Source organism: Sorex fumeus, unplaced genomic scaffold, assembly GCF_029834395.1.
Source record: "Sorex fumeus unplaced genomic scaffold, SorFum_2.1 ptg000058l, whole genome shotgun sequence".
NCBI lineage: Eukaryota > Metazoa > Chordata > Mammalia > Eulipotyphla > Soricidae > Sorex > Sorex fumeus.
In genome coordinates, this window is record NW_026606115.1 from 21957090 (window position 1) to 22101268 (window position 144179).

Genomic DNA, 144179 nt, shown 5'->3' on the forward strand with positions numbered 1-144179 from the left:
AGGACAGTATATTTCAAACTTTTGCTTAGCTACTAGAATAGAAAATGGATAAATAATCTAAATAATTAAGACACTGTATATGCAGAAAATGACCAGGTAAATTACATTAGAACACTAAGATAAATTATCAATCAACCATTATAAATTAGAATCGTAAATATCATAGACAAATGTAAAAATATTAATCAGAAAGGCAAAACATAAAACTGTGTGTCTACAGTGGCTGTAATGATCTAAAAATTTGCAGACTCACACAAAATTAAAAATAATTATTTTGCATGGGTAAATTGTATCATGAGACCCAATGACCCAACTACCAGATGGTCAGACTTCTTCATCAAGATCATGAATGATCGGTTTGAGGCTCTTCGTGTTCCTAGAACGAACAGACGCCATTGGGCTACACTAGCACATGACAGGGACAAATGGAGACATTACTGGTGCCCACTCAAGCAAATCGACGATTAACAGGAAGTTAAGTAATCAAATTGTATCATATAAAATTTACTAATTATATTAACTATATAAATATTAACTACCAAAACCACACAGAGCACCCAAAATAGTTCTACTTAGCTTTATAATGCATAGCATAATTTTTCTTAAGAAATACATTTATTTTTCTGTTTTCTTTGGTTGATTCTAATAAGTGTCTGCAATCTTTGAGCTCTTGTTAAGAGATAATAAGAGTGCAAAGCAGTTCAAGAATGTTCTATCTTACAATGCCAAGATATTTCAAAATAAATATTTAATGTATATTTATTGTAAAGGAGTCACAGGAACTTTGGCTGAGCATGTGGGCACCCGAGAGGCTGGGAAGGAGTGGCCAGATTAGTCCAAGTTCAGGCCCAATGGAAGCGCTTCCTAATAACACCAAATATTAGCCAAGCAGCACAAATGCTGACCGACCTCAACCATGAGTGTGGAAAGGTCGGACTGCAACTGAATCTCAACAAGACAATGTTCGTGAGAAACGGACTCATTCCTGACATTCCATTCACTTTCAACGGTATGAACATCTCCAAATGCAGGAGTTATGTGTTCCTAGGTTGAGAACTCAACATGACGAAGGACCTGGAACCTGAGTTGCACAGGAGGAAGAGAGAGGCTTGGAACGCCTTCAAGAGCATTGAAGAAATAGCTAAGAGGATGAAGAACCTACAGCTCTGGGCACATCTCTTTGACTCCACCATTCTTCCTTTATTAATATACACCTCAGAGATCTGGGCCCTACGAAAATAGGATGAGAATGCTATTTGGCTCTCCCAAAGAGGAATCGAAAGAGCTATGCTTGGAGTATCATGCTTCACTCAAATGAGAGAAAGAATCCAGAGTTCCTAACTCCGTTGATAGTCGAGAATCAGACTCGTTTGCCAAGGCGTCAAAAATCAGACGGGCTGGACACGTAACGAGATTTGGAGATGACCGCTGGACTAGAGCCATTACCAACTGGATTCCACAGGACGTCAAAAGATCGTGTGGCTCCCCACCTACAAGGTGGTCAGACTTCTTCATCAAGACCCTGAATGATCAGTTTGAGGCTCTTTGTGTTCCTGGAGCGAGCAGACACCATTGGGCTACACCAGCACGCAACAGGGACAAATGGAGATGTTACTAGCGCCTGCTCGAGCAAATCAATGAGTAACAGGATGTCATGTGATCGAGTGATATTGGGAGGAAATTTTGAGGATACATGTTTTTTAATGGTTATAGCAATAGTTTTTAAAATGATTTATGGATGGATGAAAATGAAAATGTGGAAGAAAAATATAAATGGTTGAATAGCTGTGATTTGAATACTCATAACATGAATCTGAATTTAGTTATTCCTAGAAATAAAAATATGAAACAGAATTGTTCCATTATTTGGAACAGTATTTGATATCTCTGAATCAAATCTAAAGTGATACACTTACTATTACCATGACCAAACCATGTCAAAAATAAATGAGAAACTAAGCTTGCATTTTTATATTAGGAAATTTATACACAACTTTGTCTTGATCTAAAAATATTTATTACATCTATAAAGTCACAAAATAATGTCACGGATTTTTTCTGCACTCTTTCTCTTACATAAAAACAAAACAAAACCAAAAAACCAAAGCCCAACTAAATTCTAAAGTATATGAGGAAGCAGACAATTAAGAGGGCATGCAACATTTATCTGAATAATGGATATAATTTAATGATAGCAACCACAGTACTCTTAATGACAACTTGCATTTGCTCAGTAACCTTATTCAGCAATATTTTCAGATAGTCTAAGTAGCAATAAGAACCCAAATCCTTGAAGATAATTATTTTATCAAGTGACTAAATTTCACTCTTACTACCAAATTCTTTCTTATTTCAGGGGTCATTTGCTGGTCGTTCTGGAGGAACTTGACAGAATAATGTAATCAGAATAAAGCAACAATGCATTTTCCTGTATTAAGTACACAAATCCCCCTGGGAGATGCTGCTTTCCTAATGAATGTCCATAGTTTTTGTGGACAGACTGATATATCATTGCCATGCATAGTTGTTCAGTTGAAACATACAGGTGCCTAAGTGAATCCTCTGAGCATTTTTGATAAAAGCTGCTGCTGGCCCTTTTCCTTCCTGTCTGATATAGTCACGCTGGCTTTTAATTTCTCACACTGCTCTCAGTCCAGTAGTTTACTAAAGTGTGACTTCATTAAGATAGCACAGTCCTCAACTCCCTTTGTTGTCACTTCTTATACAAATTGACATACGTTACCCGGTTTCAGAGGTATGATCTTTGTTAAGGCATCGTGGATTAATAGATTGTTCAGATACACCAGTGTTTTGCAACTTTTAAACTGTGAAGATACTTTTTTAGTATATCTACTAATATCTGATGTAAAGCAAATATTTAATGGGTATCTGATGCGAATGCAATACCATATAATTAGGGAAAATAAAAATTCAGTAATATCTGAAAATAATTTTAAGTTCTCTAATAAAATCACCATCTACATAGGTTGGAAAATAATCATACACAGATATATTTCTTACTTATGCTATCTGTAGGCACCAATGCACAAAAAGTATCATGGATACTTGCAACAACTTTTTGGAATGGCACAAGTCTTAAAATTAAAGGTTGTCCCAAACTTATAAAGGTACCTGTTATAAGTTGTCCCAAACTTATAAAGGTAACTGCATCTCTCAGTGATTCAATTAAAAATAAATAAAAAAATTTAAAAAGAAAAAGAGGTTCCCATTAAGACGCAGGGTAAGGGTAGTGGAAAGAGGGAAGAAACCTCAGAACATTGGTGGAGGAAAGTTGAAACTGGTGATGAAACTGCCAGAACACTGTATGCCTAAAATTCAACTATGAATAACTTTGTAAATCATGGTGCTTTAATAAAATAAAAAATTTAAAAATCTTAAAAACTGTTAACCCTAACACAAACTAGGAACAACTCATAGTAGATTTTATACATGACAAGTTATCGTATGATATATGTACATATTTACAGCATAATGGTGATCCTTTATTCATCATTACATAGGCAATAAATAGAGTTCAGAGTAGTTCTTTTTAAATTTTTTTTTGCTTTTGCTTTTGGGGTCACACCCGACATTGCACAGGGGTTATTCCTGGCTGGCTCATGCACTCAGGAATTACTCCTGGTGGTGCTTGGGAGACCATATGGGATGCCCAGGTCGGCCACGTGCAAGGCAAACACCCTACCCGCTGTACTATTGCTCCAGCCTCAGAGTAGTTCTATCTTATGAATACAACTATACATTTACTTAAGCTGCAAACAGGAGATTCAAATCCAGCATTCTAATTGCAAAGTCCATCCACTTAGGTCCTAAACTGTATTAACTCCCATTTAGTATTCCTGTAGCAACTAAGCTTTTGCTGATCATTTTCTTAATCAAGTTAAATGTTACATGAGGTATTTAAAAGATGATGCTAATAACAAATCTGGGCGGCAATTCTTAAATTTACACCTGCGTGCCAAAAACCTTCTGCTTAAAAATATGATCAAGAGACTGAAGCAAAACTATACTTAAAATAAGTAACTTAGTGCCTTGCCTTGGGGAGAACCCTACTACCTGCATATCTACTACCTCCATGTCATCAACTTAGGGGGCCCTTCTTGGCTTGCAGTTGGCCTGCCATCTGGTCACAGAGACTCACACAGTCTGAGGCCAATTTTATATACTCCCAATGTTCTGGTCATGAAGACCTGGGTTTGAGACCAACTTAATACAATCTTGAGCAAGTAATGTAACCTCCCTGAATCTCAGTTTTCTCATCTTTGAGGAGAGTAATAGTATATCTTTTATAAGGTTCTCAAATTATGAATATCACATGAATTAATCTATGCAAAACACTGCTTACACAACACTACAAATCACACACTACATGTGTAATAAAGGTAAGCTATAGCTAGGTGGATGTCATTTTTCTGAAGTCAATTAAACTTTGTCTAGAGGCATGTGGAGGTGTTTCCAATATATCAATAAAAGTATGCTTTAATCTGCTTCTCTTAGCTATGACAATATATTGGAATATATTCAAGAGCGCCCATTTGAGGGCATTATTTTTATAACCACCAAGGCAAGTGACTTTAAGTGAGAGCTTCCGACAATGGCAGGAGGAAAAGAAACAGTCTTGTAATGAAGCAAGTTGTCAATGAAACAAGAGGACAAAATAAATGTAAAAATAATTTTACAATCCAAAGATACTATTAAATCTGCTAAAAATTATACCTTTAGATTTTCTTGCATATCTCATGGCATTTTAAAATTAACAGCTTTTCTCTAGGTCAGTGACAATTAAGGTACACTGACTCTAGCAATGCCAATGGAGACCACCTTAGCAAGAAGACAAACTCTTTGGTCCACAAATTGTTTAGTAACTGGAAGTTTCTGAAATTCCAGTTACTATTTACATTTCAAGTTTGACTTTAAATATTTTAAATATAAATCATATAATCTGAACATAAATGAATTTAAATCATGTACCAAACATCTGTGACCTTGAGTAGTTTATTTAACCTATAACTCACAGTTCCCCAAAATGTAAAGTAGAAAACCATACAATATATCTTGAAAAGTTATTTTTAGGCTTAAAATAAATTCCTTATTAGAAGTAATTGAAAAAAGTCTAGCAGAGGGGCTGGCTCATAGGAAGCATGCAGTAAACATTGACTTCTTTCTTGATTTACTTATTCATAAGGGAGAAGTTGTCAAATTGTCCTAGTATTTTGATAGTTTATTTGGACATAAAACATCACTGGCCTGATGTGTCTTAAAGTTTTAGTGAAATTGGTTTACTTTCTTTTGAAGATGAACCAACAATAGCAAGTTCTGTAACCTGAAGCGTTGCCTACTAGCTCATCAATCTGAATAAATGGTTGTATGAGAGAATGACCCACCTTCTTAAAATCCTTCCATTGAAAAATATACCAGTTGCTATTATATAAAAAGGGAGTCCAAAAATTATTTTATGAAAAGCTGGATGAAATGAAATTCAAAAGTTTACCATAAAGTTTAAATACACATATTTACCTTTACATTTATAAAATATTTCACAACTATAACATGCATGACAAATTTCCTGGAGGGTATCTTTTCTAGAGCATTTCTAAATTTATTTTTCTGTAAAACCCATTTCTGAGAAAAGTACGTACAGAAATTAGTATTGCATTGAACATGTTTCAGATAATAATACCTTTATTATCTCAACCTGTCTTTTAGTGGAATAGAATAAAAGGAGGCAAAGAGTCTCACAAATCAGCTATTTCCTTTTATCACATAGACTATATTCCTTATATCAAGTCATACATAATTGCAGACTCCTATATACACAGTATAATTTTGTTGTGGTGAATATCAATTTGGGTGTTGAAAAATAATTATATCTTACCTAGGAGAATTTGTTTATTAAGAATGATTACATTCATCTGTGGGACATAAAAAACATAGTATGAGACTAATACCGAAGAACAGTAGAAACAGGGACCAGGAGGACTAGTTCAGGGTGGACTTTTGCCACAAGTGTGTGGGAGAGCAGTTAGGATAAAGAAGGGTCCACTATGACACATTAAAATTTTTTAAAATTGAAGTAACACTGTTTATTTCATTTCAACTGCAAGTTGATGGATACGTGTGGTTTTGCAGAAATTTCCTGTTATCCATGATGAAATTTATTAATGATTAACAAATGGTAAATCTGACAGAAAATTTCATTTTTATAATGCTATATTTAAAAGGAATACATCAAGTACTATCATAAATAATGTAAACATTTCTGCCTTAAGGGTCTGCAGAATATTTAATCTAAATTTTACTGATTCACAGGTGTAGAAGTGTAAACCTTATATAGGTTTATATAGTTTTACATTCTTATATAGGTTTTGAATTTACTGTTTTTTAAGTGATCACTTGTATATACTACCATATGTTTGCCATCAGAATTCAAGTTTCCTTCATCACCATTGATGCTTTTCATCAGCATACTCCCCACACCACAACTTTTCAATCCCCTCTGATAACCACTATTTGGTTCTTATATAGTCTAAAAGTTTGCTTTCTTTCAATCTATCTTAACCATCTGTTTATTTCTTATATGCCGCAACTGAATTAAATTGGACAGACTTACGTTTGTATTTCATTAGGAAATATCTTCCTGAATTTTGAAACAACTGTAGGAATTTCATATTGCTATCTTATTCAAAGCTATATGCCCACATAATTCATGAGAACATCATGTTCTATGAGGAAGTACATGACTATAGCACATTCCATGCAGGCAAGAACAATTTGTTCATACACATGATTAAGTCCCAGTGACACAACCCTAAGTTTTCCTGGTCCCTAAAGTAACAAGGGTAACTTTGCAACAGAAAAAAATTTATATATACCCCGTTTCATAACAGTTATCAAGGAGGGAATTTGTAGTCTGAGAGAGACCCAAAATTATCAACAAATTCCTCAAGGTGGGACTCAAAAGAGCCATAGTTGCTTCGCTTTTTTAATAACCCAATCCATCGCTTTTTACTGGTAAGATTTGTGCATTGTATAATATGAAGACATGTGCAATAATAGCTTCATATTTTGAGGAATTAAGATTTATTGGAGAGGAAAATGTAGCCTTGAACTTTAAAAAGAGCCAGGTAGTAGGGAAGTGGCAGTCTTTATTCAACGATTTTTTCCTTCTGTGAAAACAAATGGTTTACTCTCAGAGCTACTCAGCAATGAAGCTCTTAAAACTGACTTTTTTAAAGAGCTCATTTTCTTTCAAATCTAGTATTTTGCTTCCTTTCAAATCTAAAAATCAAACCTATTTTTCCAATGATATCATCTCAAAATATATTCTATGCAGTTTTGATGTAAACCAGCCTCAAAAATGCACAAAGGAACATATTTTTCTTTCTATCTACCATGTTCCAATTTCTGAAAACTGAAAGACTCCAGAGTCATTACGAAATTCCTTCCACAAACTGCTTTACAATTCACGAAAAGGTAGGTTCTTCTGGAAAGAAGGACTAGTGAGAAAATAAAAGCTGTGTTCCATCAAGTTCCTGGACTATACCACAAAGGCAGTATCTAGAGGTTCACTGAAAAATGGCCCTACAGCACAGTCAGCTAGTCCTTGTATTGGAGATGTTCATTAGCTAGAATGAAAAGAAAAAGAAAGGGACACTGGCAGAGAACTCTTTAACTCAAGTACTAACTTTATTTCAAATATCGCTTGGCTATTTTGAGCAATAAAGAGAATATGCATCAATTACTTACACAGGTAATATTTACCATCATCAATATTTTCTCTAACCTATACCCTCACAGGAGCATTTCTTACAAACAGGCACACATTTAAGAAAACAAGATTTTTTTTTATATTGAGTGGGCTAGAGGGATATTACTAAAGGAAATACACTTGTATTTGACCAAGTCCTGTTCGATGGTCAGCACCAAATATGTTCCTCTGAGCATCACTAGGATTCTCTCTGAGCACAAAACCAGGAATAGCCCATAAACAGTGCTTCAAACTCCTCCAAATAATGTTTCATATCAATGGCAGCATGAGTCCCTCCATACACACCAAAATATAATATCTCTTTAAAAATACTTTCGGGGCTAGAGAGATAGCAAAGCTGGTAGGGCGTTTGCCTTGCACGTGGCCGACCTGGGTTCAATTCCCAGCATCCCATATGGTGCCTGTGCACCGCCAGGAGTAACTCCTGAGTGCAGAGCCAGGAGTAACCCCTGTGCATCGCTGGGTGTGACCCAAAAAGCAAAAAAAAAATACTTTCAAAATTAACTTCCCTATTTTCATAATACTGGGTAAAAAGTCTCTATTCAGAAGATGTAGGTATACAGGAATTTTTTTATATTATATACTCTATCACCTAATTATTTCCTGAGGGTAGGTAATCAACAAATTCTTTTAATGGTAGAGGCAGAAGCACTGCTTATCCAATTAATCGCCAAACTTGGTGCAAAGTGGCATAAATGGGAAACGGGGTAGTTGGAACAAAAAGAGAAAATGCTATGGTATGTCACCAAAAGTGACTATTTGCTCATCACATATTTACTTAATCTTCTTCTCTATCCTCTGAACTCCAACACTAATTGTCATACCATATTCCCAATGTTTTTGTATTAGAATGCATTATTTCCTGAAGATGTCAGATACTTTAATATTTGACCCAGCATAAAACTGCAAACTACTGAAAAAGATGAACTATTTCTTTATATTTTCTAATATTCTTCATGCTACATGTTACATTAGAAGTGAACAGCAAACACCTGGCAGTAGATTCTTCTGCTAATAATAATCTTATTAAAAACATATTCAATATATTCATATTGGGTAGAACTTCCTAGAACATTGGTGGCCCTTTGATACATATAAATTTCTATGTCTATATTTCTTCTCATTGTTGGGATAAGATTATGAGTCCAGAATTGGATAGGAATTTCTATTTATTTACTAATAAAATGCAAGAACTTCTTTCCCTATAGTGCCTAAATTCGAAAACTCACATCTATTTGGGACTCCTTTCATTCTTTGTATACCATCAGGTTTCTTACTTTCCCTCTTATTGCTTGTTTATTTCTAGGCTCCACTATATAAAAAAAAACACTGGGGACAGAGATAATATAGATAGAGTCGGGGAGGGGGGCGGAGAATGGAGTGGACTGAGCAAAGATTGGAGTAAGAGAGAGAGAAAGAGAATCTATTCCTTTATATAATTAGACATGATTAAACATTATCTTCCTAAAGCTTCATTTTACACAATTCTGTAGAAGCTAATAACATACATCGAATGGGGTTATTGTGAGAATTATGAGATACGTTAACTCATATCAAAGGCATAGAGCAGAGCCTGGCACACAATCATTATTCAACAAATGGAGACCAGCAACTTTCTCAAACAGGCACTTCAATGCAGTTACTTTTGTCTTATTAAAGGTCACTTTTCTATAGAAATAATAAGTTCTTAAAATGCGAGTTTCTTTTCTCAAAAATTATCACAATGAAAGGAAAAATTATTTTTCAGAGAATACAGAAAAATACAGAATCAGATAAATAAAAAATATTATCATGTGTGACCTCTGATGTTTGGAGAAATGGATTATAATAGGTGGACTTTACAATTACAGCTTGCTTCAGATCTTCAAAACTATTTGAAATAGGTCTTCAAAACTATCTGAACTATTTTGAGTGAAATACTTAATTTTTTATTTTTAATTTTTTTAAATGTAGAAGTATCACTGTGTCACTGTAATCCCATTGTTCATCGATTTACTCAAGCAGGCGCCAGTAATATCTCTATTCATCCCAGCCCTGAGATTTTGCAGCCTCTACTTACTCGTCTTTTACCCAAATATAGGAGTACTGTCGTTTATTCAGTCACTTATTTTATAATGACAAAAAGTAATGCAATTTTACTTGCGAAAAAAATCTAAATTCTTCCATCCCCTAGAGAATTTCTGTCCAAGAGATTTCCTTTCAACCACTCACTATTCTGGGAGAAAATGGCAGTTCCCATTATACAAGGCCTCTTCCACATATTATTTATGGAAATAATATTCACGTATTTATTCTACTTATCCTTTATGCAGTCTTGTTTCTCTTTTAAAATAAGAGTGAAGAAATGTAGACTAGAGAGACATAAAACTAAAAAGAAACACTGCATTGAGTTACATGGCAGAGAATAAACCAAACAAATAATTCACAGATTCACATTCCATCTTGAATAGTGACAAGCTCCCAGCATCCAGACTTTTATTCCCCTCACCCAAACTGCTCCTGGCCTAGTGAATATCCCAGTGTCAGCATTAACCTGGGAGCACTGACCAGGTTGTGTCACAACCTGAGAATTATTTAAACATAGGGGTTTTGTATTTATTATTGAATTACAGTCTGATAAGCGAGAACACTGCATACAGTTAGCATCATAAAAATTCTGCAGATCACCAGCTTCCCCAACCCACTGTGTCCTTCAGACAGCAAAGACAAATGTAGCAGTCCGTAGAGAGCTCCTCCTGGTGACATGAGTTACCTTACCAACTAGAGCTCATTATAAAATGTGGACTATTATATCAGGCTAGAATAGAAGGCAATTTTCAATTTATTTATAACTCATGCTATTCATATGTTTAACCTTAGCTCTTAAGGGGATGGTTTTGGAAAATATAAGCATCCTTGGGCATATAAATCAGTATCTGTTAAGAAAGAAACTTAGTTCAGGCATTTTAGATATTTCCTTTTGTTTATTTGCATGTAATTGCAATTAGAAAGGTAATTTTTTAAACTTGAATTTTATATGAAGGTCTTAAAAACTTATTATCAAGTTCATATGCCAAAATCACATTCTAAATTGCAAGGCCTGTTTCTCTTTTATGAGCATAATTTATGCTCATCATTTAGCAAATAACAATAATGCAGTTTAATTAGTTATATTTTCTCACATTACATTCCAGAAATCAACAATCTAGCTATCATTTTCTCCTTTTCATATACTTCTACTGTTGATGAAAGATACATATACAAAACTAGAGACAAAAATTGTCCCATTGACAGATAATAACAACCAGAAAACATTAATTTGTGTCAGAATCAATGGATCAATAAAATTTACTTGTGGGATCCAGAAAGATAAGTACTTAGATGGAGGCATAAAGCTGACCATGGCTCAATCTCTGGTACAACCTGGTTCCCAAAGCATTGCCAGTTATGGTCTTAAGAGACCCCCTAATGGCACTGAGGTAGCCCAGAATATCCTCAGTACTCTCTCCTGTTGATCAAGATTCACTGAAAGGTATATCCAGATCCTCTGGGCACTGCATGGGAGACACTTCAAAAATAAATTTCACTTTCTTATAATGAGATTGAAGGGGCGTTTAAAGAAAAGCAGCTCTATAGTCTACTTTCAAACATGATTGCCACTCAATGCCTCTTTTGCAAATGACAACACCCAAAAGGAGAGAGAGAACAGAAGGGAATGCCCTGTCACAGAGGCAGGGTTGGGATGGGGGGGGGGGGAATGGGGAGGAGGGAGGGATACTGGGATCCATGGTGGTGGGAAATGGGCACTGGTGGAGGGATGGGTATTTGATCATTATATAATTGAAACCCAAGCACAAAATTTGTAAATCTACAACTGTACCACATGGTGTCTCACTAATAAAAATTTTAAAAAAATAAAGAAAGAAAAGCAGGGCAGGGAATCAACCAGCATTGAGCAAAATACTGTGCATCATATGCATGTTAGTACATGGACTCATTATTTCCCACTAGAGTATAAAGAGACTATTAGTATCTTACTTTAGCCATGAAGGGTAATTAAAATATGGTTGAATCACCTATCTTACTGAAAAGAACTCAACAGTAAGTATTAACGGTCAAGTATCAAATGCAGCTAAGTCTAAAATTTAAACTTCAAGCCCTTATAAATATAGATGACAATGATTTTATCTTTTAAAAAATAACAAAGCCTTACACACATATCTATTCCAAATGTGTAATATTTCCTTTCTAAATTTTTATTGAAAATTTATTTTTATGGATTTTGATAGGGCTGGAGCGATAGCACAGCGGGTAGGGCGTTCGCCTTACAAGCGGCCAACATGGCCGACCCGAGTTCGATTCCTGTGCCCCTCTCAGAGAGCCCGGCAAGCTACCGAGAGTATTCGATATGCCAGACACAGTAACAACAAAGTCTCCAATGGAGACGTTACTGGGCCAGCTCGAGCAAATCGACGATCAACGGGAGGGGGATTTTGATAGCTTTGTACTTCCTAATATTTCCTTCTTAATCCTGATCATCTTTATCTCAAAACCACAATGAGTCATATGCCACAAAATCTTAAGTATTTAGAAAACACTGTAAAATAACTTATTAATCTCCACTTGCAGTTGGAAGGAGAAATTGCTGTTTCTTTTTCAGAAGAAAGGACTGGAACACTTTACATACAATTACGTAAAATCAACGAGTCTTATTTGTTGTTATTTGCACAAGTAGGTCAAAAAAGTTCTCAGAGAAATGTTTTAAGGCTTGAAGCTTTCGTTTTTCACAAGGACAAACCCACACTACAGAGATTTGCTGAATGTATTTGCTCAAGTCCTCTTTGAAATCCTTAAACAAGGATATTTATTCTCTGAGCCCAAAGCTCATTGCACATTTAGACAGAACACATAACAATCAATTGTAGTTTTAGTTCTACCAAAAATATTTTGATAATTCTGCTTTACTTTTCTGCATAGTACTCTAAAAATATGTTATAAAGAGGTTGAGTAAATCAGTACTCCTATCAGCAGCGGATAAAGTTTCTTTTCCTCCAACATCCATGCCATCACTGATTGCTTTTGTTGTTTTCAATGTGTCAACATCAGTGGTGTGAAGTGGTATCTCACTGGTGTGTTTTGATTTGCCCTAATGAAAAGAAAGTGGTGAAGAACAATTTTACATATACATATTGGTCATCTGTATGTTTTTCTTAAAGAAGTATATATTTATCATTTCATCTCATTTTAATGGGTTGTTTACTTGTTGCTAAGTTTTATAAGTGTTTTACAATCTTGCATATTAACCCTTTGTCAAATGAGTGGTAAACCTCAGTCTGTGGAATATCTTTTTATTCTGGTCATTGTTTCTTTTGTAGTGCAGAAATGTGGTGTGATATAGCAGTCCCATTAGCTTATTTTTGCTTTGACAATGGCACTGAGTCATTGAAGATGCCAACAGATACTGAGGTATTTAATTTATTTTGAATTGATCTTTGAGAAAGTTATGTGATCGAGATTTAACTATATTTACTTGTGACAGACCAGTTTTCCCAGCACAGGGGCTGGAGTGATAGCACAGCGGTAGGGTGTTTGCCTTGCATGCAGCCAACATGGCGACCCGAGTTTGATTCCTCCACCCCTCTCAGAGAGCCCTGCAAGCTACCGAGAGTATCTCGCCTGCAAGGCAGAGCCTGGCAAGCTCCCCGTGATGCATTCGATATGCCAAACACAGTAACAAGTGTCACAATGGAGATGTTACTGGACCCGCTCGAGCAAATCAATGAATCTGGAGGACTGTGGACCGTGGCTCAAATCAAAAATATTTTTTAAAAATTCTAGTCATACAGTTTGAGTGACTCAGCTTAGCATTCTTTCCTTCTACTTCACATACTCATTTACATGAAAAAGTCTTCATGTAATCATTAGAATTGATAAATCTCTTCGATATAAATGCAAATCTTATTCTGTAACTAGTCTTCCAGCACCCAAGCTCCTACACTAATTTAACTCACCCATCACCTGACCTTTATTTTATTTTTTAAAATTTTTATTGAATCACCATGAGATAGTTACAAGCTTTCATGTTGAGATCCATTACTTCAATACTACTTTGATCACTACCCTCAACTCTCTGTGTTGGATGCACTGGGATAATAAGTAAAACAAACATTAATCCCGTTACTTCAAGAAAACTAAGAGACAAGTAGGAGTCATGAAGTAATGTAATAATGATAATGTTAAATAAGAAATGTGACCTTGTGACATAACTCTTAAATTACAGGATATTTTATCATGCTAAATATGTTTTCTTTTCCATCCTGCCAATTTTTACGTACAGACATATAATTCAACATCCATTTGTATCTACACACTATAAAGTAAAACTGAAGGACATTGTTTCCTTCATTACTCTACTCCCAGTACTTGTCAGAGAGAGTATAGGGTGGGGAATGGGCACTGTGGAGGGATGGGTACTCAATCATTGTATAACTGAAATCCAAACAAAAAAAATTGTAAGTCTGCAACTGTACCTCATGGTGTTTCACTAAAAAATATTTTAAAAATTTTAAAAAAATAGAAGTGAAATAAATCATAAAAAATCACTGTTAATTAAATGAATAAAATAAAATTCTATGGTAAACTTAAACAAAATATGTACATAAAAATATAAAAGACCTATGTAGTTTAGATATAAGAAAGATGTGTGTGAGAGAGAAAGACTAACAGAGGAGAGACAGATGAGAGAATCTAGTTTCTCACTGAGACAACAGGTTAAATCAAAGTTTTTTTCAATGGAGTGCCATTTAGTACCCTAGGGCCCCCCAGTATAGGCCAGAGTGTACAGGTGAAAATAATATAAATGGGGGTACACAGGATAAGGCTAGGCTGCTAACCAATAGGATGGGGGCTACAGGAAAGAAATAAGTCTGGAAGGGGGCCATGTCCAGAAAAAGTTTGAAACACACTCAGATAAAGTACCTACTTTCACTTTACCTTTAACTGTCTACCTTTATGTTTCTGAAATGTCACCTTCATGTCAATAAATTTACATTTATTTTCATGGAATTTCACATATCTATCTTTATCCTCTAGAATATTTGATGGATGTAAGAATGAATAATGACTGAATTTTGTTTTGTTTGGGTTTGTTGAGGAACACATTCATCTGTACTCAGAGCTTATTCCTAGCTCTGTGCCCTGGGATCATTCTTTGGTTGCTGAGTCGACCATATATGGTGCCAGGGAGCAAACCAGAGCTGGCCAGGTGGAAGGCAATTGACTTACCCCTGCTATCTCTATGACCACAGCATTGTGAATTTACTCTATCTCAAATGCCTAACACCGTGTTAAACATTAAATAATGATCAATGGATATTTGTTGCTTAAAAACAAAAAAAAATCAGTTTGTGGTGATTTAAAACAAAAAGGTAGTTACAAGGTTGTTCATGAATGGGTTTCCTGTCATATAATGTTACAACACCAGACCCTTCATCAGTGTACATCTCCCACCACCAATGTCCTCTTTTTTAATTCTGGCCCCACCCAACATGCAGACACTTTCCTTCTCTCTCTCTCCCCCTCTCTCTCTCCCTCTCCTTCTCTCCCTCCCTCTCTCCCTCTCACTCCATCCCTTCCTCTCCTTCTCCCTCTCTCTCTCGCTCCCTCCATCTGGGCATTATGGTTTGCAATACGGATACTGATCATGTTTATCCCTTTACCTAATTTCAACACTCAGTTTTTGTCCAGAGTGATCATTTTCAATTATTATTGTCATACTAGACCATTCTCTATCCTAATTATTCTTCACTCCACACACATTTGTGCAAGCTTACAACTATTGACCGTCCTCCTGGACCCTGTGTGTCTCAATGAGATTAAATTTTTTAAAAAGTCCAAAATTGAGAAAAATTTGTAAATTAAAAATAATATATTATTATATTACATTAAAAATTTAGATCAAAGTTTAAAAGTAGCTGACAGCAAGATGCCTGCTAGAGAAAACTTGTAAAAAATTTTACACAGAAATGCGTCTGGACCCCGCAGTAGGTTACTGGTGCCTGACCATCCCCGGTGGGACTAGGTTTCGTGCCTTGGACGGTTCCCCCTGGCGACTCGGTAGCCACTGTCGTCCAGAGGCCATTGGACAGTCAGGTTTGGGCCCTCGGTGAGGAGACACGCAAGGCCTCACGGGATGGGGGTGGAGCCGGTCTTTTCTCCCCACCCCAATGAGACCCCGAGTCGTCACCAATGAACGGCCTCTCTGGCTCCTGATCAAGCCGCTTAATGGCCATGATCCCAGAGATTCAGAAACAAATCTCAGAACCCAAAGGCTCTTAGCAGAAATGCGTCTGGTCCCTGCAGCAGGTTACTGGCACTGGGCCACCCCAGGGGGAAAGGGTGCTGTCCCTCCACCTGCTCCCCCTTGGTGGCTTGGTGGCCATCATCCTCCAGAGGCCATTGAACAGTGAGGTTTGGACCTGCAGTGAGGAGACACGCAGGGCCTCATGGGATGGGGGTGGAGCCGTCCCTTTCCTCCCTGACCCAACGAGACCCTGAGTTGCCTCCCACGAACGGCCTCTCTGGCTCCTGATCAAGCTGCTTAATGGCCATGATCCAAGAGACTCAGGAACAAATCTCAGAACCCAGCAGGTTTGGGCAGAAATCCCTCCAGATTTAATTGTTAAAATTTCAGAATTTCAAAATAGTGCAGCCACTACTGCAGCTGTGTGACATCATATGTTATTCATAACCAGAAATAGAAAACAAATTTTCCATTGTTGCCTTTTTGTCAGATCTGAGTGTTGGGCTAAAATCCCAAATAATAATGGTGGGTCTGGTGTCAAAATATTGAATGTAATCAAAGCAGAGAGAGAGAGAGAGTAATGTGGAAATCAATTTGCACCACAAGTAGGTGGATAGTGTGGGATGGGGGAATACTGGGGTTTTTGGTGGTGGAGAATGGGCATTGGTGAAAGCACGGGTGTTTCATTGTATGACCGAGACTTACATCCGAAAACTTTGTAACTGCTCTCACTGTGACTCAATAAATAAAATTATAAAAAATGAAAAAAAAGTAAGGTGGAGTTCATGCCCAATTCAATCAGCCTAATCAATGGCTGAATAAATAGCAATACTCCTACAGAAAAAAAAAGAGTCGTTCTCATGGGCCAATAGTATAAAAGTAAAGTGCTAGCCTTGCATACAGCTTAATTGGATCTATCATCAGCACCCCATTTAGTCCCACAAGACCCTCCCGAATGATACCAGAGCACAGAGTCAGGAGTAAGCCCTAAGCACCACAAAGTGTGTCCTCAAATCCCATAAAAAGTCATTCTCATGAATGTAATTAAATCACATACAAAATCTATTTTGTGATCAGAGGGATAGGACAGTAGGTAGGGCATTTACGTCATACATGGCTGACATGTCATGCCATGCCAGTTTGCTCCCTGGCACCCTATATGGTCCCCAGAGCAATGCTAGGAGTGATCCTTGAGTAAAGAGCCAGAAGTAAGCCCTAAGCACAATTGAGTATGTCTCCAAAACAAAAACCAAAACACAGATGTTGACAGGTGAAATAACAAAGGATATGTAACCAGGGAGAACTTAGTGGAAACTCCCATGAGTGGACAAAGCAAACGGGGCTGGGTCCATCCAGACACTGCTACCAGACAAGAGAGGTTCTGGGGATTAGAAATAACTAATAGTGTACATTGATTGTCAAATGGGGAAATGAGAATTAACAGTTTAGAGCTGTCACTGACCTTGAACTAAGACATCTTATTGTGAATAAAAGAATGAAGTTGAGAATTTTAAGACCTTCATATGTCAAGTTTAGTACTGATGGACTGTTTTCAAGAGGCAGTTGTTAATGTAAATGCCCTCTGGTCCAGGTAGTCTGGAAGTGGTCAAATTGTAGTGCATTCTGATGAGGATTTGAACGAGAAGGGTCTTGTATTAAATGCTTTAGAATCCCAGGTGACAAATCATACTAAGCAACATGGAGGCATGCATAACACTTGTCTCTGCAAACTAAGCAAAGCTCCCTCAGAGATAACATCAGGCCAATTTCCGATTAGGTTGCTTTGCCAGAGGTACTGCTTACGTTCATCTTTTCATTTGAAAAAGATAAGAGGTAAGTGCTACAGTAGTTTGCAACATGGTAGAATTGCTGAGCTATAGGAACAGACATTCAAAAGTTAAGAGTGGTTATTTGATAGGATAAGAAAAAGGAGTAAGGAATACGGAATGTGAAACTAGAGGAAAATACAAGGTCAGGCATAAAGGGCAGAGGGAAGAATAATTTGAATAAGGAGAGCAAAAGACCATGGTTCCATTCAAAGCACAACTATTTCACAGTAATTGAAATAATCCAGCTACCTTTCCACGCCAGATAAAACACCAATTATAGGCTAAATTAATGCTGGAATGTCAAATCTTGCAGTTATAAATATAACTGAACTGGCCACTCTAAGGATTTATTTTTATATTACCCTGTAGGCATTATTTGACTGTTTTTTTTCAAGTTTAAAATTCCTAACACTTCAAGAAAAAGACATAATCCTTGAAGTTAAGAGCATCTTTCCACTTATACCATAGTGTGAAACACAAAAGAAATTCTCAAAAAAAGGTTGTCCTGTCAACGTACTGTTCACTTTCCATTTTGGGCATTTTATCTCAGAACTAATCATCTACCTTTGTCCTGCTTGCTGATAAGCATTCTGGTGGTCATCAAGGCTAATAGATTTCTGAGCACAATGCTAAATATTTAGAAGTGTGCAACAGATAAAGATGTCAAAGAAATAAAATTGTACTAGAAAATTTCAGAGTAAAGATGAGAACAGTTAATGCTCTGGTATGTATACTTAAAAAGGACAATATAGCATTCACAATACAGTAGAATGATAGCAGAGTGGAGGGAGAATCAAAATACACATTAGGGTGATATGTATATTATTTATATAGTCCAATTTCTCTTCAGTAGCTTCCACTAATATTAGCCATGCATTGAACATGTTCTTAGTTTTTATATTTATTTCATTAACAAAACTTTCACAAGGTAGGCATTATTATTAACTTTTTTATACAAAACAAGACATTAGCTAAGTTTTGTGTTCTTCATTATTTCACCTTAATACTGTTTGAGAAGAGAAGCACTGAGAACAGTTAACTAGTCTAAGTATCACAGATTATCGACCTAAGAATTCAAGCTATAGGAAAAAAAACTGCTCACTTCCCTCTAAATTCAAATGTGTTTCCATAGAGATGAACTCATTCATTTAATTCTGAGCAATTCTTTTATAATACTGTTCAGTACTTCATGAACCTAAGAGTTTTACAATGGCAAACTTATCCTTTGAAATAAAATCAATATAAAATTTCACAATAAAGTTATCTCAGAAAGTGCATTTGTATTGTATCACCCAATTTCTGTATGAAATTCCACTATAAATAAAATTTTTCTTCCAATAACTAAATTGGGCATTATATTAAGCAAGATTCTCAGAGTTTTTTGCACTTAGGGGAGAGGGAAAGCTAGTAAACAAGACCAGAACTTGGGTCTTCTGAAAATCCTAAACTGTCAGCTGAAGTTTAGCTTTTACAAGTTCAACCTTTCAAAATAATTACCAAACAGGCCAGATATAGTTGGAATGTTTCTCAAAACAATTGTCTACCTTTGCTAAGAAAGGGTTCCATTAAATTCCAAAGGATGAAACTTGCTGGTAGTAGCATGATTTCTTCTGAGCCGACAAAGAGCTGTTCAATAGCAGTATAATAGAATGTGTAAATCTAATATGACTTGGGAGCAGTGTACCTGACACTGAAGATACAGAGCTGTCATAGTGGAGATGACTTGCACATTGAGCAGTGAAAATTCCAGTATAGATAATATGTCTTCAGACAATAAAATGGAATTTAGCCAAAATAAAGAAGAAAAACACCTCATAAAACTAGTCACCCACCACCACTGTTCATCATAGGTTAAAATTTCTATAAAGAGGACATTGACAATTAAACAGGTAGCCTTGACATTTCAGCTATATTGTAATAAATAAAAATGAACTGTGGTATTCTTTCCATGACGGGGACGCAGGTAAGCAGAAGATCTGGTCCCAGTGAGGTAAGAGTCAGTTCAATTTTGTTAATGGAGATAAACCTGGACAACTGGGTTGGCTTTCTCATCTAAAGAGAGGTCACTTTCAGCAATTTGTTTCCAGAAAGAAAATAAAAACTAGAAAAACTTCTCACTACTTTCGAAGATGGTTAAAAGTCACCATTCCTAAATAGCTGGAAAATGACAGGGATACAAGTCAAATCTATTCACTTCACATTTTCCTCAGATAAAATTAAATTAACACTTCTACCTGTCTACCCACTTACATCAGCATTCGAATGAGACTTAACGCTAAAAAACAATTTTACTACTTCAATGCTAATTGTCCTAGTTTTCTTACACAGCCATATTTCTTGGATCATTGATAAAAAATTCTTGAAGTAATATTTGCACTGTCCAAAGCTGCATAGCTATCTTTCATTCTCTGATTTGGAAAGAAAAACTCCCTGAAGGAGGTCCAGAAAAACTACTACTCCTAGCACACTCTTCAACATTAATATACCCTTCCATGAGATAAAGATCTGTTATCTGTGAATTCACAGGCATTTTGGCATTTATGGAAAGTGTGTACCATTCACAACTGTGATTTAACCAGAGCTATTCAAAACCATAGAAACTATTTCTGAACTTTATCTTAGAACTGTGTGCCTTGCTTCTCTGCTTAAAGACATTGAAATATGGAAATGAGGAAGTCTGATAATTATTATATCAAAAGAATTACTAAAGCTTCAGGGGCCAAGTTATCCTTTCTAATGGAATAAGGATATCATCAAAAGAAAATATGTAGCTTATTTTACTTAGAATAATGTCCTCAAATTTCATTTATTCCTTTTAAACAAAGAATGATATCTCATTAAATATATATACCACATTTCATCTATTTGTGTGTTCCGGATAAAATCTATTAATTTATACTTACTCTATTTTTGCTATGTTGCTCTAGTTTATCAGATTGGGTTAGTATTTTTAGTAATATCTCTATAGATTACATATGCCAAAACCAGTAACTACAACTGGTCTCATTCATAGATTACATCATGATTATCAGAAAAATCTTTTTTTTATTTTTGGGTCACACCCAGTGATGCTCAGGGGTTACTCCTGGTTCTGCATTCAGGAATCACTCCTATTGGTGCTCGGGGGACCATATGGGATGCTGGGAATCGAACCTGTGTTGGCTGTGTGCAAGGAAAACGCCCTACTCGCTGTGCTATCACTCTAGCCCTCATCAGCAAAATCTTGTTTCCATTCACAAACATAAATTAGCTCCCTTAACTCATTTCAATAACTCCTCAACCTTGTTCCACTCAATCATTCATTAATCTGTTCTTGTACATAAGTGTTTAATTTTATATTGCTTTATTCATTCATTTCAGTGTTTCTGTATGTTATACAAATAAGCACGATCATGCAGTATTAGCTTTTATTTTTTTACTTATTCTACTTAGTATAATATCCTCAAGGTCATTTATACAAGATTTCAATTCTGTGGGATGACTCTGAAATAGTGATCAAGGAATATGCCTAACAATATTTAGCCAACTGGACGGGACAGGTCAAGGTGATATTGTTCACATCCAGCAGTACTAATGGTCACCAGGGTAAACTCATTGGTATTTTAGGGCAACCAAGGACAAACTCAGCATTCCTTAGGGATTTCCAAAGTTACACACAGTGGGCCTTGGGTGATCAGGTACAGAGGAATTTAGAACTTGGGGCTTCACACAAGCAAGGTATATGACCTAATCTATAAGCTATTTGTACTGTTCAAGATTTTCCCATTTTATAGCTCAGTAGTATTCCATAATATATATATGTGTGTGTGTATGCCCCATATTATTTATACATTCAACCATAGCTTTACATATTGTTTACATATATCAGCTAGCTAAAATAGCACAGGCACAAAAGGATATATATTACAGAATTCAGTTCGTATGAATTGAATAATGCAGAGTAATGGAATCAATAAAATTGTGATTATTAGAAGCTTGGAGGAGATTATGACTGGTTATTATTTTTGGGTACAGATTTCCAATTTAGGAAGATTAAAAAGTTATGGAGACTGTGTTACTAGCTGTGTAACCTTGTGAATATATTTAATGCAACTGAATTATTCACTTAAAATCGTTAAAATATACATTTATGTCATTTATATTTTATTACACATAAATTAAAATACATACTAAATTCATATATAAAAGGATAAGTATTCTCAGAGTATTATAAGGTAATTGAGAGTACATATACATAATACCTGTCATACAGACAGAAATTTGTGACAAAAAGAGACAATATCTTAAAATGAAGAAAAGGACTTGTTAAGAAATAGTGCTAGGAAAACTAGTCACATGAAATTGAACTAGAATGGATTGAAATTGTATCACTATATCACACCACACACAAAAGTAACTAAAATGGATTAAACACATAGATTATAGGCACAAATACATAAAATGCATCAAAGAAAACATAGCAGAGCAATCCATGATATTGACTTTAGTGCAGTTTAAGTGTTTCAACTCTATTGGCATGGAAAACAAAATTTTAAAGGAAAGAAAAAAAAGTTCATATCTAACTAAAATACTTCTATACTGAAAAAGAAACTATTACTTAAAAAGATCTCCTTCTGAACATAAGAAAATATTTTCTACCATACATTGGAAAAAGTGCTAATATCCAAGATACAAAAAACTCTTGTAACACAACAGCAAACAACCCCATCAAAAAGTGTAGCAAGAGGGAGAAATCCAAGATGTTCCACATCATTATCATGGAGATGCAGATCAAAACCACAATGAGATATCATTTCACACCACAGAGACTGGCCGACATTCACAAGAAGAAAAGCAACCGGTGCTGGTGTGGATCTGGTTAGAAAGGGACCCTCCTTCACTGCTGGTGGAAATGCCAACTGGTTTAGCCCTTTTAGAAAACAGTATGGACGATTCTCAAAAAATTAGAAATTGAGCTCCCACTTGACCTAGCAATACCACTCCTGGGAATATATTCCAGAGAAGCAAAAAAGTATAGTTGAAGTGACATCTGCACTTGTTTGTTCATTGCAGCACTCTTTTCAATAGCCAGAATCTGGAAAAAAAAAACCTTAGTGCCCGAGAACAGATGACTGGTTAAAGAAACTTTGGTACATTTACACAATGCAGTACTATGTAGCAGTTAGAAAAGATGAAGTCATGAAATTTAAATACAAGTGGTACTACATGGAAAGTATCATGTTAAGCGAAATGAGTCAGAAAGAGAGAGATAGACATAGAAAGATTGCATTCATCTGGGGAACATAAAGTAACAAAATAGGAGACTAACACCCAAGAATGGCGGACATTAGTACCAGGAATTTTGCTCCATGGCTTGGAGGCCAGCCACACATGCTAGGGGAAAAGGCAGCTCAGATAGAGAAGGGAGCACCAAATAAAAGGTGTTGGGAGGATCCTCCCAGGTTGGGAGAAGCATGCTGAAAGTAGACTACAGATCAAACATGATTGCCACTCAATGCCTCTTTTGCAAACCACAACACCCAAATTGAGAGAGAGAACAGAGGGGAATGCCCTGTCACAGAGGCAGGGTGGGATGGGGGAGTGGAGGGTGGGAGGGATACTGGGATCCGTGGTGGTGGGAAATGGGCACTGGTGGAGGGATGGGTATTTGATCATTGTATAATTGAAACCCAAGCACAAAATTTGTAAATCTACAACTGTACTGCATGGTGTCTCACTAATAAAAATTTAAAAAAAGTGTAGAGAAGAGTTGAATAATTGCTCTGAAGAAGACAGATTATCAACTGATATATGAAAAAATTATCATCATTGGACACGGTCACGGACATGGTCCTCCCATTGTTCATGGATTTGCTCGAGCGGGCCCAGTAACGTCTCCACCATGAGACTTGTTGTTACTGTGTTTGGCATATCGAATACATCACGGGTAGCTTGCCAGGCTCTGCTGTATCATCATCACTATCTGGGAAATAAATACAAATCAATATGACAATGAGATAACACCTAGTACCAGTATTACTTAGGTCACGGTCACGGTCCTCCCATTGTTCATCAATTTGCTCGAGCAGGCCCAGTAACATCTCCATTGTGAGAATTGTTGTTACTGTGTTTGGCATACCGAATACATCACGGGGAGCTTGCCAGGCTTTGCCATGTGGGCGAGATACTCTCGGTAGCTTGCTGGGCTCTCCGAGAGGGGATTAGTACCAGTATTACTTATGTCCAAAATTACTGGTGCACTAGTACCAGTATTACTTATGTCCATAATTACTGGTGGACTTACAGAGAAAAAGAATTATTCATTCACTATTAGTGGTAATAAAAAGTGTTGCTCAGTCCCTTTGAAAAAAAGGTTTTTGAGATGGATTCTCAAAAAACTGAAATAACTACCATATAATTAAACAATTCTGCTTAGTATTTATCAAAATAAAGATTCTAATTAAAAAGACATACGCTCACAAATGTTCCTTGTAGTGCTATTTACTATAGCTATTATTAGGAAACAATACAGTAGAAAATGGATAAAGTATTTGTGGTATTAATATACAATGTAATATTATTCAACTATGAGATAAAATGAAACTTTGCCTTTTGTTACAACACAAATGGAACTGGAGGGGTTCCTGCTAACCAAAGTCAGAAAGAGAATAACAAATAATTGAATGATCTCAAATACACAAATTTTTTCATGTTCTCTGGGCCACCAAGGAAACATATACCAATGTTCAGGAGACCATGTGGTACAAAGAATCAGATCAAACTTGGTGCCTCATTCATATCAGGAATGTGCTTCAATCCTCTGAACCCTTTCCTCAGCCCTTCAGTTTTATACTTTGTCAATGGAGTTGAATAAATGAAGACACCTTTAATGTCAATATCACAGAGTATTCTATTTACATTTTCCTCAATGTTTTTATGGATTCATGGCAAACATCAAGGTCTTTAATAGATAAGGGTTGGCTTCTAATCACTTCATCTTAAAGTCCATTTTTGTTCTAAAGCAGTAATATTTTGATTACTATATATTTACAGTATAGCTTAAAGTTATGGAATGCAATGCTTCCCATATTTTTCTCAGAATTCTGGAAATTTTTGGCTATTCATGAAATTTTATGTTCCACAGAAATTTAGCTACATTTGTTATGTGTTCTTAATGAAATTTTTGGGGATTTTTATAGGTATTATAGTGTTTTGGATAGGAAGATTATTTTATCAGTGGAGGACTGTATCACCTAATTGATATAATCTAAAATGGAAGTTGACAGAAGAGAGCTTGGATTTACATAGCTCAAAATTTGCCATTAAGTCTCCTTCCAAAATGGTATATAAAAGTGCTTTTTTGACCTTTTTGACAGCATATGCATACCGCAAAGAGAAATAAGATAGAACTTTCACCCCACCTCTGAAGGACTATTTGTGAGGTACTATTTGTAGGTCTTGCACGGCAGAGCCTGGCAAGGTCCTCGTGGTATATTCTACATGCCAAAAACAGTAACAGCAGGTTTCATTCCCCTGACCCTGAAAGAGCCTCCAATATGGCACCGTTGGGAAGGACGAGTAAAGAGAGGTCGCTAAAATCTCAGGGCTAGGATGAATGGAGACATTACTGGCGCCTGCTTGAGCAAATCGATGAGCAACGGGATGACAGTGATACAGTGATTTGTTGGTCTTAAACATGAACTTGGACACACAGTTCAAGCAATATCTCCACAGTAAGCAAATACATTATTTTCAGGGTACAATTAATCTCTTCACCACTGAGGGGCACTATCAGATACAATTGTCCTAGCAGGATAAGACATAGGAAAGAAATGATAGGAAAGACATATACAGACTGAAAAGAGTTTCATCAGTTATAGGACTAGGGAATCATATATAATTCAGAGCACCGTGCTTGCTTACAATATTTAGGAAAAATCAAAATGCTTAGAATAAAAAAATCAGATAAGATGCCCTGTACAGTACATCTTTGAACAAACTGGTGAAATTGTCAGCCTCATTTTGCAAATGAAGAAACTAGGCAAAGAGAGGGTAAACGGTCATGATTGCATAGGATAATTTAGTGATCATACAAGCTTTTGCTGGATTGGGTTGCTATGCTATGCTATAATGTTCTATGCTATCAACCCAAATTACGCTTTTTTGCTTACTAGAATATGGAGAGAAAAATTATACAACTTGATAGTGGAGGCCAAAAGTGTTGTCTCTGACATTGGAGAGATAAAGTGGTAACGTGATACTAGAAGGTAATAAAAAGGCTGATAGAGAAGAACAGATTGATGCTATTAAATGGAACATTGCAAGAAAATATTGGTTTCTCATGCTTTAGTGTTCCCTATGTATTTCTTTAACAGAAAAGGCTAAATTAACATTACTAAACTCTTTCAAAATAAGAATATAGATATTATGTCTTTAATAAATGTAATTTGAATAGATCAAAGAATAGTCCACGAATCAGAAATAAGGTTAGACAGGATCTACAGGTAAATGTAAAAAGTGTGAACATCAAACAATTATCAAAGAAAACATTATTTGTTGATGTTTACCTAAGGTATTTCACTTAGTGCCTTACATTATGATTTTTCTGGGATTACTTGTATCATTTATCTATTTCTACAACTTTTTGCACAATTGTCAGTGATAGACTCTGTAATTCGGAAAATATGCTGTCATTTTGAGACAAAGATAAAGCTGATAATCACAAAGCTCAGTTCAAGTTATAAATTGTCACTTTGATATCTCTCTGTGACAGAAACATGGGTAATAATGCAAAAACAAAGGTAGGCTCTTGCCAGAAAAAAACAGAAATAGGATGCTTGTTTCAATTATGATAGTGTTATGATATTGTTTAGTTTTTATGGGTTGTGATATTTTTACAAGTCTCTCTGGTAAGTGTTTATACGTACTGAGTGCAAGTTTTCTCTTATATTTTTTTCTCTAAGACTAATTATTCTTTTACCCTCTCTGCATATATGGAGTGCTCTCTGGCTTGGACATCAGCAAAATAAAAAATTAATAGAGTACCCTAATCCTAGTTGAACAACATGATTTTATGGTTGTTATTTCTTTTTATCTACAGTGATGTTTAGATTCTGAGAAGAACTTGACCTTTGTAAAAGCAGAAATCTTTTGGGTTGCTTCTATGCTATGCTTGTTTATGTCCCAGGTCTTGGGAACTATTACCTGTGCTAATGACTTGTCATCTAAACAAGTCAGTTACTTGATAATTTATTCTCATCTGCAAATTATATGGAACCCTATTAGCACAATCAGAATCACGTACACATTTGAGATTCTTTTCCTAATAGATGTCCTCAAAAGAACAGGACTTTCCATAATTTGTAATATGTTATAATTAAATTTAGTCTCTCAAAATTTCCCATTAGTAACATAAAATTAAAGCAAAATTTCTTTACACTTGTCTGGTTTTTGTTAGCTACTAGAGAGGGACTTATTAAATAGCTTAACTGAAATGTTTTCCATTTTTCCATGTCAATGCGCCATTCTTTATATAGCTATAGATAACATTTGCAAAATAAAAACAAATATTGTGTTAAGCACTTTGCATGTATTATCTTTAGGATATCCTTGGTATATGTATATCATTTTTAATATGAGCAAATTGAGTCTCTGAGTGTTTAAAAGACTCTCCTTAAGGCCTGAATATGGTAATATAAAAGCCAATATCAAGACCAGTGTATGTGATTCCAGAGCAGATGTTTCTGAATGATTGATCCATTCATATTAGAATATACACTAAGGTATTTTAGCAAGGAACATCCAAAACACAATGCTTTGGAGTTTCTCTTTAACTTCTCTGAATAATGTAACTGTTTTGTGGGGTACTGGTTAAATATTATTTTTGTCATATGACTCCATCTTCATGTAGGAATTCCCCATATGTATATAATCAAACTGGATTACTGTTTGATCTGCATTTTAGATAATTTGTAGAAAGAAATAGATGATATATATACGTAATGTATTTTCATTTCCAAGGATGTTAAACAGAAGAGATAAACATTACTCATATCCTTTAGGCTAGTGATTAAAACACACAACTTATGGAGATAGGCTGAAAATATAGTCTTTAACCCAGCAAACATATATCTTCCTAGAAATAAGGAAGATATACATAATAAAAAGAAGAAATTTCAATGGACAGCCAAGGAATCTACCATATCTCAATGTTGTTTTTCATAATTTTCTTCCTGTATCTACTAAAGCAGGTTTACTGCATCAACAGGAGATTAGCATCTATGGAGGAAAATAAGAATGAAATGTAACCCTTGGTATTACAGATTTTAAGATACAGGAATGGGAGCAATTGTGTTGACCAAAATATCCTAATATTCATTGATTTTAACCCATCTGGTAATAAATGTTATAAAATGAACCCTAGGGTTGATTGAGCATTTAGTATTTTATTATTATATATAGATATAGATTTGCTCGAGCGGACCGAATACGTCACGGGGAGCTTGCCAGGCTCTGCCCTGCGGGCGAGATACTCTTGGTAGCTTGCCGGGCTCTCCAAGAGGGGCAGAGGAATCAAACTCGAATCGGCCATGCTGGCTGCGTGATGTATATATTTAATTTGGGATAAAACTGGGCTCAATCTCTGACACCAGTAATTTCCTCTGAACACTACTAGGATTGATTCCTGATCACAGAGCAAGAAGGAAACCCTGAGCACAGCCAAGTGTGCAAAAAAGCAGACAGTGCCCAATGAAAACAAACCCTGAGAGGGGGACCAATACAGCTGAATTAAAGGGAGCTCCACAGACACTGATTCCCACTATAATCTTTATTTGTGTATAGGTTAGAGCAACCCCTGACATGAGTTATTATCACAGGAAAATCTACTGTTTCTAGACAGTATCGAGAGTAGAGATGAGATGAAAGAGTGAAAACAATAGAGAGTCAAGAAGGAGAACCCAAGCAGCTGTGAAAAGCATGTGGCAGTGAAGCATCAGAGAGATGGGAGGACCACCCCAGCAGGAAAACTCATAGATGTCTTGGAGAAAAATTATTAAGTGAGAGATTGAAAGGGACAAACTGCAAGGGTAATTCCAAGCAGTTCCCTAGAAATGGAGAGCAAATGTAGTAGCAAATGCAGAGACAGCATGGGCAGATTGTTTTTGTCTCCAGTAATGTGGCTGGGTGGCTTTCAGTAAGGAGTCAATCTAGCTTCTGACTTTCTGCAGTAAAGCACCTCCCATCAAACAGGAGTAAAATAAACAAGATCCTGGACGACTGAAGTGCATGCACTAAGCCAAAACTCTTGTATTTTCCTGCCTGGTTTCAAGGGTTCATGGCCACTTAGCAAAATTTACTAATTCAGACATACCAAACAAACCAGGTTCTCTGACAGCTGAGCCAAATCAGAATGCTGAATGTGTGGGCATACTGTCAAATTTGCTAAATCAACCCTGGCAATCCACTGGGTTCTTCATAAGCTAAATTAAAAAGCACTCTAGCTCATCAGGTCTGTGGGTATCCAAATTGGCTAACCTGTCCACCATCCAGTTCACCAAGTCCCCTTAAAACAAAATAACTTGTGCCCAGATGTGTGGAACATGGAAAAGCAGACATTAGTCTAAGAAGATATTATGGCAGAAACTCCTGTCTAGCCATCAGATCCATGAAATATAGCTGCTCTAGCATTTTGGGTCATTTTTATCTGAAACCCAGTTCCCAGTGGTTAAGAAAACTGGCTCACAGCTTTACTTAATTATGAACAAAACTAAATTCTCTACCTATCCCCACCAGTTCCTTGAAACTAGTGAAAGGGCATAGTCACTGCCAGAATATCATTACACAAGGCAAAAACAGCTTTTCACACTCAACACAGAGCTAACAAAATGTTGTAAAAACTGTGTCCCACCCACCAAGTCATCTTGTCCAGCTAAAATGAAACACTCAGGCATATCGGTGACAAGAATGAGTTTCTCTTAGAGTAAGAAGACCCCACTCCAAACTGATGACACAGGTCCATCTAAACAATAATAGCATCAAACAACAGTTTGCTACCCAGTATACCTTATCCTTCACTATAATTAAGCCAGGAAGTGACGATGCAAATGCCTCAAAATCAACTACAAAAACTATATACAGGGGCTGGAGCAATAGCACAGAGGGTAGGGCATTTGCCTTGCATGCGGCCAACCCAGGTTAGATTCCCAGCACCCCCATACGGTCCCCTGAGCACCGCTAGGCCAAAGGGTAATTCCTGAGTGCAGTGCCAGGAGTAACCCCTGTGAATTGCCAGTTTTGAACCCAAAAAAGCCTATATATATATATATATATATATATATATATATATATACACACACAAAAATAAAGCAAAAGGTACAAAAATAAACTTGATGAAACCTGGTAACTGGACTTGTGACACAGACTCCAGTTGCTGCTCAGGCCCAATGGACTGTGATACCATATCAGTTTCCAGACTCCAGCAACAGAGAGCTCCAGTAAAGATCATGCAATTAGACTTCAGAGCTTTAACACAAACCCTCAATGCCCATCCAGGCCCATAAAAATCAAAACCCACAAGCACAGGCCGACTGATCCTGCTGATGTGAAACCCAGAACATGACTTAGGTCAGTTTGTACTCTAAGATTCCATTTATCCACCAGCAAGAACCGTATATTTTTAAAAAATGAAGGAATTCTGCTATATCAGTAGATGGTAACAAGAACCCGGGAAAGCCCTCATCAAAGCAAAAATTTGCACAACACCTGAGGAGAACTTCAAAGCAACAATACTTTAAATGTTCAATGAAATGAAATCAGTTGAGGGGACCATCAATAAACTCAAAGATGATTAATGAACAAAAGGAAAATAAAAACTAAAATTGAAAAACAAATCAAGGACCTAAAGATAACCATAAACGTAATGTAAAACACACTTGTATGACTGAGCAGAATAAAGGAAGAAGTCAAAACTCAATTCTGTGACCTCTATAACAGTATATGTGACATCTCCAATAAAAGGAGGAAAAGAAAAGTATGTTTTAAAACTGCAAGAAACTATAAGGCATAGATAGGATAGAATTAAGACAATAATCTCTTTATCATAGGAATGCAAGAAGAATAGAAAAGAAAGGGGAAATATTCCTGAAAGAAGAAATAACAGCCAAGAATGCCTCCTAATCTGAGGGAGACATTGCACTAATCAGAAAGCCAATAGTGCTCTAAATGAAGTAAACCCAAACAGAATAACACCAAGACACATTGTAATAAAGTGACAATAGAAAGATATACTACCAAAAGCAGTAATAGAGAAACAAAGACTCCTGTATAAGGGAATCCCCAAACACTCTCATTAAATTTCTCAATGAAATCTGTAAAACAATAAAGGAATTGCATGATATATTCAAAATGTTAATGAAAAGAGTCTCCAACAAAGAATCTTTGATCCTGCCAGGTTTGAGGGAGAAATAAAAATTATCAGACAAAGAACTAGTGATATTTATTGCCTTTAATCCAGCTCTGAAAAAATCAAGTATATTCCAATAGGAAGCAAAAAGATACATGAGTCATAAAATGGGAGGAGGGAGAGAACTAGACTCACAGACTCAACTCTAGACCTCTAAACTCTAGATATCCTTAATGTTGGAAGAAATAAGCTTAGAACTTCAAATATTTAAACTATACAATAACCTCAAAGCAAAAATTGTCTTAGGAAAATAGCAGTAAAGGGCTTGAGAGAGAGTGCAGCAGGTAAAGAGCTTGCCTTGCATGGTACTGACCCAGTTTTGACCTCCACACACCATATATGTTCCCCTGAGCCCTGTAAGAAGTGATCCATGAACACAGAGCTAGAAGCCAGAAGTCAGCAGTGAGCATGCTTGGCATGGTCCCCCCAAACAATATAAGGGATACTGGGATCAGTGGTGGTGGAGAATGGGCACTGCTGGAGGGATGGGTACTCAATCATTGTATAACTGAAACCCAAGCACAAAAATTTGCAAGTCTACAACAGTACCTCATGGTGTTTCACTAATAAAAATTTTTAAAAAAGAAACAAAATGAAAAGAAATAAGATACAAAGCATTTGGAAGCTGATGATTACTTCAGAAGCTGTTAGCAAAGTACAAGTGGAGGAAATAATAAAACCCTGAATGGAAAATGTCCATCTATAAAAACATACAAAATCTTCGTGGAACAAGAGTGATTAATTCCTGTAAGTCAACAATTTCTCTACATGCCAGTGTATTGAACTTCCATATCAAAAGGCACAGAAAGACATGATGGGTGAGGAAACAAAGTCTAAATTTCTGCTCTTTCTAAGAAACTTATTTGAACTCTCATGATTCCCAGGCTCAGTTTACAGTAGTAATGAAATGGTTATTTTACAGTTGTAGAGTACTACGCTAGTCTTGAAACCAGTATTCACGATTCCCTCCACAATTTCCCGGTGGTTTTTTTCTCCTCGCAGCACCATCTGTTGAAGTGGTCTCCTTAATCCATTTTAAACATTTTGCCTCTCTGTCATATATTAAATGTCCATACATGTGAGAATTTATATCTGGACTCTCTTTCCTTACCCACTGATCTGTCATTGTCCCAGTACCAAGCAGTTTAGATTACTTTAGCTTTTTAGTAAAGATTAAAGCCTCAAAATCTAATACAACCCATCTTCTAAGAATTGCTGTATTCTAGGAGTTTCATGATTCCATGAGTTATAGAATATTTTTCTATTTTCTTAAAAATGCAATGGAAATGGGGATGGCACTGCAACTTCACTGGCATTACCTTCGGTAATATGATTATATTAATAATATTGATTCTTCCAATCATTGAGAAATAAATGCTTCAATTTTCATATCTTCATATGTTATCTCATAAATGAATCATAACTTTTATGGAATAGGTCTCTCACCTCCTTAAATTGATCCCTAGATAGTTGAGTTTTTAGACAGAGCTATAATTGGGGTAATTAAAAAGTTCTTTCTTGGGCAGCTCAGATAGAGAAGGGAACACCAAATAAAGGGTGTTTGGAGGACCCTCCCAGGAGGGAGGGGAGATGCATGTCGAAAGTGGACTATGAACTGAACATGTTTGCCACTCAATGCCTCTTTTGCAGACCACAACACCCAAAAGGAGAGAGAGAACACAGGGGATTGCCCTGCCACAGAGGCAGGGGGGGATGGGGGGGATGGGGGTGGGGGGGGATATTATCAAAAAAAAAAAGTTCTTTCTTTTTAATGCAGTCATGGTAAGCAAAATAAGTCAGATTCAGATGGAGATCTACAGTATTATCTCATACACTTGCCAAATACAAAAAAGTCAACAGAAATGGGCAGTATCTAATGATGGCAAACCCTTGGACTCTAACAACAAAACTAAGCTATGAGGGAAGGGAGTTTGGAAGGGGTGCAGCATAGAGGTGAAATCATAGTGACAGTGGTGGAGAATATTCTGTTCTTTGCTGGTTGTGGGGGACCAGTAACTGTTAGAGACAAAGTAAAAATGTTAACATTATCTTTATCATGTTAAAAGGTAAAAGGTAAAGGCCCTCCCGTTGATCGTCGATTTGCTCGAGCGGGCCCAGTAACGTCTCCATTGGAGACTTTGTTGTTACTGTGTTTGGCATATCGAATACTCTCGGTAGCTTGCCGGGCTCTCTGAGAGGGGTGGAGGAATCGAACTCGGGTCGGCCATGTTGGCCGCTTGTAAGGCGAATGCCCTACCCGCTGTGCTATCGCTCCATGTTAATCCATGTCGCTCCATGTTAATTATCATGTTAATCACTGTAATTAAAATTGTTACCAATTTAAATAAAATATAAACCAAACCCTAAAATTTGCTGACAATAATGTGTTAAAATATGGTTAAAAACTAAAATGTATTATTCATTGGATAGTTAAGCCAAAAACAACTTGCATTATTAAAACTAGGATTCCCCAAAAATGGGATAAAATATTTGAAACAATATATATGATTGTTAATGCCTGCATTATATAAAAAAGAACAGAAGTCAAAAATAAGCAAAAACCTTATTATAAAATGTTCTAAGGACTGAAGTTTACGTTTTTACAAATGGCCAACAACATATTTAATGTCTATATTTGTTGTGTAAAATCAAAATACCATCCCATATGTATTAAGTTCACTCCTATGGAAAAAAAATAAATAGCACTGTAGCACTGTAGCACTGTCCTCCTGTTGTTCATCAATTTGCTCGAGTGGGCACCAGTAATGTTTCAAAACAAATTGTGAAAAAATATAAATATTTTTCAACAATGCAGAGAATTGAAACTCGTAAATTTCTGGCTGGAATGTAAATTACTGTAACTCCTCTATTAATATATGGGAAACAGCATGGAGAGGTATCTAAAAAGCTCAAAAATAGAATTGCCATATGATCCAACAATACCATTCTTGGTCTATATCTACAATAATGCAGAGCAGAGACTTGATGAAATATTCGTATATCTATGTTCATAGAAACATTATTTCCCATTGCTGAGGCACAGAAGCAAACAATGCGCCCACTGACACACAAATAAATATAAATATGTGGTATTACACCTAAATAACATATATTTTTACCTTTACCTTTTTTAACATATATTTTTATTTTTAAATGGAAAGAAATTCTGACACATTCTACAATGTGGATGACACTTGAGTACATGAAGTTGACCGAAATATGTCATTCACAAAAGCACAAATCATCTATAAATAGAGATACATGCTATACCTATAATATTCATTAAGACATAAACTAAAATATGTTTGCCTGGAGCTGGGTGAGGGCATGTGATACTACTGTTCAATGAGGATAGATTTAAATTTTACTACGTGAAAACTGTTCTACATGTGGATATTAATGATGGTGGCTCAATGGGAATGTATTTAATGCCACCATGCTGCACTCTACAAAATGGTCAAGATGGTGCCATGAGTGTAGCTTAGTGATATATACTCACATTTGTGAGACCCTGGGTTTGACTGCTTATAATACTCACAAAGCTACACAAGCACACACATTTTAAGAAATTAAGCTTAATATTGTGCATGTGTTGTCATAATATTTCTATATCGAGACAAAAATATGGGTTGTAGTCTGGGCCTGGGAGAGAGTAAGGTACTTGCCTTGCATGAGGCCAACCCTGATTTGATGCATGATCCCTGCACAACATATGATCCTCAAAAGAATGCCGGCTTCTATTCCTCCACCCCTCTCGGAGAGCCTGGGAAGCTAGCAAGAGTATCTCACCCCATTGGCAAAGCCTGACAAGCTCCCTGTGATGTATTCGATATGCCAAACACAGTAACAACAAGTCTCACAATGGAGACGTTACTTGGCCCTCTTGAGCAACTCGATGAACAATGGGAGGACAAGACTACTTTCATGTGCTCTTTTATTTAAACATTTTAAATTCCTGAACACATTTCCTGATCGTGTGTTTGTTTTGGGGGCAATATGTGGTAGTATTGGGCTGGAGCGATAGCACAGCGGTAGGGCATTTGCCTTGCACGCAGCCAACATGGCCGACCCGAGTTCGATTCCTCCGCCCCTCTCGGAGAGCCCAGCAAGCTACCGAGAGTATCTCGCCCGCACGGCAGAGCCTGGCAAGCTCCCCGTGACGTATTCGATATGCCAAACACAGTAACAACAAAGTCTCCAATGGAGACATTACTGGGCCCGCTCGAGCAAATCGATGAACAACGGGAGGGCCTTTACCTTTTACCTTTATGTGGTAGTACATGGGGCTTACTCTTGACTGTGTTCTTGAGACAATATGTGATGATGCAAGGAATAGTATCCGGGTCAAACATGTGCAAGGCAAATTCTTTCCCACTCTCCAATTCCTCTTTGTGTTTTAACTGCCTGACATAATTTAATAATCTATAATTTAAGTTGTTTTACTACTTTATTGTAAAGCACAAATGACCCTGGCTGGAGATAGTTTGTACAAACGTAAATTAGAATCTGGGTAATACTAATAGTTTGGGGAAAGTAGCTTTAGGAGGCTGAATATCTTGAAAACATAATTTTAAAATCTTCACAACTGAACATTAACCTTTATGTTTAATTTAGAATGAATGTTCAGGCAGAACTCTTCTTCCTCTAGGGCACCTAGAAGACTGCTGACACTCAGTGTACATTAAAATCTATTAAGCAATGTAGTAAGGGAGTAGGAAGACAGACAATTTTGGGTAAGGAATACAAAAGATTCTAGCATGGCTAATTTAAAAACACTGATATTTATCCGTGAAAAAAAGTCTGGCATTATATACTCCATCAAAGATGAAACGAGGTCTCATAAGGAAGAGTATTAATACTTAAGTTATCAGAAGAAACAACTGACTAGCACATCACACATGTGGAAAAATTGCAGAGATTGAGCCAAAACCTGTTCAAATTATGTATATTTACTTTCATTCTGCATAATACACTTACCAGTGTCTTGTAAATAAGGTAAATATTCAACTACATGAGTATGAAATAAGAAAATATTTCTTAATTAAATTTGTAAATTTTGCTACATGAATCTGACTCCTGTGTCTATCTAAAAAAACCACTCCATATTAAATATAATTCTACCATATGACTTAATAATTCAATCCCTCTGTTCTTATCTAAGGTACACAAAAATATTAATTTAATAAGATGAATGTATACCTATGTCCATTTCAGTGTGACTTATTATAGCCAACATATGAAAATAATGTATAAACTCAATAACAGAGGAGTAGGATTATTTTCAGACTTTTCCAGAAAGTCAAAAAACAGAAATCCTCTAAAACTCTCTATGTAGTAAATATTGCCCTGATATCAAAGGCAGAAAATCACGAATATAAAATAAAACTATGCACATGTAATTATGGTTATTATAAACACAAAGATTCTATAAAATTATCAAACCAAATTAAAAAATACATAAAAATATTGTAAACCATGACCAAGTAGAATTTGTCCCACATATGCAATGATGGCCAAATATATGCAAGTCAATCAATATAATACATCATGTCAATGTAAAATAAATAAAAACAATATTATACAAAGAAAGCATTTGATAAGACTCAACATTCATTACTGATCTTCAAAATCTCTAGAAAGTAGGGGCTGGAGCAATACCACAGCAGGGAAAGAGCTTGCCTTGCACACAGCCAACTAGGGTTCAAATTCTGTCAACTTCCCATCCCTCTTGCACTTCCAGGAATAATTCCTGAATTCAGAGCAAGAACTACTCTCTGAGTATCATTTGGTATTGCCCCAAACTAAAACAAAACAAAATTTCAATAAAACAGAGAAAGAAGAAATTTTCTTCAATAAGCAAAGTATTATATTCATAACTCAAAGCTAACATCACACTCAGTGGTGAAAAATTAAAATTCTTCCCTCTAACTCATTTCCCTTAACATGATACTTTCCATGTAGTACCACTTGTATGTAAATTTCATGACTTCATCTTTTCTAAAAGCTACATAGTACTCAATTGTGTAGATGTACCAAAGTTTCTTTAACCAGTCATCTGTTCTCAGGCACTCAGTTTGTTTTCCCAATTCTGGCTACTGTAAAAAGTGCTGCAATGAACAAACAAGTGCAGATGTCACTTCGACTATACTTTTTTGCTCCTCTGGGATATATTCCCAGGAGTGGTATTGCTGGGTCAAATGGGAGGTCAATTTCTAATTTTTTGAGAATCGTCCATACTGTTTTTCAAAAGGCTGAAACAGTTTGCATTCCCACCAGCAGTAAAGGAGGATCCCTTTTTCACCACATCCACGCCAGCACAGGTTGCTTTTGTTCTTTTGGATGTGTGACAGTCTCTGTGGTGTGAAATGAGGGATAGACATAGAAAGATTGCATTCATCTGGGGAAAATAAAGTAACAAAATAGGAGACTGACACCCAAGAGTGGCCAAGATTAGTACCAGGAGGTTTGCTCCATGGCTTGGAGGCCAGCCACACATGCTAGGGGAAAACACAGCTCAGATAAGAAGGGAGCACCAAATAAAGGGTGTTGGGAGGATCCTCCCAGGATGGGAGAAGCATGCTGAAAGTAGACAATAGACCAAACATGATTGCCATTCAATGCCTCTTTTGCTAACCACAACAGCCAAATGGAGAGAGAGAACAAAAGGGAATGCCCTGCCACAGAGACAGGGTGGAATGAGGGGGATGGGGAGTGGGAGGGATACTGGGACCCGTGGTGGTGGAAAATGGGCACTGGTGGAGGGATGGGTATTTGATCATTGTAAAATTGAAATCCAAGCACAAAAATTTGTAAGTCTACAACTGTACCTCATGATGTTTCACTAATCAAAATTAAAAAAAAAATTCTTCCCTCTAAGATCAGTCAGAAAACAAGGTTGCCAACTTTCTTACCACTCATACTCAATACTGGAAGTCCTTGCCATAGTAATTAGACAAGAAAGAATTATTAAGGGCATCAGACTGGAAAAGCAAAAATCAGACTTTTACTATTTTCAGGTGACATGATACTATACTTTAAAAACCCTAAATATTCTTTAAAAATTCTTAGAAATAAAAAAGTGTACAGAAATATAGCAGGCTGAAAAAAATCAACACATTGAATTCTGGCAATCTTATATAAAAACAATGAGATTGAAGAGAGGGAAAAGAGAAATACAATTCCCAACTGCTCCTCAGAGAGGAAAGAGAAATACAATTCTCAACTATGCCTCAAAAATATCAAGTACCTGAGAATCACCTTAACAAAAGAGGAGAAAGACATATATGTGTAAAAAACTATAAATCACTGTTAAAAGATATAAAAGATGACACTAGGAGATGGAAACCTGTCCCCTGCACATATATTGGAAGAATTACTATTGTCAAGATGACAATCATACCTAAAGTACAACACAGACTCAATTCAGTTTCTATAAAAGTATCTGTCACTTTAAAAAGATATAGCCCAACTAAATGCTGCTGAAATTTATATAAAGTAATAAAATACCCAGAATAGCCAGCCCGATTCTAGGAAAAGAGAACATATGAAGCTTTTCATTTCTCAACTTCAAATTATACTAGAAGGGGTTGGTGATATTACAAGACATAGGATACTTGCCTTGAATGTGGCTGAGAAGGGTTTCAACCCCCAATCCCCATATGGTCCTGAAGCCCAGGCAATAGTTATCAGTGAACATAGAGCCAAAATTAAGCATAGAATACCCCCTGGTATGGACCAAATAGAAATAAATACACTCTAAAGCTATAGAAAGTCATACAGTATGGTACTGTATTGGGAACATGCTCTCAGACCAGTTGAATATATCTGACAGCCCAGAGACCAATCCTATTGGTTAGGAATAGCTAACGTTCAGCAAAGGAGCTGGTTATATAAAATTAAAAATGAACTAAGGTTCCTTTCTCATTCTATGTCAAATCAATTCAATATGGATTAATACCCTCAATATAAGACAATATAAGACCTAAATCTATACATTATATCAAGAAAAACATAGGCAAGAAAACTTCGGGACATTAATTCTAGAGGCAGTTACAGTTATTGAATGCTAATGGTCATGTAAATTGAAGATAAGATAAATAAATGGAACAACATAAAAAAAGAAGATTATGCACTACAAAATAAATGATTACTAGAATAACAAGATACCTCTCTCACACTGGGAGAAAATATTTGTCCATCACTCATCTGACAAAGGTTTAATATCCAAGTCACATAAAGCTTTTGTGAAGCTTAGCAACAAATGTACAAATGACCCTATCAAAAATTGAAGAGGGGGAAGAGAGATAGTAAAACAGGTAGGGTGCTAGTCTTGCATGCGGCTGACCAGGGTTTCATTACTGGCACTTCATATGGTCTTCCAAGACCCAACAGGCATGATTCTTGAACACAGAGCCAGGAATAATCTCTGAACACTGCTAGGTATGGCCTAGATTCTTTTTTAAATGAAGGAAAAGCAGAACAAAAAAATTCCTCAAAGAAGACATGCAGATGACTAATAGACATATAAAAATTCTCTGCATTAATAATAATCAGTTAGATGAAAATCAAAATAATGAATTATTATTTTATTTGATGAGAGCCAGTGAGACTGATTCTCATCAAAAAGAACAAAAATAACTGTTGATCATAGATATAGAGAAGAGGAGACCTCATCCACTTCTGCTGGTGGAAATGATGACTAGTTCAATGTTTTTAGAAAACAATATGGGTACTTCTTAAAACAAAAATAATTGAACTCCCATATGACACAGAAATTCCACTCTGTGGAATTAAGCATCTTTCCCATGGGCACAAAAATTCTATTCAGAGAAGAAATTTGAACTCATATTAATTTCTGCACAATTCACAAGAGTCAAAATCTGAAAAAAGTCCAAGTGTTCAAGAACAGATTACTGAATTTAAAAAGTGGCACATAAACATATATGGAGTTATTTGCCTCTACATTAATGTAATTAGAGGGAATACAATGTCCCTATACCTACTGTATGGATGTTGAATGATATCAGTCAGAATGATAAAGACAGAATGATCTAATGTATAGAATAGAATACAGAATAGCAAGGGAATAACAAATGGGCAATGCCAACAGATCTTGAGATTTATTTTTTAATTTTCTTGTTAAATCACCATGAGATAAATGGCTACAAAAATGTCCGTGGATGGAATTCAATCATAATATGCTCCAACACCTGACCTTTCACCAGTTTTTACTTTCTCCGCTGCCAATGCTTCCAATTTCCCTCCTTCTACTCCACCCCATCCCGTCCCATCCTGCCCTCCCCTCCTCTCTCCTCCAGCAATTTTTTGGTCATTAAGGTTTATGATACAGGTACTGTAAGGTTATCATGTAGATTTCTTTACCTACTTTCAGCACCATTTATTTTCACAATATTTTATTACATTAATATTCAAAAACCAATCCCACCACCATTATACATTCCCACGACCATATATTTGAGTGTTTCCATCCCAAACCCCAATCCCTGCCCCAAAGAAGAACCAAAATAATATAATATTTCACTCCAAGATTGATTTCCTCCTACTTTGAATCCCATAAAATGTGGTGTGGTACTCCTGGAGTATGGATAGGGTTTGTCCTGTGAAGTGTTGTGTGGCCACAAATGCAGCTGCACAGTCCAGGAAAAGGTTCACTTATGGGTGAGCTTCAATCCGATCATGTGGAAAGCAGTCATGAGCAGGGTGGCAATTGGGTTCTGGAGGTTTTCAGCTGCCAGAGCTGAGACCTTGGGGGTTGGGATGGGGGTCTCATCCATCCCCCTATGGGGCTCCTTGAGTCAGCACCAATTATTGTCCAGAGAAATCATTTCCAACTGTCATTGGGATAGTGGTCCTTCTCTATCTTAATTGCACACTCTCCCTTCCCCTCACATGTGACAAACTTTCAACTGTGAGCCAGTCCTCCTGTCAAGGCACATGAAAAGATTCTCTAAATCACTAGTCATCAGGAAGATGCAAATCTAAACAACAATGTAACATCATCTCATACCACAGAGACTGGCACACATTCAAAAGAACAAGAACACTAGTGCTGGTACAGATTCAGGGAGAAAGGGACTCTCATTCATTATTGGTGGGAATGCAAACTGGTCCAGCTCTTTTGGAAAACAATATGGGTATTCTTCAAACAATTAGACACTGGGATTCCATATGACTCAGCAAAACCATTTCTGGGAATATACCCTGGGGGCAAAAATACATAGCAGAAACACCATCTGCACTTCTGTGTTCATTGTAGCACTATTCCCAATAGCCATAATCTGGAAACAACCCAAAAGCTTGAGAACAGATCACTGGATAAAGAATCTGTGGTATAACTACAAAATAGAGTACTATGCAACTACCAGGAAAAACGAAGACATGCAATTTGCTTAAAAATAAATAGGCATGGAGAATATCATGGTGAGTGTAATGAGTCAGGAGAGAGACAGAAATAGAATTATTTCACTCCTTTGTGTGGTATAAAAAAACTAGTAGTAGACTATTATCCGTGAACCTGAAATTTAGTCACAGAACTGAGCTTCATATTGTAGGAAAACATGAAGGTGGTGGTGAGGGGTACCATGATACAGTTGTGGAGGGAAGAGAACACTATATAGAGGGTGTGGTGTTAGAATAATGAATGCATGAAACTATAATTAAGCGTGGTCTAGATCAGTGACTAAAACAAAATGTATTCAATCATTGTATAACTGAAACCCAAGCACAAAAATTTGTAAGTCTACAACTGCACCTCATGGTGTTTCACTAATAAAATAAATAAATAGCAATTTTTTAAAAATACATGCCGTAATGCAGCAGAATGCTATTAGTTACAACAAAATTTGAAATATTTCATATGATTGTTGATGGATATTGGCCATTGATGGGATTCAACAGCCAAGATCCAGAGACTATAAAACAAAGCTCCCAGAAGAGAGTGACACAGAGTCTCCTGCCCATGTACCAGGCTATCTTCACCAGAGCTCCTCGGAAGGGGGAGGGTTGAGTTTTGCTCCCCAGCCCAAGCAGAGACCCAGCAGCTGCAGACCTCTGGTACCCAGCCACAGCCATGCTCAAGGCCACTCTCAACACTCTTGGATGAGCCTCACTCATGAAGGAACCGGCAGAGGAACCCAGGTGCGTGGGTCTTGGGGCTGAGATCTCCAAGCATGCTTGGATGGAGACTGGGCCTCCTCCACCCAGATCCCCCATTTTCCAGTAGCAGCATTTATAACCACAAAATGCCCCCGGAACCATAAAATCCCATCAACGGCCAAGATCCAGACACAAAGAAAACAAAGCTTCTGGAATGTGCGGCCACATATACGACTGCCCAACATCTTATAGTCTAGTTCTTCTTCTCAGAGAATCCGGCAAGCTACTGAGAGTATCCTGCCCACATAGCAGAGCCTGGCAAGCTCCTGTGGCATATTTGATATGCCAAAAACAGTAACAATGATGTGTCTCATTCACCTGACCCTGAGAAAGCCTCCAATACAGCACCATTGGGAAGAACGAGTAAAGAGGCTGCTAAAATCTCAGGGTTAGGATGAATGCAGACCTTATTGGTGCCCACTCAAGCAAATTGATGAATAACAGGATGACAGTGATAGGCACACAATGATTGCTGATGGATTTATTGGAGTCATACTAAGGAAAATCAGCCAAAAAAGAGAGATATACTGAACAATCATACTCAGATTCTCATATGAAGTATATAAAAAAAGGAAACAAGGGAATAGAAAAAGACATATGAAAAATGTACATTTAGTGTATGATCAGAGGAAAAATAGCTTTGTTTTTTGCTTTTTGGGTTACACCCAGCAATGCATAGGGGTTACTCCTGGCTCTGCATTCAGGAATTACTCCTAGTGGTGCTTGAGGGACCATATGGGATGCTAAGAATGGAACCCGGGTCAGCTGCATGCAAGGCAAATACCCTACCTCCTGTGCTCCAGCCCTGAAAAATAGCCTTTTCTAAAAAGGAACTCATACCCATTTGATCCAGCAATACCACTCCTGGGAATATATCCCAGAGAGGCGAAAAAGTATAGTCGAAGTGACATCTGTAATTGTTTGTTCATTGCAGCACTCTTTACAATAGTCAGAAACTGGAAAAAACCTGAGTGCCTGAGAACAGATGACTGGTTAAAGAAACTTTGGTACATTTACACAATGGAGTACTATGTAGCCGTTAGAAAAGACAAAGTCACAAAATTTACATACAAGTGGTACTACATGGAAAGTATCATGTTAAGTGAAATGACTCAGAAAGAAAGGGATAGACACAGAATGATTGAATTCATCTGGGGAACATGAAGTAACAAAATAGGAGACTAACACCCAAGAATGGCCGAGATTAGTACCAGGAATTTTACTCCATGGCTTGGAGGCCAACCACACATGCTAGGGGAAAAGGGAGTTCAGAAAGACAAGGGAACACCAAATAAAGGTGTTGGGAGGATCCTTCCAGGATGGGAGATGCATGCTGAAAGTAGACTATAGACCAAACATGATTGTCACCCATTGCCTCTTTTGCAAACCAAAACACCCAATAAGAGAGAGAGAGAACAAAAGGGAATGCCCTGCCACAGAGGCAGGGTGGGATGGGGGGGTGGGGGGAGGGATACTGGGATTCGTGGTGGTGGGAAATGGGCACTGGTGGAGGTATGAGTATTTGATCATTGTATAATTGAAACCCAAGCACAAAAATTTGTAAGTCTACCACTGTACCTCATGATGTCTCACTAATAAAAATATATATAAAAAATAAAAATAAAAATGGAGCTCATATAGGATTTAATGAGTTGAGGGGATCCAATGAATGATCCAGCAATGACAGAGGTACATTGTTACTTTGGAAGCAGATTTGATATGTGTGAATTATAGCACACATTTTAAAGAGGTGTGAATTTGTACCCTTACAGAATAATATTGATAATATAAGTCTTGCTCTTGTGAACATTACCCCAATAAAAAGTTAAGTGGTCATTTCAGATTTATCCCTTAGAGATGAGATACCATCTTTGTAACTATACTGGCATGCAGCTGGAGGTACAAATACACATCAGGTAATGTGGTTTGGATACTAGAGAGAATGCAAATTTCCAATTACCATTCTGATGCAGACCTGAATTTGATGTCATTTCTAAATTGGAATATAGGTCTTTTAATTATGTCTCAGGAATCTGAAACCACAAAACTTTTATCAAATATATATCCCCATCAGTATTGCCATAACTACATAAAGCATTCAAGTCTCAGAAAACTGCCAAGGAATTTGACAGCCAAAAGTCCTTTTTCTGTGGTGTCCTTCTTCACTGAAATACTTGATATTCAAAGGTAGAAGGGTTCAAGTTTCATTTCTTACTCAGTTATCTCCGAATTAAGATCCTATCAATTTTGTAAGTATTCCTTGTGTTGGGATGAATTACTAGCTTGTATATGAATTTCTGTCACTACTTCTAAACTACAAAGTTGAATTATCTGAAAATTCTCAGTCCTCAATATCTTGTGCTTATCACCATGTTCTGCACATGTAAGGAAAAACAAAGACTCATTTCAACTTATTCTGCTAAAAAAAAGATTACTATAAATTGTCTTTCCCATAGCTACCATGTTGACTCACCCATCAGTACAGCTCTACTGATAGAGATACATGCCAAGCAGTTAAAATTCCTGGAAACACAGGTCCCCATAGCTGAAAATTCCCAGGGTGCCCTCAGGAAGTAGGTGGGTTGAATACTGGCTCTGCTGAAGCCAGCAGCCGCATCCATATATACCCCTATTGCTGCAGCCATACCAAGGGTTCAACTCTATGACTTCATGAATATTCTCTGCAGAGATGTCAAACTGAAAATAATTTCAGGCACTCTGGTGCTCAGCTTAGAACTCTGGGGTCTTTTTAGAGTCAGAGTGGACAGTGTCCCCCAACCTGGTTCTTCCAGCAGCAATGTCCACCTCCCATAGCTGCTGCCATGTAATTGGCCCAGACCATAGATCCTGACGTCTCTGGTCACCTCCAAATTCCTTAATACTGATATTCCGGTAGGAGCATACCAAGTTAGATCGGAAACTAACACAAAACTAAACAAACAAAAACAATAACACAAAAGATTCAACTAGCAACAAACAATACATTTGATAAGCACTTGACAACCCTGTGATCAGATATAATAATATTCACATAGCACTGTCTGTAGCACTGTCCTCCCATTGTTCATCGAGTTGCTAGAGTGGGCCCAGTAATGTCTCCAATGTGAGACTTGTTGTTACTGTGTTTGGCATATCAAATACGTCACGGGGAGCTTGCCAGGCTTTGCCGTGCGGGCGAGATACTCTCGGTAGCTTGCTGGGCTCTCCGAGAGGGGCGGAGGAATAGAAGCCAGCTTGGCCAGGCCAGCTGCATCCAAGGCAAAAGCCCAACCGCTGTGCTACAACTCCAGCCCAATATTTACATAAAATTAACTTTTATATTAAAAAGTTAATTTTATGTAAATATGGGGCTGGAGCGATAGCACAGCGGGTAGGGCGTTCGCCTTACACACGGCCAACATGGCCGACCCGAGTTCGATTCCTCCGCCCCTCTCGGAGAGCCCGGCAAGCTACCGAGAGTATTCGATATGCCAGACACAGTAACAACAAAAGTCTCCAATGGAGACGTTACTGGGCCTGCTCGAGCAAACTTTTATATGTGTTTATTAAAATATTAGGGCTTTGATATTCAATTTCAACTCAAGAATTGTATCAACAGTAGTGCCTTTTGTATACATTAAATAAATTTAAACATTTTTTTATTATCTTCCTTCCTCTTCCCTCTCCCTCTTTCATTTATTGGTCTAATTTTATCAATCTCTCACACACAAAAATAATTTGCACTGTATGTAGTTAAATAAATTTTGGAATATGGGAGTGACTAACTAGACTCTTCAGGTTGAAAGTGACGAAAATTATACTTAAGAGACCTAAGCAATAAAGGAAAACTTATTTGATCATACAGTAAAAAAAATTTCCAAGCAAACACCTCTGAATTGCTCAATTACTTAAGATTTTATGCCTCAGTCCTGATTTTAACTTCTGACTCTCATACATTCAGTCATGGTCAGTTATTGGCTGTAGCAACTCCAGAATTTTCATTCACACAACTCTAAGTTCATTGACAAGAACATGAAATTTATACTGGTGTGCCCAGTAAAGTCTGACTACACCTTTTGCTTTAATTGAGTCATATGCCTACCCTTTAACTAAGTAGAAATACTTAAAGTAATTCAGAACTAAGGTGTAGATCGTTTTCTTACCAGAAGCACTAGAACAAAGGAGAGGTCATATGTGAATAGTAAATGAATATTTGATTTTAAACAGAAAGCTGAATGAATTCCAGGTGACAAAATAATCAATTCAAAATTAATAATTACAAGTAAAGATTACCTAAGAATTTTCAGTCAGGGTAACATAATTACAAATAATAATATCTAGATAGAAATACATGATTATAATATACGTACATTGGAAGTGAAGTGCACATATTAAGCTATTTTGTTGATTCCATAAACATGCATCCACTTCTTCATGGAACACTTGAAGCATGTAACTTTCATGGTGCATTCAGTGTTTTCACAAGTCTCATCAACTCAAATTACCACTTAAAAATTCTATTATTTATACAATAATATAAATGGAATTAACTTAATTTGAACATAAAAACACAAATTGGACTGCCAATTTGTCTTCAATCCAGAGGGTCTGGTTTTAATTTGACTTTATAAAAGAAAAAAATCTGTGTGATTATAGCAGCTTACATTATTTGCAAAATTTCTAGCTCTCTGGGTGCTAATAAGTGGTAATGGTAACAAAGATAAATCCTGCAAACCTTAAACAAATTAGCATCTATCTATATTCATTAGCGAAAAATGTATAGTTTAATTTTTTAATTTGGCATGTATTTCACAAAATGGTTTTAAAGTAAAGTAAAAAGTAAAGTAAAGGCCCTCCCGTTGATCATCGATTTGCTCGAGCGGGCCCAGTAACGTCTCCATTGGAGACTTTGTTGTTACTGTGTTTGGCATATCGAATACTCTCGGTAGCTTGCCGGGCTCTCCGAGAGGGGCCGAACTCGGGTCGAACTCGGGTCGGCCATGTTGGCTGCATGCAAGGCAAATGCCCTACCGCTGTGCTATCGCGGTTTTAAAATCTAAACAGATTGGTTTTAAAATCTAAACAGAATTAACTTCCACTGTTATAAAACTTATGTCAATGAATATCTCTAAGTAACTAAATGAGAACACATTGAGAATAGAGCAAGAACATGGGGTAAACCAAATTTGATGCTATGTTAATTTATAAATTATTTTATAGTAAACTAATCACACAAAGAAACATTAATCTTCAAATGTTGTGGAAATTTTATTAAAATTATCTTTATTCTTCACTAATAATTTGTTCAATATATCACTATAACAGTGAATTTCAATCTCAACCTGAAGTGTGGTGCTAAAGAGGATACCCTAGGGCAAAGTTAGTCAAATAATAAGCATAAAAATTAAAATTAGATACTATACATTACTTAACCATCTCACATTACATATAGAACATTGATATCCAGATCATCTAAGAGACTTGTCAAGGTACAAAGGTACAGTGGGTAGAATGTACTCTGCAATTATAAAAACAATCCATGTGGGAAAGCCATGTGGACTGGAGCTATAGCACAGCGGGTAGGGAGTTTGCCTTGCACGCGGCAGACCTGGGTTCGATTCCCAGCATCCCATATGGTCCCCTGAGCACCACCATGGGTAATTCCTGAGTGCAGAGCCAGGAGAAACCCCTATGCATCGCCAGGTGTGACAAAGAAAGAAAGAAAGAAAGAAAGAAAGAAAGAAAGAAAGAAAGAAAGAAAGAAAGAAAGAAAGAAAGCAAGAAAGAAAGAAAGAAAGAAAGAAGACTAAGGCTGGAGCGATAGCACAGCGGGCAAGGCATTTGCCTTGTACGTGGTAGATCAGGTCAGCCCAGGTTCAATTCCTCTGCCCCTCTCGGAGAGCCTGGCAAGCTACCGAGAGTATCTCGCCCACAGAGCAAAGCCTGGCAAGCTGCCCGTGACATATTCAATATGCCAAACACAGTAACAAGTCTCATAATGTTACTGGGCCCGCTCGAGCAAATCGACGAACAACGGGAGGACAGTGCTATAGTGCTATGTGGGAAAGAAAGAAAATATTAAATGCTCATGATATTTTATGCTATACTATATAGAGAGTATATTTGTAGACATATGTGCACTATTAAATTTTTCTGATCATTATGCTCAGTAAAAATTCATCTGTACCTCATTGTCTTAAAATTAAAGCTCTGACCTGGAACAAAGTTTTCTTTACTATAGCTCTTATCCCTTCCCCAATTCAATCTTAAATGCTGAGCACATTCCTACCTAACAGTCAGCTGATTGAATATGCTCTCTCAGCTGGGTATTGGGAATCAAAATTATTTCACCCAGGATTTAAGAATCCTTATTTTCTTACTCATTTGCTTCAAAATATCATCATTCTTTCTTGAAATACACAGATTAAAAAGAAGAAAGAAACTCAACTATTAAGGTGACACTGCTTTTTCTGCTGAAAATTATCAAAGGCAGAAAGAACTTTTGATAAAATAAAAACAACAAACAACACCACTCACACCTTATCTCATAAAAATACAAAATCACCTTGAGGAGTTTTTGAAAGAGACATATAGTCAGTATCTGACATGCAAATTGAGTTATCAGTCCTCAAAGGCTGATGAAGACTGAATCAATTATCACATATACTTTCTCTGCAGCCTTTTACAACTGATAAATAATACTGGGGCCACCCCCTACTGGGCTTCCATCCAACATCCTTGGCACTGACACCCTGCTGGAGGTAGATATGATTGCGGAAGTTTAATGTTTATAGAAATAGAGCTACACTGAGCACAGCTTAAGATTTTAATTTGGAAGGGAAGTTTCTCCCAAGCCAGTTTAAGGGTACCTGGGGGAGACTCCATGACAGTCAACCAGGCTAGAGATTTTGTCATATAGACTGAGAATGTAGTGATTCCCAAGTCCTTCAGTACTAAGTACTACCAGAGTCAGTCCAGCAGTGAGGCATAGGCCAGATTTGGTAATGCCCAGGAGACTTTGATGACACCAGACATTGAACCCCTGCAAGGCGGGGATTCAAATCCTGGACTATTTCTCAAGCCTTACAACTGTTAATTAAGCAGTTCTCACAGATCAGAGTTCCTTAAGGATAAAGCATTTTTAATGTGAAAAACCCATAAGGTCTGTTAGAAAGAATCATGGATCATGGGTATATTGTATTGATTTCCTAGAATCTCAAAATGCATATGAGCTTCACTTTTGTAGAGTTTTTGTGAAGGATACTTTTTTGGTCGGGAAAACACGTTCAACTGTGCTCAGGGCTTACCCCTGACTCTGCACACAGAAATCACTCCTGGGAGTGTTAGGGGAGCTAAATGAGGCGTAAGTGAAAAGCAAACATTACCTTATTTCACTCTCCAGCCACATGGAACTAAAAGTACAGGAAACTATTTTTTTAATTTTAAAACAACTTTTTTCAATTTTTACTTTGGGACCTATGGTTTACATAGTGTTATTAGGACTTCATACATGAAATACCCCAGAATCACACCCTCCATCCAGGTATCCACCTCCTTTAAACATTGTTCTTGGGTCCCTCACCTACCCTCCCCACTCCCATGGTTAGCTTCCTACTAAAGAAAAATTCTCAGTTTCTGTTGCATTTGGCATTTGTTTGTCCACTATTCTTTCTTCATATCCCAGATATGACAGAGATAAATTTGTATCTGTCTCTATCCTCCTCACTTATTTTAAACAGATACTCTCCAACTTCATCCAAAAGGCAACCATTTCATGATTTCATTTTTCACAGAGCTTAGTAGCATTCTGTCACATCTAAGTACCACAGATTATCCAGTTGTTTGATATAGGATGTTTGCGTTGATTCAGTTTACTCTTTTAAGTTGACTGGACATTTATCTTGGTTATCAAGATCAATACATCCTCCAGATGCACTCTTCTACTTAACGGACTTCAGCTGATATAATACTTAATTCACAATTTTTGGAATGAGACTACCCTCAAACTTAGCAGTTGTAAGACTGTAGACATAAGTCCTTTACACCAAGGACTACTTAATTTTCACCAAAGAATTATTTTGTTCATTTTCTGGGCCATACCAGGCACTGCTCAGGCATTACTGAACTCAGGAATAACTCCTGGTGGTGCTCTGGGAACAATATGGTATGCCAACGGCAAACCCAAGTCAACTGCATGCAAGGCAAGTAGTACTCCACTAGCTGTGCTAACAGTCGGGATCCAAGAAATTTTTATGTGACACAGGGTATACAAAGTAGTATAAAAATCAAGCAACTACAGCTAATAAATCTAAAAAAATTTTGTTCTACCATCCTCCTATTCACTTATGAACTCCCATATTGTCATGAAATCTACAATTTAAGAAGTTAAACAAACTTAATTTATCACAACAACAAAATGAAAGGGATAATAGAACATAACAGGTAGATGTGATCAATAAATATTATGAATAATTTTCCAGAGAGGTCGGACCAGTCAACTTTCCCACTAGCAGTAAATCAAAGTCCCTTTCTCCCTTCATCTACACCAGCACTGGTTGTTGTTATTATTTTTAATGTGTGCAAGTCTCTGTGGCATTTTGTTACGTCATTGTTGTTCTGATGACCATCTCCCTTATGATTAGTATTGCAGAGAATTTTTTATGCATATTTTGTCAATTTATATTTCATCCTTGAGAAAATTTCTGATCTATTTTCACTATTTTTTGATGGATTTGGATTTTTTCTTGTAATGTTCTACCAGTTCCTTATATACCTTTAATATAATATTAATCCCTCGCCAGTCCTTTTAGAAAACAATATGACATTACTAAAAGTTCTAGGAATGAAACCACAGAGTCAACAACATTAAAATCGTGTGACACAAACTTTAACAGCCAAACTCAGAAAGGTGCCTGTCAAGAGAGCAGACTGGAGCAGGCCAATTGGAGGGAGTGTTGAAATATTGGTTGAGGGAAGTAACACTGGTAGTAGGATTAGAGATGCAATATTGTACCTCTAAAACACAACTATGGATAATTTTGTAAATCACAAGGCTATAATAATTTTTTATAATTTTTATTAGTGAGACACCATGAGGTACAGTTGTAGACTTACAAATTTTTGTGCTTGGGTTTTAATTATAAAATGATCAAATTGATTTATTTTTAAATCTAGACTTGAGCTTCCATCTGACCCACCAACTACACTTCTTGGAATAAACCCCAATTTTATGAAACCAAAATGGAGAAAACACATCTACACCACTAAGTTCCTTGCAGCACTACCTACAAGAGACAAAATCAAAAACAACCCAAGTATCCAGCAGTAGATGTACCATAGAGAAACTATGGTACATATAAACAGTGGAATATTGCTTGCCCAAAAGAAAAAGATAAAGTCATTCAATTAGTTGCTATATGTAGGGACCTGAATAATATCATTTTAAGTTAGTCAGAGAGAGACCTACTCTGAATAATCACTCTAATATGTCATATGTCAGATATAAGGAAACATGATTGTGGAATAACAAATACCTGAAGACAATAAAAGCAAAGAACAAGATAACTTGTATTCAGTAGGAAACATTATACTGGATGGGCCTGGGGAATTGGACAGGGTAGGGTGACAACTATGGTGGAGGGAAGATTTCAATCTGTAGGCAGAGGTGGTGCTAAAAGATGTAAGGTCATATGAGTGAAACCCTATCAGCAACAGTACTGGAGACGATGGGCCACAAAAGCATCTATTATAGAATGTGCCCTTTATAAAGGCAGACTGGTGGGTGGAAGAGAAATGGGAGCAGTAGGCAATTGGTGAAGGAAAGAAGACACTGGTAAAAGAATTATTGTTGAGAAAATTATACTTGAAACTGAATTATGAATAAATGTAGTCTCATAGTGACAAAATTGAAAAAAATTAAATAAATTAAGAATATTATGGGGCTGGAGTGATAGCACAGCAGGTAGGGCATTTGCCTTGCACGCGGCCGACCTGATCAGCTTAGGTTCGATTCCTCCACCTCTCTTGGAGAGTCCTGCAAGCTACTAAGAGTATCTCACCCGCACGGCACAGCCTGGCAAGCTACCCATGACATATTCGATATGCCAAACACAGTAACAACAAGTCTCACAATGGAGATGTTACTGGGCCCGCTCGAGCAAATTCATGAACAATGGGAGGACAGTGGCAGTGATGAATATTATGCACAAAATTAATTCATTAATAAAATTGTAGTTGCTAAAGTGATAATTAAGGTAGTGGTGGTGTCAGCTGGAAATATCCAGTATTATATTGAGTTTTATTAGGATTTAAATTGTTATCTAAAACAGTGGTATTCATTCACTAGTACAGGTATAGAAAAGTTGAAATCCACTGGTCTACTACTTTGATTTCAATTGCCAGTCCATGAACCAATATAAAGGACAGGTGTCAGTCCACATTATAAAATAGTTGAAAAACAGTCATATAAATTATAGGATGTCCAAGGCCTAGCATCTTTTTTGAAGTATGCCTGAAAAATTAACATTTAAAATTGGAATTTTCTTATTTACCAATTATAACACAGGGACAAAAAGAATCACATAAAATTACTTATGCCTTCCATTCTATTATTACCTTTAATAGTCCCTATTGTATATATGGAGCAATAGCACAGCAGGTAGGGCATTTGCCTTGCACACAGCCGACCTGGATTCTAGTCCTCCATCCTTCTCAGAGAGCCTAGCAAGCTACTGAGAGTATCCCACCCTCACGGCTGAGCATGGCAAGCTCCCTGTGGCATATTCTATATGCCAAAAACAGTAACAACAAGTCTCACAATGGAGACGTTACTGGTGCCCGCTTGAGCAAATCGATGATCAACAAGAGGACATTGACAGTGCTACATATCTGTGATTCTGAAATAAAGCACTTTTATTTCTCTTTCCAGTACTGGCTGAACTTCAAAAAGCTAAAGATGTGTGGCACAACTTACCATCCAAAATAAGACAATCTTCCCAACTCCTTATTTATTACTGACATGCACAAACTTCATCGGGAAGAATGCATTCTAAGGGATAAAATACAACAGTTTTGCTGATATCAAAGATGAGAAATATAATAGCAAATGCCTGACAATGACTCTGTTTATAACAAAGTTCCAACATCACTGAAGCATCCTTACATGTTGGGAGTCTAACAAAAGCCTTCTTTGCTAATTGGCTTTGATGCTGAGTTGGTATTTTTAATTTCAGCTGTCCTCTAATTATAGTTTTCCAACTTTTGTACCTTTTGTCATTCAATGGAATGTACTGTCATCTTGGAATTGTAGCAGGGTTAACAGAAAGATGCCCAGATGCATACAGGGTAAGTATTTGTCTATACTGTGGAAAATATGCAAATTACTAAATAAAAATGGCAGGTACATATAGCAAGACAGCCATCCTTAGTCCCAGTGAGAATACTTAATATCATTCATCTTTGAGTCCCTTGAAAATACTACATTGTTGTAATACTATGTAGCTGTCAGGAAAGATGGAGGCATGAAATTTGCCAATAAGTCTGTGGTCATGGAGAATATCATGCTAAGTGAAATGAGTCAGAAAGAGAAGGACAGACATAGAATGACTACACTCATTTGTGGAATATAAAATAACGTAATATGAGACTAACACCAAAAATGGTAGAGACAAGTGCCAGGAATATTGCTCTACGGTTGGAAGCCTGCCTTATGAGCTGGGGGAGAAGGTAGCTGGAATAGAGAAGGGATCACTAAGTCAATGATTGTTGAAGGGATTGCTCGGGATGGGAGATATGTGCTGAAAGTAGATAAAGGATCAAACATGATGGTCTCTCATTATCTGTGTTGCAAACCACAATATCCATAAGTACAGAGAGAATAAGAGGGAAACTGTCTGCCATATAAGCAGGGGTATGGGCCGGACAGGGGGGAGTGATACTGGGGACATTGCTGGTAGAAATTGTACACTGGTGAAGGTTGGGTATTAGATCATTGTATGACTGAACCTCAAATATGAAACTTTTGTAACTGTTGCTCATGGTGATTCAATTACAAAAATTTAAAATTTTTAAAAACATTCCATTGTAAAAAACCCGAATGCCCGAGAACAGATGACTGGTTGAAGAAACTTTGGTACATCTACAAAATGGAGTACTATGTAGCTGTTAGAAAATATGAAGTCATGAAATTTACATACAAGTGGTACTACATGGAAAGTATCATGCTAAGCGAAATGAGTCAGAAAGAAAGGGATAGACATAGAAAGATTTCATTCATCTGGGGAACATAAAGTAACAAAATAGGAGACTAACACCCAAGAATAGCCAGGATAAGTATCAGGAGGTTCACTCTCTGGCTTGGAGGCCAGCTGCACATGGTAGGGGAAAAGGCAGCTCAGATAGAGAAGGGAGCACCAAATAAAGGGTGTTGGGAGGATCCTCCCAGGATGGGAGATGCATGCTGAAAGTAGACTATAGACCGAACATGACTTCCACTTAATGCCTCTTTTGCAAACCACAGCACCCAAAAGAAGAGAGAGAACAAAAGGGAATGCCCTGCCACAGAGGCAGGGTGGGATGGGGGGTTGGGGGGTTGGGAGTGATACTGGCATCAGTGGTGGTAGAAAGTGGGCACTTGTGGGGGGATGGGTACTGGATCATTGTATAACTGAAACCCAAGCACAAAAATTTGTAAGTCTACAACTGTACCTCATGCTGTTTCACTAATATAAATTTTTAAAAAAATATTCCATTGTAAATTCCAATGAATTTTTTCAAGAACTCAATCTTTTTTCAAAGCACTCTAATATTTTTATATGTCTAAAGATGCTCATAAATACTCAGAAACTATTATTACCTATCTGCATGTTTACTCATGGGCTGGAGTGATAGCACAGAGGGTAGGGCGTTTGCCTTGCACACAGCCAACATGGCCGACCCAATTTTGATTCCTCTGCCCCTCTCGGAGAGCTTGGCAAGCTACCAAGCGTATCTCGCCTGCAGGGCAAAGCCTGGCTAGCTACCTCTGATGTATTCGATATGCCAAACACAGTAACAACAAAGTCTCACACTGGAGACATTACTGGGTCCGCTCGAGAAAATCGATGAACAACTGGAGGACAGTGACAGTGATGTTTACTCATCTTGGGGGGTTGTGCTCAGGGCTTACTCCTGGATCTGAATTTAGGGACCAGTTCTGATGGGGCTTGGAAACCATATGCAGTGACATAGATAGAACCTGGGTAGGCTTTGTGCAAGGCAAGCACCTTATCCACAGTGCTATCTCTCCAGCCCCTCTTCCTGTTCACTCTTAAGACTGAAAATTTTTGATAACTCTGTGTATGTCTATATGCACCGAGTATGAAAGGATAAGAAGATTTTTGGGGGATTATTTCTTTTTAAACTGAACCACTATGAATTAAAAAGTTACGTATGGCTTTATTTCAGATATATGATGCTCTAATGCCAATGCCTTCACCAGTGTCCACTTCCCTCCACCAATGCCCCCAGTTTCCTTCTGCCCCCAAGCCTGCTTTTATGGTAGTCATTTTTTTTCTTTTTTCCTTTTAGATACTGTGGCTTGCAATACTGAAGCGTTATCATACATATCACTTTACCTGTTTTCAGCACCCAGTCTTTGTTCAGAATGACAACTTCCTTCTATCACTGTTTGTAGTTTCTTGCTTGGTCTTACCACCTTCCTCACAGAGTGGCAAGCTTCCTAGTAAGTATCAGTTCCTCAGATCTTTGTTTCTATTCTATTTGGTCATAATTTATTCCCCCATGTTTCTTTATATCCTCAGTATGAATTACATCATTCTATGTTTGTCCCTCTCCCTCTGCCTCATTTCACTCAACATGATACTCTCCAGGTTCAACCTTGTATCAGAAAAATTAATCATTTCCTATAGCAAAGTAGCATTTCATTGTGTATCTGTACAATAGCTTCTTAACCTGCCTGAATAGCCAAAGATCCTTTCTGAAGTCACAATTTTATAACCATTTTCTTCTCAGCATGACTAGGTTCAAGGTTTCACTAAAGTCTATGCGTGTGTATAGTTTTTATTATTTTTAGCAAATGAACCGTGTCTTCAACAAACAACTCACATTCAAACTTAATATGAAAAAGAAATTAGTGAAAGTACTATGATTGAAAGAATTAGGAAACCCGTAAGTTTGTCTTTTTAACCATGTTTTACACTACAAACCTCCCAATCTGATGTTCCAGAGTAAATTGATGGTGACAAGAATGCACTTTAAAGCACAACTGCCTAAGCTTGAATCCTGACTTTAAAATTTTCATTAAAAAATATCACAATGTGGAAAAGGGGGAGGGTTGCTCTGGGATTTAATAGAAAAAGAAAAAATGATAAATCCATGATTTCTAAAGTGTCTAAATTTGGTATAGAAAGAAGAAGTGCTCAAAGACCAATCCCTTCCTGCCTTGCAATAATTGGATAATAATTGTCCTTGGGAGAAAAAAATCCTGAATGTCATGAAAATTATGAATCACGTTTATTTGGCATGTTACAAGAACAATAAGTTGGTTGGTCAAAATGATTCAGCGTGTACCCAAAATGGCAGAAGATAGGATGACCCACTCACATTCCTATTATTATTATAGCAATGAAGTTTCTTTCCATAGCATTTAGACAAAAATTAAGGAATCTATATTGAGAAAAAGAAGTAAAACTATCACTATTTGCAGATGGCATGGTATTATAATTAGAAAAGCCAAAAGAGTAAAAAAAATCTCCTTGAAAAAATTAACTGGTACAGTAAAATGACAAGCTAAAAATCAACAGTCAGAAATCCATAGCATTTTAATATGTAAAAATGAATTAGAAAAGAATCAAACAGAAACAATACCATTCATAATTTGCCCACCAAAATCAAACACATCAAGCTTAACAAAAAAGTGAAAAACTTATACAAAGAAAACTATAAATCACTAATAAAAGAATTAATCGACAGAAAGAAATAAAACATACTACCTGTTCATGAACTAAAAGGGTTAATATTGTCAAAATGAAAATCCCAAACAATGAAAGATACAGATTAAATGCTGTCACTATAAAAACCCCTATATATTAGAGACATAGGCCAAATATTATTGAAATTTATATGGAATAATGCCAGACACAGTAACAACAAAGTCTCCAATGGAGACGTTACTGGGCCCGCTCGAGCAAATCGACGATCAACGGGAGGGCCTTTACCTTACCTTTTACCTTAATGAAATCACCCAGAAAGTAAAAGACATGATCAGAAAATAAGAAAATGGGAGTGGCCAAGACAATAGTCAGTGGGTAGGGCATTTGTCTTGCATGTGGCTGACCTGGGTTCAACCTCCCAGCACCCCATATAATCCCCAGAGCAATTCAGGAGTGATCCCTGAGCACAGTACCAGAAGTAAGCCCTATGCAGTTTAAGGTGTGGCCAAAATGACACCCCACCACAAAAGAAAATGAGATTTTTCTTTCCCAAACTTCAAATTATACTATAAGACATTAGCATTAAAGACAGGGTAGGACTCAAATAAAGACAGACTTTCTTACAATTAGAATAGAATTGAGAGCCCAAATACAGATCATCAAGTAATCTGGACAGCTTATTTAGACAAAGTAGCAAAGAATGTGAAGCAGATTTGGGAAAGCCTCTTCAACAAATGGTACTGGGAAAACTTCTTGATCACATGCAAAAAAATGCAGTCTGTCCCCTCTTTTACACTAAGCAAAAATTCAATTCAAAATGGATTTGAACCATTGTTATCAAAACTGAAACCATAAATTATATCAAAGAAAACATAGGCAGGAACTTTCATGAAAAAAGTCTAGAGGCATCTTCGATGATTCAAAACCAAGATAAACAAATAGGACTTCATCCAATTAAGAAAGGTCTGCATTGCAAAATAAATAATGACCAAAATTAAAAGTACTCACAGACTTAGAGGTAATGTCTGACCACCAGTTATCTTATACATGCTTACTCTTCAATACATATATAAAGCAGCTGTAAAACTTACCAGCAAAAATATAATCAATCCCATCAAAATTTAAGTAGACAAGATGAGCAGACATTTCCTCAGTAAAGATGTGTGGATGGCTAAAAGATATGTAAAAATTCTTACCATTTCTGATGTTGAGGACTTTAATCCATTTTGATCTGACTTTTGTTTGTGGTGTTAGGTAGAGGTCTGAGCCCATTTTTTGCATGTAGCTGTCCAGTTTTGCCAGCACAATTTGTTAAAGAGGCTTTTCGTGCTCCACTTCACATTTCTTGTTCCCTTTTTAGGGATTATGATTAGATTATCATAAATTTGAGAGTGTGTGTAAGGATATTCAACCCTGTTCCATTGTTCTATGACAAGAATCCATAAGGTATGTTGAAGAAAAGGTTGGCAAAACCCTCCATGACATTAAAGCTAAAGGTATCTTCAAAGATGAAACATCACTGACCAAGCAAGTAGAAACTGAGACAAACAAATGGGACTATCTTAAACTAAGAAGCTTCTGTACCTTAAAAGAAACTGACCAGAATACAAAGAAAATCTACAGAATGGGAAAGGATATTCACCCAATACCCATCTGATAAGGGGTTAATATCAAGGATATGCAAGGCACTGGTTGAACTCTACAAGAAGAAAACATCCAATCCCATCAGAAAATGGAGTGATTAAATGAAAGGAAACTATCTCAAAGAATTATGAATGGCCAAAAGACACATGAAAAATTGCTCTTCAACACTGATCATCAGGGAGATGCAGATCAAAACAACAATGAGATATCATCTTACACCACAGGAACTGGCCCACATCCAAGAGAACAAAAGCAACAGGTGTTGGCATGGATGTGGGGAGAAGTGAACTTTCTTTCACTGCTGGTGGGATTGCTGACTGATTCAGCCCTTCTGGATAACAATATGGACATTTCTAAAAAAAATTAGAAATTGAGCTCCCATTTGATCCAGCAAGAGCACTTCTGGGAATATATCCTGGAGATGCAAAAAAGTACAGTAGAAATGATATCTGCACTTGTATGTTTATTGCAATACTATTTACAATAGCCAGAATCTGGAAAAAACCCGAGTGCCCAAGAACAAACAGTTAAAGAAACTTTGGTAGATCTACACAATGGAATACTATGCAGCTATTAGAAAAAATGAAGTCATGAAATTTGTATGTAAGAGGTTCAACATGGAGAGTATCATGCTAAGTGAAATGAGTCAGAGATAGAAGGACAGACATAGAATGACCTCACTCATTTGTGGAATATAAAGTAACATAATACCCAAGGATACTAAGGATAGTAGAGATAAGGGCCAGGAGGATTGTTCCATGGGTTGGAAGCCGGCCTCATATGCTGGTGGAAAAGGCAGCTAAGATAGAAAACGAAGCACTAAGTAAATGATGCTTGAAGGGCTTGCTCAGGATGGGAGATGTGTGCTGAAAGTAGACTACAGATTGAACATGATGACCACTTAGTACCCGTATTGCAAACGATAACACCCAAAAGGAGAGAGGGAGTAAAAGAGAATGTGCCTACCACAGAGGCAGGGGGGATAGGGGGCGGAACAGTTACTGGGACATTGGTGGTGGAGATGGAGCAATGGTGGAGGGACGGGTGATTGTATGACTGGAACATAATCACAAAAGTTTGTAAGTCTGTAACTGCACTCATGGTTATTTATTAAAAATAAAAATGAAAGAAATGTTTCCATTTCTTATTATAAGTAAAATGGTACAAATAAAAACAACAATGAAATATTATCTCAGACTAGTGAGACTGCCCCCGCGCCTGGCTGTTCCTCGCCGGGGCCCCTTGGAGGGGAGTGGGTTGAGCTTTCCTCCCCGCCCCGACCAGGGCTCCGGCAGCCGAAGACCTCCAGGACTAGCCACCACCATGCTGAGACCACTCTCCGCACACATGAAGGTACTGGCAGAGGGACAAAGTCATGCAGGTTCCGGGGCCGAGATCTCCAAGCCTACTCGGATTTGGGCCGAGCATCCTCCACCCAGATCCTCCAAATTCCAGTAGGTGGGGGTCACACGCACCAACTGGCCCCCTGGCGCCGTGTAATCCCATCAACGGCCAAGACTCAGAGACTATAAAATCCAGCTCCCGGAACCGTGGTCTTATCAGAACATCTTTTTATGACATCTTATTATCTCATTCCTACTTTGGACAAACTTGCAGGCTATCAAATGTAGCCTGCCCACAGGGCAGAGTCCGGCAAACTCCCCGTGGCATACCAAATATGCCAAATACCAGTAACAATGATGGGTCTCATTCTCCTAAAGAGCCTTGAATATAATCTCAGGGCTAGGATGAAAGAGATGTTACTGGGGCCTGCTGGAGGCAATCGACGAATAACAGGATGATGAAAATGAAAAATGAAATGAAAGTGAGACTGGCACATATCACAAAGACCCAAAACAAGAAATGTTGGTACGAATGTGTGGAAAAATGAACTATTGGTTCCCACCAATAAATAACTTTGACTTGTTTATCCTCTTCAGAAAATATAGACATCCTCAAAAAACTAAGGATTAAATTTCAAAATGGTCTAGCAATTCCAAATCTTGCCATCTACCCCAAGTACCTATATACTCTATTCTAAAAAGACATCTGTGGTGCTATGTTCATTATAGCTCTATTCACAATAGTCAAAATGTGGAAACAACCAAGTGTCTACAGAAAGATAACTAGATAAAGAAATTATAGGATATATACACAATGAATTACTTCTTGGCTATAAGATGAAATAATAAGCATCTATATGTATTGATCTGTTTCGTGTCAGCTGAGTGAAGTTAGGAAAAACACAGAATGTTCTCTATAATATTTGGGAAATTAAACATAGTATAAACATAGTATCACTGGAGTAATAGCACAGTGCTGGAGATAGCACAGCGGGTAGGGCATCTGCCTTGCACGTGGCTGACCCAGACTCAATTCCTCTGCCCCACTCGGAGAACCCGGCAAGCTACAGAGAATATTTCGCCCACACGGCAAAGCCTGGCAAGCTAGCCATGACATATTCAATATGCCAAAAAAAAAGTAACAAGTCTCACAATTTGTTGTGAGACATTACTGGTGCCCACTTGAGCAAATCGACGAACAACAGGAGGACAGTGACAGTGACAGTGAAGGGAATAAAAAATGGCCAAAGGAAACAAAACATAAGAACTGATCTCTGAAATAAACTGTGTTTACTTTAACAAAGTGGTGTGTATAGGGATTAGAGTGCTGTGCACTGAGATAAAGTTGGAATGAACTGGACAATCTGGTTGAAGACGTGGTGTTACCAGCACCCAAAAGGAGAGAACAAAAGTGAATGTCCTGCCACAGAGGCAGGGTGGGATGGAGGGTGGGAGGGATACTGGGATCAGTGGTGGTGGAAAATGGACACTGGTGGAGGGATGGGTACTTGAACATTGTATAATTGAAACCCAAGCACAAAAAATTTTTAAATCTACAACTGTGCCTCATGGTGTTTCACTAATAAAAATTTTTTTAAAAGATGTGGTGTTTAAATATTGTATGCAAGAAACCCTATTGTTAACGGTATTTAAATCAACATTAAAGAAATAGTAAATAATAATTTAGTTGATTTCATCAAGAAGATGCAGTTCTGATATTCAAACAAGCCAGTGCTCAAGTTTAGTAATACCCTTTAAATAGGCTTAAGGAAATCCCTGCATCTGGAAAGATTATGTAAACTAGGTATTTTGCATTATGTACATACATCATTATGCAGACTCGCAGCTGTGAAATCACATCTGGATAGCATGAATGTGATTCTATCCAATCTCTAAACAAACTATTATATCAAGGTAAGTGTCAGTTAAACATATTTGAGCCTACAAAAATTCTGACTTTTAGATAAATAGACTATTTCAGACTGTGTCTTTTATAATTATTACTTCATGTCAGAGAAGATTTTTTCTGAATACTGAAAAAATCAAAATATTACATTTTCCATTTCTTAAATGTACAACTGTGATATTTTCTATATAAATTTAGAAATGGAGACAATTATTCAATAGAATTATTTTCCAATATGGCAATTCCCTGCCTTAGTAAGTGGAATCAAAGAACTTGCCCTTTGGCCTCTTCTCAGTCCATATAGACATATTATATAGGTAAAGATCAACAAAATTACATGGTTAATAATAACTACAATCAACAGATAGCAAGGAGTATACATTACACTGTACTAGTCAATATAGAATTTAAGTGCATTATGCTAAATAAAAAAGTCAGTGTGTAAAAGACAAATTCTGTCTGAATTTACAATCATGTGGAATCTAAATATAAAATGACACCTCATAGAATAAGAGATATTTGAAACTACCCCAGGAACAAGGTATGGCAAACTGGATAAAAGTAGTCAAAAGGTAAATGGTAGAAGATGAATAAATACAAGTGGTCGTGATAGTGCAATATAGTGACTATATCTAACACTTCGTATGATGTGTATATTGTTAACAGAATAAAGTTGATGAGTTTACATTATAAGGAATTTTTCTTTCTTATTTGGATCTACATGAAATGATAATGGTACCTAAACTTACTGTGTTAATCTTTTTATTGTATGTCAGTAAAATCATTCTGCTTGATACCCTGAATTTACACTATCTTCCATGCCAATTATATCCTAATAAAATTGGGAAAAAATGTATGTGATAATAGTTCCTAAAAAATCAATCACAATCACAACCATCCTGTTATTCGTCGATTGCCTCGAGCAGGCCCCAGTAACGTCTCCTTCGTCCTAGCCCTGAGATTTTTTTTTTTAAAGTACCATATTCAAGGCTCTTTCAGAGTTAGGAGAATGAGACCCTTCATTGTTACTGGTATTTGGCATATTGGGTACACCACGGGGAGTTTGCCAGACTCTGCCGTGTGGGCAGGTTATATTCGGTAGCCTGCCAGTTTGTCCAAAATAGGAATGAGATAATAAGATGTCCTGCAGCCACCAATACCACTGTAGAGAAAGTGCCAAAAGTTGGGCAGCGGTTCCTAAAAATATCAGTGTAGAAATCTTATGAAATCACCCTCACATTTTTAAACTTCTCAATTTTGGGGAGGAATAAACTAAATCACACAAAAATTAATTATTTTTCATATGTCATACATTAGGATAATGGCAATACCAGGAAACAATTTTGGCATCTTGGTACTCATAATAGTACTTTTTCTACTACATGATGCTGTGTTCAGTAACTCTGGCAAGGAGCTAAAACTCACTTCTCAGTGAAAATCTAGAAAGTGATTCACTCTGATAATCTGCACTGTGAAGATTTTTCCGCATATGAAAGACAAAATTTTTTAAATAGCAAACAATGGGAAAGATGGACAGAAATGAGGGTGCATTACTGAGAAAGCACCTGCCATTTCTGAAGACTCCCCCAAAACCTAGTTTCACTAGAAACTTACAGTTTCTTTTGTGTGTGTGTGGGGGGGGGGGGGGGTGGTTAGGGGCCAAATTCAACACTGCTCAATGCTTACTTCTGCCTCTGTTCTCAGCAATCACTCTTGTTGGGACTCAGGGGACCATATGTGGTACCAGGGATTGAGTCCAGGTTAGCTGCATGCAAGGCAAGTACTGTACCTGCTGTACTATCTCACTGGCACCAAACTTCCAAATTTTTGGGTTATTAACAAAAGTGTAATTGACATTTTTGGGTGGGATATTTCTGAAATGCTAGGGCCCTATTTCATCCAAGATATTTGGCATCCCTTGTTTAAGATCAGTCACGTCTCCATTGTGAGTCTTGTTGTTACTGTGTTTGGCATATTAAATACCTCACGGGGAGCTTGCCAGGCTTTGCCGTGCAGGGTGGCTTGCTTGCCGGGCTCTCCGAGAGGGGCAGAGGAATTGAACCCAGGTCAGCTGGGCCAGCCTCGCGCAAGTCAAACGCCCTACCGCTGCGCTATCACTCCAGGCCTGAAGATTTTCTACATGTATTACAAATGAGCTCATTTTGACAGGAAAATGACATTTTAGGAATGTATTTTTGGAAGCAATTAATATAAGAAGAAACAACGAATATCTTTCACAATATAAAATTAGACACCTTAGATTACCATATAATTCTTAGGAAACTAAATACACAGTATAGCCATTCTCATTGTGACTAAAAAATGCCCCAATGTATTTCCAAATGTCATCAAGTCTCAGTTAAGAACCACTGAGTACTGAAGCAGTGTATTCTGGGGTAGTATTTGAAAAGGTGGAAGGTAAGATGGGCTCAGAAAATTAAAAAAATCTTGCAGAAGTACAAACTTTTTCCAATAGATGATAGGGGCACATTGAAAGTCAGAACAGAGAGATATCATTTGCTGTTTTTCAAGAGATACATTGTACCAAAGCAAAAATAAAAGTGGGTAAAGGATGGAGGTTGGGAGACTAGTTTAGTGGTTCTGACAATAACAGTTTTATTTCCTTTTTATTTCTCCTGATTGTGCCTAAGTGGGAATTATTTTTTACCTCCTAAGTGGTACTTGCGAGGTCTGTACACCCTTCCTAGCAATTCTCAGCCCAGCTGTCTATTAATTTGAATAATAATTGGGACATAAGGAAATCCTTTGCAGGGACTTGTAGGGCCATCCTGAACAGTGCTTGAGGGCCTCTAGGGCTGCACCCAGTGATGCTTGGGGCACCATGTGGTTCCACCAGAATGTATCTCAGGGTAGTGACATGCAAGTTGTGTGACTTAATCTCAGTCCTAACTCCTAGGTGATTTTTAATTCCCTCTGCGCCCCATCCACCATGCATTTCATTGATGTTGCAGTAACCAACAAGTGCAACTTAATCACAATAGTACACATCCAGCTAAGGTGCTTAAAGGTTTTTTGTTTTAGCTGTGTTACTTTCTAGGGTTTGCATATCAGATGATGTTGCTTGCATACTTGGAAGTGATAATCCATGAGGTCTGCAGTTAAGATGCCTGCCGATGTGTGTTCCGGGCTCACACAGCGTTTGCCCACATGATGGTGCTGATGCTCTCTGAGCAGGTTCAGTGGTGCTCCCACACATAATGGCCAGGGCTCACACTTCCAAGTTGTGTTAACTGCATATATTTTTAGATGCAGAGCTTCACATCTAGCTACAGTGTTTGCTAGGGATTGCATTCTTTCTGTGGTACTCACACTCACCTTCTGTGGTATGTACACATGCCCCGGGGAATCACGTGTAGCTTCAGTGCTTCCACACCAAAAGAGCTGCTAGGATTGTGTCCAATGTGGGACACCATGGAATTAAATTTATAGCCTTGAATGTGCAAGGCTGCAGTGTAGCTTTTCTAAGCCCCTGAACTATTCCTCTGGCCCTGTTTCCTGAGCTTTAACATCTGCTCTGGATTCTGACACTTGTACCTTGGAATATAATTTCTTTCTCTTAATCATAATATATTACTTTGTCACTTATTTTATTCTTAATAATCATCTTTCATTTGCAGCTTGTTGCTGGCTATCAGGTCTGAGGGTTTGTTTTATACCAATCAAAGGCCTTTTGCCATCATGTTTCTTTAAGGATATTTATAATTTGGATTCTTGATCTAATACGCTTACAAAATCATTTCCAAGTAAAAATGCCTTGTTTCATTTTTTTGCCTGTGTTATCTGAAGTTTCTCTTTTTCCCAGGTGCATTCAGCCTAGCTAAAAAGAAAACCAAAAGGTGTTAAGTATGTTTATTGCAAGCATATGTTTGGCATTTTGCAGGACACAAAAATACTACTTTACTGAATGGCAGGTTGTTCAAACCCTAGCTTTAATGAGATTGTGTCAGCATTTTCATAAGAAATCCCTATTTTGTCAGGCACATGCATTTTTCGTTTTGAAGATAAGTTGAAAAACATCAGTTTGGTTGTTTCTAAATTAAAGCAAAGACATTAGGAAAATACCCAGTTTAGTTAAGATTCATTATGCCTAGATACACTGTAAACGAAATGGCAATGAGAAGGGGAATCATCTTCCAGTAATACTCAACCACTGGAAAAAAAGAAAAGAAAAATGGGCTGGAGATCCTGAAAGCTTTGAAATGTCACAACAAGTCTGTTTGTTAGTGACAAATTGGTTTCTCATACTGCACCTGATGGATGAGAAACCGAGTGGTTTTAATTTTAATTTTTGAAATGTGCCAGGCTTCAGAAAAATAAAACAAAATTTTATTTCAGACTACAGAAAGTTCCAGGTCTCTCATAATTAGTAAAATGAAAGTGATAAATATGTATTTTAAAGACTCTCAGTGTAAAATTTTTATCTAGATTTTAAAAATTCAAGCTATTTTATCTAATTTCATCAAGAATAAACTCTCAAACTCTATCATTTTAGAAAAAAATTAAAGGGAAGGAAAAAAGAACCAGGATTGCTGGATTCAGGCTCAAAGCACAGGTAGAGGAGCAGGCCCTGGGGCGGGGTATGTCATTGGGTAGTGAGTCCCGAATTTTTACCACTTGTGAAGTATCTGATTTGTCTCTGGGTCCATGAGTCAAGCAGCCCAAATTGGCGCCACTGTCTCATTCACATCTGCTCTTCTGCTCTCCAGCATTTTCAAAGCGCTCCTGGCTCTCTCAAGGATCTGAGACAGCCAAAGTCTCTCAGGGTTCCTTCTAGGCTTCCAGGTGCTAAGGCAAGGCAGAGCCTTAGCTCATAGTAAAGGCAGTGGCCTCCCTGGTCTGCCTGCTATTTCTGAGTTATTTCAGCATCCTCCTAGTTGTCTTTTTCTATGGCAGTAGTGTCCTTGAAAACTTGAGGTCTTATCTCCTAGTGTAGCTCTGCTGCTATGCTCTCTCTCTCTCTCTCTCTCTCTCTCTCTCTCTCTCTCTCTCTCTCTCATCTTGCTTCCACCCGTTCCCCCCTCCATTATACCTGCACACCTGATTTCCGATTTTCTCTATTTACTCAGAGTTGCAACTATCTGATTTGTTGTCTCTGTTCTCCCTCTCTCTCAGAGATCCAAGGCAGCTCCAATTTTCTCTGACTCTCCAGATTCTCTGGGTCCACTGGTGTCCAGGATCAGCATCACCTAGATAACTGTGCCTCACAAGTTTGTTCAATCAGAAGTTCCTCCTCCTGCCTCAAATTTTTAATGCCTACAAAGGCTCTGTCATGCATTCAAGTGCTCAAGAACTGGTTGATTACCTGGGTTTCTGTCTTTGTGGTCCTGTTGACTTGCCTAAGACAAGAAATCATTTCAGTTATGGGATCAGAAAATGTGCCACTAGGCACATAACCCTTTCAGATCAAAGGCCTAACTGCTTTGTGGATGGGTGGAGGGGAAAGCATGCAGCACTTTTATCAAAAGCCATGCAAGAATACATCTAGCAAGCAAATATCTGTCCATCCACTAGTCACCTGCCAAGGTCATCAATCTGCCATTCAGTCAGGTCAGTCTTGAAACAATAGATGACATCATCGGCAGCAAGCAACTGTGCAAATGTACAACATGAATCACAAAAATGTCACGAGATATTGCTAATTTTTCGGTATAAAATCAACCCCACTAACAAAAATTTAAAAAATTAAATTCATACTAGTCTGACAATAACGGTTTGTCTTTGCTCCATGGCTTGGGGGCCAGTCACACATGCTAGGGGAAAAGGGAGCTCAGATAGAGAAGGGAGCACCAAATAAAGGGTGTTGGGAGGATCCTCCCAGGATGGGAGAAGCATGCTGAAAGTAGACTATAGACCACACATGATTGCCACTCAATGCCTCTTTTGCAAACCACAACACCCAAAAGGAGAGAGAGAACAAAAGGGTATGCCCTGCCACAGAGGCAGGGTGGGATGGGGGGGATGGGGGGATATATTTTTTTTTGAGGTTTATATTAGAACAGTTAAAAGGATGACTCTGAATTTAAACTCCCTAGATTTGGGTCTTGCTCAAATCATTTACTACCTAGGAAACCTTTGTCACATTCTGTCTCTGTGACTTAATGAGAAAAGTAACAACACTTAACTATATTAACAACATAACTATATTAACAGCATAACTATATTAACAACATAAACAATTAGAATATTACTGAGCATATGATGGATATCTAATGCTATTCATGGTGATAGTGACACCATACAATGGGAAAGGAATAAAAAGTAAATGGAAAAGTATCCAGAAGAAAAATTCTACATTTGGTATGGGAAAGAGTGAAGGACTGAAAGAATAAAGGGAAGGAGAGAAAGAGGGAGGGATGAAGGGAATAAGGTTGAAAGGAAATAGAGAAAGAAGGGAGGGAGGGAGGGAGGGAAGGAAGGAAGGAGAGAATAGAAGGGAAAGGGAAAGAGGAAGTATGGAGAGAGGGAGGGAGTGAAGGAAAGAAGGTGGGAAGGGAGGGGAGGGGAGGAAAATGGAAGGTAGGAAGAGAACAAAGGGAGAGAGAAGGAAACATGGAATGGAGTGAGGGAAGGAGGGAAGGAAGGAAGAAGGTATGCAAGAGGGAGGGAAGAAGTGAGGGAAGAGAGATAGGACAACAAGAAAGATGGAGGAAAGGAGATTAGGAAGGGCCACAAATTATTTCAGGGTGAAATAATAGGATTTTTATTCTTTTCCTTAAAATCATTTTACTTTGAATTATAACTTTAGAAACCTTGATGTAGAGAAAGATGTCCTCTACATTTCCTCACAGCTGGAAAAATTTAACCAATTGCTTCCCTCAATTCATTTCTTCTGAAGTAAATGCTGAATTATACGCAGGGACTACTACACAAACTTAATAAAGTGCTTGTATTAGTTAGACTTCCAGTAAACTGATAGATACATCTGAACCAAGATCCCCATGACCATACCTATGCAGATATTGATATAGTCAGCTACACAGCCTCCCTGACCAATATCAAGAAAACAACACCTATCAAAAAACTAGGACTTAAATAGTCTCAGTAGATAACTATATGTTTATAAAAGAATTTTCTAGAGCCTTGAAATAATTGGTCAAGATGATACCGCATGAATAGACAGTACTTTACAGGAAACAAGAGGTTTGTCCTTCAGAAACAAACAAGAAATATTTTTAAGAACACAAGAGAGGCATGGAGTTCTCAAAGATCAATACTTCTGCTGCAAGTAATTTCAAGTTCTATTCAAGATCTTCAGGATAGTTTACTTTCACTTTAGCTGCAATACCTATTTTTAAAAATGTACTAATCCTACTATTGAAAATAAGCAGTAATTTCTAAAATACTTTTATGGGAGAGTCATGTAGTTATCCACACAGACCAAAGGAAAATCTAAAATATAAATCTATAAAAATATGTACAGGAATCGAATGTAGCCTGCCCACAGGGCAGAGTTCGGCAAACTCCCCGTGGCATACCAAATATGCCAAATACCAGTAACAATGATGGGTCTCATTCTCCTAAAGAGCCTTGAATATAATTTCAGGGCTAGGATGAAAGAGACGTTACTGGGGCCTGCTCGAGGCAATCGACGAATACCAGGATGATGAATGATGAATGAATGAATGTACAGGATCAATGCCTTTGTTTCTCATGTGACTTTACTGGGGGAGTATGAAGCAGTACCTATATTCACATGTATTTACCACTATAAATTTGAATTTTCAACAAAGTCATAAATTGGTGCACTGTACAAATGCTATCATATTAATAGTTCCTAAAGAAAAAGCTCAACATAATTTTTGTCAACATTATGAATCTCAATGCCTAAATTAAAAAAAATAAGATAAAATGAAATTTTTCAAAGTGCAGGCCACTTCAGAAAACTAACCGATCTTTCACTGGTGTTATTTTTTCCTGGTGTGAGAAAGACTTCTTTGTTTTTCATGGGTATTTATAAAAAGAAAAGAGAATGAGAATTTAATTTCACACATACTCATGGAGATATGCTAAGGAGTTAGTTTGGGAGGGGGCATGGGGATTAGAATTCTACATTCTAAATGCCAAAAAAATCTTTTCAAATTATCTTCATTCATTTCATTTCATTCATTTCATCATCCTGTTATTCGTCGATTGCCTCGAGCAGGCCCCAGTAACGTCTCTTTCATCCTAGCCCTGAGATTATATTCAAGGCTCTTTAGGAGAAGAGACCCATTATTGTTACTGGTATTTGGCATATTTGGTGCGCCACGGGGAGTTTGCCAGACTCTGCCCTGTGGGCAGGCTATATTCGATAGCCTGCAAGTTTGTCCAAAGTAGTAATGAGATAATAAAATATCATAAAAAGATGTTCTGATAAGATGTCGCGCGGCCGCATTTGCGGCCGCGCGGTTCCGGGATCTGGATTTTATAGTCTCTGAGTCTTGGCCGCTGATGGGATTACACGGCGCCAGGGGGCCAGGTGGTGGGTGTGACCCCCGCCTACTGGAATTTGGAGGATCTGGGTGGAAGATGCTCGATTCCAATTCGAGTAGGCTTGGAGGACTCGGCCCCGGAACCCGCGTGGCTTTGTCACTCTGCCAGTACCTTCATGTGTGCGGAGAGTGGTCTCAGCATGGTGGTGGCTGGTCCTGGAGGTCTTCGGCTGCCAGATCCCCGGTCGGGGCGGGGAGGAAAGCTCAACCCGCTCCCCTCCAAGGGACCCCAGCGAGGAACAGCCAGGCGCAGGGGCAGGAGACTCACTGCACTGGTCTCGTCCGGGATTCATTATATTTGATAAATGCTGATAAAGAATTTAGTATATATGGGTACTACCAAATCATTTTATCTTGGTTGATTTAACCATTACTATTCCATTTGACAGATAAAATTATTGATCTAATTTTACAAATAAAAAATAGAGGTGGTTTTTCTTAGTTGCAAAGTTCATATTTGTTAGCAGGTAGCAATTGTAGATTTGTTATCCTTGCTGTTAGGTCAAAATTTAAGTTTATTAACCATTATTCTACTGATCCTGGATATAGACCTTAAAATGAAAACAAAATAATAAAATAAGTACAATATATTTAGGCTCATCATGGAAACTATACCAAGTTACCATTATTTTTGCTATATACAGTGCCTTACCTTTTCTCTAAGACACATTGTAGTTCGGACTACTCCCATTATCTCAAGAGTAAAGTATCACACTTCTCACAGAAGTATCTCAAAAATGTTTAATTGTTGTACAAATGACATACATTACTCTAAATCCCTCTCAATACTTCCTCTAATTTATTCGGTTATATAACAACTGTTTAATAACTTTACTTACAAGCCCTACCATTTTAATCCTAGTATAAACTTCATTGAGTTACTAAAAAACTCCTAGTTGTCACAAGTAAGAGAATAGCTATACCACAAAAAAGGAGAAAAAATTTCAATAATAATAGCAATAATGAATAAAATTTGGGGCCTGAGTGATAGTACAGAGAGTAAGGTGGTGGCCTTGCATGCAACTGAACCAGGTTTGATACCCAGCACCATGTATAGTTCCCTGAATCCTGTGAGGGGTGATCCCTAAGAACAGAGCCATAAGTAAACCCGAAGGCCGCTGGCTGTGGCCAAACAGAACAAAAATTTAAATACATAATATGCTCTCAAATCTAGTTATATTTGTGCCAAAAAAACTTCACAAAATACCTTAAAAATAAGATGCTATTCTCACATCACAGTCAAGGACACAGTCTAAAACAATAAGCAACTTAACTCAAGTTGTAGATTAGAATCAAACCCTTATTTTGTTTACTAGAATAGCATTTATTATTAGAACAATAATTACCTGGATTTGGAGTGAAATATATGCTTAACTCATTTGCTTATCTACTGAGTGTAGTAAAGATAATTAAGACTGATTATTAAAACACCAAGAATTTGGTTTATTCTCTCAAGTCCCAACTCTTGTTTTCTCATTGACTAAAATTCAATATGTAGGTTTAGGCAGGAATTTGATGGCTTTGTATCTTCACTTAAATTGTTGGTGCAACTTTAATTACTTATGGGTCCTCTTGGAATTCAATCACTGTAATTATTAGTGGAAGGTAAATTTGTTAGTAAGAGAACGTGTGTTGGAGGTGAAGATTGTAAATTAAAATTACTTCTTTGCTATTACAGATTTGACAGAAATTGAGAAAAATGAACAGTGAACTGATCCCAATGTATTTCTTGGAATCTAAAGAGGAAGTAGAAAAAGTAGTATTTCTCATTTGTTCTATTAAACTTTTGGGATTAGTGTTGGTACTCTTAGGAAGAAAATTAAGTAGATAATCAGATCATTGTGGAGATGATTATATTGTTTTTTGTCTTTGTGCCACACCAGGTGGATAGCCTAGGGGTTATATCCAGGACCATGCCAGAGTTTCTCCAAGCAGCACTCAGGGGACCATGTGATGCTAGAGAATGAAATGAGGCGGACTGCATGCAAAGATTGCACTCAGCCTTTTGAACTATCTCTCTGGATTCCATGATTCTTAATGGAAATACGACAAATTCAAACAATAAATTTATATTCCAATTTTCTAACCTTCTGCTTAAAAATCTTACCATGCACGTATACATATTTAACAAAGTACTAACACTCACAGTAATGAATGCTACATTTCAAAAAGCGTTTGTATTTCCATTACAATTCCTTTCTTAGTCACTCATAACTGCATCAACTGTCCTACATCTTGGCTAAATATTCTCTGTTTGACCTCAGGCCATATACTGAAGGTTTTTTTCCTTTTCTAAAATAAGTATGAGAAAAAACCCACTAGCTATATCTGAGTAACTACCAAAAATGGGGAGCAGGTTTTTATTATAATCAAATTATGAGGGGAATAGAGGGAATAGAGTGCAAAAGAGAAATGTTAGAATTCCTATATCTGAAAGGAAAAAAAAAGTATTTAAAATTTAAAATTTAAAATGACAAGCTGATATATTTTCATATGTGTTAAAAGATGGACAAAAATAAGTTATTAACATTTAAAGGTGGTTTGCTGAGCTAGCAGATATCCTGTTTCTTGAATGGGAGTTGCTTTAGGAAGAAGAAAAAGGCCTTCAGGGAAATGAATATCATAAGAGAGTGGAACAAGGATTTAGTTAATTCTCTTTTCCCAAAGGATGTGAATTTTGACTCAGCCCCAAGGGCCCTAATCTATTCTGGTTGGATATAGTCCAGTTGGGTTTAGCTATTTCCAGGTCTTCATATTCGTTACTTTCCACAGTCATTTTTATCAAGTTGTATTAATTTAACCCTGCATGAGTAGAGAAACATTTAGCTTCTTCCCTAAACATAGACTTTTCATTGAAATAACTTTTTTATCAGCATGCTTTTGTCATGGGTATATATGCTTGTGATTGTAAGGAAAAAGCATTTATACAATTATACAAATATGTTTTATACATTTGAGAACAATTTTAGATGAAGTCTCCTTTTGTAATAGTACTTACTTTTATCTTTCATCTGCTGGTTATAAAATTTATTATCTATTTTAATTAAAGAAAATATGAGGAATATATAAAAAAGCATAAAATTATAAAATGAGAATATTCCAAGTATTCAAAAATGACGAGTGTACATCCTTCTATTCTTCTTTTTTTAAACATTTATTTCTGAATAAAATAGTCTATGCATACTATTTTGTTATCCTTTTTCTCATGTTGGCAGATTTCTTCCATTTTTCTAACTATAAAATAATTCCATAGGTAAACTCAATTAATTTCATAGATCAAAATACAGTCTAATCACTGATCAGCTGGTTTGTAGAACCCTAATAACTAGATTATTTACAAAGTCTATACATTTCTCTCAGTTTTGTAATAGTCACTTCAAATTACCATGCTCAAAAGTGAGCTCTAATATTTTCCATAATGTGTGAAACAGTATCTTAAACTTTTTCCTCTCATGGATATATAATCTCCTTTCCTCTTCTTGCTCAGCCCAAGAATTGTGACTTTAATCCACTCATATAGCACCCCCTTACATCTTTCAAATTTTGAGAACTTTATCTTGATACTTACTACCTGGAACTGAATGTTATCTCTTATCAAGATTATTGCAATAGCCTTACAAACATATTAGAATGTAAGCTGTGTCTTCACACTGTCTCCCACTTTTTCTCATAGAAACATTTCTTATGATATACAGGGCCTTCTCATATCTGGACTTTTTTTTAACATTTTAGGATATTCCTGAGCTATCTTCCTCTTTATCAGTTCAGCTTTGGAAACAACGATCCATTTTTCAAATACCCCAAGCATATTCCCACCTCAATATCTTTTCACTCACTGTTCCCTCTGCTTAGCATATCCTTACAGATACCTTTCTGATTTACTTCAAGTAAGGCATTCTCATTAAGGCTTTTCTGTGGTTTTTAATCTAAAATTGTACCTATATATATTTTTAAAATTTTACTCATTGAATTACCATGAGAACAGTCACAAAGCCTTTTAGTTTAAGTGTTGGTTGGTCATACAATGATCAAACACCCCTCCCTTCACCAGTGAACATTTTCCACCACCAAGAACCCTAGTATACCCACCCTCCCATCCCCCCATCTGTGTGGCACATTTCCACTTTACTCTCTCTACGTTGATCACATTCAATATTATGACAAAAGACCCAACATTATCATTTGGAATTTTCCCCAACATACAGACCTGCCAAAAAGACATTATTAGATAATTTGTTTCCTATTGCTGATTATGAAGAGCATATGATGTCGTGGCTGCAATAGTGGCCATGCGATTTTGGATTTCTGATATTTTAGTAATAAGCCTAAAGGGATTACTGCCAAAAGCTCCTGGGTTCTGAGATTGGTTTGTGTGCCTCTGGGATCATGGTCATTGAGGAGACTAAGGAGGCATTTGTGGGTGGCAACCTGGGGCCGCATCAGGGCAGGGAGCAGGGCTGGTTCCAACCCCCATCCCATGAAGCCCCGCATGCCTTGAATCCCGGCGACCATGAGCTTCTACAAGCATGGCTCCAGTATGCGGGCACCAGGACTATTCTTCTGAACCACGCAGCTGCATAAGTGACTGTGCAACCTTTCCTGACATGCAAAGTGAGCGATGGAAAGTAAATGATCTAGCGTCTGTCCCTGGAAGGCAGGCTTGAATGGTGGTGGAAAAATCTGAGCAAAATATAATGCCCAACCAAAATGCATCTGGACTGTGCATTTAACTATGGTGCTATGCAGCCTTGGGAGGGGAAGGATGTTTGTCCCTCTGCCTGTCCCCCCTTGTAGCGTGGCATGGTGGTCTCCATCTTTTAGAGCCTAATGAAAAGCCAGGTATGAGACTGTACCAATATATTTTATATCTCACAACTTGATATTTCTCTTTCCTTTCAAAATTCTATTACATAGGGCTGAAGTGATATTACAACATTGAAGGCAATTGCCTTGCAAACTTCTGACCAGGGTTTGATCCACAGCACCTCATATGGTTTCCTGAGCCCCTCTAGGAGTGATCCCTGAGCACAGAGCCAGGAGTAAGTCCTCAGCACTCCCAGGTGTGGTCACAAAATCAATAAATAAGAATAAAATCCTGTTGTACATCTTATTTTGATAATAGACTTTCTCCACCAGAGAAATGTAAGCTCTATGAAGACATCACGGTCACTGTCCCCCTGTTGTTTATCGATTTGCTCGAGCGGGTCCAGTAATGTCTCCATTTTGAGACCTGTTGTTACTGTGTTTGGCATATTGAATATGTCACAAGCAGCTTGCCTGGCTTTACCGTGTGGGCGAGATACTCTCGGTAGCTTGCCAGGCTCTCCTAGAGGGGCGGAGGAATCAAACCCGGGTTGGCTGGTCTGGTTGCGCACAAGGCAAATGCCCTACCCACTGTGCTATCGCTCCAGCCCTATGAAGACATAGATTATTCTACTTTACAAAACTGTTTTATACCTAAAACCTTTGAAATTATCTGCAATTTGATGAATGTTCCATAAAACTTGATAATTAGAGTCTAAATGTTGATGACATATTGTTCCCTTAACTAATTGGTAGTGTTCATCATTGGTCTTAATTACTTTCTTTATATTGAACAGAAATTGGTCTGAATATGACTGTTTTGTTGTTTCCCATCAGCTTGTATTATTGTTTTCCATCCATTTAAGTGTGTATTTATCCTGAGAGTTTAGATGTTTCCCGTAGGCAGCAAATGGATAGATGCTTCCCCGCCCCCCCCCCCCCGATCCATACAGATACTCTATGTATTTCTATAGGGGAGTTTAATCCATTGAAATTCAGAGATTCCGGGCATAAAGGGCTGAGTTACCATGTGTGTGGCATTTGTGTGAAGCGCTGCTTCGATCATTATTGACCACAGTGATCAGAGAGCAAACTGGAAAGAAATTAGTGGGGAAAGAATAGAACAAGAAGTAATGGGTTAATAAGCATCAGGGCTTCAGTTAGTAATACAAGTGATATGAGTGAGGGGTATAGTCATATACCCAAACACAGATTCAACAGAAATGAAAACATGAGATCTAAGTGGAAACTACCCAAATTTGTTATGTGCCTCTTAAATTGACAGGTTGTGGTGGCGTGGGGTTTGGATTGGTGGAGGGAAGTTGACACTTCCCTCCTGGATGGAATTGTGTTGAATTATTGTATGCCTAAAACAAAAGTAACAGTAACTTTGTAAATCATGGATGCTTAATACAATATTTTAAATTTTTTAAAGTGTCTATCCTCCAAAATACTTGTCAAATGGGCATTTACTGGGATTTGATTCAACTCCCTACAACTATTAAAGTAGCTTTCTATTCTTCAATATGCAATCTAATTGTTTGTGGTACACTAATTTTGCATATGGATACCATAAACTAATACTATTTTATTGACTATTACTAATCTATGATAAATTTTAAAGTAAGTAATTCCAATTAGTCCATGACAGTGTTGAATGATATTCAGATTGTATTTGAAAGTGATGTAAATAAGTTATCTCAAAAGTGAAGATGGGTGAAAACAAGAAAAGCTTTTGTTGGCATGGTACCTCACATTGCTTTCTCACTAAGCAGTACATAGCCTTCTACACACCAGTGCAAATATATGAGTCTGTTTGATACTGTGTTTATATCAAAATTCACAACAACTTGTAACCATTATCAAATATGTCAGTGGGTAAATATCAGGGTAGACTTGTTTATCTCTATAGATATATAGAAAATTACATAAGCAATAGTCAAGATTTACTTTGAACAGAATTCTTATTGTCACTTTTCATTATTGTTGTGTAGTCTAAATGCTTTCGATAACAGTTATGTTTTCCTCAAATGCTCTAGAGATTGTCACATTTATGTAAATTGATTTAAAACATACAAATAGGACTCCCAAGTTAAAGCAACTATTTTGTGTACTATCTAGATTATAAATTTGTATTTTGTTATCTGCATTTATTTAAATAAAGGTATATTGTTTGGGGCTTAATACAAACAATTCTGGGCCAGAGATATACTACAGTGCTTGTGCACTTGCCTTGCATGTGGCTGACCTGAGTTCAATCCACTGTCCCATAGTGTTCCCAAACCAGCCAGGAATGATACTTGAGTGCAGAGTCAGGAGTAATCCCTGAACATCAATGGGTATGGATACAAATAATTTTCCTTTAAAAATTATAAAGCAATTAAAAAAAGAAAATGAATAAAACCCAGGATATAGCTCAACAGTAGAGCAATTGCCTTGCATGAGTGAGTCTTTGGTTTGACCCTGGCACCAAAGAAGGGAAAGGGAAAAGGAGACGAAATAAGACATAGGAGGAAGTTGGGAGAAAGAGAGAACAGAGAACGAGGTGTAGAAAGGAAGATGGTATTTCCTGTAATATCCCTACTAGCAGGGAACATTAAGGCTGAAAAACACCCTTTGTACTTTTCTCAGATTTGAAATCAGAAATATAAAACTTTTACTTGAGAATTTTAACTCAAATCATAAAATATGTGATCAATATTATTCATTAATCATAGAAAGACAAAAGTTTGGAAATTGAATATCCAGCTAAACATTTTTGAGGGATATTTGCACCACAATGACGGCATCTTCCCATGTTGCCACAATAGAGCCAAAGAGCTCCCAGTTGGTGGTTGTTCTGGGAGTCCTCTTCTTAAACCTTACATTCTTTCCTCCTCGTTCTGTGAGGTAGAATTTTGCACGAAGAAGACGGTGGTCTGATCCCGTTTGGAATTTTGGGACAACAGCAACATCGGTTAGGCAAAACCGCGGATTGAATATGATGTGGTCTATTTCATTGTGGAACCGTCCATCGGGAGACTCCCATGTCCAACGTTTAGATTCAGCCTTTTGGAATTGTGAGTTACCATGGAAGGTTTTGGTTGACATGATGAACTCAGACAGTCTGTCACCCTGTTCGTTCCATTCCAGGCCATGGGTTCCAATGTGGAGTTCATCGACTGATCTTCTTGGTCCTATCTTGGCATTAAAATCACCGACAATGATCTTGTAGAAGGTGTGATCTTCTTTATAGAACTTCTCCAGCTCCATGTAGAATTTCTCAGTTTCTTTTTCACCATAACTGGATGTTGGTGCATAGACAACAAAGATAGAAACTGCCGGTAGTGAGCCACATTTATTCAAGTGTAATCGTCCGATTCGAGTTGTTAGGCATTCAAATGAATCAATGCTCGTGACTAAGTTTGTGTTGACAAGGATACCGACACCACCGACGCCTCTTTTATCACATGTTCTAAGGAACAGTTCTTCTCCAGTGTCGAAAACAGCATGATGGGATTGATGTCTTCTCGTTTCGGTCAGACCAATGATGTCGTACTTGATCTTTCGTGCTTGTACCATAAGGTCTTCAATGGATGCAGCAGATGCCAGCGTACGAGCATTAAAAGTACAGACAATCATTTTTGTTTTTCTGCGTTTTGGCAGCCTATGTCTGCCTTGGTGTTTTATCAGTCTCTCCTTCCATATCCTTCTCGACTCTGCATATTCAGGGTTAGGGAAATGAGATCCATTTATTACTGGATTTGGCATATCAATTTGGTCTATTTGGCATAGACCACGGAGAGCTTGCCAGGCTCTGCCGTGCGGGTTGGATATTTAAGGATATTTAAGGTACCCTAAAAACTTAGAGAAAAGCAAATAAATAGTCGCGCGGCCGCAATTGCGGCCGCGCGCTCCCGGGAGCTTGTTGTGATAATCTCTGGATCCTGGCCGTTGTTGGGGTTACATGGCAGTTGGAGGGTGTAACTGTCTAGCTACTGACAGGTCCAGTCCCAAACCGTGCAGGCTTGGAGATCTCAGCCCCGGGTCCTACACACCTGGGTTCCTCTGCCAGTTGTGTTATGTCTGTTTATGAGAAACAGCCTTGTTCCTGACGCTCCATTCGCTCTCAACGGAACCACCATCTCCGAATGCAACAGTTATATATACCTAGGTCGAGAAATCAACATGATGAATGACCTGGCACCTGAGTTGCGCAGGAGGAAGAGAGCGGCTTGGAATGCCTTCAAGAGCATTGAAGAAATAACTAAAAGGACAAAGAACCTCCAGCTACGAGCACATCTCTTTGATTCCACTATTCTTCCTGCATTATCATATGCCTCAGAGACCTGGACCCTACGAAAACAGAATGAGAACGCTATTCGGGTTTCTCAAAGAGGAATCGAAAGAACTATGCTTGGAATATCACGATTCACTCAAATGAGAGATAGAATCCGGAGTTCTGATCTTTGTCAACGCTCAAGAATCAGGGACGCTGTCTCATTTGCCAAGACATCAAAAATCAGATGGGCTGGACACGTAATGAGGTTTACAGACAACCACTGGACTAGAGCCATTACTGATTGGATTCCACAGGACATCAAAAGATCACGTGGACGCCCACCTATAAGATGGTCAGACTTCTTCGTCAAAACCCTAAATGATCGATTTGAGGCTCTGCATGTTCCTAAAATGAACAGATACCATTGGGCTACGCTAGCATGCAACCGGGATGAATGGAGACGTTACTGGCACCCACTCGAATAAATCGATGAATAACGGGGATTAAGTTATTAAGTGATTAAGTGATTTGCACCATATCCAGTGGCACTCAGGGATCACTTTAGCAGCTCAATGGACCACATGGGCTTCCGGATATTAAACCCAGGTTGGTCTCATGAAAGGCAGATGTCCTACCCTCTGTACTATCTCTGTAACCCCTTCAGGTTCGCCTTTGACCTTATTATTTACTAATAACTCTTCTAGATATTTTTAGTATGCAAACTTATGAAACAGGGATAATAGCCTGTGCCTGCATCCCAGTTCTGTAATATAAAAAAACCATAAAAATATGCATTTTAGAAAAGTGTAGTGTTACATTTCTACTCAATATATGAGAACAAAGTATTGTTATAATATTCTCTTTTCTTACATGGTATTTGTTACAAGCTACTGGGTGTGATACTCATTATTATTGCAGTGATTTGGATAATTTTGAAAAAAAGTAAATTATGGATAGGAAAAATCAAACATTAGGTTTGACTCTAAACATAATATGTGGTTTTAAATCCCAACATTTCTGAATCAAAGTGTGGTACACATGTGCAAAAGACAAAGAATCATGGTACTACCAATTGGTCAAAGAAACTAATCTTTGAACTGTAAAATTTTTTATTTGAAAGAAATCCTCCTTTAATTGCATATAGATATATACATAATATCCAACTTATAGATATCTATACACAATTCACTTCACTGATTATATAACTGTAACTTTCACTATTGATTAGAATTTATAATTTATATTAAATTCCATTGATCATGTGTTTTTATTAAAATAATTTGTGAGTTCTAAAATATTTTCATAATATAAAGCTTCCCTCCCCAATAATGTAACTAGATAGAATTACATATACAACACTACAATATCCACAAGCTTATAAATATTTTGTAACAGAAACATTAATTTGTGATTCTGCCCTTCATAAATTCTCTCAACACTATTTTCATTAATGAGCTTTCCTAGAGTACTACAGAAATTCCTACAACTGCCTTGATAAATATCCACAACTTTATAAGTTGTCTTTCTTTAATTTGTTCATTATTTAATCAATGTTAATTTTAGAGTACTATGATCCCATGAAATGGGCAAAAACGCTAATCATGTATTTGATTAGCTATTTTAAAATTACGTTTCAAAATCTGGTAGTCACATTTTCATTTAATAGAGGTGAGGCCAATAAGATTTAAATTGCAAAGACTCTCTCCCTAATTTACAGATTCAAAATACATTTGGGAAGAAAAGGCAAGAGATGTTTTTAAATCACTATTCCTTTAATTAGATTAATTAATGGCCTATTTCAAAATACTGAGTTAATTCTTTAAGGCAGAATTAGTAGTGGGGTGAATCTGAGGGACAACTGCTCATGTTTTAGTCATACTATTGACTAATCTCTGAACCCTACCCATATCATTTAACTTTCTGTTCATCCACTACCAAAGATATGTGTAGAATTAATACAAATTTTCATTTCTTAAGTTAAAATAACATACAACTAGGGGAAATAGCCTTTGAACCTAAACCTCAACAATAAACATTAAAGGTAAAGTTATATTATAAAATTTGAAATAAAATTGGCTATATTTACTAATTGGTAAAATACTCTAGAAAATATGCTAAAAACAAATACATATAAAACATTTCAATGTGTTCAATATTCAAGTTCTTCTAATCTCACAAGGTAAATTAAACCATACTGTACATGGTATATGGTTTAAACCATACTGTATATGGTTTAAATGTATACTGTATATGGTTTAAAGTCACTAAACACATTCAGCCATTCCACAATAAATAAATTTATATGGTCACATTTTTATGCTCCTACCCAAAACTTTAGGTCAAGAAAGTCAGAATCTGCATGAAAACTTACCCTCTAAACAGATGACCTTATATTTATAAAAAATAATTTTACAAAAATATAAAATAAAATCTCTAGCCTTCTGATTGCCATAGCTATACCAAAATCATCTGATCTGAAAACCAAGTAAAATGAATGAGATCCTCTTCTGTTTTTTTTTCTTTTTGGGTCACACCTGGCAATGCATACGGGTCTTCACTCAGTAATTACTCCTGTCGGTGCTCGAGGACCATATGGGATGCTGAGAAACAAACCTGGGGTGGCCACATGCAAGGCAAACACCCTACCCACTGTGCTATCGCTCCAACCCGGATGAGATACTCTTAATTCTCAATGCTGCTTGCATCAATATCTTAGAATATCTTAAATCCAGCTTTTCTTAAAAACTCGGTTTTGAAGGTGACAGCTTTCTCCTGATAAAACTAATAAGTATTTGATATGTGTTCTTCTTCCTTTCAGTAAAATGCACATATTATGAATAGTTCATGATGTACTGTTTCCTCTTATCTTTCATTAAGTTGGCTCATTTCAGAAGGCGTTATTCCCAGTTGTTCTGGGTTTTAGTATCTTCCAAGAGTGTAGTTATGTTCTAGGTTTAGAAAATGAGTGGTTTTCAAAAATATATATCATATATTCTTTTTCTTAAGAGGTTATATTCTGAAATGAAATCCTAGCATGAATGGAAATAGTTAATAACAAATTTGATCAGGCCAGGAATTTAATTATTTAGGTTATAGATATTTGGAAAATCATCCCATATTTGTACAGCACATATGCAAAGACAACAATGAGAATAACTATGATCCATGTGAAAAGATCATGATTTTAGAAAAAAGTAGGTATAAGTTTGCAAAGGAGAGCCATCAATTTAAAATGCTGTGGCACTAGTGGCAGAAGAAATATCTCTCTGAGTTTCATAGTACAATATAGAACCATGTTCAATTAGGCACCGAAGAGAAGCATTTTAGTAGCAAAACTGAAGACAGAAAGATAATTATGGGCCTCCAAATTACAAGGAAATGCATCAACACCTGCTTTACTGAAGAAAACTTAATTAAGTTAAATTTACTTCATAGCATGCCCAGCAGAGGTCTATGACGTACCTAGCAAGAACTATGCAAGAAAAATACTAAAGATTTGCAGGCAAATGCTAGATATTTTCTTGGATATGAACAGTCCTCACTAGCCAAATGATAAAACTCAAATAGATCAGTATTCTAATGATCATATACCAAGAATGTGATATGCATGAAAATTGTACTGAGACAGTAAAATTATAACTGTGATTTCAAAGAAGGAAATTAGTACCACTTCCAGAATAAGTGAGCCCTAATTTAAGTAACACCCAATAATTGATAATCCAAATGTTTGGCACAATTACAGTCCTCTTCACTCATTCCTCTCTTTCTCTTCATTTTTACCTCTCTCCCGCTTTCCCTCTCTTGCTCTCCCCACACCTCTATCACATACACATATCACATATACAATTACATAGATATTACCACCTCCACCAAAGCAAAGCCTTAATATTTTTATTGATGGAAGCTTTGTATACATAATTCCAACACTACATCCCTCACAGAGTACTCACTTCCCTTGCCTAAGTACCCCAACTCCTCTCCCTCTCAACCTTCTGACTCAGTTTTATGGATCAGTTCTCCCACTGTGTTGTCTTACTAAGGTAATCTTTGTCTAGAACATATCTGTTTTAGGAGTACAAATGCATGTTACAATGCCATGCTTGTGTGATTGCCTCTAGGTCCATCCATGTTATAACAAATTGCAGGGTATTATCATTTTTATAGTTGAATGGAATTTCCTTCCTGTAGATAAAGCACAATTCAGCTACAAATGGCCACTATGGTTTTGTCCACTTCTTACTACCATAAATAGAGTTGCAATGAATGCAGCTGCAAGAAAATAAAGTGAGAATGAAAAAAGTAAGTGTTTTGATTAGTGTCTCTGTATTCTTGGGATGATATCTAGAAGTGGAATTGATAGATCACATGACAGATCTATTGTAGTGCTACCAAAAATCTCTATACCACAGAACATTATTAAGTAGTAACTGACTCAAGTTCTTTTACTGTTAAATTACAACAATAGATGAGTTTACAATGTCCCCCTGAATTGCCTTTGGCATCTTCCTACACAAATATATTCTAAAAATTGTCTTTTCTTATAGACATTTACCTAAAGCTCCAAAAGCTCTCAATTTTCTTGGTCAATTTGATCCAATATTTTATTTTATTTTGGCACCATGACTTACAAATGTGTCCATAATAGATTTTCAGGCATAAATTCTCCAATACTCACAGTAGGAAGTAGAAGGGAAATAGTTATTTGATAAATGTTTTCTATATTACTTACATAAGGAAAGAGGATATGATAATTACTGTTCTTGTTAAATACTAATTGCATCAACAGTTAAAATTGATTGACTTTTACTAGATACCAGATACTGTGATAAATTATTAGGATGGATTTTCTAATTTAACTATCACATTTTCCAGAAAAGTTAAATAATTCATACAAGATTACAAACTTTTAGAAGATTTGAATCTAGACGTGTCACTTGAATAGTGTGTGGCTCCAGTCAGAGCATTCACAGAAGTCTAATGTATAACAAAATCATCTCATAACAAATTAAATCTAATTTAGAGTTCATATAATTCTGGCATGCAGAACTCTCACTAATGCAATATTATAGCATGGCCTTTGTAAATTTTGTCTCTAATCACACATTTTTATTTCTTGTATTATCTTCTTGTTAGATTGCAAACGCATTTTGGATAAATAGAAAAGACTGAAATTCTTTGACTAGAGTTGGAGTCATGAGAGTATAAGAACTAGTTTAAAATGAGGATGGAGCAATAGTACAGCAGGTAGTCACTTGCCTTGTAAATGTTGAATCCCTGGCATTCCTTCTGGTCCCCCAAAACCTGCCAAGAAAAATTCTTGAGTGTAGAGCTAGTAGTAAGCCCTGAGCACCACCAGGCATGACCAAAAACAATAAAACAAAAATTTAAGCTAGCTTAAAAGGTAAAGGTAAAGGCCCTCCCGTTGATCATCGATTTGCTCGAGCAGGCCCAGTAACGTCTCCATTGGAGACTTTGTTGTTACTGTGTCTGGCATATCGAATACTCTCGGTAGCTTGCCAGGCTCTCCGAGAGGGGCGGAGAGTGATGTAGAACTCGGGTCGGCCATGTTGGCTGCATGCAAGGCAAATGCCCTATCAAATATTAAATGTGTCTTCTTTAGTCCTGGTTGGGAATAAGGAATGTGCTATCTTCAGGGAAACTGTCCATGACCTTATATTAAGCCACCTTTTTCGTTTTGTTCAGTTCATACTTCCTAAATGTTCATCTTAAAAACTAATCTTAAAGAGAAAATGGACTAATATGTGTGTTTTGCATTAAGAAGGGCTGGCTTCAATACTGAATACTACAGGGCCCCTGAGCATCACCAGGAATATCCCCAACACTAAATGTGACAAAAAAATTTTAAAAAATCATCTTAATTTTGTAAGTACAATATTTAATATCCAAAGTCTTTCAAATATTCCTTAAACACTTTCAGTTAAAGGACCACTTACATTCGGCTTTTTGTGTTATTTCTAGCACCTAGCAGTGTTCCTAGTTATTACTTACAGTTCATGAATATTTACTGGGAGGTTAGGTTTTCAAACAATGATACACATGCTTATTATGTCTCAAGATTACATGCTATTATTAAAGAGATTATTCTGCCCATTAATGTGAATTCTACATCACTTAATTTTCACTACTGGTTAGAATGATGAAAAATGATAAATAATGGCATCTCTGGCTCATGATTTTATATAACTTATGTCAAAAATATTGTTAATGTTAGAGTTTAAATTGACCTTGATTTCTTTCTTGAGAGAAATGAGGGTAAAGAGGTACAGAATCATGCTATGATCTGTGATCAAAGTGTCAGTGATGAACAGTCTGTGATGAAACTGCTATAAATTTGTAAGTTTCAATATTTCTAGAAAGAATATTTAGATATAGAAAAATGGTTGAAAAGAAAATACAACAGGTAAGACAATTGTCTAGCATCCAGCCAACTTGGGTTCGATCCCTAGCACCTCATACATTCCTAAGGGGACCCCCAGCAAAGATTCCTTAGCTCAGAGCCACAAATAGGTCCTGAGTATTGTCAGACATGTCCCCCAAAACAAAACATAAAATATATAAAATAAAGCTAAACCAAAGCAAACCTTTACCATAACAGCTATGTTATAACATAATTTGTTGTATTTCCAGACAAAATTTTCATGTAAAGTTCAAGATTAGTGACTACATCTGTCTGAAGTTTTCTTAGCATCTTGAAACTCTAACATTCATAAGTCTATTTTAGGCACGTATACTCCATAAGTCAGGGTCTCTCATTTTTATTCCTGAATTTCACCCTTTGAACAAGTAGGAATAGTTTCATATAATAGGCTCCTCTCTGCTAACACATCTGATTGTTTTTTAGCCTCCTACCAGAAACACTACACAATCTTTGGCAATCTTCTGAAAACTTCTCTGAATCTGAGTTTTCTGGAGCTCCTCAAATGGAAACTCATCCAAACTGTGGTAGTGTTCAAATTAGCTATTTTTCCCCCCGACAAGATCCCAAAATGGGAACAGAGAGAGGACATTAATAAATCTGCTATTCAAGATGACCCTGTGCCCTTCCAAATGCTCTTTGACATCACTGAAAACAAAAAGCTGAATAGTGGTAATTAATAACATCTATCCCCATAAGTGTCATCTGCATAACATCATAGCTATAAAAATAGCTAGAGTCACAAATAGTACAAAGCCTGGACTATCAAAAAGTCATTCATCATCTAGATGAAATGAATGTGGCATATGTCTGAAATCTGTAAAGCACTACATTTATAATAGCACCCATTCTGAAAATGAACCTCAGAAAAGCCTAAGTATAACTCACTTCCTTAGAGCATCAAATATTCCAAAAATCCTATAAAAATGTATGCTTTACTTGCCATGTACTATTCAAGCAGCCACTTCATTGGGCTAAGTGTTTCCTGAATAGTAAATTAAATGATTTTATTCATCAAGTCCTAACTTCAACATGAAAATTTAATCATCAAGCATGAAACCACTATATTCATAATTATGTTTTTATATACTTTCCATTTCCTATTTTTATTTATTAAGTATTAACCTGTTAAATAGAATCAAGGACGGAGCTATAGCACAGAAGATAGGTCATTTGCCTTGCATGCAACAGACCCAGGTTCAATCCCCAGCATCCCATATGGTCCCCCAAGCACTGCCAGGAGTAATACGTAAGTGCAGAGCCAGGAGTAACCCCTGAGCATTGCTGGGTGTGACCCAAAAGGCAAAAGAAAAATAATAAAATAAAAAAACTTAAAAGAATCATGAAATACAGGAACTATTTGGATCAGGATACAGGATAATTTATTTTATAATGCACACGCTGAGTTATGACAATTTAACCCCAAAGCTCTTAAAGGAACACATTTTCTACCTTTTTCAAAAGGTGATATCATCTCTAGAGCTAGTTTGCCTTCAACTTTGTCTAAATTATTCCCCAAAAGAAGTGAATAGCTAAATTATATAAATTATATAAAGCTAAAATATAGCTATATATCAAAGAAGCTATATATTAATTAAAATAGCTAAATTATATAAATGAAGAAAATAATATGTGAAGTAAATCCCATTTTAGAATTATAGTTTTAAATTGACATGCAAGTTTGAAATATATAATTTTATCAATCATTTTGCAAAAATTTGAACTCATATACGTGGTCTATAACAGGAATGAACCAGGGTTTGTAAACTGGAAACTTCCTGCTCCCAGGGTGTTTGGAAAAGTGTGTCTCAAGACTCTGCAGGTAAGCAGATGGGCTAGACATGCAGGAGCTAAACTGCTAGCCAGAGTCAGGTCAAACAAGAGACACCATCAAGGTGCAGCCAGATCTATATTCAAGGGTCTCAAATTCACACACTTCAGTTAGTCTTTGGCCCTATCCTATTGTTCTGAGCTTGTTCACCTTCTCACACAGTTCGAACTTTACTCCCCTGGAATTTTAATCATGTGTTTTGTTTTTTTCTGTATCTTTCAACCATTTATGCTGAATTAAAACTTTATTGTTTCATTTCCTGCAACCATATTAATTTTCCCTCTGTTTGACAGACTGCTTGTTCTGGTGTGTCTTCAATTCTAAACTGAGTTGCCACGGTCCATTACAAATGTATAAAATTCCCTCACTAATATGTCTTTCTGTGCCCTGAGCATATAAAAGCCTTCCATATAATTAAACACGTTTAGATTCTAGTCTTTCTTGCTCTACCTTATTCTAAAGATGATCACACAGTCATCAACTTTAAGGGAAAGAAACTGAACTATTTCCCACATGTGGAGACCTATTCCAGAGACGTATTATTTACAAGGTTTACAATGTTATTTGAATAAAAGAACACTATATGGAGAGGATATAGAGGAAACCTGTAACTCTTTGTGTTTGGCTTTCAGCAAAACATTGAACGTTTCACAGGCTACAGGGGAAGAAACTTAACAGTAATTAAAGATCCAGTCTCCCCCTTTACCATAAGACCTTTCTAGATATAAAATAAATTCCATGCTTTCAATAAGCTTCCTAGGCTTTTCCCCATAATTTGGTCAATGTCTGTTAAAACTTCAGATATCAGCTTAATAATCACAATTTTAAGAGTCACCCCCTATATCCCCAACACACTTTTTGTCCCTTAAATTGGTTCTTCTTTTATTTTCTCTTCTCCTGCAATCATGTCCTATCACTTTAGAGCAGATATAGACTGTATATTTGTTAGCTGGTTTCAACTCCATTGATGAGTGACCTCCATAAGGATAAGATCTGCATCTGCTTGAATAAATCACTGTATTCCTAGAAACAAATATGTACTCTTTTGCAAACCATCGATACCAACTTACTGAAGAAAGAAGCAATGTACAGATGTAGAAGTGGGGTGAAGGCAGAAAGAAAGCAAGAGTATGAGTGAGAGAAGAAGCAGGGCAGAAAGAAAAATCTGTGAGCAATTATTTCAGGAATATGACTGTCCTATCTGGGATTAGAACTAGAAATGAAGTATAAAGAGAATATTTATTCAAAAGTAGGCAGTAAGTATGAATGAACAAAGATTAGAAGATGGTAAATATACCAGTCTGTTTAGAGAACGTTCTGTGAAGAACTAAACCTTGAGTTCACCCTAAAGAGTTAGACTGTAGCTAGGTTGTGGGTTTGCACACATGGAAAATCAGTTTAGCTGTGGGCATCAGAAGCCTATATTTTTCAAGAAAAGAATTGATATAACAGTTGAATGAGAAAAGTTTTGTCTTCCAAATTATTTTCGACATTCACAGTTTACCTAATCCTGGGTCCCTCACATTCTTTCTACTTCTATGGACTGTTTCTACCAAAATATGAAAGCCATACTCTGTCTTTCCCTGAAAACAACAGGAAAGGGGGTCTTTACTAACACCTTGCAGGCATAATTTACATCACTTAACTATATCTTGCAATTTTCAGGCATCTCATATATGAATATTGAATCATGTTCAGTTTTTAAAAAACAATAAAGAAGTAAAGTTTTCACTTATTTTATACAAATAAAATCATGAGCTACAAAGATTTAAGAGCATTTTTTTATTTTATTATTTTTTTAATTTTTATTAGTAAAATACCATGAGGTACAGTTGTAGACTTACAAATTTTTGTGCTTGGGACCAGAGTGCTTGTAGAGCAATTAAGGCTCTTGCCTTGCATGCAGCTGATCCTATTGATCCCTGGCACCAAATGGTTGAGTATCCCCCAAATGTGGTTCTATAGAGGCCCACCAAACACTGACAGCAAGGTCTAGGTAATATTTCCAGTATAGCATGGACTAAGCATAACTGAATCCTTAGGCCCTAGAAATGAATCCCAGTCTGATTGGCGGAGAAATTCCAGAGGAGCCCCCAGGCTACTGAGCACCTCCTGGGAGATAACCCCTGGCCAGCTGAAAAAAACCAAAAACATTTTAAGCATCTCTTATCCTATGGGTCAAGAGTAACGATTCAGAAGTCCAGAGGAAATGAAAAATATAACACAAGAGAACCATATTAACAGGAGTCAATTTCGCCATAGTATTTTGTCTTCATTTGGAAGATATATACTTGGTAGCATGGGTTTGTGAGGGTTTGATTTAAAACCTTAAGTTCCCAGAAAAATTTGATATTTGTTGCCAAAAGTAACATATCTGCCTTCATTATAGGCCCTGCACATTTTTGAAGTACTGAATGAACTAATATGGATACTCTGATACAGAGGCAGAGTAGGACCTTACTGTCAAATAGCTAGGTGAAAGCTGGTCATGTATTCAACATATTTTATGCTTAGTCTTTGTCTACAAAAGAGGGTTATTACTTCATGAATTGTATGAGAAGTATGCAATATAATTCTTAGCCTTCAATAAATAGCATTTTTTTCTTGAAATTGTAAAACATAGCATTGTTCTGAACTTGCTTAGAATTTGGCACAATATTCCTTTTAAGATATTGGAAATGATTTATGCAATGAATTAACATAGTTTAAAAATAATTTTAACACTTATTGATCCTTTATTATGCAGTAGGTTCTATTGTTCCATTGTAGATATTAGCTAAATATCTACTTCTGGCCTAGCACTGTTTCCGTTGTCCTTGAAAATAAAATTAATTTCTTATTAATGACTACCTCCTAGTTTATGTTTCAAACAGGTCACAGTCACATCTTAATTATAAAATCAACCAAGACTTTTAGCCCAATCTTTGTTTGCCTTTTTTTAGGGCAACAAAACAATTGTCATGTTCAGGATTCCCTTTTTTAAAAAAATATTTTGTCTAGTCTGAAAACAAAATTACCATTACTACACTAAAACTCTCATTGCAGTATTTTACAAAACTCTAACAGCTGAGACTTTTGTTAAAAGCTTCATTCTTTCCATTAATATTTGTACTTGATTAAATTTCAATACAGGTGCTCATGGTTTGGAATCACACTTTTATATTTTGCATGCAGATTAGTGGCACGGGAATTTGCATAAATTTGTTATGCACTGCTGCAAAAATGAATGCACAAGCAATTTTATTTTTATCTAATCAAATCACTACTTAATGAAAAATGACTGTTTTCAGAGGTGCACTGAGCAATGCTCTAGGGATCAGAGCATTTACAATTCAGTAGGGGCTCCCTGAAAACAGTTGACTCCCGTACCACTAAAGTTCTGATGAAAACTCAGCTCTGAAAAACCAATCTGATCTACCCTATTTATGTGGAAAGAGCTACAGATGGATTTTTTTTGAATTCCTTTTACAGAATAAAACACGTAAAAGGAAGTCAGAGGGGGTCTGTAACAGCAACATCAATAGCCACAGTTTAAAAGCATACTTGTAATCCACAGGGAGGCTTAACAATCACACTCTGTCCCAAAGCAGATCAGCTTTGGTAAAAAGGAATCAGAAACTAGAAGGAAGAAAACCTTTTAAAAATATGTCCACTACTCACTTCATTTCTTATCCATTCAAATGTACTTTAGAAGGGGGGGTGGGCTTCCAGCCACTTTGTGCAACTTTAGGAGCTATTCAGAGTTGTGAATTCTATAATAAATGGCCATAGATAATAACCATGCCACTCTGTATATATACATAGTGTTTATACCACAAAAATTAATCTATATACTCCTTATTTATGCATAAATGATACTTAAGTCTAAGGATACTTTGAGATTAATTATAATGATTAAATCTAGATAAAAAGTACAGTACAATGTAAAATTTTAAAGGGCAAGAATATATAAATAGATCTGAAAAAGTAAAAGGTCTTTATACTACTTTATTAGTTGAAACAGTTCTGAGCAGGTGCTCAGTAAATAGTCTTAATGAATAAATCATACTCTAAGTACCTGGCACACATAGTAGGTTCTAAATAATTATTGAGTGAATAAATAGTTAAGTGGATAAGCAATAAACATACACAGTTTTGTCTCACAATTACACTGAAAATAGAAGGCCTGCAGAAAACAGATAAATTAAGTTGTTTGATGAAGGCCACAAAGTAGAATTAACCTAAGTTTTTAAGAAGCCTCTAAGTGATGTCTGTATTGTGCAATGAAATACTCCCTTGTTTGTATAATAAACTAAAAAGAAAAGATTTAAAAGAACTTGAGCTTAAAATAAACATTCCTTTAATTTTTTAAGTGACATTTAAAAACTAATATATATTGTAAGTGGGGCTGGAGCAGGTAGGGCACTTGCCTCGAAAATAGCCAAACTGAGTTCAATCCCCAGCATCATATATGGTATCCTGAGAAACTTCAGGAGTGATTCCTGAATGCAGAGGAAGGAATAACCCCTGAACATCACCAGGTATGGCCTCAAAACCAAAAAAAAACCTAAGTATTTCATTATATTCAAACCATCAATTTATAATATCCTTTTCTCCCTAAAATGTAGTTATTTTTACTACTTTCTCCCTGAACGGTTCAAAACTTCTTATGGTGCACCCTGCCTTATCCATACTAGCCATACCATCCTCTTCTTACCCAAATTAACCAGTGTCATCCTTTCTCTTCTCCTGACTCCAGATCAACCTCAACTACTCATCCTTTTAAGCGAAGCAAACACAAACATTCAGTGTCACACATTCTGATTCGAAGCATATGAGCATCCCTTACCCAGCAACTCTGTACTTGTGCTGCAAGTAGATTCATTTGCTCTTAGCAGCAGTAAAGACTTAAGGAGGTGAAAGCTGTGTGCTAGCTTCCTTCATAGGCTCCTGTATTGGGTTTCTTTCTCAGTTATATAGTTTGGATATGTTTCTTTGAATCCATGAATAGCCAACTTAAAAATGGTGAAGGTTGTAGTACTGGAATATTTTAAGCATGGAACCCTATCATTACCAGTATTGTGAACTGCTGCACCTAAAACAAAAAGTAGAAAAATTTTGAAAAATGCATGAGCGTGCAGTGATAGAGTAATGGGATAGGATGCTTGCCTTTCACAAAGCCTGCCAACCTGGGTTTTGTCCTAGGTACAGCATATGGTCCTGCAGCCTCTCCAATACTGATAGCTGAGCACAGAGACAGAAATTGAACCATTGGGTGTGTTGCTCAAACCAAAACAAATAATATGCATGGTGTGAGACTTAAGAAGCAATATCCAAGAGGGAGTCATTAATTCAATCTGAACCCTGGAGAGAGAAGGTGGGGAAGCATATTTTATATAGTAGGAAGTCTGTAAATTTAACTATAAAAGTCAGTTTGCTCAAGATTTTCTTTTACCTACTACTTTAATTCCAATAAAGCAAGCAACAGTAAGCACTCAGAGGCTATTAAGTTTCAGAAGGCAAATGACAGTACCAAATGACCATAGGAACTCTCTTACAGTCCTATAACTGTATTCTCTGTGAACCAAGAGCTTAGAAGAACCTCTGATGATAATTTTTAAATTTTAAGCTGGTAATTATTACTATATAAGCTAATGTGTTTCCTTTTTCTCCATTGCTCTACTGTGGTTTTCAGTCAGAGGGAGGTAGACATTGAGATCAAAATGTGTTACTTAAAAGGCTCTCAAACCAATTTCAATTACCTTTTCATGAGAAAAATAAAGAATTTTTTTAAAAAGAATCTGAAACCAAAATCAGAAGAGGCAGGAAGAAAAGAGCTGATGCAAACAAGTGGCCTCAAAGAGGGAACATAAGAGGACTAATAACTTTAGAAAGTGTCTATTGTACATTTAAGAACACCAAAGTGGTACCCAAACAAAAGACAACCCTCAAACTTAGAATATACAATGAATTTCAACACCAATTAAATTTTCTAATGAGTCACACGAGAAACTGCTCAAAATTTTAAACTGCTCTCTAGTAAAATTCTTAACAGAAAGTAATTTGTCTATATTTCTATAAGATTTAAACAGCAATTCCAAACATTTAAAGAGGACCTATTGCCAGTTCTTCTCAAGCTTTTCCAGGAAATTGAAAAAACAGAAACTCTCCCAAACAGTTTCTATGAAGTCCATATCTCTCTAATACCAAAAGGAAACAAAGACACCACAAGAAAAGAAAACTACAGGCCGATATCCCTGATGAACACGGATGCGAAGATTCTCAACAAAATACTAGCCAATAGAATTCAACAACTCTTCAAAAAGATCACACATCATGACCAAGTGGGATTCATCCGAGGGATGCAAGGATGGGTCAACATTCGGAAATCAATCAACATAATCCATCCTATAAAGAAAAGATAAAAATCATATGATCATATCAATAGATGCAGAGAAAGCATTTGACAAGTTCCAGCACCCATTCATGATGAAAACCCTTGCGAAAATGGGGAGGGGACTTTCCTCAATATAGTTAAAGCCATCTACCACAAACCTACAGCAAACAAGATTTAAACAGCAAAATAACAAGTGTCAGATCACTGGTCAAGTGAAGACTCAGATCAAACACTAGAATTGGCATTGAAATGTATTCACTCATTTTTTTAAATTCAACTATCATTTTTAAATCTTTGTCTTGAAATGTGCAATTGAATCCTCCTGCCATATTTCACAGCCATATCAAAAGAGGTTATACTTTCCTTTGCTTAAGTTCCATCATCATGTGCCTTCCTTGAGGGTTAGAAACCATTAAGCATCAACAGTTTGGTTATTTGTGCTGAAAATATTAGTGGTTGAGGGATACTGCACCTTAGAAGTAGTGTATAGTATGATAATACTATATACCTAAAACATGAAAAAATGTACACTATTATAAACCAATGTTACATAAATAAAAATTAAAAAAATAACGATTAGATGCACTTCCACTCAAAATGGTCATCAGAGGCCATAAAAATAGTACAGTGGATAGTGTTCTTGCCTTGTACATACCAGACAGGGCTGTCTAGGGGCCTTCTGCCCCTCCCCCATCCTCCTCTGATCCCAACAGGGATGATCCCTGAGTACAGAGACAGGAGTAAGTCATGATCACCAGCTGGTGTGAAAAACAGAATAAGATGGTGAGCAGTTAACCTGGGTGCTCACTTTTGGAACACTTTATTCTGCAGAATCTCAAAGCATAGAAATATCTACTGAAAAATTCAATCATGAGTATATTTCAGTTATATATTTGGCCTCGTACTAATATTAGGAGGCTAGTTTTCTCAGCATTATTTTTATTTGCAGGGAGTTTCAAAACAAGGTAAAGATAAAGGCCCTCCCGTTGTTCATCGATTTGCTCGAGCGGGCCCAGTAACGTCTCCATTGGAGACTTTGTTGTTACTGTGTCTGGCATATCGAATACGTCACGGGGAGCTTGCCAGGCTCTGCCATGCGGGTGAGATAATCTCGGCAGCTTGCTGGGCTCTCCGAGAGGGGCAGAGGAATCGAACTCGGGTCAGCCATGTTGGCCCCGTGCAAGGCAAACGCCATACCGCTGTGCTACCACTCCAGCCCTCCAAACAAGCTTCAAAACAGACAATTATTTATCAAGTTCGCATGAAATTCACACCCTTATGTAGGCAAGATCTGCACCTTTTTGGCAGCATGAAGAAGTTACAGAAGATGGTCCTTCACCAATGTACCCCTTAAAGTTTAAGAGAGTAAAATCTATAAGGGATTGGGGGAGTTACAGGTACAAAGATAGGGGTCCCTGGTATGTTGGGAAAAAGTGTCTGCAATAAAAACCACCCACAACATAGGAAGGTCTTTGACAAAAAAAAATCTCAGGAGCAGAATTCCTGGCTCAACCAGGCATGAGAAAAGACACTGAATACATGGACAAAAGTAGCAGTAAGAGCTCAAGAATAGACTGCCAGATGTTCAGTGCTTTTTCCTAGACAAAAGCCCCATACCTTCTACTTGTGTAAAGTATTTGGGACAAAAGGAAAATTATATACACACTTAATATCCACACTTAATGAAAATATCCACTTAACTTAAAAAAAACTTAACTTTCGTTGGTCGTCGATTTGCTCGAGTGGGCGCCAGTAACGTCTCCATTTGTCCCTGTCACGTGCTAGTGTAGCCCAATGGCATCTGTTCGCTCCAGGAACATGAAGAGCCTCAAACCAATCGTTCATGATCTTGACGAAGAAGTCTGACCATCTGGTAGGTGGGCGGCCACGCGGTCTTTTGACATCCTGTGGAATCCAGTCGGTAACAGCTCCAGTCCAGCGGTCGTCTTTAAATCTCATTACGTGACCAGCCCATCTGATTTTCGACACCTTGGCAAATGAGACAGCGTCCCTGATTCTTGATTGTTGACGGATGTCAGAACTCCGGATTCTTGCTCTCATTTGAGTGAAACGTGATATTCCAAGCATAGCTCTTTCTATTCTTCTTTGGGAGACCTGAATAGCATTCTCATCCTGTTTGCGTAGGGCCCAGGTCTCTGAGGCATATGTTAATGCAGGAAGAACAGTGGAATCAAAAAGATGTGCCCGGAGCCGGAGCTTCTTCATCCTCTTAGCTATTTCATCAACGTTCTTGAAGGCGTTCCAAGCCGCTCTCTTCCTCCTGCGCAGCTCGGGTGCCAGGTCATTTGTCATGTTGACTTCTCGACCTAGGTACACATAGCTGTTGCATTCGGAGATGGTCGTTCCATTGAGAGCGAATGGGGCGTCAGGAACAAAGCTGTTTCTCATAAACATTGTCGTCGTAAGAATCAGCTGTAGTCCTACCTTTCCACACTCACGGTCAAAGTCGGCCAGCATTTGTGCCACTTGGCTGATGTTTGGTGTTATTAAAACAATGTCATCAGCAAAGCGGAGGTGGTGTAGTTGCCAACCATCTATCTTCACTCCCATTCCTTCCCATTCCAGTCGTCGCATTTTTTTTCCATGCGACGACTGGAAAATATTCACACTCAAAGAAAATTTCCACACTTAATCTTCCCCAAAATGCTACTTTGTGCTTTTCTCCATTCTAGAGATGCCCATTTTGTCTCTTGAGCACATATTCGAATCTATCTCGGTCCTTCCCTTTTCATTTCCCCCACTAAACTTGTTTTACTTAAAAAAAAACAGATAATTTCTGAATGCCTACTATGAACTGATCTAGTATTATGATAAATTCCAAACCAATATACAGAGATGCTTGCTGTTGAGGCATTTACAACCAGCTAGAGGAAATATAATTGTTACAAATGTACAATATACGCAATACTTTATAAAGCAAAATGATTGTCAAGAAGCTCCATACTTTGTTTTCTGTACACCACTAAAACCTCCTGTGGTCACTTGCTTCAAAATGTAGCCCAAGGCCTGAGGAGATAGTAGCAGGGGGGTAAAGGACTTGCCTTGCATGCAACTGAGGTCCATTCAACCTCTAATACTGCATATAATCCTCCCGGGTACCCTGAGCACAGCAGGAATAAGCCCTGAGCAGTACAGAATGTGGACTAACAAAAAACAAAATACCACCCAAATTTTAGGGCAGCGAAAGATCTGAAGAAATCACAAGTAGATCAAAAACATGCTTGTAGAAGCAAAAATAAATCTTTTTTATGGTATTCCACTAAGGCAATTTTTATTTCAAAAAGAAATCTTTTTTTAGAAAAAATTGACTCTTCTGTTGTTTCATCAAATAATATGAGCTAACTCATGACTGCCAACATTTTGCTGGCAATAAACAGATTCTGTGGTTATTGGGCGCAGGAATGTTTCTTCAGTTTTTAATCACACAAGCTGTCATTAAATTGCTTGATCTCCTTATCCATTCAGAATATTACCCTGTGCTTATTTAGTTCAGATATTTCTATTCAGTGATAGAATGGAAAAAAATCTGGACATAATGAGACTATTGCCTCTTACCACTTCTTATCAAATGACTCAGTAGATCAAAATAGAGGTGAACTGTCATAAATATAAATTTTGTGGACTCTCACTATTTATCAGGCATAATAGTTCATTATAAGTGATTTTCACCGCAATGAATTTCAAAATTGATACCCATAACTACGGTGCTTGAAGATTACTCTTATAACTGAATAATTCAGCCATCAGTTCATACAGTTCAAGTAATTTTGCTGGTTCTCAATGCTGACTCGCCAAAACAAAAAAGTTCCCTTTTGTTTTCTGTATTTTCTGACTGACATCTCATTTAAGTTTATTGCCACGAGAATGTATAAGTATTGCCATGAAAATGTATAAAGTTTATAAATATTACATAAGCAAGTTTATAAATATTGTTAGAAATGTTTAATAGTAGATTCAGTTCATATCCTGCTATATATTTCCATGAATTAAATGGTTAAATTATTAGATAGCTAAAGGTAACTTTTCAGTTAAAAGAAAAAACATTAATCCAACTAGAGCTATTCATCACCCTGTGCAATAAATGTGTTCCAGAAACTTCGAGTCTATATTGAATTTTTGTAAATTGAATTATTTCCCCATCAGCTTATTTTACTGTATTACTATATTAGGGACTATTTCTTTCCATCTTTGGATGTTGTCAGCTTACAGAACTCTTTATCTTATTTTTCTCATCCCTCAATTTTCTGTCATTTACGGTTCTATAAACAGATATTTAAGTACATTAACAAAGGCAGTTTTTAAAAGTTCATGGAAAATTATTCCCAACAGAGCTAAGATTTTAGTAATGTGAACTCTTGCACCAAAATTAATCTATTTGGTAAGTATGGATATTATTACCTTTCTTATAGGAGTTACGTTACTTAAAAGATAGGTGAAAGATAGATATAGATATAGATATAGATATAGATATAGATATAGATATAGATATAGATATATAATATGATATATATGTACATCTCCAATATACTTAAATCTACCTTGGGACATATTAGTACTGAAGAATAAGAAATGATCATTTTATGCAGGTCTTATTTTTAGAGTTTTACAGGAGGGTATTCAACTGGACATTTGCGATTCATTAACCCTAGAATCAACATTACAGATATCTACATTAACACAAAATTTGAAAGAGAAACAGATGGCTAGAAAACCTAAGAATTTTTAAAAAACAATTTCCACAAGTAAAATATCAAGTAGCTTTTATGTATAAATGATGCTCACCATATGGTAAGTCCATGATTGAATACTTTATACAAAATGGATTATTATGGTTAGATTGAATAAAGACATGCCCAACTAAAATTAAAGTTAGGTTTTCCTAATAAATATTAAATTAGGTTTGGTACAGTAGTTCTAAACTAAACCATAAGAAGTAAAAAGAATACAAAGGAAAAGTCGAAAACTATATATGGGTTTTCGTAATATCAAGATTTAAATTTTTAAATATGAATCTTGATTCCATTAAAACTCAGGTTATTGCTTTGAGAATGTGTTTAGTGGAGATTAATCTAATGCATTTCTAGGTAGATTAACGATATATAAAATGGATGATAATGTAACAGACAGCAATTTAGTGTCCTAATATTTAAGGTCCCAAATTATTTGAAAAATTAATACTACAATTTCAGTTATGTTTCACATAAAATAATGACTTTTGAAACCAGAGTATTCAGATCCTGTCCAGCAAATCATACATTGCCTTTTCTTTCTTTTTTTAAATAATGTAGGAGTACTGCTATTTGTTCAGCTATTGATTAACCTGATTGAATTGTGCACGAACTCCACATTACTTTTTATTTTATCGTATCACCGTGAGATAAAGTTATAAAGCTTTCATGTTTGAGATTCAGCCATGTAATGATGGAACACCAATCCCTCTACCAGTGCACACTTTCCACCAACAATGTCCCCAGTATCCTCCCCCCCCCCCCCCCCCCCGCATTCCAGTCCTCACCCTGCCTCTAAGGCAGACAATTTCCCCAATACTCTCTAATTAGGGGTATTATATTTTTTTCTCAAATTTCCCTACCACCATTTAAGTCTACCTGCCAGGGGCAGATGCTAGATAATTTTCCATTGTTCATTTTGAAAAACATAAGAGCTCATGCGGCCGTGATTGTAAATGTAAATTTCTAGATTGTAAATCGTTGGGTTCTAGAGACATATATGTATGGCACTAATCCATTTTGTGATTCAATTGGGAGTCTCTGGGCTAGGGCTGTCGGTGCACTAAGATGGTGCCTGGAGGCAAATTGTGGGCACGACAGCCAGTCTGCTGGGTGGGTGGGATCCAGGGAGGGATAGCCTGGGTCCTCTGCTGCCATGCAAACTAGAGATTTAGTCCTGGAACCCACATACCTGGGCCTTGTTTGTTGAAGCTCTTGGGCACTGGGATTCCATCTGGAGTGGGTGGGGAGACTGCACCTGCTCCATCTGGGGTACCCTAGTGAAATTGGCTCGGTATGGGGCCCAGAGAGATCTCCAGCACTGTGGTGTCTTCCAGGACTTGCTGCTGTGTCTCTGGGCCAGGGCTGTTGGTGCTGTAAGATCCAGATTACAAAATTTTCAGCAGATTATATCTTGGTGGGGTCCATCCTGAGATGCTGGAGTCAGGCCAGGGATATGGCAGCAATTTTGGATTGTGGAAGAAAATGACCACAGGGGGCTCTGCTTGGGGGGGCCACCAAGCCAACTTGCCCCCCTTCGATTTAGCCCAGTCTGTTCAGCCATGCACAGGTCTGAACTTAAATGTGGCTTATGATCTCTTTCAAGATTTATCTATGGGTTTCTTAAATAAGGCCAATAAATGAGCTGTACAGCTGCGCTGGAGGTGGTTTGTGGGTGTGGCTCCCATATAGGTAGCTTTTTGGCTGTTTAATTTCTTGGAAAATTTGGTCCCAAGTTGTTGGGGTCTGGCCAAAGGCACAGCAGCAATTTGGGGGTATCAAGAAATCTGAAGGCACCATCAGGATACTGATGCACTCGCCCCACAGGTAGACCTGTTGGTGGCACCATACCTCCATACATTGCCTTTTCAGTGACATCTTTACCTGACAGGTAACCAAACCATTTAAGTCACAGGTTGCAAATAATTTGCAGACATACCATGAGTATATAAAAAGGATATTCATGTCACAATCATAGATGAGCAATAATGGTTACTAACCTTTTCTAATAGAGTAACAGAAAATAAAAATATAGGTTCCTGGAAGAGTATGCAGATAGAATTCCTATTTCCAGATATTAATTTCTAGCAAAGTTCTATTTCAATCTTTAAAAAACTTCCATCAAACATGTGAAACAGAAAAGCGCAAAATTCCTCACTAATCCAACTAGCCATGTTTCACTAATAGTCTTAGGAAGATAATGTTGTCCTGCATTACTTGACTCAGTTAAATGCAAAAATCTTGTAAAACAGATACATACTGACACACATGCATGCGTAAAACTTGTGAACTTCAAACCCAGATAGAGAACACACTGCCAAATATAAAGGACAATAAAAAATAGAGTGCATTGTCATGATAAAATAATAATAAATATGGGTGTGAGTTTTACCAGATTTGCCAAATATGATCCTGCCTGACATCTCTGCCGTTTGAGTCTGGAAGCCCTGCTGTAATTGCCAGAAAAGCAGATTTCTAGCAGCACCATGGTCTTAATGAAGTGCAACCACCGGTAAACCCAGGTGTTATTATCACAGTGACTCCCAGCAAGCACTAAAACAAAAAAGTGTGTGAGCACCACAATTAATGGAGCCCCTGGCAAGTACATTGCATGCACCACAATGAAGGGAGTATAACAATACTCAGGGAGCACCTCAGCCAAGTGTGTAAACACTGAAATCTGATATGTGACCTCCAGCAAACACCAACACTGGAAAATCACAGTAGGGAAGGCTTAAACTCCCAGCCATAACAGCAACAAAGAAAAGTGGTGGGTGGGGAGAAAACAAAACTAAAAATAAAACTCATAGTCTCATTATAAAGCTATTAGTTTCTCTAAATTACAGATCAATATTTCACAAAATAAAATCATAGATTTTCAAACATCATAATCACAATGATATATCTTCATATAAATAATACCTTAATGCTCCCATGAATATCAGTAGTTAGATTATCAGCATGTTTTGTACAGGTTATTTGGGCCCAAATCCTTCTGAGTGAAATAAAAAGGGCCAGATGACACCTGTGCATATATAACATTTTTTAGGAGAGGATCATAGGTTAGTGTATTTCAAAAATTTTGATGCCTAGGCCCCACTCCATAAGGAATTATAACAGAATTTCCACATGTGTGATCTGGAATCCAGTATTTAAAACACTGACAATATTTAAAACATGACAGCATGAAGCTAAATTTGAGAATCACTGCGTTATATCTTACAAAAATATGACTGGTTTGAAGATATCATCAAAATCTTCATTTTCTTTGCAGAAACCCATTTCTAAGTATAGCAGAGAAATAATGGAACGCCAAAATTTCCTGTGAGATGTTTGTGTTATCATTAGATATGCCAACTTCTACTAATGAACTCAACAAAAGCAGAAGACATACATCTTGAGATATGCTTCATAGAGAACAAAACACTGTGTAGTCTGGTCTGATATTACAAAAATTAGTTCCAGATTAGTGGTTGATATTTTTATGTGGTACTTTGCCCTAGTCATAAAAGTGTATTCTCCTATAGCTTATATTTAAATAAAACGGCTGAACTTTTATATCATTTTCAGTTCCAGTAAATGGATCACCATCTTTTATGTTAAAATTATAACCCTAATGCTTCTCAAATTCAGCCACCAGTTTACAAAATAATGCCAACCTATTCAATCCTTTGTACCCCTGTACCTATTTGTGCATTTTATTTGGGGTGAGTATTGGGAGAGTTGGATCACATATTGCAATTCTCAGGCTTATTTCTGGACTGGTACTCAGGGGATATTCTTAGTAGTGCTCATGAGATCATATGTCATGTCAGGGATATAACCAGAGTTGGCTCCATGCAAGGCAAGAGCCTTGACTGCTGTACTTTCTCTCTGGCCTTTATGTTTTCTTTTTAAGATAAATGTACGAACTCTGGATAGTTAAACACAAATATATCTTGGTTAATCTATATTGTTTCAGCAAAATTAATTTGCATTTTTGGTTTTGAGGCCATACCTAGGAGTGCTTATGGCTCATTCCTGGGACTGTTCTTGGGGATAACTCCGAGTGGTGCTCAAGGTGTGAGGAATGCACATAGGTCAGCAACATGCAAGGCAAGTATCATACTGTATATACTATCTCCAGATCCTCTTTTCTCCAATATTCTGTTATAGGTTTTTTCAAACATGGAACATTTGAAATGGATTTATAAGTGACTACTGGAGTTCTTCCTGGCACAGCTCTCTGAATTTTAGACTGATGGGTTTGTGTGGGAAAGCCCGAGATCTGGCCTTGATGTGGGCAAGCTGTTGTCAGGGGAAAAGAATTCCCTGACAATTAGCATGGACTTGCAACTACAGGAGGCCTGGGAATTAGGCATGGGGAACTGACACCTGTGGGTATCCATAAAGCTTACTCATCCACTTCTGCATTAGCTCAAAGAGCCTTGTGACACTCTGTCACATCTAGTCCATGTAACCACAGAGTACACTTTCCTCTCCTCATCTCATGCTCCTCATGTAATGCATTTCTTCCTGCCCCTATATAAACATTGTTTTACCAGAAAAACATTGTCATATGACTATGAGTCTATGTCCCATGTGAGTGGCTATGTCTTGGCCATGCTGCACATGTGAATTTAGAGAGCATCTGTTGCCCTAGATCGGGAATTGTCTCCATGTTCTGAGAGGTTCACATAGTTGCAAAGCAGCTATGAAATGACACTGTAGTCAGGAACCCAGGATGGTGGAGGATTAACATGGAGATCCCACATAAATGTGATGAGTGGTGTAAAAATTGGGGTAAAAATCAGTGCATAGTTAGGACCTTTATTAATAGTCATTTCCAAATGAAAGAAAATCTAGAAACTGAGATATGGCCTAGGGCAAGAAATTATGCATCTCAGGCACTGATACAGTGCAAGAACATAGGAGACCCTAGATGGGAGTCTTCCATGGTCGCCAGAGAGCTACATGGGCAAGTTCCAAGTCCTTGTCATAGCCTCTGGATGGCTAGAGAATGAGCCCTGGAAAGAACAGTTAAGGAATAAAAAATAAGAAATAAAACTGATAAAACTGAAGTTTCTCTGCATGAGCATGACCTAGATCAGGAGGACTTGGAGAAGGTCTCTGAGGCCACATCAAAGTTGAGTACAAAGGACTAAAAAAGAAACTGAAAATACTTTTGCAGTTGAAAACTTAAAGGGCTGGAGCTATAACACAGCAGGTAGGGTGTTTGCCTTGCACGCAGCCAACCCAGGTTTGATTCCTCTGCCCCTCTCAGAGAGCCTGGCAAGCTACCAAGAGTATCTTGCCCACACAGCAAAGCCTGACAAACTACCCTTGATGTATTCTATATGCCAAAATATATAAATAAATAGTGACAACAAGTCTCACAATTTGTTGTGAGACATTACTGGTGCCTGCTCGAGCAAATTGATGAACAACAGTGCTACAGAAAACTTAAAAGCTACCAAGGCCCCTCCCATTTCTTAATGGGGAGGAAGAAAAGTTATGCTTACTAACAGATTAAAGCCTGAAAAACCTACTTCTCTTTATGAATCCTCTGTCAACAAATCTAGACAATTCATATGACAAGCCGGCTGAAACTAATGATTTCACCTCAGATCCAAATTTAGACTCAGATTTAAACATTGCCTCTCAGGAGTCTCTAAGGCCTGAGAAAACTGAGAAAACCCCCGTTAGAGTAGTGCAGCTATGCCCTTGGCAGGTCCATCAGCCGCCTCTCCCCCTACAACCCACTGTCTCTCAGGGGCTGCGACCAGGTTAAGCTATTGATTGCATCTTGCTCTCAGGCATAATTGCCCAATAATCATTTGATAAGATAATGTTAACTATTTGACTTAGAACTAGGAAAGCTGAAAATGTTAATAACATCACACTGTCTCTGGTTCACAGTGATTTGGCCATAATTCGACTTGCCTACTTAATACCGAAATACATATGCTCCCCTGAGAGGCAGACTGGAAGCAGAGTACAAGGGTGGAGATACTGGATAATCTCAATTAGCTGATGAACCCTGATTTCCTTTGGATATACCCTGTCTTTCCCAGCCAATCTCGGCTGCCCTTCTGTCATTCTTACAGGATTAGAGAAACAGCAATTGATTTCTCAAGCATGTGTGCATGTGTGGTGGCCACATTCATGTCTGGGTTCAGTTTGTCTGTGTGTGAAAATTCTAAAAGTCCAGATGCTTTTGGACTACAATGGACCATGAAGAAGCTAAAAGGCCTCAAAACTGACTGTTGAACAAAGAGAAATTGAGTTGAACAATGAGAAATTGTGGCGTTAGAGCCAAATACAGAAGTGAGATAAGAGCTCTGTGAGACAGGGCAGTTATATCTTATAAGCATTTCTTAGCAAAATTTAATGAGAAACTAGGCTGTTATGCAAATAACAGGTACAAAATTTGTAAGTTAAATTAAGGAATGTTTTCTCATGGTTTTTAGATATTGGCAGTTCAAATGTTTTCTTGTAATGATATCTAAAATTTTAGTGAAAACTAAGAGTTTTTTGTGTCTTTGAAAACATGTTTGTTTGTTGTTTCTGTATGAAATTATTGGACCTTTAGGTCTATAAAACTTATGATTTGAAGTAATTGTGGTAAGATAAAAATGGTTTCAAAGACCAATAACTTTATTTAAGACATATATTTATATTGGATACAAAACTTTTTTTAACCAATATTTTGGGACCAGAATTAATTCCAGATACTTGAATGGTAAATTCACCTAGTCTTTTGAGAGTTTTGAGAAATGCAAAGATAAAATGAAAGTTATTTGTGCTCATTATTTACAAGTTTGGTTAGCTTTAACTGAAGAAAAGCTTGTATAAATAAAATTTAACACATCTAGGAATATTTGATCACTGAAACCTTTTTTTTTAAATTTCTATAGTTACTGGAGAAAATGTATGTTTGCACTTGAACTTACTAGCAGTTACCAAAAATAAGTTCCATTTGTCACTCAGCCTAGAAGGAGAACTTAGTGTCAAAATGTTTATTGTTTTCTTATTAAGGAGTTAATTTTTATAACAGAATAAATAAAACTCCAAATGGCAATCACCTAAAATTTACCATTAACATTTCATTACACCTATTTTTACCACAGATTTATTCCATACCTTCCACTTTTTATCCATCTTATTTTGAGATCCATTTTAAAGGAGATTCAGTAAAATTACTAATGTCACTCTTTTACTCTTCAAAGTCTTGAATAATAAAAGATACAGTGAGTGACCACATTCTGAAGCCAAATGTGATGTACATGTATGATGCAGCTATATATTGAAGTGCTAGGCTGTGCAGAAACATCAAGAGAAACATGATATTCCTTTAAAGTCAATTATAATAAAATAAAGCAAGAGAAAAAAGAATACAATGAATTAGTGCTGACTGATATTTTACTGCAAAAACAAACTAGAGTATCGAGTTCCTCAAAGCAGAATTCAGTGTTCGCTGTAGTAACTAAATAGCAGTTTCTGGAGGTCCAGGCTTTGTCGAGCCTTAAAGAATGACTAGAATTTGGAATATTTGACGGTCACGGTCCTCCCATTGTTCATCGATTTGCTCGAGCGGGCCCAGTAACATCTTCATCATGAGACTTGTTGTTACTGTGTTTGGCATATGGAGTACATCACGGGTAGCTTGCCAGGCTCTGCCGTGCAGGCGAGATATTCTTGGTAGCTTGCCAGGCTCTCCAAGAAGGGTGGAAGAATCGAACTCAGGGTTGGCCGCTTGTAAGGCAAATGCCCTACCGCTGTGCAATCGATCTAGCCCTGAATATTTGACAAGAAGTGAAATAGCATGTAAGAGTGTGGAATGGAGAAAAAGATGATCAGTAACAGTAGAAGAGCAGGAAGGGTACTCCATGTCAAACATTCATAAACTCATGTATTTTGTGTGTCTGGAAGTAAGGAATAATATTCCTATTTCTAAAAATCACAGGTTTCGAGTAAATACTCTACTAGGTACTAAGGTACTACTAGCAGAACATTATATATACATATATGTATATATATATATATATATATATATTCCAACATGATTTTTGCTTTCAAGTGCTTCACTTTTCTATGCAGAAAGATGTGGTAAGACAGACTCAGTCATCCTACCAGAATAATATCTTAATAAGCTTTAATGACACTGGGTTATTTAAAGCAGAGATTTTCCTTCTCTTTTTTTTCTGATTTATTGAAATGTCATCAATTGGGCTGTGAATTCTACCAGGCAAAGCCGATAAGCATGACTGACTTCTTATTTCAGCAGTATCGAAATCAATAGTCATTGGTTCTGCTATGAAGCAGAAGCTCTACATTCCAATTTACAATACACTGCACCACTCCTCAAATAAATCTTATACGTACATATTGCTTACTTCAGTCTCTTCTGTTACTAGAATGTTCTTACAGTACAATGTAAGGATCATCTTTTTTACCTGCTGTTCAACATTTCTAACTCAAAGCAGATCAAGACACTAAGTCTGGTATTACCAGGCCTTGAGCTTGTCTGAACTAGTTAATTGGCACCTAAATAAATGAGAGTTAAATAAAATGGTTCTGAATGAAGTAAAATTTGATTCAAATTATAGCTCTTTTCATTACTCTTTTGAGTATTAACCACCACCACCATTGACAGTATGATTATCAAGGTATTCCCCAAGAACTTTAGTTCCTGGCAAGAATTTTGTCATATATATCGATTTTACTGACCTGTGCTTCAGCAGAGACTAAATTTTTCTGGATAGCAAAGAACTATTCATTGCTGTAGGAAGTTATTTTTTGTTTTGGGCCTCATTTAGTTCTTATAATACAGTGAAAAACATATAAGATCAGTATTAAATTTATAGTCTTATAAAGGTTTCATAGAAAATATACAACTTTGGTTTCTATCATTAAAATACATATACTTAGAAAGAATAAAATTTATAATAAAAAAATTTCTGGGAGTAACCAGTGACAATAACGATCAACTTCTGATGTTAAAAAAGTGAAATAACAATGTTCATTCTCTCAATCCAAGAACACGGAATATATTCGCATTTTAAAATAATACATTTTCTCAGAAGCTACATGATATTCACAAAATAGGTTTTTCACCTTCACTGTTAAATTGCATTCCAGATGTTTGAGGATTTTATTTGGCAAAACTGTAAATGGGATAGTTTTTAAATGTTTTCTCTTCTACAAAGTTGTTAGCAAATAAGATTGCATCATATTTCTGTGTACTAATACTATAGTCTGCTGATTTACTGTACAAGTTTATCATTTGTAGAAGGTTTTAGTAAAATTAGGGTTTCATATGTACAATATTATGTCTTCTGTAAATAGCAATAGTTTGCTGTCATCATATTGATCTTAATTACTTTGATCTCTTTCTTCCCTAATTGTTATGGCAAGAAATGATACTTTATTGGGTGTATCAGTGTGGTATGATGTAAAAGAAAAACTATTTCAACTAAACAAAATCAACCACTGTAAGAAAGCACTCAAGCCTAATTGAATTGTATCTTGTCACATGTTTCCTCTGCATCTATGAAGGAGATCATATGTTTTTGGCCTTTCCATTTTTGACAGAGCACTGTAGCACTGAAGCACTGTCCTCTCGTTGCTCATCAATTTGCTCAAGTGGGCCCAGTAATGTCTCCATGGTGAGACTTCTTGTTACTATGTTTGGCATATCGAATACATCATGGGTAGCTTGCCAGGCTTTGCCATGCGGGTGAAATACTCTCGGTAGCTTGCAGGGCTCTCTGAGAGGGGTGGAGGAACTGAACCCGGCTCAGCCAGGGTGGCTGCATGCAAGGCAAACACCCTACTGGTGTGCTATTTCTCCAGTTCTAGTAACTGTAGATTTTCCAAAGAGTCTAAAGCATCAAGGAAAAGACAGTGACAACACTTCTTTATAACTCTTTCCTGAAAGAAAGCTCTCTGTTCCCCTCACCTCCCATCCCTCTCACTGGTTCTGTGAAGGAACTCCTGTCTTTAACACAATCTCTGGCTCACCTGCTTCATCCCTCTCCATCCCTTCAACACCTGCCCTGGGCTCTTCTCCAGCCCCTGATTCCCACCCACACAGCCTGAACCTCAGGCAGGTGCAACAGTCAAATCGTTTTTACACTAGGTCTCTAATTCCAGTTCACCATGGGCCTCCTCATGCATCCACTTCCCTGATGGGCCTCTCACCCTGGCCACCACCTGCTTCCCTCCTGCTGTAAGTAGGCGGCCTACCCAACTCAGACCCTGTACCAGGCTGGCTTGCAACTGGATACCCCCCAAGGTTTCAGCTGTCTCCGCAGCTTGGCAGCAACCAAGGGATCCAGGTGCCAGGGCCCAGGTAGAGGCCGCTCCTACTGGAGACGATTTTCAGGCAAGCAGGGCTGAGCCCACAGAGCATATTTATTTATTTGCATATGTTGAACTATTCTTGAGAGTCCTGGGATGAATTCCACTTCATTAAGATGCATAATGCAATGTTGCACATGACTATTTACTGTCTCAGAATGTTTTTGTAAAGTATCTTTGCATAGATGTTCATCAGGGTTATTGATCTGAAATTTAATTTTTAAGTCATTTCTCCATCAGTTTTAGGAGTGAATTAATGTAGATTTCATAGAAATTGTTCAGAAATATTGCTCTTTCATTTACTTCCTAGAAGAATTTGAGTAGTACAGATAAAAGGTCATCTTTGAAGGTTTAGAAGAGCTCATTAATGAATACATCTGCTTCAAGTCTTTTGTTCTTGGGAAGACTTTTTAATAACTTTCTCAACTTCCTTTATAGCAATATTTTCCTTCAACTTTTCTGCTTCCTTCTGAATCAGTCTCAGGACAAGGTAAGACTTAAGAAATTTATCTATTTTTGTGAAAACAGAGATAGACAAATGGGAACATCTTAAACTAAGAAGCTTCTGCACCTCAAAAGAAACAGTGACCAAAATACAAAGACAGGCTACAGAATGGGAAAGGATATTCACCAAATATACATCTGATAAGGGGTTAATGTCAAGGATATACAAAGTACTGGTTGAACTCCACAAAAAGAAAATATTCAACCCCATCAAGAAATGGGGAGATGAAATGAATAGAAACTTTCACAAAGAAGAAATCCAAATGGCTAAAAGGCACATGAGAAAATGCTCCACATCATTAATCATCAGGGAGATGCAGATCAAAATCACAATGAGATATCATTTCACACCACAGAGACTGGCCCATATCCACAGGAACAAAAGCAACCGGTGCTGGCATGGATGTTGTGAGAAAGGGACACTCCTTCACTGTTGGTGGGAATGCCGACTGGTTCAGCCCTTTTGGAAAATAGTATGGACGATTCTCAAAAATTAGAAATTGAGCTCCCATTTAATCCAGCAATACCACTCCTGGTAATATATCCCAGAGAGGCAAAAAAGTATAGTCAAGGTGACATCTGCAATTGTCTGCTCATTGCAGCACTCTTTACAATAGCCAGAAACTGGAAAAAACCTGAGTGCCCGAGAACAGATGACTGGTTAAAGAAACTTTGGTACATTTACACAATGGAGTACTATGTAGCTGTTAGAAAAGACAAAGTCACAAAATTTACATACAAGTGGTACTACATGGAAAGTATCATGTTAAGTGAAAGGACTCAGAAAAAAAGAAATAGACATAGAAAGATTGCATTCATCTGGGGAACATAAAGTAACAAAATAGGAGACTAACACCCAAGAATGGCTGAGATTAGTACCAGGAATTTTACTCCATGGCTTGGTGGCCAACCACACATATTAGGGGAAAATGGAGCTCAGATAGAGAAGGGAACACCAAATAAACGTATTGGGAGGATCCTCTCAGGATGGGAGAAGCATGCGGAAAGTAGACTATAGAATAAACATGATTGTCACCCATTGCCTCTTTTGCAAACCACAACACCCAATAAGAGAGAGAGAACAAAAGGGAATGCCCTGCCACAGATGCAGGGTGGGATGGGGGGTGGGAGGATACTGGGATCCATGGTGGTGGGAAATGGGCACTGGTGGAGGGATGGGTAGTTGATCATTGTATAATTGAAACCCAAGCACAAAAATGTGTAAGTCTGCAACTGTACCTCATGATGTCTCACTATTAAAAATTTTTTAATATAAAAAAGAAATTTATCCATTTCTTCTACATTCTCCAATTTAGTGGCATCAAACTGTTCATATAAGTTAGTATGATTTTTCACATTTCTGACCATTTTACACATGCAAGAATAATTCCATAAAATTCCAAGGGCTTTATTCAAGAACATATAACAGTACTTTTTAATTTTGCATGGAACCCTTAAAAAACCCTGAAGAGTTTTCTCTTTAGGACTCGAATGAGTCCTTAAAACATGTTGAGAGGCATCACAATCCCAGACTTTAATCTCTACTACAAAGCTATAGTAACTAAAAATGAATGGTAGCACTGTCCTCCCATTGTTCATCATGTACATACCAAAATTATGACAAACTCTCAGATAAAGAGAAGACAATTTAGGGCCCAGAGATAAACCCTCATTTGCATGAGCACTAATTTACAGAAAAGGTTCTAGAAGCATGAAGGGAACAAGAAGAATCTTTTCAACAAATCAGACTGGGAAAACTGGATAGCCATAGGGAAAAAATTAAATCAGATTTTATATTACATTCTTTTCAAAGGTTTATTAATATTTGGTTAATGGTCTTGATAGCAATTTTTTTCTATAGAATACATTCAGGAAAATATAGACAAGACTCTAGAGGTTATCCTCAGAGGGAACTTCAATGAAATGATCTGATTGGCAAAGATAAAAGCAGAAATAGATGGGATGACAGCAAACTAGAAATCACATGAACTGTCAAAGAAATGAGATATACAATTAAAAAATACATCTTATTGTTTGGAGAAAATACTAGATGTCATATATCAGAAAAAGGGCTAATATTCAAGTTAAATAAAGCATTCTCAAAATTAAAAATTTAAAACAATCAAAATCCCCAAATAACACCATCACAAAATAGGGAGCGATGAGTAATTTGTTAAAGATGATGTAAAGATGGCTAATGGGTATATGAAAAATGTTTATCATAACTGATTATCTGGGAAGTGCAAATAAAATGAACAATGAGATATCACCACATAACAGAAATAATGGCTAATATCTGAAAGTTCTGAGAAGAGAGAAGATAGAGAAGAGACTTGGAGTGGGGGTGGGGTGATAGGAGGGAAACTGGGGTCATTGGTGGTTGGAAATGTACACTGGTGGAAGGATGGGTATTGGAAAATTGTATGACAGAAACCTGATCATGAACAGCTTTGTAACTGTGTATCTCTTGGTGACTTAATAAAAAATAAGTTAAAAAACAATATTACTGGTTCTATTGTAAAATAAAACCTTTACGTTAATGTGGCAGAAAAGAAACTCTTATCCATAGCTAGTGGGACTGCTGTATGGTTCAGCCTCTTTGGAAAATGATTTGCAGACTTTGCAAAAATTTGAGAATAGATCTTCCCACTGACTCACATTAATTCAATACTGGGCTTTTAGCACCAAACACAAAAACATTAATCTGAAAAGACATATGCACGACCATATTTACCATGGCATTATTTACAATAGTCAAGATACAGAAACAAGTTTCCAACAATAGATAAAAGATAAAGAAACTGTGGTAGGTGTACAAAATGAAAAAACTACTCACCTATTAGAAAAGAGAAAATCATGAAGTCTGCTGCCACTTCGATAAATTTGGAGGGACTCATTCCATGCTAAGTGAATTGAGTTATAAAATAAAAGATAAACAACAGATTGTTTCACTCATTTGCATGGTATAAGGAAAAAAATAAGAATTTAGATGGAATTATTGTGATATATGGTTGATAGAAATGTTATCTAAAGGTAAATAAAATGCGGTAGCAGAAAGGATCTAGGATAATGGTAGATGAGTCTAGGCACTCTGGTGGTGAGAGAGAGAAGATAGAGAAGAAACTTGGAGTGGGGGTGGGGTGACAGGAGGGAAACTGGGGTCATTGGTCCAGGTTGGAAATGTACACTGGTGGAAGGATGAGTATTGGAAAATTGTATGACTGAAACCTGATCATGAACAGCTTTGTAACTGTGTATCTCTTGGTGACTTAATAAAAAAATAAGTTAAAAAACAATATTACCAGTTCTATTGTAAAATAAAATCTTTACATTAAAAACATAGCAAATAAAATTGAAGTAGGTATTGCAGTCAACCTGAAGTTTTCTGAACACCTGTCATGTTTGACAAGAAGTAAACTACATGACTACTTTAACAAGAGCTAATATAATCAAATGAGGATAAACATCTTAATATATGTGAAACAGCAACTGACCATGAAATATGTCATTACTTTAACCATAAGCTACAATTGTAGGTGTTATAGTTTGGGAGATTAGTGAGAGTTGATCTAGTTAAGGATGAATTTATGAGTAAGTAAGGCTTAACAGGATCTTTCAGGATTAAATATACAAGAGAAAATAAATATTTCATCTAAGGGAGATAATGGTAGGAAGAATTCACTGTCTTTCTAAAACAATGAGGAAACTAGCCTAAATATAGCAAATGTTGCATACTATAAAATAATGATAAGTGAGCATATATAGTTACTGTGGTCTGCAATATGACCCCTGCCAGTCTTGTATACCAGTATAAGACAGTTTGACTTACTTTAAGGGTGACGAACCACTAAAAACCTCATAGATAAGAACCTTGCACAACGAAAACGCTGACTGATAAAGATGCCAAAGTACCAGTTCTATAAAGTCTACACTGAATAACATATTTAGACACAATAATATCAATTTAATGTATTTAGGAAGCAAGAATGTTAAAGTCTTTGGACTTTTAGCAAAATTGGAATTTTAGTTCAGCATATGCAAAAAAGTCTATAGACCACATTAGTTGTGAAAAATTTATACTAAATATTTTTCCAGAAAGAAAGAATAAAAAATCAATAAAGAATAATAAAGCACAAAATGCTTAACATGAAATAGAAGCATGGATAAAGAGTGGCAAATAAATGAGTCTAAAACTTTTGAAGAAGTTTATTGTAGATTGAGTTTTTAATTTACATCAAATTTGATGCATTACTAATGCAATTTTAATAAATAATTCAGTTTTAGTCACAAAGGAGGTGCTATATATTTCACTTTAATTAAAAATAAGAAAAAAGTTTATTTTTGATAATAAGCAATAACTGCAATTCAACTCACAAAGAGAATAAATTTTGAAGAAAATTTAAACTATTCATCTAATTTTTGTTAAGAGAACTTAACTTTTAAGAACATATACACCAAGTGAGCAGGCAGCAAAGTTCATAAAACAAATACTAATAGATCTAAGGAGCTGCATCACCAGCAACACAATATTGTGTGAGACTTTAAAGACTCACTCACTCATTATTGAATATATCAGAAATAAAAAGCAATAAGAAAACAAGATTCAAAGAAATAGGATTAATAGATATGTAAAGTGATATATACCCTCAAAAGCCAAATATACATTCTCCAGCAATCAAATCCAACATCCTTTAGGATAAGACAAAGGACAGGACACAGTACAATTTTCCATAATGTTATGAAAATAGAGACTATATCAAGAATCTTTTTATACTACCATGTCTTGAAGTTAGAAATTGAGCATGAAAATAAATTTAGGAAAAATCAGAACACATAGAACCTAAACAATATACTGTTGAACAATTACTGCTCAAAGAGGAAATCTAAGAAAACATATAAAGTTTTATAGAAATAAATGAGAATAAATTCACACACTTTCATACTCGATAGGGCATAGCTAAAATAGTGATAAGATCGAAGTCCATAGCAATTATAGGTTTACATGCAAAAGCAAGAAAATTCTCCAATAAATAACTCAACCCCACATCTTCAAAAGCTAGAAAAAGAATTAAAAATTAGACACAAAATAAAAGAAATAAAAAATTTAATTTATAAAAAATACACAGATATAGAAAATAATGCAAAGATACAATGACCTGTGTTTCCAAAAGAATATATGATACATAAAATTACAGTTAGAGACACTTATGAGGAAACAAAGAGAAAGTTGGAATATCAACACTTAAGGGAAGAAGTCACAACATATATCTCAGAAATGCAAAACATCAATTAAGACTAATATGGATAACTTTATGACACTAAAATGGAAAACCTAGAAAAAATATAGATGAATTTTCAGAATCATACAACATTCAAAGTCTGAATCAGGATTAAATAGAAAACTTGAACAGAAAAACTACTAGTTAAAAAATTGAAACAAAATTTAAAAATCTACTCCAGACACACAAAGTCTAGGTGCATTTTTACTAGTGATTTCTACCAAATCTTCAAGAAAGAAGACATATTTCTTATGTTTCAAATTATTTCAGAAAATCAAAGAAACAGGAATCCAAGCTATTCCTAACCTTGTATATGGGAAACATATAATACCGGCAGCAGAGACATTAGAAAAAAATTGAGACAAATAGCACTGAGAAACAGATGTAAATATACTGAAATTAATCATATTGAATATATTCAAAAATCAAAAGGATAATACACAATGACCAACCAACATTTATTGCAAGGATTCAAGAATAACTATACCTGACAATTGACTAATGTTATACGCTACATTAGTAGATGATAAAAATCATATGGACACAATTATATGCACAGATAAAGCTTTTTGATGACATTCAGCACCATCAGAAAACAGGGAAAGCAATCTGGAGGGGAAAAAGATGGGAGGCATTACATTACTGGACTTCCTACTCAGCTAAAATAAACAGAAAAATGTGGTACTGGAATAAATGTATATACTAAGACCAATGAAATAAAACTGAGTGTCCAAGACAATCCCTAAGATATATGGACAATTTATTTATGATAAATGGATAGCATAAAATGGACAATGGAAATCCTCTCAAACAAATGGTTCTGGAAGAATTAGTTAACCATATGCCCAATAATGAAATTAGGTTGCTTCCATACATGGGCTACTGTACAAATCACTGCAGTGAACATAGGTATACATATATCTTCTTGAGTTAATGTTTTGTATTGTGGTAGAAACAACCCAAATGAATGTATATTTAAAAACTAGTATGAAAGTATGTATATAGATATATGTGTGTATATTTACATATCTATCACACATAATGAAATACTATTATACTATGCACCTGTAACAAAAGGTAAAATCACGCAATTTGCAGCAGCATGGATGTAACTTGTGGGGATAGTGTTAAACAAAATAAGTCAAAGGGAGAAATACATACACACAATGGAATAACTATGATACTCTTCAGCTATGAGAAAATATGAAACCATGTAGTTTGCCACAATGTGGATGGATCTTCTACATATAATGTTTAGTAAAATAAGTCAGAGGGTGAATAACAAATATCAGATCATCTTACTCACTTGCAGAATCCAGAGAAACAAAACAAGGGAATATTCAGTATCAAGCAATGCCAAACCCTTGGCCTTGTAATATAAGACCATTGTCCAAGAAGAGGAGAGGACGGGCAAACAGAAGACCATTCATAGGGAGAGTAATGGAGAGTTAACAGTACTGTAGTCATAGTGCAGAATGTCAATTTTGTATATCTGGTGCCATAAATGTTAACATTATTATTACTAACTTAATTATAGTAAAACTATAAGTTTTTCACAGAGTGAAATTAGACCATAATCTCACATTATCCACAAGTGTAACTAAAATGTGTTAGGCTTAGATATTAGAACTAAAAGCATTGGATAAAAGACAGGTAAAACAACTCATGACTTTTGTGATCACTTCAGTGATTCAACTCCACTGCCAAAGAAAATAAAAGCAAAAGTAAATATAATTACATTAAACTAAAACATTGTGGTATATATCACAATCACAACCATCCTGTTGTTCGTCAATTGCCTCGAGCAGGCCCCAGTAACGTCTCCTTCATCCTAGCCCTGAAATTTTTTTAAAAAAGGGCCATATTCAAGGCTCTTTCAGGGTTAGGAGAATGAGACCCATCATTGTTACTGGTATTTGGCATATTGGGTACACCACAGGGAGTTTGCCATGCCAGACTCTGCTGTGTGAGCAGGTTACATTCGGAAGCCTGCCAGTTTGTCCAAAGTAAGAATAAGATAATAAGATATCATGCAGCCCTGAATACGGCCGCGTGCTTCTGGGAGCTGGGTTTTATAGTCTCTGGGTCTTGGCTGTCGATGGGATTACACGGCACCAGGGGGCCAGTTGGTGGGTGTGACCCCTGCCTACTGGAATATGGAGGATATGGGTGGAGGATGCTCAGCCCCGATCTGAGCAGGCTTGGAGATCTCAGCCCCGGGACCTGCATGCCTTTGTTCCTCTGCCGGTACCTTCATGCGTGTGGAGAGTGGTCTCAGCATGGCGGTGGTCTCAGCATGCAGGTCCTGGGGCTGAGATCTACAAGCCTGCTCATATCAGGGTTGAGCATCCTCCACCCAGATCCTCCATATTCCAGTAGGTAGGGGTCACACCCACCAACTGGCCCCCTGGCGCCTTGTAATCCCATCAATGGCCAAGACCCAGAAACTATATAAAACCCAGCTCCCAGAAGAGAACAGCGCAGAGTCTCCTGCCCCCATGCCTGGCTGTCCTCGCCGGGGCCCCGTGGAGGCGAGCGGGTTGAGTTTCCCTTCCCACCCCAACCAGGGCTCCGGCAGTTGAAGACCTCCAGAACCAGCCACCACCATGCTGTGGTATATATAAACCATAAAATTATTCTCTGCCTTAATAAATGTGGAATTTTTGCTTTTTGTTACAAGTAAATGGATCTGGGTATGTCATGCTAAATGAACAAGTTAAAAGGAATGTTATAAAGAAATACTGGAAGAAAATAACCACATCCATAGAACGTGAAAGAAAAATTTCTTAGTAACTCAGTGGTAAACTTGGTAACTAAAAGTTTTATAACAACCACTTAAATATCAAAATAACCAAATATTTCTAGGTTTATATCATTTAATTTCTAAAACTTTATTTTGTTTAGTGACTTCTCACAACTGCTGCCATTTTTACTAATTCACTCACCCTTCTCTCCAGATTGATGACTGAATCTCCCAGTAGATGAAAGCCAAGCCACTACAATTAATGGATATACTGGTCTCCAGGCTGAAAACTTAGGGGCACTCTTGAGAGTAGGGTGGGCTGAGTCCCCATCCTAAAGAAGCCCCAGCAGCCAAACCCACAACCCATAGCTGGTGCTACACCAATGGCCCAATTCCACTTCATCATGGATAATACCTGCAGATACCCACCCACAGAAATTCTCATATCTCAACTACACTGTGTGTCTTGGAGATATCATTCTGTTGTTTTGCTTTCAGCATAGTAGACTATTTCCTTATATCTTTACGTTAATTGTGAATTCATGACTTTAAGTACTATTTTTCTATAAAATAAGCTGGTGCTACACCAATGGCCCAATTCCACTTCATCATGGATAATACCTGTAGATACCCACCCACAGAAATTCTCGTATCTCAACTACACTGTATGTCTTGGAGATATCATTCTGTTGTTTTGCTTTCAGCATAGTAGACCATTTCCTTATATCTTTACGTTAATTGTGAATTCATGACTTTAAGTACTATTTTTCTATAAAATAATTTTTGTTGTTTGTTAAGAGTTATTCATAATTTACTGTCTAGCAGTGTAAGTTAGCCAAAAGCCCAAAACCAAGTCTTACGATACTTTTCCAGTTAGAGAATGCTTGAAAATCATGGTGACAAATCTTTGCATGACATTTTTCCCATCTAAGTATTAGGTGAAGAACTAAATTCTATCATCTCTGTTGATAGATTTTTTTCTGTGTTCATCCTCTTCTTAAGGATCATAAATTTAAGGGCATCATATATCTTCAGATGCCTATAATACCCAAAACTTACTTTACAGTGTCCTAAGGCCTCCTCTTCCATACAGCTACTGAAACTTACATTCTTATTTTATTTAGTTTGATCATAGTGCACTGTAACAGTAGAAGTTATAGTACTTTATTTCTGGCAGGACAGAATTTCTTCCTTCGTTGTGAGTTGTAGTATTTTATCAAAATTTCTGGGACTTAGTAACATAAATCTTAAGTTTATCCAAAAACATTTTAAAGCAAAACATGAATATATTAAAATATTTATGCCTGAAATTTAACCATATTAGTTTTTATTGTTTTATAACTTGTGATGTCACTCATACTTTAATTCTGTTTTTATGATTCTTCACAAGATTCAATCTAGAAGTTTTAATTAATGCACACTAAAATCCAAATACAGACCATGAAAAATAAAAATGACATTTATCTCAATCAAAATGGATGTTAGCACACAATGAAAACATTAATCTGGTATATTTGTACCAGTTTACACTGGCTGAATGCCCATCTAAGGAGAGGAAAATAATCATCCAACAACAACATGGTAAAGAAATAATCTACAATTTTATCCATCCCACAGTCATTTACTCTCTCCTATATATTATTCTTATCAATAACTTCATTCCATTTTACAGTCAACTATTGACAATAATCCTTGACAAACAACATGATAGAACAGATCTAACACATTAGAATATACACTTTTCCTCACCATATAGTCTACTCATTAGTCAGATTCTGCTTGCTTCTATACATGCCTCATGCATGCACACTTATAATTTAGTGTTGTTGCTTCCCAATATATTGTGTGTGGGCTTTTTCCTTTATAAGTCATGGAGACTTGAGAGACAGCTCGGTGTTGGTATGCATGATTTGCATGTGGGAAGCCTAGTTTTCATCCAGAGCCAGGAGAAGCCCGCAAGCATCATTTGGTATTACCCAAAAGCCCCAAAATGCATGAAGAAATATTTTCTCTGCTATATTAAATGGTTTACAAAAATATCAAATGTTTTCACACATACCAATGTTTCCAAGCATATGGAAAAATATGTAATAAAGCTTAAACTTCCTCTCTTAGACAATTTAAGTTGAAACTTGCTTAGTTTTTTTAACATGAGTGCAATTATTTTCTTAACTGAAATTCACAAAAGCATAAAAAGACTAATAATCAAAATATAGTGTGTTACAAACAGTGGATGTTTACAAAATGTCAGGACACTTTCTGTTCTCCCCTCTTGATACCCTTACTTGAAAATAGGGTTTTAAACTGCAAACTATAACCCCAGGTGAATCTCATCCCACCCTGTGTTTTACATGGTCAATTCACACTTTAAATGAACCAGAAAAAAAGAATATTTCATGGCATGAGAAGAACATGAAATTCAGATTTTGTGTGTTTACAAATGACAGGTTTTTTAAATACACAAAATCTGAATTTCATGGACTCAGATTGAACAATTTGAAGAAGCACATTTATCAGTGTACTCTGTTCTATTCAGTGTCCAGACCATAAATGTACTATATGCAGTTCTTCTACATGTTAATTATGCCCAGTATTGTTATTATTACAGGGAGCACACAGAAATAGTGAATGGATTTTGACCATTTATTTTTTGACCACTATTCCTTGCAAAAAGAAATCTGGTCTTCCCTAAGGCAATTTGCGGATGGACATCTTACATTATATAAAACACTTTTAAAAAAGTTGTAACATGGAACTTGTATTTCTGGATTTCTAAGTTCAGGAGCCTTATAGAAATGTCTTTTCTGGTACCCCACTTCTCTATGTATATATTTAAAAATAATCTGAATAGGAAATGATAAGTAAAAGTAAGTAAGTAAAGGCCCTCCCGTTGATCATCAATTTGCTCGAGCGGGCCCAGTAACGTCTCCATTGGAGACTTTGTTGTTACTGTGTCTGGCATATCGAATACTCTCGGTAGCTTGCCGGGCTCTCCAACAGGGGCGGAGGAATCGAACTCGGGTCGGCCATGTTGGCTGCGTGCAAGGCAGACGCCCTACCCGCTGTGCTATCGCTCCAGCCCATGAGTAAAATAGATTCAGTTTGGAAGTAATGAAAGTCAATGCTTCATCGTTCATTCTATCCTCCAGATGGGTAAGCTGGATCCAATCTGAAGTTTCAGAAATGTAACCTGAATTAAGTAAAGTAATTCTATTATTCCCCTACCTTAACTTGTTCAAAGGTAAATAGCCTGCACCTGTTCATCTGTACAATGACTGAAGTATATAGACACTCATCTACTCCATAGAAGTGTGAATAAGAAATCAGGTAGACCAATTAATGAGATAATGATTCTGGCATCCAAGGAATAAAGGTAAAACTAACAACAAGGTAGAGTCAAGAAAATTAAAAAAAATAATATGTCTGGGGCCATGATGAAACAACTGAATGCTATTTTCGAGCTTTTGAGTGAATTGAGCCCCAAAATTGGAAGTTTAAGTCATTTTCAAATTTTTCCCTATTCCTTGTGACCAAAATAATATGAACTGATAGTTTTAGGCAATGTATGAGAAAAAGGTCATTTATAAAAACAGATAATTATAAAATTTTCCTACATATTATTTTTACACATCAGAACAATTTTATCTTTGCTTTTGGTGTACCCTTTCTGACTTAGTTTTGAAAATATTTTTTGCCATTAATAAATTTATGATAAAGTATCTAAACTTTTCTTTTTTAATTTTTAGAGAGAAGGCTACAACTGGCTCCTGGTACTTTTCTCAGAAATTACTCCTGACGATGCCTAGATGCCTATATTGGTGCTGGGGATGAAATCTGGGTTGATCACCTGCAAGGAAAGCACCTTACCTACTGTACTATCTCTCAGGCCCAGAAATTTCTTTATCTTTATGAACTTTCACTTAGGTAAAGCAGAAGTCGAAAACTGCAGCTAATTATTTTTGTAACTAAAGTTTTTGTAACTAAAGATATTTTCCAATAAATATTGTATATTTATTTATTTTCAATAGATATCAAACTACAATGGTATATTTGAGTATCTATGATAGAAATCCAAAGCTCAGTAAAGCTGAAATAGATATTGCTCAGTCTTTCACAGAAAGTGGTTATTCTTAATTAAAAGAAACCTAAGAGGATTTTCATAAAATGAGGCTGAATTTACCATGGACAATCAGTATATGCTTGTTGATTGAGTGAACCAATTTTACCATGCACAATTAATTTGAAAGTTTGTATTGAAAATTACTATAATAAACAATAGAGATAAATCAAGTAATATGTAGAGGCCATTAACTAAATCAGTAGTTCTCAACATTTCACTCTAGGATCACAGCTAACTGGGATCACTTCAATCTAAAAACCCCACAAAGAATATGTCTGCCATTGCCTTTTGTATGAGCCTTTTTATATGAAGCTGTATACACTGCATTTTCTGAAGTTCATAAAAAATGAACTTTTATGGGAACCATAAAGAAAGGAGTCAAAATTTTCTTATGCAACCTACTTTAAATAACTTACTTTATATATTTTTGGTATTCACCTACTCCTCCCAGTTTTCCTTCCTTATATAAACATAAAATAATGTATTTTTCCAAATCTTTCTCCATCTTTAAAGTTGGGCAGGAGTAAGTAATTATTTCTGGTCAATGGACTGTGATAGGGTGTAAATCCACGTCACTATTAATTCGAAGATTAAACTGCCATATCATATGATTCTGTATCATTAAGTCACAATAGAAACTTTGGTGCCCTCAAAAGTAATTCAGACTCACAAAAGAACATTTTTGAAATGATAAACTTCAATTGGATTATAACACCTAAACTTTGGGGGCTGTTGCTACTGCAGCAGACTCTAGGCTAGCTTGACTAATAGACAATTGAAATAACTCATTACACAACCATTTCCACATAATTTTAAAATATGCAACACAAAAGGATAGCTATTTTAATATTCAAATTAAACTAAGCCACGTTTTACCTATGACTGCATAACTGAGCATGGGAATAAGGATCCTTGAATTTAAGAAAAATTTCGTGTAGCTCTAGTAAACTTATAAAATAACCAAGGGAAAAAAATGGAGGGTTTAGACTTTAAAACTTTATTAGTAACCTATTTTGAGTTCATATTCTTGGGATATGTAGGTGGTCTATGGTCTATCAGGTACACTTGTCATAAATAATTTGGTATTTCTATACTATTTGAGAGGATAAGGAAAGGGAGATGCATTAGGAGAATTAGGGTATGGGATTGTTAAATTAATGTACATTGGAGGATTACTTAGTTCATTCTTCTTTAGTCAGCCCTCAGGGAGTTATCAAAATGTCCTGGGGTTCATCTAGTCCATACTTTACAGTACTGAATTCAGAAGAAAGTTTTTAGAAAAGACATTCATGCTTTATAAGCCAGAAACAAAAATTTAGTGGGCTGACTCGTACATTACTAAATTCTCATTAATAAACTTTTATGAAGCTATTGTTTATAAATCAGTTCTTATAATTGATCAAGAAAAAATATTCTTCCCAATAAAACTTCTTAAAAATTAGTACAATTTACCAAAAATATTCTTGGTTCTGCCAATGTCGACATCTTATTTTCTCATTTCAAGTGAAGATGGAAACAGTTACAGAAGGGGAATCAGAGATGCCAGTGGATCAGGTGCTGCTTAAAAAGACCAGTAAACTGATATTTCATTAGCAACCTTTAAAAAGGATGTTTTGTTTAGTACATCTAAGGTGACAGTGGTGTCTTTTTGCTCTCAGAAATGCCACAAAATACTCACACTTTAAATGTTCATACAGTGAAAGTCAAGGTAATAGTAGTAAATTCCCCAACCCCTACTAGTCTGAACCTATATCTTGATATTGTCTCTCATTTGATTGCCTATTTACTTAAGAACAAGAAAATTAAAAATATCATAAGAGGACACACACACATATATATACACACATATATGTATGTATATACATATATATAAATCAGAAAATATTTTCTATTTTTGCATCTATTAATATATAACCCAAGGGAAATGCCTGGCAGCAAAAATGAATCATCCGCAAAGGTTCTAGTAAAGATTTTTTTAAAAAAATACTTAAACTTTAGTATTTAAAACATTATTATAGTTTAGGTTATGTGTTGACAATAGTGTTGACATTTCAGGTCTCTGTTTACAATGACCTCATTTGACCATCATCAACATGCCCAGACCCATCCCTACTCATGCCCATGCATCACCCTGCATTCCACATCATTACTTCCTCATCCTACTTCCTCCCTAACCTTAACTTTTGACCATACTCTTTTCTCTCTATTATTTATTCTAGCCCTGGAGGCAATGATGCATTAATCATAATTGTATTCTTTGTTGCAAACTTTTGCCCCTCGACCATATTAATCCATGAAATAAGTCCCAGTTACTTTGGTCCTCACTTCACAAAAATTGCAGACAGCTGAGGGAAATTGTAAACTTATACCATGAATTTTAACACAACCAGAGATCATCAAATAGTAATGACAACTCAGAATTTCTGGGTTAGTTCTGCTTCAATCAAGCCAATCCTCTCTGGTCTTATGAACAAACTTTTCAGCAATTGGCTATTTATAGTTTTAAAAACTGTCCTCAGAATTTAAGCTACACTTGTGTTAGGAAAGGAGTCAATATTACAAACAAAGTAACCTGAAAAAAAACCTCTATTAGAGTTAACATAGCATTCCTCACTTTGCTAAACCAATCCCACGGGTTCATCTAATACTTAGAACTAACAAGTTCCATCTGATCCCCCAAAATATATATTTCAGGATTGATGTAAATTGGAAGATTATTTACCATGAAGCTAGTAGCTAAGTTTAATGCCTGCCTATTAATACCCCATATAACATGTCCAATCTTGGTGACACTACCATTTGGGATCCCCAGCACCACAACAAAGCATGCAGCCTCGTGCACTGCTACAAGGTGTTATAAGCAGTGTAACTAATGTGAGCAATCTCTAAACAATAATACAACTAAATTGTGTACAAGTATCATAACCAAAATGCAACAACAACCACAATTCAAAGTGTCTCCTTGGAGGCATGTTGCTATGTACTATAAGAAAGTGCATGAGCACAGCAACCAAGTATGTTTAACCACTGACCATCAAAACAGAAACAAACTAATTTGTAAGTCTACAACTGTACCTCATGGTGTCTCACTAATAAAAAATTTTAAAAAAAAGCAACAAAGAGGGAGAGGAAAAATAACAAACAATGAACTAAAAATAGAATATTCTGTTCATTTTGAAGTACTGAAAATTCAAATTCTAGAAATTTTTTGACTATATTAACTCTGGAGATTAACTTGAATATATATAGATAGATATGTACATATTTATATGTCACACTTTTCGTTTTGTCCTTTGTGATTCTCTACATGTAATTCTTCTACTGCTCATAAATCCCTATTAGACATGATTAAAATGCAGAATATTCATTTATAAAATCCTTTGTTTTGTTTTCAATGGCCCAAGTCAGTACCATTACTACTGTTTATACATTTTCTTATTTCCATTTTTGCATTTCTGCAAATAAAGGTCTGTATCTAAGGTCATGATGTGCCATCTTTTGTCTTGCACACAGATGAATGCTATGAAATGAACTTATTTTCTAAACTGATCTAAAAGAACAAATTTGGTTTTCACTATTCCTTAATAAATATATTTCAGATTTTCTTTTAAGAGTACATGCGGTTCCTTTGATTTTTATCCAGGAGATTTCATATTAATATAATTTAAGTGGAATTTTACTCCAAGTAGATGCAACACAGTTACTTCTTCCCAACATCCCCTATATATATACACCACAGATAACATTAGTGAGGATTACGTGAAATTTAATGTAACAATGCCAAGAGTTTCAAGTGATATATGGTACAGATGTGTTTGACAAGTATCAGAATTTAGACACCTGTTGTATTAACTCAACTCTAAAACATAAACTTAGAACATTTAATTATAGACATATGTAGCATATATGTTACATATGCCATACATTATTTCCACATATTGTGTAATTAAAAATTTATGATATTCCACTCTTGAATTATCCACATCTCAACTTGTGCTGTGAAGTACTTTTTTTTTCAATTCATGAGACTCAAATCTCTGGAAAAGCATGTATTTTTCTTTTCAAAATATTTTATTTAAAATAACTTAATTTTTTAAAAATAACTTTTAATAAAATGCCTTTACTTCTTTTTGACCTTTTCTAAAATAAATAATCTAATTACATGTTGTATACGCACAACGTTGAAAAACGGATTCCTTCGTCTACTTCCAACAATTTCCATCATTAACATAACTCTATATCAAACTCAATCTCCCACATATCTCAATATTATTTCTGACACAATATATTTACATGATCTGAATTTTTCATATAAACACATCACACAATATATGGACTTTGATATATGCTTTATTTAACATAAGTTTTAGGTTTCATTTATATTGAATGTATAACTTTGTCGGGGGCTGGAGCAATAGCCTAGCGGGTAAGGGAATTTGCCTTGCACGTGGCTGACCCGACCAACCTGAGTTAGATTCCTTCACCCCTCTCAGAGAGCCTGGCAAGCTACCAAGAGTATCTCACCCGCATGGCAAAGCCTAGCAAGCTATCCGTGATGTATTGGCAGAGCCTGGCAAGCTATCCGTGACATAGTCGATATTCCAAACACAGTAACAACAAGTCTCACAATGAAGACGTTACTAGGCCCGCTGGAGCAAATCAATAAACAATGGGAGGACAGTACTACAGTATAACATTTTATTAATTTCTATTAATAATATTCTATACTATGAAAATACCACATTTTTAAAAAATTTATCTATTGATGAACATTTGGCTGATTTTCACCTTTGGACTATTATGAATATGATGCTAAGAATATGCATGGACATTTATTCATTCAAGTACCCATTTCTTCTCTTTTGAAAATATATTTAAGAGTAGAATTGCTAAATCATATGATAATTCTATTTCCAATTTTTTAAGGAATTGCAAACTCTTCTCCATAGCAACTAAGCCAAATCACATCACCACTAGCAATTTACAAAGATTTCAATTCCAAGTAAACTTTTAAGTACTTTTTTATTGTTTTATTTTTCTATTATGGCTAACCTAGTGAGTATGAAATACATATAATTTTTTTTGGGGGGGGGCGGTTGAAGGCCATCCAGGGCACTGACAAATCTTAGTTCTGGGCCTCTTCTCAGGGATCACTCTTTGTAGTAATGAATTTTTTGAGGATTTCAGTGCTGAGAACTGAACTAGGGTAGGCGGCATGCAAGGCCAATTCCTTAAGCCTTATACTGTCTCCACCCCATATCCATAGTTTTAAGTTTAGTTTTTATTGATATAACATAGTCTTACAAACAAAACCAATTAGTGTGTAAACAACCATTCTATTCCCATTTTCAACACTATCCTTCTGCAACAGTTAATCAGACAGCACATGCTATTTCACTCCACTTACCCTCATTAACCTCACTTCAAGGTCAGAGTCTGAGAGTTTGTTATTTTCATTTTATTTTTTGATTTGGGGGCCACACCCAGCAATGCTCAGGGGTTACTCCTGGCTCTGCACTCAGGAATTATTCCTGGGAGTGCTTGGGGGACCATATGGGATCCTAGGGATTGAACCCGGGTCAGCCACATGCAAATCCCTACCCAGTTAAATATGGCTCTGGCCCCCTGAATGTTTGTTCTATTGGACATTGTCTATTGGGTTATTTTGTTGCTTTGTATACCACTTATGAGTGAGATAATGCACTATTTGTTTTTTTCTTATTGCTTGAGTGTGCTTAGTATGGCATCATACAGTTCTGTCTATATTATACCAGAAAGACTTCTATTTAATATCTGAGTAGAATTCTATCACATATACACCACACCTATTGTTGGCACTTTATTTCTTTATAGACCTTGGCCATAGTAAATACTACATCAATGAACACAGTTGTGCATATTTATATTTTTAAATTAGTTTGTGTTCTTTGAATAGGCACTAGGAAGGATAATTGCTATATCATATGGTAGTTCTATTTTAAATTTTTTGAGAAATCTCAGTATGTTTTCCATAAAGACTGAATTAATTTATATTCCTACCAACAGTGTATGAGGGGAAAAAAACACTGCACACCCCCGCAAGAACTTGTTTTTGCTATTTTTGATATAGGGTTTTTTTCCCCACTGGTGTGAGATGATATCTCATTGTTATTTTGATATCCATTTTCTTGGCAGCCAGTAGTGATAAGCATTTTGGTTTTTTGCTTTTTGGGTCACACCTGGCAATGCAGAGGGTTACTCCTGGATTTGCACTCAGGAATTACTCCTAGCAATGTTCAGAGGACCATATGGGATACTGGGACTCGAACCTGGGTAGGCCATGTACAAGGCAAATGCCCAACCCACTGTGCTCCAGCCCATGATAAGCATTTTCTCATATAACTGTTGATCATCAATATGTATCCAGTAGGGCATGTCTATATATTTCTCAATTGTTTAAGAAAAGAAATAGGATATCTTTTATCCTGATAGTTTTTCAGTGCTGGCACATCTTAGTTTTATCTCGTCACATTTATTTATTTTTTCTTTTGTTTTCCTTATTAAAGTTTAATTACTGATGACAGCACTGAATCCACTATTGTTTGATAGTGTGTTCTCCATACGCTTTCCTCTATGCATTTTGTAGATTCAGGTCAAATATGTAAGATTCTAGATCATTTTAAGTTAAATTCTGTGCATGATGTGTAATTGTGATTCTACTCATTCTTTTGCATGTGACTGAATTTTCCCAGCACCATTTTTGAAGAGTTTCCTTTCTCTGTTTTATTCCCTTGGTCCTTTTGTTGTAGTCAAATGCCCATATATCTGAGGGCATATTTCTAGATTCTCAGATATTCTCCATTTTCCTGAGTTTCTCTTACTTAAGCACCAAACTATTTTGATTACTATCAATTTATAATATAGTGTCAGGGAACATAATGTCACCCATCATTTTTTATCATTGTAATGGATTTCTCATTGTAATTTTTATTTGCATAAATAAAATATTATTTATACAAATATTACATGTTATGTGATTATTTAACAGTTGTATTTCTTAAATGGAGAAATGGTTGTTGAGGTTCTTTAATCATTTTTATTCTTTTTGGGTCACACTCAGCGATGCACAGGGGTTACTCCTGGCTCTGCACTCAGGAATTACCCCTAGTTGTGCTCAGGTGACCATATGGGATTCTGGGAATTGAACCTAGGTAGGTCACGTGCAAGGCAAATGCCCTACCCACTGTGCTATTGCTCCAGCCCCTCTTTAATCATTTTTAAAGTGTGTGTTTACTTTTGTAGTGTTACAATATTTTTTATATATTGGAAATACTATACACTTCTAATAATTTTCTAATATTTCCCCATTCAATAGGTTGTTTTATGCTTTCTTTATCATGACTTAACTGCATTTTTTATTTCAAAGAAGTCAATAGATAATTTACTTATAATGTAATAGCATATTGCCCCAAAGAGATGGTATCAAAGCAGACACAAACTTGATAGGAAGAAATGTAGAAAGGAAAAGTCAATGCACATAGAAGAGGGATAGGTAAGGGTTACAAATGGAAGGGAAGAGACAAACAAAAATCAACTAAATAATGGCAAAAAGATTAATATTCAATTCGTAGGTATATGGGGCTGGAGCGATAGCACAGCGGTAGGACATTTGCCTTGCACCCAGCCAGCCTGGCCGAGGCGGGTTCAATTCCTCTGCCCCTCTCGAAGAGCCCAGAAAGTTACTGAGAGTATCTTGCCCACACAGCAAAGCCTGGCAAGCTCCCTGTGACATATTCAATATGCCAAACACAGTAACAAGTCTCAAAATGGAGACTTTACTGGGCTTGCTCGAGCAAATCGATGAACAATGGGAGGACAGGGTCCCCGGGTATATAAATGACCACTGCAGCAGAGCATAAAGTTAGAAAAAGATTTACCATTTTCAAAAAGTATTTAATGAGCAGATATTTCCCATATGCTCTGATTTTCACATGATAGTCAGATTTGAATGTGCAGAAATTTATGAGCATGTTTTTTTCTGGTTTTAATTTTTTTATTTTGGAGCCACAACCCACAGTGCTCACACCTATTCCAGGCCCTGTAGTCATATATTACTTGGTGGACTTGGAGGATTATATGTGGTACCAGAGATTGAACTCGGGGTCGGCTTAATACAAGGCCAATGCCCTAGACACTGAACCATCGCGGTCTCCCTGCCTCTAGGTAATTTTATCAGAAACATTTGATGGAAAATTTATCATTATTCAGAATAACTTATTTTTAACATTTGAGGATGTCTTCTCTAAATGTAAAGAAACAGCATCCCACCATGGGGAAAAACATGTTTTGAGTTTTATAACAGTATAAAAAGCAATAAGAAACTTGCCTGTACTGTCATAGTCATAATGTAGTTGGGATTTAAATACAATTTGTATAAATGGGGAACCATCGCAAAGCTCAAAATTTGGGTCTTCTATAGGACATGTAAATCCACCATGTAATTTTAACTTAAAATGGCATATAATAAAATATATAATGCATTTAGTAATTCTTTTACATTAGTAGCAGATAATTACATTCCACTAAATATGAAAGGCTGTCATTCCCTGTCTGGTTTTAGAACAATGAAATCATCACCTTTTACCACAAAGATTGGCATCCATTGAAGAACAACAACAACCAGTGTTGGCACGGTGGTGGGGGAAAAGGGACCCTCATTTACCACTAGTGTGCATGTTTCTGGTCCAGCCTTTTAGGAAGACAATATGAACATTTTCAAAAACTACAAATTGAGCTTCTATATATCCTAGCAATTCCACTCCTCAAAAAAAACACCCCAAGGATCCCAAAACAGATTACTGATAAGACATCTGCACCCATATGTTTGTTGCAGCACTATTCATAGCAGCCAAAATCTGGAAAGAACTCAAGTGTCTTTAAGAACTGATGACTGGATAAAGAATTTATGGTACATATATACAAAGGAATACTAATCATCCATAATAAAAGATGAAGTCATGCAATTTGCTGATAATGAAAATCTGGAGAGTATTATACTGAGTGAAAGGAATCAAAGGGAGAGAGACTGACACACTGATATCACTCATAAGTGGGATATACAGAAACATAGTAGAAGAATAACGAAAGCCCAAAGGCCAAAAAACACAGTAGAAAAGGTCCTACTTTAGTAGGAAGCTTGACACTATAGTGAAGGGTGGGTGTAAGCATGACATAGGTCAGTGATATCTGACAGAGCAAAGTGGTCACATTGGAATAGGACTAGGTGCTGAAAGAGAGTAAAGTTATATGCATGATATCCTACCAGTATTATAAGCCACAATGCCTAAACGTGGAGGGGGAAAGAAAAAGAAACTAGTACCAGCCATAGAGGCAGGCTGGGGGGCAGGAGGGAAATGGACATGGGTGTAGGGAAGTGGACACTGTTGAAGGGATTGGTGTTGGAAGAGTGTATGCCTGAAACTCAATCATGAATACCTTTGTAAACCACAGTGATTGAATGAAAATTTAAAATAAAAATGATATTCTAGTAGTTTTATTTTTTATTGCCAAAATACATTATCAGTAACAAAGACATCCAATAAATGTACCAGAAACTAAAGAAAAAAATAACTTGGGTTTGAAATTCCACCATAGGTAATCTATGGAACAACATAGGTTTACTTAACTTTAAGGTCATTGTTTTTCATTCCTTTCTCAGATTGTAACCACTAACCTATTTTCCACAGATTACTGGTTACAATCTAATTGTTGTTATCTACATTATTCTCCCCTCTAAGTTTTGCCAAAACCCAATAGGAATGGCTAGGCAAGGAAAAAGTCATTGCAATACCTAGTAAATAAGTGCATATACATCCCACATACTGAACTTTTTTGCTCCCTGTTCTAATTTTAAAATCACACAAGCATAAATTGGACTAATATCCTCAATTAATTTTATCTTCTGTGAGTCAGTGACCATTTACAAAAAAAAAGGTCATCCCTTTACAAAAACAGAGACTGAACGGCAATGCCATCTAAGAGCTTTGCTGCAAATACTAGAAAAATGGCAGGTGGCTTGCTTTTCTTGTAGAAATAAATGGATATTATAAGGAAAGATGACAAGGTAAGTCAATTCCAAAGGTAAATGAATTACAGGACAAGGTTAACGAACTGCCACCAGAGACTCAAAAAAGGTAAGGTAAATCATGTGATAGAAATGTTAAACTAGATAGTTAAACTAGGTATGGATGATGAAATCAAAGTTGAAAATATGTAACTCTTCAAAATGTGGTGAAAAAATATTTGTAGATATGGAAGTTGAAGAAGTGCTAATCCAGACTCATCGGTTGAATATGTTTGACTCCTTTTTTTTGGGTTTACACCTGGAAGAGCTCAGGAATCTCTCCTTTCAGGCTTTGTGGACCATATTGGGTACTGGGAATTGAATCCAGGTTGGTCTTGTACAAGACAAGTGTATTATAACCACTGTACTATAGCTCCAGCCCCTTGATTTCTAGCATATAAAGACAATCCTTTTTATAAACCCTTTCCTTCAGGATAAAAGGAATAAAGTTAGTCCCAGTAAATGTTTACCCTAACAATTTGAAGTCTGGAAAATTAGAAAGAAGTGAAATAGCATTGCTATTATTTTATGACTGTGGAACAAAATCAATATAAAAAAAATATAGCTTGGAAACAGCTCAATTACAAGTTATGAGTACAAGAAAGAACATATTTTCATGTTTTTCCCCATGCAATATTTACATTCCTTGATTTAATTACTACATATTTTATCTTGAGTAAATACCAAGTTATAATATGAAACATCATAAGCACAGTAGAAATACTATTTAATATTAGGAGTTAATACCTGTAAATACTTTTCATGACAAGATATTAATAAAGTATTATTAATTAGCCTTAAGTGTACAAGTAAATTATTTTTCAGTAGTATTTAGTATTGTAATTAAAAATAAAATTAGAAATTAGAGTCAGTTTCTTTCCATCAGTTAAAAGAAGGGGGCGATAAAACAACTCCCTATACCTCAATTTGTCATCTACACTTTTACTTATGTAATGCCTAACACTGGAATTCTTTCCATATCAGATTTTCCGGCCAAATAGACTTGAAAGAAGGTGAATATTAAAAATTAGTCCATCAGAACCTAATGTATTTAATTAGTTGATCGTAGGTGTCAAGCACTCTTTTCCTTTTAATAGATTACCCTGAAGACTGAGCTAACAACCCCGATTTGTTGGCTAATTGAATTTTGATATATTCTCCAAAGCTGTCACCCCCACTAATTGAATTTACAAGAAGTTAAATCTGACAGGTCCAGTAATATCAGCCAAAATCCCTTCATACTGAGTCAAATTATAAAAACTTAGCTATTGTATCATGCCCTGAGAAAATAAAGCTCATCTGAGAGGTTATTCCAAAGAGGGAATATGAAGTGGTAAGAGAATATAATTTCTAATAAGAATATAAAATGTCCACAAGCATATTCTATATTTTTATTTGGTATATCAAATCTTTTTCAAAATAGCCTAAGTGGTTATATGAGTAGGTTTCTTTGTTCATAATGTCATATCTATGTTAATATATATGAATCTACATTAAAGCAAGGGCAAGTGTACTTTCTATTGTTAGCTGTAATAGAGATAGCTCAATTAGCACATAGATTTCATTTCTAGCTAAGCTAAAAAAGTACATCCCCTCATAATCTGCAAAAGCTTTCAGCAGAGCAAATGCATTTTCCTCACCAAAAAGCCAATGTTCATTGCAGAAGAATAAAGGAAGGCCTAGTTAATTAAAACCTCAAGGATATAAAATTCTTAATAAGCCAACTTCTGCTGGCTTGAGACTTGAAAACAAGTTTGTTAAGTAAGTTAACAATCAAATACAATTGAGAAGAGATGTTTGGGGACTCTAGGGAATAAAAGATTTTTTTCAAGCACTTTGGATATGTTATTTACATACAGGACATTACTATGTAAAAAGAGCTATTTTATCTAGAAAGAGAACTTGAATTGCAGAGAAAGACTTACACAGCAGTAGGGAAAATTACTTCCTTAATCTGATCTTTGGTTTCCTTATCTGTGAAATGCATCGAACATTTACTTCACAATATTGTAGGAGGTTTCATTAAGATAATAAACTCAAAGCATTGTAAACTATCAGGTTCTAACTAAATACTGGAACTTTTATTGTGTGCATAAAATAAACTTTTATGAATGAAGCAATTGTAGGGAAATTAAACCCTCTACTTTATATACAGATGCAGGAAATGACCCAGGAGTAAAAAGGCTAATTAATGGCCAAATTGGAAGTACAACTAATATCCCCACCATTAATCATAGCAGTCTATCCAAAGGACCACTATACTTCCTCAACTTTGTTATTTTTGCCTGAATTACCTTAAAAAGGCACACAGTCACAACAGAAATGCATATTTTCTTTTTTTGGTAGAATTTTACACATAGAGTACATTTTTTGAGTTTTTACTAAATAAAAATTACTGTTGGGTGCTAGAAACAAACAAACAAACAAAAAACCAAGAAGTAAGCCCTGCCTTTAATGAAGTCTCTTAAGGCCAGAGAGATAGTACAGCATATAGGACATTTGCCTTTCACGAGCCTGACCCAGGTTCAATCCTTGGCATCTCATATGGTCCATCAAGCACCACCAGGAGTAATTCCTGAGTGCAGAGCCAGATGTAAACATTGAGCATCGCTGAGTGTGACTCAAAATGCAAAAATAACTAAATAAAATAAAATAAAGATGCCTCTTAGGGGAGAGGGATAGTACAGAAGGTAGGGTGCTTTCCTTGCATGCAGCTATCCTGGCATTCTGTATTGTCCCCAGAATGATCCCTGAGTGTGAATCTAGGAGTAAGCCCTCAACACTGCTGGGTGTGTTCCAAAACACAAAAAAGGGGGAAGTGAAAGAAATCTTACCCTTAGAAGCCAGAAGAGATTGCTCAGTTGTTAAACTAAGTTTTTTTTCCTTCTTTTTGGGTCAGACGTGGCAATGCACAGGGGTCACTCCTGACTCTGCACTCAGGAATTACCCCTGGCGGTGCTAAGCGGACCATATGGGATGCTGGTAATCGAACCTGGGTCCGCCGTGTGTAAGGCAAATGCTGTGTTATTGCTCCAGCACAACTGCCTAAATGTTGAGTCCATTAGTTTGAACTTTTCTGTCACCCAAATGTGTAATCACCACAGCCAGTGTGTGCTACATCCTAGAAAACACTATAACTAAAGATGTATAAGCAGTACAGACAGTTGTGCATACCCATGGGAATATACCACCTGAATACACGTGAGAGAACAGAGGGGAATGCCCTGCCACAGAGGCAGGGTGGGATGGGGGGATGGGGGGTGGGAGGGATACTGGGATCCGTGGTTGTGGGAAATGGGCACTGGTGGAGGGATGGGTATTTGATCATTGTATAATTGAAACCCAAGCACAAAATATGTAAGTCTACAACTGTACCTCATGGTGTCTCACTAATAAAAATTAAAAAAAAAGAATACACGTGAACATCACAAGTAAGAAAGTGAGACTCCTGAATCTGCATGTGCAAGCAGCAAAATTGAAGGTACAAAACTCTGGGTAAATGCCACAACCAAGTATGCATAATGCACAGCTAGGTGTAAGTGTGACTCCTGATTGTTAAACAACAGCAAAAATGGTGAAAAGAGTAGAAAAACTTAAAATGTAGAAGCTATAAATAGAGTATAGGGAAAGTGATTGACTTGCATGCAGCTGATTCGAATTCAAAGTCTGAGGCCCAATATGGTCCCTAGAGACAAGCAGGAGAGATTGATCCCTGAGCTCAGAGCACAGACTAAGCACTGAGCTCTGTCAATTATGACACCAAAAAAACAAAATAAATGCATTTAACAATATAAAGAAGTCTTCTTAGTATAATTCCTAGTGGAAAGTTACCCACTGTCTTTCTTCGAGTCTTAGGCTGTCAAAGATAGCACTCACTACTGCAATTCTACACTGGATTGCATAAGCACCTATGCCTAAAAGGAACTTCAATTTCACTCCTATCATGAGCTCTTCAATTTCAAGAATCTGATTTATGTATTTTATGTTTATTTTGGTACCTGGTTAATTCTGAGATCAATATCCGAAATAATTTCTGGGGAAAAGTTGCAACAGATAGGAATAAAGGAGGTTATATGTGGTTTCAGGGAGCCAAAGGGTCAGTGAAATGAATGGGGAAATGAACAAAAATAATCCAAAATTCATGCAACTGGTGAGATGTCAATCTTCTAAAACTGGAAAAACTAGCTGGTTGCCAAATCATATATGTTAGAGACTATGTCCTTATTCAGCAGAGTCTCCTGCCCCGGGGCCTGGATGTCTCCACCAGGGTTGAGTTTCCCTCCCGCCCTGAGCAGCTGAAGACCTCCGGAACCCAGTCACAGCCATGCTCAAAGCCACTCTCCACAGGCTCGGACATGCTTCATTCATGAAGGAACTGGCAGAGGAACCCAGGTATGCGGGACCCGGGGCTGAGATCTCCAAGCCTGCTCGAATCGAGACTGGGCCTCATCCACTCAGATCCCCCATGGTCCGGTAGCTAGACAGTTACACCCACCAACTGCCCCTGGCACCTTGTAATCTCATCAACTGCCAAGATCTAGAGACTATAAAAACAAGTTCCTAGAGCCGCATTCGTGACTGTGCGACCTCTTATTGTCTAGATCTTGCTTTCTTATTGTCGAGATCTTGTCTTATTGTCTAGATCTTGCTATTGGAGAACCCGGCAGGCTACCGAGAGTATCCAGCTCACACAAGCTCCCTGTGGCATATTTGATATGCCAAAATCCAGTAACAATGCTGGGTCTCATTCCCCTGACCCAGAAAGAGCCTCCAATGTGGCACTTGCTAAAATCCCAGGGCTAGGACGAATGGAGATATTACTGGTGCCTGCTAGAGGAAATCGATGAACAACGGGATGACAGTGATACAGTGATGTCCTTATTCAGTTCTGATTTCCAAATTGAGTAGACACATCCTAATGAAAAATTTGAGAGCCAATACAAGGTCAGTTTAAAAAAAACCTGGGAGGCAAACAAAGAAGACAGAAGGGTAAGGTATTATAGGCAGACAGAATTACACAGTATTTATTTTCCTGACTACACAATTTAGTTATGTGATGTTATGCATATCACGTAATGTATATTAGTCTTAGTTTCTACTTGCAAATGACATTATCACTTTTCTCAGAGATGTTCTGTCAACCAAACGATAAAATGTATATAAGACTCTTGGGTTATAATAGGAGTTCAGTAAATGTTAGTTTCTCTTTCCCTTTGCTGCTATCATCGCCCAACATGCCTTGCCCACCAAGTCCACAGCTTGGTGGAGAAACTACAAAATTCCCTTTTTACCTACCCCACTAGAAAAGACTCAGTTGTATGAGCCCCTTGATTTCATGAATTGTGTGGTAATTCAAGAGTAATTTCCTTCAAACCTCAGGCTATATAATCAGAGTCTAATGTGGGAGTCAGATGATTAACCATTAGATGAATAATGCGTTATGTATATTATAGATCCAAAATGAAGGGGTAGGTATGAGGATTAAGTTATTTCATTAAGTTGTAATTAGTGATTAAAGGTTTCATACACCTACAAATTCTACTAGAATACACTGAGTTTAAGTAATAACATTTCATTAAATCATATCTATCTAAATGTGGCTATCTATACTTCAAGATTCTTGACCAAAATTTCTTGTTTCTAATATTTTCAGAGATATCACATTCTTTGGGAATATACAATTTTATTCTTTTTTCTCATGGAGCATCCTCAGATAGTGTAGCCATAATAATATCCTTAGAAGTTAGCACATTTGGTGACAACAGGGTTTGAACTTTTTGCCATATGGTTGCCAGGAAAGCACTTTAAAACACTGAGCTATCTTCTCTCCACTTTTGGAACCATATTCTACATATAACAAAGGGCCACATAATGCCCTAGAACCACTTGCCAACATAATTCATCATAGCACAGAATTCAACAATGGGCTGCATTGAGAAAATTTAAGGGGTATACACCACTGAGATGAGTGTAGAATCCCTTGCTCTCACTATTTCTTCATTCATAATTATCATTTCACTTCACTCAAAACAAGTTTTGTGGAGGTTCTAAATTAGTTCACTCCCCTATCTACAATTACGCAGAGTTCTCTGCCACTAAGTTCTTACACTCTGCTCACCTTTGTGCTCTTTGAATATACTCTGCTCCTTCCCACATCAATATTTTCATTAGTGAGAGTCCCTCTATTACCATTCTTAAGTGATTATACTTTGTTTTTAGGAAGCTAGACCAGAAGATACACACTAAATACAATATGAGAAATAATTTTAAAGAAACTTCCTAAACAAACATAAGGGCTTTCTTCATTTTTTAAGACAATTATTTAACCAGTACCATCCTTCACCACAAATTTCCTTTATGGAAGAAAATTCTATCTTATCAATAAATCTCCATTTTCTTGGATAATTCTGAAGTATCTGTGTTGTAATAATAAGTTAGATTAGGAAAAGTAAACCTAAACACACTCAGAATATCCCACTAAGCAAGCTGAGCTGTTTTTGGTTCTCATGAAGCTGACAATATAGTGGCTTGAAGACTGACACCTCAATTTGAATTGTGCTTCAAATGAACTGGTTATTTAGAGCAAATATAAGGATCTCTGATCTTCAGTGTTTTAATATGTAAATTAGGGTGATTTAATGAATTAAATATTTTCCAAATGAAGTTACAGCAATTAAATGATACCATTTATGTCTGTGCTTAATGCAATGTTTGGCACATAAGTGGTTGACAAAATCAAATATCACTACTTTGATTGGTGCAATTACCTTCACTCTGGTATTCCTTGGATCTGAGAGACAACTCAGGCTCATTCATTCATAGAATATTTCTCCGACACTTGTTTCTTGCTGTCTCCTGCCCCTGCGCCTGGCTGTCCTCGCCGAGGCCCTTTGGAGGGGAGCGGGTTGAGCTTCCCTCCCTGCCCCAACTAGGGCTCCGGCAGCTGACGACCTCCAGAACCAGCCACCACCATGCTGAGACCACTCTCCACATGCATGAAGGTACCGGCAGAGGAACAAAGGCATGCGGGTCCCAGGGCTGAGATCTCCAAGCCTGCTCGGATTGGGGCTGAGCATCCTCCAGCCAGATCCTCCAAATTCCAGTAGGCAGGGGTCACACCCACCAACTGGCCCCCTGGCGCCGTGTAATCCCATCAATGGCCAAGACTCAGAGACTATAAAACCCAGCTCCGGAAGCACTCAGCCACATTTGCGGCCACCTGACATCTTATTATCTCATTCCTACTTTGGACAAACTGGAAGGCTACCGAATGTAACCTGCCCACACGGCAGAGTCTGGCAAACTCCCTGTGGTGTACCAAATATGCCAAATACCAGTATCAATGATGGGTCTAAATCTCCTAACCCTGAAAGAGCCTTAAATATGGCACTTTTTAAAAAATCTCAGGGCTAGGACAAAGCAGACGTTACTGGGGCCTGCTTGAGGCAATCGACGAACAACAGGATGGTCGTGATCATTGTGATCATGATTGTTGTTTCTTGCTAGGTATAGGTGACGCAAAGATGGTTAAGATATGATAATTCCTCCAGTCTTTTGAAATAAAGTATCCATATAATCAGCTAACAATATTATTACTAGTTTACTATTAATAAAGTAAAATGGGGGCTGGAGCCATAGCACAGTGGGTAGGGTGTTTGCCTTGCACGTGGCTGAATCGAACACCCAAGTTTGATTCCTCCACCCCTCTCGGAGAGCCCAGCAAGCTACCTAGAGTATCTTGCCCCCACGGCAAAGCCTGACAAGCTACCCATGAGGTATTCAAAATGCCAAACACAGTAACAAGTCTCACAATGTTACTGGACCCGCTGGAGTAAATGAATGAATAATGGGACGACAATGCTACAGTTTGCTACCGTGCTACAGAAGTAAAATGGAATACTTGGTAAAGACAACATGCAAAGAGCTGAATGCAAGATGATACATAGGCTTATACTAGCAATTGACAAATGCAGATGCCAAAGAAATCCAGTTATTCAGACAGATAAACTATATAAATATCATTCAAATGAGGATGGATTGATTGTTCTGTCTTTATGGACAAAAGACAGCACTAGATATCTCAGTATTAACATTATAAAGAAAAAAAATAAACCACAGCAGGGTAATTCCTTAAAACATTCCTCTGCTAGACTATCTCCCTCACAGTTAGGGAATAGGTCAATTATTTTGATTTGGAAATGTTAATAGAGTAATTTTGTGAAAATGCAAAAAAGAGAAAATATTGTATATCTTTCTAACTTCACTTGTAAGGGTGAAACTGACACCATGACAGGCAGCAACAATGAGAAAAATCAGGTAGGATTCCAGTTCAGTTCCTGAAACTGAAACAGATTCTGTTTCCCAGCAATAAAACAATGCATAACTAGCCAACCTGAACCCACCTTGGAAAGTTCCTAGGCTCAGCAAGTGGGATCAATTAATCAATTCTCACAATTCCCCAGAAGTTGCTTTTTGTTAACCCCAAAAGGACAAGAAGTCTATGTAATCATAAAACTGATACTGACACTGGAAATTATTGTTTAACTGTTGCCTAACCACTGCTACCCTAGACACTTGCAAAAACAACTTTTTTAGGTAACTAAGTAATATTCTTTTTGAAACAATAAGTCATGTACTGTTTATATAATCAAATCCTATATAAACTGCTTGCTGCCTGAAGTCGGGGTTGCTATCAAGAGAACACTCTGTGGGTGAGATAGTTGACCCCAGTATACTGGAATAAAATCCTACTGCTTTTGCATTATTGTGTTCATGTCTCTGTCCATCTTGCCACTTGGGAACCCAGAATCCTGGGCGTAACACATTTAGCATGATATTCTTTATTCCATCCATGTTACTCCAAATTGCATGATTCTGCTTTTTCTTGAGGTGTATAGTATGCCATTTTGTATATATACCACGATTTCTTGATCCATTCATCTGTAGTTAAGGACTTAGGTTGCTTCCTTACTGAGCTATTATTTAAAGTTATGTGATGAACATAGGTATGCATATATTTATTCAAATTAATAATTTTATATTTTGCGAATAGATGCCAAGAAGTGGAATTACTGTATCTTATGTGAGTTATATTCCTATTTTTGATAGATATCTATATTGATTTCCATAGAAGCCAAGTCAAACAACATTCCTAATAACACTAGGTGAGGGTTCCTTTTTCACCACAATCTGGCCAACATATGCTATTTTCAGAGAAGAGATGAGAGAAGAGGATAAGGAGAGGATGGAAAGGAGGGGTGGGAAGGATGATAGACTTTGGATAACACTGGGTTGTCCTTGATGCTCCTGCAGGGAGCTTAGGGTTTATTGAGTCATTCCCACAACAGTGAAACTGAGACACAACCAATTCCATCAGGCACTAATAATCCTATATTGCTTTTTTCTTTCCTTTATATCATTTGCATAGTTTATTTAGCAATGTCCTTTTTGTATAGACACAGGAAGACAACCGATGCTATATTATGAAATGTGGGAGTTAATTGACTTCAAAGTAATATTTACTCCTGGGCATCCACATTTACTTGATTTAAGCCTCAGTTGCCCTTAGTTCCTTGCACTCCAAAAGAAGTATCCCAACAAGGGACTGATGGATTCAGGGCAAATTTTGAGCTACCTGGCATCAAAATGGACCAGACCAAGTGCCATAATACTTAACTATGAGTCAAGAGCACGATCATGGACAAACTGTCATGACCCAAAAAAGAGGTAACTGAATAAGGACCCCATGACTAACCTGGCCTGAAGACTGTGGTCTGGAATATATAGTGAGATGTCCCCAGGGAGAACCAAACCTTAAGCTTAATATATTTCTTACTGTAGCACTGTAGCACTGTCCTCCCATTGTTCATCAATTTGCTCGAGTGGGCACCAGTAACATCTCCATTGTGAGACTTGTTGTTACTGTTTTTGGCACATCGGATACATCATGGGTAGCTTGCCAGGCTTTGCCGTGTGGGTGGTGTACTCTCGGTAGCTTACCAGGCTCTCTGAGAGGAGCAGAGAAATCGAACCTGAGTTGGCCTCATGCAAGGCAAACACCCTACCTGTTGTGATATTGCCACAGCCATCTCTTACTGTGCTCATACTAAATGATATTGCTAGAAATACTATAATAAGTAAATTTACTAGTCACGGTCCTAGTCACGGTCCTCCCGTTGTTCATTGATTTGCTCGAGCGGGCCCAGTAACATTGTGAGACTTGTTACTGTGTTTGGCATAGAGAATACATCATGGGGATCTTGCCAGGCTTTGCCCTGTGGGCGAGATACTCTCGGTAGCTTGCCGGGCTCTCCGAGAGGGGCAAAGGAATCGAAACTCGGGTCAGCCATGTAGGCTGTGTGTAAAGTAAAGGCATAACCTGCTGTGCTATCGCTCCAGCCCAAGTAAATTTACTATGACTGTTTAGATGGATTACTGGCTGAGGAAAGAAGAAAGCAATACATCCTGGATGGAATCCCGCCCTGAGTGAGTCTCCTAGTAAGTAAAGTAAAAGTAAAGGCCCTCCCGTTGATCATCGATTTGCTCGAGCGGGCCCAGTAACGTCTCCATTGGAGACTTTGTTGTTACTGTGTCTGGCATATCGAATACTCTCGGTAGCTTGCCGGGCTCTCCGAGAGGGGGAGTCTGGAGCATTAGCACAGCGGGTAGGGCGTTCGCCTTACACGCGGCCAACATGGCCGACCCGAGTTCGATTCCTCCGCCCCTCTCGGAGAGCCCGGCAAGCTACCAAGAGTATTCGATATGCCAGACACAGTAACAACAAAGAGTCTCCTAGTAATCTTGAGTAATCTCCTTAGATGAGATTTTGTCCTTGAGAAGGAGTGGCCTTTACCTCTATTTGTTGTTATGTTAATGTTATATCCCACCTTTGTATCCCTACCCTACATGATTCCTAATTAACTGTGCTGTAAGGGGTTGTTGGGGGGAGAGAATAAAAATTGAAATGACAAAATAAGACTTGTGGGAGAGACCAGAGTCAAGAGAAGATCAGAGAGACTACAGAGGACAGAGAGACTGGAAGAGGAGAAACGACAGAGTCAGACTGGACAGGTTGTGTAGAAGAGTTGCTGAAGAGAGAATTGTCGAAGATGCTGAGGACAAGACTCTGGGACAAGATTCTGGGGCAAGACGCTGAAGACTAGACCCTGAGAACTAGGTCCTTAGGACTAGACATTGAAAACAGAGGTCGACAATAAGAAGTTGAAGGCAAGGAGGAGAACTGAAACTTTGGAGACTTTGAGGTCTGCGAGGAGACTTGGATGATGGAATTCTGATGACTGGATCTAGGGCCAAAACAACGAGTATGACTGCACTGCAAAGGGAGAGATCAGACGACTCTGGGGAGCCCACCCATCACCCAACAAACACCACCGCTGGCGCGGGCCCACCATCACAACCCTTTCTTCCCTTTATCTTTTATCTTCTTGTGTTGTTGTGAAAACTCACAGATATACATATTTTTAAACCATACTAGTTAAGATTATGTCATAGTGCATATTAATTCCTTAATATCTTTTATCTGTGAATTGGTTTTCAACTATTTTCTAATCACCAGTGAAGACTTAACAAGGAAGAGAAGCCCATACTCCAACAATGATTAAGGAAGTGAGTTCTGCCAACTATCTTTTGAGAGTAGAGGTGCATCGTTCACAAGTTAATTGGAGCTTTATAGCATTCCTTAGTGTATATATACCACGGCTTCTTGATCCATTTGACTTAACACAAATGCAACACCTGAATTGCATATAGTGACAAAAAATAAAGTACCTCCACTAAATCAAAAACAAGTGCCTAACCTAGAGTAACTAA